This window comes from Artemia sp. Qi Xiang Cuo, chromosome 13 (genome assembly GCF_049724085.1).
Source record: "Artemia sp. Qi Xiang Cuo chromosome 13, ASM4972408v1, whole genome shotgun sequence".
NCBI classification, from domain to species: Eukaryota; Metazoa; Arthropoda; class Branchiopoda; order Anostraca; family Artemiidae; genus Artemia; species Artemia sp. Qi Xiang Cuo.
Window position 1 is genome coordinate 7698421 of NC_142806.1, and position 144179 is coordinate 7842599.

General features: G+C 36.6%; 3 protein-coding genes and 2 non-coding genes across 5 annotated transcripts; 1 reads left to right on the forward strand and 4 right to left on the reverse strand.

Annotated features, from left to right (window-relative positions):
* Nucleotides 1-9535: 9535 nt before the first annotated feature.
* Nucleotides 9536-27083, reverse strand: LOC148944893 (uncharacterized). Its single transcript, XM_089098885.1, has 2 exons — nt 24818-27083; nt 9536-9720 (listed from the first exon to the last, which is right to left on the reverse strand). Exons 1-2 carry the CDS (start codon nt 27081-27083, stop codon nt 9536-9538), a joined length of 2451 nt encoding a protein of 816 aa, XP_088955011.1.
* Nucleotides 18317-18526, forward strand: LOC148944894 (small nucleolar RNA U3). Its single transcript, XR_016142787.1, has one exon. It is a non-coding gene; the product is annotated as a small nucleolar RNA U3 (small nucleolar RNA).
* LOC148944895 (small nucleolar RNA U3) lies at nt 20696-20905 on the reverse strand. Its single transcript, XR_016142788.1, has one exon. It is a non-coding gene; the product is annotated as a small nucleolar RNA U3 (small nucleolar RNA).
* Nucleotides 27084-45117: 18034 nt separating the features above from the next.
* LOC148944896 (uncharacterized) lies at nt 45118-94666 on the reverse strand. The gene is made up of 6 exons (XM_089098886.1): nt 94649-94666; nt 84128-84235; nt 80459-80522; nt 72313-72462; nt 67423-67593; nt 45118-45572 (listed from the first exon to the last, which is right to left on the reverse strand). The coding sequence occupies exons 3-6, from the start codon at nt 80484-80486 to the stop codon at nt 45118-45120; spliced, it is 804 nt and encodes a 267-aa protein (XP_088955012.1). The 5' UTR covers nt 80487-80522; nt 84128-84235; nt 94649-94666.
* Nucleotides 94667-99113: 4447 nt separating this feature from the next.
* Nucleotides 99114-100281, reverse strand: LOC148944897 (uncharacterized). The gene is made up of 2 exons (XM_089098887.1): nt 100088-100281; nt 99114-99780 (listed from the first exon to the last, which is right to left on the reverse strand). Exons 1-2 carry the CDS (start codon nt 100279-100281, stop codon nt 99114-99116), a joined length of 861 nt encoding a protein of 286 aa, XP_088955013.1.
* Between the last annotated feature and the right edge of the window lie 43898 nt (nt 100282-144179).

Below are 144179 nucleotides of genomic sequence, written 5' to 3' on the forward strand. Positions count from 1 at the left end.
CCCATATCAGGAGCCCCCCGGATTAACCACGTGGTTCTATGCCCATATATGGACTCCCGGTGGGAGTAGAACCCCCATCTCTACTGAAATTGAAATGGCTAGTGCCCTTTTTTATAGTTGAAAGTGATTGGAGGGCAACTAACCTCCTTCCACGCCCACCATTTCCCCAAACACTTCGAATTAAAATTTTGAGATAGCCATTTTGTTCATCGCCTTGAAAATTCTGGAAGTTATACCTTTGAGCAGGACACTCCCGCCAGAGTCGTCAGGGCAATGGTCATAATTTTTGTCCTGGGGGCATATAAGGTTTTTATTGAAAGCTTTGTCGCTGAAACTTGAAAAAGGGCTCATTCGATTGGAAATTGAAAGGTTTAGTGCCCTTTTTGATATCTGTAAGTGATTGGAGGGCAACTAAACCCCCTCTCATGCCCACCATTTCCCCAAACACATACACTGTGCCGAGTTTATTAGAAATATCATTCCAAATTGTAAGTGAATTCTCAAAAGAGTATTTGAAAGTGCCAAAAGGTGCAATAACAATGGAAGACTTGAAAAACCAAAGGCAAATAACAAATATATTCTACGATGGAAAAAAATCTGTACCCGTTCTTTATTAGAAAAAAAGAGTTATGAAATTTTGAATCTTTCGAACATTCTGAACTCCTTTACTGGAGACCAAAAATTAGAAATTATTACTAGTTAAAGTTAGTGTGTGGCTACATTACAAGGAGTCTCTTATATAATTTCTATAATTTGTATCCTCTATTTGACGGATATTCTCCTATGGGTAGTGTCTTTTAATCTCAACAATATTCTAAATCACATGGAAAACAAGGGAAAATATTCTCTCTAAGAGTGGGGTAATTAACACTAACTTTGTCTCTTCTAAAACAGAGTTCATAATTCTTTACTACCTCCTCAATCTGGCAGTACATATTTTCAAAGACACCAAATTGTCTTAATTTATTTAGGGTCTTGACAGCTCTCATTTGGGCTCCCAGAAAAAGACCTGAATGTGTGAAGCAAATGACTCCATTAACTAGTTTTCCTTCGTAAAATGATCTTAAATTGACCTGTCTTTTTTTTTGTCAGAGTCCCTCATTGCACACAACAAGCCATCCACGGGAACCAAATGCAGATACCCTTACCTTTTACAAAATAGGATTCTTCCCTTTCCCAAAATCGAGATTTCTGGTTCTGAGCTCTACCCAAAAACCGCAAATATTGTATTTTTTTTCGATATCCTGCGGATCGCCCCTCTTTGCGTTTAGGTCTGTGGTTGTGTCAGACCCATCCCAATTATGTGTGCTAGCAACTCCTTCTGAAGTGTTTGCCTTCGCAAGTTCCATCGCCCGAACTTGTCTTTCTCTCTGTGGCTTACCCCTCTTGGTCTAGATCCGTGGGTGTTTCAGACCCAGTCCAATTATCTGTGCCAGCAACTTCTTTCTGAGCACTGGTCTTCGCAAGCTCCACCGCCAGAACTTGTCTTCCACAAGATTCAATTTCACTCCCCTCCAAAACTGCCCCGCCTTCGGTTCCACACGTGCTTGGACCGACTCTTCCTACACTGAGCTCGCCCATTCTGCCCTGAAAAGATACGGAGGTCAAGCATCTATCCCTGCCAGGCCTGTTCCCTCTCATACAAGGAAGATCCCTTTCAGTAGGCTTATTTGTGAGTCCACTATTATCTGATGTTTTGTTAGCCCCGGAACTGCTTGAGCTAAGTATAATTAACTCATATCCCTCACAGTACCTAGTCAACCCAGTGTGGCCCGACTGTTCCTTCATACCCTCCTTATGCTTCTCATTTTTTTCATAAGCATTTTGAGGAGATTTTAAGCTTAATCTTGTATTTTCTAATTTCATTATTTCTCTGATTGCCACCTTAATTTCATGGTTCTCTAGTTGAAATCTTCATTTCTTCTTCACTTATTCCAAAAAAATCAATTGGGACCTCGTCCCCTAATAGTGTTAATTCCTAATAGTGCTAATTACTCCACTTTCGAGCGGTCAAGATTAATATACCGATTTTGCTCAGCAATAAGGTTAAAGCCTGCTCCCAAAATACCTAGCGTACTAAAAAAAAAACCTTAAGCTACAGACGAAGACTCGTAATAAAAAAGATAAAAATTCAATACTAGTAAACACTGTCAATATTACTGCTCAAATTAAGACTATTTCAAACTTACTACTCAAATGAACGCTGCTTAAACCTTTCCGTCACTGCTAGGCCAGAAAACAGCCGTCGGACAAATTGAACACACACATTCTTGGGAGGAACAGAGGACTCAATTTGACCAAAATTTACAAATTTCATTAACCCCCCTTAACTCAAAGGTATACTGTACTGGAGTACCACTGGCATTAGTTGTAAGATTGCCCTACTTTTAGGACTAGAGGTTCAGTCTGATTGCTGCTCTAAGCAGGCTCTGGGTAACCTTTTCCTCTAAACGTTCCTTCTGAATATTTAAAATTCGAATTATAAATCTTTTGTTCTCAGAGTTCTTAAAGTAACAATCAGTCAATTGGTAGCCTGATAAACTGAGGTGATTTAGTTCGAAATCGGTGCAAAAATCCAGTGACAACTACCATTTATTATTTAAGTAAATAAAAAGGAGAAAATGTTGTAATTTTTATTGTAATCCTTCAAATGGCTCTCTTCAGATTTGAATGGTCATTGATTATGTGGGTGCTTGTTCTTGTGGTCCACAGGTGATTCACCGAAAAAAGGGATTATCTTAGTTTTAGAGCTACGGAAATTCTAAGTGAACAAATTGCAAATCACATGGCTAATTTAGTTAAGGCTTGAGTGCTAGAGTCTTTTTAGGTCAAAATTATCAAATTAGGTAAACTCTCTTACTTTGGTTCAAAATGGAAGCACTCAAGTTACAAGTTTTATTGATTTGTTAAGGTACTTTAACAAGATAATCAAAGGGGTTTGAAAAGTGGGGAAAGCTCAGAATAATCAAATAAATTGGTTACAACTTTATCAGTAGCTCCAAAACAAGGTATCCTATAATTATTTCTTATGGAAAGAAATATTGTTCCTTGGATATCTGGCAAATATTAAACTTCCTTAGGAAAGGTATTTGATTTGGAGCTCCCTTGATTGAAAAGATCTTAAACTTTCTGTTTGTCCTAACTGACCCCCCCTCTCCTCTGTCTATCTGTATCACATCAAGGCCACCTTTGTATCTACAGTCGGAAAGGATTGGATAGGTAATGGACATATAAAATATGAGGTTCTCCACTCTTAGTTCGATCTGCCGTATAACGTTGGAAAGATCCAAGTAGGGATTACACAAAACTGGGGCCCAGGGAGCTCCAATTCCTGGGTGTAATAAGTTTTATATATACTACGCTTAAGTTCCAAGAGACACTAGGCTGGAAAAGGGGGCACAAAGCTCTTCTAACTTTCACTCCTTTTTTTAGGGTTTTCCCACCTAAACTTTAGGCTATTTGAAGCCTATTCCACAAACTTTATGTTTCTTGGAAGAACCTCATTGAGTTCTTATCTTTAATTAATCTTAATATATTTTATTCTTTAATGGACCCAGCTTTAACTGAAGGGACATATACAGACGGAACTATATAATCAACCAAAAAATAGAATAAAAATCTAACAAGATCTCAAGTTATTTACGTGGATATTATCCGCCCTTTGTTATAATATAATCACTTTCAATTAGATCACGTTTCTCTTCATTCATCAGAAAGGATCCAATTATCTTAAATTATCCGAGAGAACTCAAGGCTTTAATAAACCAAATGGGTAAGTTCGCAAAAGGGAAGACACAGCTACGACTAAAGTTACGGCTAAAGAAAGAGGAATTTTAAGGATCCAATTGATAACTTAATTTAACACAAGTATCGGGTTTTCTTGGTTTAGACAGCAGTGACGAAAAGGTTTAATATTATTATTTTAACTTTACATTTAAAGAAATGAAGACAAGACAGGTACTTGCTGTAATTAGTTAAAAAGGTTACTTACCCAAAGTTCCTTTCTAGTCTGCTCTCCTCACAAGATAACCCTGATTTCTCTCTGATCCGTACCTTTTTTTTCAATTTATTACTTAATTTTGATTCGCTTAGCGACCTTTCCGTTTCGTCCCTTTAGCCAATCCCCGACATTCTGTTAAAAAGTAGTTTTTTCATTTTGTTTGCCTTGATTCTCAAGGCTTGAAATGTCGTAACATTACGACATTCCACTCTGTTTTATACAAAACTGGTCTCCATTGGGTGTTACAACTATTTATTATGGGTTCAAAAGTCGTTCGATACTTAAACAAAGAAATGTTCCAAGAAGATTTATGACTAGGTATACAAAGCGAAGTTATTTAAAAATTTAAGCTAATTTGAAATAGTCGCTTTTTTTCTGACCTATTGGAGCAAAGGGGATTCCTAATTTTACTGAGATTGAGTTAAAAAACTGCTATAGTTTCATTTCTTTTTAGGTTTTACTGATTTTCCTTACTTTTGTTGAACAACTTGTCTTTTCTTAATTATTTATTTTTAGAAAAAAATGATTTGACTTAAAAACTAAACTACAGGAAAAAGACGTAAAAGCCTATATTTGAATTTTACAGTCTATTGGATAAAACAAAAATCTAAAAGAAAAGTTTCTCAGCATTTGAATGTGATGTTTAACTGTAAGAAAACAACGTATAGGATAAATGGTAAATACCACACCGAAGGTTTTAAATAGGGCTTAACAGTTCCAAGTATTCGTGGCTGTAATTACACCAAGCAAAGTGAAAGTCTGTCTGAAAATTAGCAGTACACACTATGCTTGGAGGTTATTGAAGAAAAATACCCGAGTTTGATAGATTCGAATCGACTGTCTGATCCCTATATCCTTGTCAGGCTAATCTTTGCCTCAGATACAAGACAATAGATGAGAAAAACTATAGTTATCCTTAAAATCTGAGTTTAGGAAGACACTTATTTTAACCTAAAGCCAGTGGACAAAACCCAGCAATTTCTCATTGAGCTCTGAGACTGACAATCAAGCATTTTCAGACAATTTTATGGGTACGCTAAGCTGAAGTCCCTGACAAATGCCATCATGAGGAAAGGCTATGTAGGCTATAAAAGATTGGAGCTGATTCAATGCTATGATATGGTTTGGGGCTACCACTCCAACAAAATGTCCTTTCTACGTATCTATTCCCAACAAGGAAATCCTGCTTTCGTGACCTTATAGTGGCATCAGGGTAGACCCTTTACAAATTTTTCCAACGAGAGCCGTGACTACTAAGAGCACTAAAGAATGACCTTGAAGAGTAGCGCCCTTCGAAGACATTACAGCCTAGTAGACAACACAGTATTTGCACTGAATTCTGATTAAAGGATAATTCTTCTGGCTTTGGTCTGTTTTGGTAGGCTATTTTGGGCTGAAAACACCTCCCCAACTAATACATCTACTGTGGGTACCCTTCCCGTAGTAGAACAGTATTTGAAGTCATGAAAATATAATTGGTCAGAGGTATCAAAGATCTTAAGCCGAACTGGCCAGCCGTGACAAAAAAACAACACTTCTCTGGATATTTTATTAATTAAAAGGGATCTCCATTTACTTTTCTCGATTTATAGAAAACCTACGCACAATAATAGGTATTTGAATTTTCATTTTTGCCACCCTATGTTGGTGAAACGGAGGGTTGTAATTTCACTAGTGGATAGAGCCTTTAGAATTTGTTCCCAGGAATTTCTGGATTCCGAATTGTTATACTTGAAGGATATTTTGTTTTGTAACAATTACCGAATTAAGTTCATAGACAAAATAATTGAGAATAGACATATTAAACATGATAGTAGGGTTATTGGGATATCTCAGTTTTTAGATTTAAATGTATCAAAAAGTTTAATTTCATTGCCATATGTACCTGGTTTGGGTGAGAAACTTTCACAGATTTTGCGTAAATTTAACATTGATACACGTTTCCAATGGTTGAGGCCAATAGGTAGTTTCTTTAGTTCTGGAAAGGATTTAACCCGGGGAAATTTAATAAGTGGGGTGTATAAAATACCGTGATCTTGTGGGAAATTCTATATTGGTAGGACTCACCAACAATTTGTTGAAAGATTTATTGAGCATCGAAATTCAATATAAAAAACCCTTACAATTAAGCAAGCCTCCGGAAACTTTTGTTTCAGCTTTAGCAGAACATATTTGGTTTCAACCAGATCACTTTGTAAAATTTGATGAGGCCTTATCTATTTCAAATGAAAAGGGGCACACACAATGGACGGGAGGAGCCATAGAAATGAAAAAAAAACTGAAGACGCCTTGTTTAATACAAGCGAAATATCAGCGTTTTTTTACATTTTTTGTCTTTTCTCTCCACTGGACGTAGTCTCCTTTGTTTTTTTTTTGTTTTGTTTTTTTTATTGAGATTTTTATCTCTGTTGGGTTTTTTTTCACGGCTGGCCAGTTCGGCTGAATATCCATCATTCGTCAATCATACGGGCAACAATTAGCTGCTTCTGTCAAGTATTATTTTCCTTTGGTTAAAAAACATGCAAGTTAGTTGAATCAGCATATTTTAATAAGAAATTGCAACAAGGAAACAGTGATTCCGAAATCGTTTAAAATATGTACTCATTTTGGAAATGAAAATGAGTCATAATAAAAAACCAAATTAAGCCTAATGGCTTTAAATCACGTAATTTCCGAGAAAAACAAAAGACATTCTAAATTGTCCAAGGTCTTAAATATTGTTGAAAACCTTTTAAGGAATAACCTACCATCTGACATTTTTTGCGAATTAAGGAAATGGCCATTAGATCTTTTCCCATGATTTTCATTTGTCAAAGGTTCGTCTGGTTGACAAGTCTAATTTAATTTTATTTAAAAAATTTCAAAATTCAGATGTTTTTATCGTCGTTTTTGTGTGGTTGCGGGAATTATGAATTTATCTTCTGAAACACTTAAAATTCAACAGGAGGCAGTTTTGTCGAAGGGTTATAATTTTTGTTTTACAACATCAACCTCCTATTCAAATATAATTTCAAAGGTGGAGTCAGGAATTATGGTTCCTATAGATAAAGTTGAAACTCCTCAAGAAATTAGAACTCCTAAAGAACTTAGAGCTGAGATCGTAAGGAAACTAAACACCTTTTTTATGAGCAAAATTGGAGAAGATATCTCACAAAAAAATGACATTAAAATACTTAGAGATTTGAAAAAGGATAAATTCTTTACTATCACCAGAGCCGATAAAGGTAATACTGTTGTAATTATGAACACTGATGATTATGATAACCAAATGAAAACCATTATTTCTGACACTACAACTTACAAAAAACTGGATTTTGATCCTTCAGATAAATATGTAAAATCGACAAGAAGGGAATTGGAGGTATTAAAAATCAATTTCCACATTAATCCACAGTTTTATACAAAATTTTATCCTAGGGGTGTTCTGCATCCAAGATCTATGGTCTACTTAAGATTCATAAGACTGGAGCCCGCCTCAATCCCATTGTGTCAACTTTTCCGTCAATTGTTTTGAAATTAGAAAAATTGCATCATCTTTTGAGAAAGCAAAGATCATATTTAAAAAATTCGATTGATCTTACCAATAAATTAAGAAATTTCCCATTGGAGGAGAGTTCAATTCTTTGTAGTTTTGACGTTGGGTCTATGTATTCAAATTGTGATTTAAAAAAGTGTGAGGACATTTTAAAGAGTAAATTAAAAAACCACTTTGATTTAATAGAAAATATAACCTTACCCAGTTTGGATATTGAGGTCATTATGAAAATTGTTATCCTAGTAAATTTATTTTATTTTTTTTTTGTTTTAGAGGGGAGTCTTATGGGCAGCTTTTTGGGTTACCTATGGGGCTTCTCTCGCTCCTTTATTGGCATAGGTTCTATTTAAACCTCCGCTATACACGGTTTTAGAATCTCCCCTTGCTTCTGGGGTAGGTTCATGGATGATGTAGTCTGCGTTTGGAAACATGGGTTGGGCTCCTTAGATCTATTTTGTAAACATTTTGATAGTTTTGATAAAAATATTAAATTTACAGTTGAGCTTGAGGAAAAAAACAAATTGCCTTTTCTGGTAATTTTGTTATTTAAAAGGGATCTTCACTTAGTTTTCTCAATTTATAGAAAACCTACGCACAATGATAGGTATTTTAGTTTTCATTCGTTCCACCCTATGTCAGTGAAACGAGGGGTTGTGATTTCACTAGTAGATAAAGCCTTCAGAATTTGTTCCCAGGAATTTCTGGATTTGAAATTCTCATATTTGAGGGATATTTTGTTTTGTAATAATTACCCAATAAAGTTCATTGACAAAATAATTGAAAATAGACGTGTTAAACATGGCAGTAGGGTTATTGGGGTTTCTCAGTCTTCAGATTTAAACGTATCTAAAAGTTTCATTTCATTGCCATATGTACCTGGTTTAAGTGAGAAGCTATCACGGATTTTGCGTAAATATAACATCGATACATGTTTCCAATCGTTGAGACCAATGAGTAGTTTTTTTTTTGGTTCTGGAAATGATTTAACCTCGGGAAATTTAGTAAGTGGGGTTTATAAGGTCCTATGTTATTGTGGGAAGTTCTATATTGGTAGGACTCACCAACAATTTGTGGAAAGATTTATTGAGCATCAAAATTCAATAAAAAAAACCTACAATTAACCAAGCCACCGGAAACATTTGTTTCTGCCTTCACAGAGCAAATTTGGTTTCAACCTGATCATTTTGTAAAATTTGATGACGCCTTAGCTATTTAAAATGGTGTCAGTAATGCCCAATGGGCGAGAAAAGCCATAGAAATTAAAAAGCATTATATATATATATATATATATATATATATATATATATATATATATATATATATATATATATATATATATATATATATATATATATATATATATATATATATATATATATATATATATATATATATATATATATATATATATATATATATATATATATATATATATATATATATATATATATATATATATATATATATATATATATATATATATATATATATGTATATATATAGTGAATCAACAGTCAATAAGGGAGTTAAGATTTTAAATAATCACCAGTGGACTATTTTACCTGCTAGAACAAAACGACTTGCTTCAATAATAGCCAATAAAAGGATTATTTCACAACAGATTAATTAAAGGAATTTCCAGTTTTTTTTTTCCTCAGTTACTCTGGTGTTCTCACTGAAGTAACTCTATAATAGCATTTTTTCCCTACGTGGATCAGTTTGCGCCAATTGTATATATTTTTTTTTGGTGGTGGTGGTTTTATTGTGTTTTTAGTTTTAGCTTGGTTTTTTATCTTGTTCCTCTTGTGTTTTTCCGTGCTGAAGACGCCTTGTTTGGATACAGGTGAAATATCAGCGTTGTTTTACATTTTTCGTTTATTTTCTCTCCACTGGCCGCAGTCTCGTTTGTTGTTTTTTTTTTCACTGAAATTTTTCTCTTTGTTGGTTTTTCGGTTAGAGGTAATAGACTTGAGATTGACACTGCGGGATTTTGACCCTTGTTAATAGAAAATCATCGCTAAGAGTCGAAAACCGTGTTTTGACCAAGACAGGCCTGGGATTCCACAAAGCCTCCATCCAATTGGAGTTCTCATGAACTTCTTGATGTCTGGTTCTATGCACTTCCTGTATACTTGAGAAGATGTGATACTCCCTTCTTGCATTGGTTCTGGGCCTATTTCTTTTCCTAAGGCCATAATGATTTAAAGAATATGAAAACTGGAATGTTACAACGTTAAAAGCTTAAAACTGGAATTATTAGGAGTTTCAGAACACATATCCCAAGGGTAGGAGGAACAAAATTAGGTGATACAATTTATTTACTCAGGACAGAAGGATGGGATGCACAGACAGGCAGTAAGGCTTATGATGAATAAGGAAGATGCCAAGTCTTGTTTATGTTGAAAAGGTATTAATAATAGAATGTTAGTTATTCAGAATAGCTTTAGCGAAGGTCCTATCCTTGCAATGTATTGCAGATAAATACACTAAAGTAATTATCGCTGTGTATGGAAATAGCATTGCTTAAAGTAGGAAATGAGGTTAGTAGCTGGTTTCGTACTATCTCAGGAGTAAAGCAGGTTTGCGCTCTACCCCATTAATAATATGGATCATTTTTATTGACTTTGTTCTAGGGGGTACAATTCAATTCAATTCAAACTTTTTATTTCCTCCGAATACGAAGAGTAAAAAAAAATAATTAACCGCTAATCAACAGGCATAAAATTCTTTTAAACTGTATAACAACAAGTACGCAAAGGCCTTCAATCAAACTCACCACACAAATTAACACTTCATTCAATAAATAATAAATTAACACTTCACAAATTAACACTTAATTCAATAATTCATAAATAAAAAAAAATAATAATTAAAAAAAAATTAATTAAGCTTCATACGCAGCTTTATATAGATTATGAGAAAAAAGAGGTAATTTCGATAAAACTTTCTTTTGCTTTTTCTCCAAAACATCAACAGGGTTTTTTATTTTATATGTATTCATTAAAAAAGTATTTGATTCAGATCTAGAAAAGCGGCAAAGGAGCATTGCAAAATTAAAAAATGTGGTTTTTACATGCGCGATATTACTAATTCTAAAAAACGGGAGAAGCGATGAAAAAATTAAAATTTGAGGCAAAGAGACAGTATTATGTTCCCGAGCCAGAGATATCCGAGAAAGAAGATCGCGAAGACAAATTACTGCCCCGAAACTAGACGCTATTCTACTTTTAACTGCTTTAGAAATAGAAGCATAGCATAGAGCTAAAGTTGGTCCATAAGGCACACCAAGATATAAAAAAGATTCCAAAGTTTTTAAAATGCTATCATAAATACAAACAGAAATTTCTGAATTAACGAGATGATTAGCCTTAGGGCCAAGAATTAAAAACTGACACTTTTCAGGGCGAAAACGAAGTCCATGCTCACTAAAAACCTTTGCTAAAAAATCTACATTTTGTTGAAGTGACTGAAGTGATCGACTCAAAAGGAGTAAATCATCTTCGTAAGCAATCCACGACAGAACATAACCTTTACCATAACTAAAAGTCAACTGAATTTGATGAAATAGCCCCGAAACAGTAATATTGAAAATCCAAGGAGAAATAATGCTTCCTTGCCTCAGCCCCCTAAGTAACTTAACATTATAATCACTAAACTGATTCTTCCCCTTAATACAAATACGAGAGGAGCCATACCACTTTTTTTAAACCAAAACTACTGGTAGTGGGACATTATTCTTCAGAAGCGTAGTCATAGCCCAAGAATGGATAATTAAATTATACGCCGCCGCAAAATCTAACGCAAGTGTATAAAGTCTATCCCATTGCTTACAAAAGAATATTATTCTTGAAAGGAGGGTATGAGCCCCTTAGGGCTATGATCCATGCTTAGCCCCTTACGGAACCCAATTTGATTCAGGCCTTGGTTACAAGACTCCAGATACTTTAATAAAACTAACTCAAAAACTTTGCTAATCAGAAGTAATAGTGTATACAGTTTCACAAATTCATGAATACACAGTGTATTTTCATGACCACAAGCCTGAGGCATGAATATACAGTGCAATATCACGGGTGGTTGCGTAATTTGTCTTATCTCTAGCATGTACATGAATATACAGCGTAGCTTCACGTGCACGGTGCAAAAAAGTGTGCAAACCTATAAAGTGGTCAAACATGTTTTGAGAGTATACTTGAGATTGTATAACACAATCAGACTGATTTTTTTGCTATTGATGTCAATTGCACAAGAATATACACATTGGTTTCACGTGCACATTTTAAAAAAGCTGCCAAACTTATAAAGTGGTCTAACATGTTTTGAGAGTATAGTCGAGATTATATAACACAACCAGAGTGGTTTTTGAGGCAACATCCGTTTTTTAGGGCCAATCAGAGACAGCGGAGGTTGCTAAGTATACGATAACTTGATTGATGATTTGATTCAAATAAAAAAGAGTGATTTCCATTCGTCCTTGAGATATTTGTATTTTGCATTACGATTAAATTTCCGTAATGTTTTAACATACCATGGATAATACACTATATATTATTGACTTTGAAGCTATGCCAACTTCGATTTATAATGTGAGTAAAGTTTAGTAAATTTTCTTAATTTATTTCCAAATAGAATAATTTTACCACCCCTCCAGTAAATTCAAATTTCAGGAGGCATAGCCCCCCCTCCCAACAACACAAACTCTACAATATGATGATTATAGTCACTAGAAAACGTAAAATACGCTCTTTTTTCCAGTCTGTAAATCCCATCCCCCCTCTGCCCCGCGGTTTACGAGTTTAATTCATTAGAAATACTTCTTTTCGTTCAAAATCCCCTTTTTCCCATTATAAAAAATAAAGTGTGCTGTCTTTTTTCAAGTCTAAAAGCATCTATGTTTAATCCTGTTAGCAAGAGGGACAATTTCAAAACAACCTTTTGCATGCGCATTATCTGAAATTATTAATACCACATCGTCGCCTGAAAGCGGTTTTGCCGAAAATAACAATTTTTGGCGAAACTGAGTTACAAACGCCATCTTGTGTAAAAAAAAATCTCCTTTCAAATGGTCTAATTCACAATGCTGTAAGACGTCTCTAACTGCCTGTATTTTACAGTTCTCCTTTGCCGAATCGCATATTTTTCGATTTTTTTAAAGCGGTTTTGCCGAATCGCATACGGGATTATAGCATGGTCCGTTTTGCCGAAAGTTGCTGATTTGCTGAACGCGACCGAAAAAAAGGTGGCTGAACAAAATGGTACTGAATTATCTGAGGAGGCCAAAACCTCTCAAGCAAAACATATGAAAGGAAAACTAGAAAGCAAAGAAGAAAGAGATAAAGACAGGGCTTCGGATTACCCCGTATTGTTTTTTGTCTGGAAAAGTTTTTTCTTTGCCAAAGAGGGATTTTCCGTACATTTTTTTTTTTTTACAAAAGGAAGATCACTTGCTTTAACTTAACTGCAATTCTTACCTTTCGCAGACAGACAGGAGAGCTAATCAAGAAACTTTATTGTTGTTTGTGGTCAGAATGTCTTGCTGGTTGAAGTGGAAATAATATTGCCAGTGGTCTTCGTGCTATCCTTGATAAGGTTTTTACTACCTATCCTGACATCAGAAAGTTGGTTACATGGTCAGATTCATGTGTGCCTCAAAGTCGTAATCAAATAATGAGCTACATGAAGCGAGACATCCTGAAGAAGCATTCACAGGTCCAGAGTATAACGATGAAGTATTCTGAGCCTGGCCACTCCACGATTCAGGAGGTTGATGCTGTTCACAGCGTCATTGAAAGGTCTTTGAAGCACAAGGAAGTCTTTTCGCTACTAGACTTGACAAAAAAGCTTTTGATTGTTTGGCTCCGTGACCCGTTTGTCATTATTCAAATGACAAGCAGAAGTTTTTGATTACGCCAAAACGTTCAAATACTATCAATATAGCTTAGTACCATTTTCAAAGGTGAAATTGCTATAGTTTAAGCAAGGACTATGCAAAAGGGTGTTCTACGAAACTTCGCTTGTGGATACTACTCCTTCTGTAGCGCTGATTACACCAGAGACTAGGCCAAGGAGACCATTGCCCAATGTGTCAGCAGTGAATGTTGTGGAAAGGTTGCTGCCTCCTGTACCTAGTTGAGTTGTACAGTACCTAGTTGAGTTCTAGTACAGTAGTTGAGTTGCCAACAGCAAAAATAAAAGACGTAGAATCGCTTTACCGTTTCATGCCAGCATTAGATGTGACATATGTGAAAAGTCTTATTAGAAGTTGTAACAGAGCTGAGGTACCTAGTACTTCAGCTGAAATCACAGCGTGTCCCGAAGCAGCCTCTTCCGTTAATACTCCGAAAATTAAAACCAGAAATTCCAAGAAGCTTGTTGCTATGTGAGACCTCCCACTGATCTTTTGTTACATTTTATTGTAAAACTCCCAGTTAATTGTCGACATTAAAGTTTCTCTATGAGATGAAATATGTTTTGCCGAAAGTTGCATTTCTAATTCATGCTGAGCCGATTCCGTTTTGCCATATCTTACCTATGTTCCGAAATTTTCAGGCGGTTTTGCCGAAACTGATATTCATTCCGTTTTATCTCAGGAAAAGCTCACCTTCGACCAATAAAAATAAGCACAACGATATAAGCGATTTTTCTTCTTAATTTTGAAACAAAATTCAACGCTCTAGCTATTGCCGATTCTAAGATACAAATGTCAAAATTTTCAAACTCGTTTTTCTCCCGTTTTTGGAAAAACAGATTCGGCAAAACTGCTTTCAGGCGACGACATGTTTATGGATAGCGGCAAGGGTTTCCTTGACAAAGAGATTCTTTTTTTGGTCAAATTAAACGGGGGTAAAGCCTTTGAAATGCAAAGCACAAGTGATGTTTGAACATGAAACTGTGCATAAAAACACATAGAGCGCTAAAAACATCAGAATCGAGTTTAGAGGATAATTTATATTATGGGAAGATGTTTTTGAAATCCCCCCCCCTTCCCCCCCAAACTCAAAATTTTACAAAATTTGACTTTAGAAGCTTTTTTAAATATATCTAAAGTGCTAATAGATAGAGCACTACAAATATCAGAATCGACTTTAGCGGATAATTTATATTATGGCAAGATGTTTTTGAACCTTCCCCCCAAACTCAAAATTTTCCAAAATTTTACTTTAGAAGCTTTTTTTCTAAAGTGCTAATAGATAAAGCGCTACAAATATCAGAATCGACTTTAGAGGAAAATTTATATTATGGGAATATGTTTTTCCCTGCTTCCATCAACCCTGCTTAACTCCTGATTTAATACAAAACCAGCTGCTAACGGCATTTCCTACCTTAACCGCAGCAGTGTTATTCCCTTACATAGCACTAATCACTTTAATGCATTTGTCTGGTATACCATGCAAGGATAACACCTTTGCTAATGCTCTTCTATCAATAGAATCGAACAGCTTCCTAATAATCTATAAGACTGAGGATCAAAGGTGTTTGACAACTCAGGCACTTCTCAATTATTAACCTAAGAGTGAAAATTTCGTCGAAACATCCTCTACCTTTTCTAAGACCACACTGTTCTTCTCTTAAAACTTTGTCTACAGCATCCAGTGGTGGATCCAGGGGGGAAGGGGGCACCTCTAAAGTAGTGTAATTTACTTAATTAGCCCAAGTTTGCGTTAATTATACTTACTTGCTCCTACCGCAAATTTATCGACTCAACCGCTTTTGCCCCCCCTCCCCCCCCCCAAAAAAAAACATCCTGGATCCACCCTTGACAGCATCTCTCAGTGTACCATATTACTAAGTAATTTGCTACCTTGTGAGATCAGACTAATTCCTCGATAGTTATCACACTCACTGTTATCACCTTTCTTACACAGTGGTTCGATTAGAGTTTTCTTAAAATCTTTAGGTACTTCCCCTTTTTCTGAAATCATGTTCATAATCTTCAGTAACTTATTTCAAACCTCGGAGCCCCCATATTTAAGAAACTCATTTACCACACTATCAACACCTGAAGCCTTATTATTTTTTAACCCTTTTAGTAGTGTCGCTAATTCTTCCTCACAAAACAAATCTTCCTTCACATCCAAGGTTTGTGATCCATACAGTGTGATCCATACAGTGTTATACAGCGGGTAGCTAAACCCAGTATTCCTCAAGAGCCCCCCCCCCCCAGGCTCCCAAAGAGCCCCAGACCTCAAAGACTCCCCGGGCTCCCAAAGGCTCTCGAAGCCTCAAAGACCCCCCCCCGTGCCCCCAAAGGCCCCCCCCCGAGCCCTTCCATTTCTCCCACCAAAGAGGATGCGCTAAGGTTTATTCTCTTTTCATATCGGTTGACGAATAGACTATCTGGCATTACAAAGAAGGGGGTAGACAGAGCTCTGTCTTATAAGGTGCAATCGTTTATTATAACTGATAAATATTACTAATATGGATCCTTTCATATTGGAGATAACACGAACAAGACGAACAGTCTTACAACCCAAGCCTTGTAAGCCCGTGGCTACCAGCCGATACAGTTTGCATTTTCGACACTATTTTGTGTCTCATTTTAGTAAATAAGTGACAATGAAGAGTAATTATTTAAATTATATTGTCTCTTAATTTAACTGTTAATTTAATTCCTGTTATTTGACATAATAAATTCGTATCGTATCGCACCATATCGAATATCACTAATAACGCTGAAGCAGAAATTCTTGTATTTTTCTTATTCATCTTCGCATTGAGACGATACTCGATTACAGGTTCTTAGCAGCTATCGAACAGGAAGAAGATAAAGCCGAGGTATTTTCTAATCTTTTTAAATCTACTAGTAGGAAGGTTAATAAGGAAATATACACAGAGACATTAATTGGGGGGGGGGTTTTGAAAATACTTAGTGACTGCATTCTGCCTGAAAAATAACTATTTGGTATTTTCATCGAAAAATTCATATTGTCCACTGCCCCCCATAAGTTTTAGGAAATATATCTGACCCTCCACTCTAACTTTTTCATGAATTGATACCATTTCTCATACGTAAATCAGAAAAAGACGAAATCTAATCAGGAAGCTTGAAGCTATGGAATCCATAAGACAACTATTAAACCAAGTAAGACATGGCTTTAAAGATTTTAAACAGTAAGTCTTTAAAAAGTCGAATGTTCATTGAGAACAGCACTATTAATAAAAAAAAAATGCATAAATTTATTGTAAGATAAGCACTGATAATTTCAAACACCCAGTGTAGGAAAGGAGTTTAAAGAAATATAGGAACAGCATAGGAGTCAGTAAATAGTGAACCCTCTATCATATTAGGGCGAAGAACGAGCGTGTGCAGTTGCATTGCCCTTTGCAGCTTGGTGTTGCCCTTTGGAGCTCTAAGTAGTTGTATTTATAAAGGTCTACAAAAGAAGTAGCCCTATGTCCAATCTCCCCTTTGAAAAATATAGAACTGTTTTGACACCCCTGGTCATTGGTGAACAGTTCTGCATAATCACCTTATATACTGAAAGTACCGTTTTCTCACAACTATTTTTTTAAACAATGAAAAACTTTAGCGTAAAGAGCGAGGTATTGAGGAGGGTACAGCCCCTTTCATATACGGAATAATTTCTGTTCGTTTTAAGTTTTAATGTCGCTCCTTACTTTCAGTTAAAAATTACTTGTTTTTTTATTTAAAGACGGGTTTTTCATTGTGTCTTTCCCGTTTGACTGTAGCATCTCTTGTTGGACTTCTTTAGAGGAGCCCTGATAATGCGAAAGTACCGTTTTATCTTTATAATCCTTTTGGTGCCTGCTAAGTAAAAGGTCGCTAGCCGAACGTCCAAAAATAATCGTTGTCTACCGCTAGTTTCAATTACTAGCTCTAACTAAAAAGTAAGAATTATAAAAACAGAAAACTTTTGGAAAATTTATTTTTAAAAAATAATAGAATTCTACAAAAATATATTTTTTATATTTATTTATAACTTAAGGAAATGTCCCTGTCCCGCTTCCGTTTTCGTGAATGGACGCCCCGCCTGACAAACCGAACTGGGTTCGATCCTTGATCAGATTTTACAATTTCGTCATTTTCTTGTTGGTTGATGTTGCCTGCGGGTTTTAGAAAAGTATAAAAACTATCTTTTTTTAGCTCTACACTAAAAGACATTGATGATTTTACTGTCCGGTAGACGTATCGCCATCACGGCCGTCTCCGCAGGGGGGGGGGTACCCGGTCTTACACCCACATAAGAATTTTTGTAGTTTTCGTTAAACGGCATAAAAAGAAAAAATTTTTTTCTTTTTTTGTGAACCCCCCCCCCCTCCCAAACGAAAATCCTTGTTGCTACTTCATAGCCATATAAGATCAATTGAAATGTGGCGGATTTTTTCTTATTCTTTTTTTTTTAATTTAGTGTCATCCCCACTTTGCGTTCGTAATTAATAGTTACATCCAGCAATTAAGACTATTTTTACTAAGTTTTCCTGACACTAGACCTATTCATATTGTATTCATTAAGACTAGTTATATGTCAATAGGTAGAATAATTGAGTATTTAGCTTGCAATTCTATTCTGGTAAGTCTCTAGCCCCTCGCAAAGGAATCAATTTTTAGATAGAAAATCTTATTTAGTAATATTTTTGTTAAGTCTCAATGCAAAACCTGTTTTAAGCTTAAAATTAAAATTTTAGAACAATGGAGGTATACTATAAGAATTTTTTTCTGACTCAAATTGCTTTTGATACAGCTATTGTATATTCATAAAATAGTAACAATGGGTTTTGGCTATTTTTGTATAAGTAAAAGCTGAAAAGGAAAATAAGTTAAGATCATACTTCACAGAATCATTCCTGTAGTATGATTGCCTAGGTTTAGCTGGGTAAACGATTGCCCTATAAACCACGATGATAAGCGGAAACGTTTATCTTTGAGTGGAAAACTGACTAGATCTAGTTTGTGCTGGACTCTGGTCATTGAGGATCGTTGTTGGCTGTTATTATTACGGCTGGAATGAGGTAGATGTAGTCCGAGTGGTTGGAAATTTCATTTACGATGGAGCCATTTTAGTTGTACAAATTAATACTAAACATTCGCTTGGGGGTGGGGGTGGGGGGGAGGATTGCCACCGTAAGTAGGATCTTACTATTACTAGTGAAAAAGAATTCGAGTTAATTAGAGGACTAGTAAATGTTCCGAAATTTGGTAAAAATACATGATAGAGAGTAAACAAAACTTTTTTTATTCTCACGAATTCAGGGGAATAAATAATTGTAAACATATGCAACTTACAATTTTTGCTTGTCTGTCTCAGACCAATAATCTGTCCCAATAATGTGTCTCAGACAGACAAGCAGTCGCCTATTTTCCTAAACAGACACTTCCAGCGTCTAAAGGTCGACAAAATCAGCTTTCTGTGTATCAAATCTTACCAACTAAAAATGAAGCTATAATGACACTTGGATTTGTGATGATTGGGAATCTATTGGAATCAAAACAAAAACCACCCACCCAAGGTGATTAGGTGAATCTCCTCAGTTTGAAAATTTGTATTAAGGAAAAAGGAGCTTGCTGAGAGAATATATATATATATATATATATATATATATATATATATATATATATATATATATATATATATATATATATATATATATATATATATATATATATATATATATATATATATATATTCTCTCAGCAAGCTCCTTTTTCCTTAATACAAATTTTCAAACTGAGGAGATTTCCCACTTGGGTGGTTGATTTTGTTTTTATTCCACTAGATTCCAAACCATCACGAATCCAAGTGTCATTATACCTTCATTTTCAATCGGTAAACTTGATATTGATACACAGAAAGATGTTTTTGTCGACCTTTGGTTACCGGAAAAGAAGCGTCTGTTTACGAAAAAAGGATATAGGTGACTGCTTGTCTGTCCCTTATCTTGTCTATGCCGAACAGATCAGGGTGAAATAAAATATTAGTAGATCAAAGAGTAGCCTACAGACACAGGTAAAAAAACACGGAATTGTACCACAATTTTATAAAAGGTACCATATTTTCTAGGATTGTACTAAATTGAACCAGTAGAGATAATAAATACGAAATTGGTATAATTGTACCACATTTGGCAACATTCAACATCCCCCACCAGGGTTGCCACCCTGACCTGAAAGAATTTACTAAATTGGAGAGAAAAAAATTACTAGATTGCATCTGTTTTTACTAAATGCTCAAAAAAAATTTTTGCGCGTGCGGCTATGCCGCGCGCGCACCATCAAGCATCGATTTTTACTATAGGAGGATAATAAATACGATTTTCACAGTCTTTTTTTTTTTCTCTTATTTTTTTCTCTTTTCCTTTTATTATTTTTTTCTCTTTTCCTTTTCTCTTTTTTTTCTCTTTTCGAATCTCCAGCAATTTTTTTGGGGGGGAGGGGGCACAGAGGGGTCCATATCTGGATAGTCAAAGCGCATGGGATGTATAATTTTTCTTCTCCACATTATTGAGGGGGGGGCAACCGCCCCCCTTGCCACCCCTGTATATATATGTATATATATATATATATATATATATATATATATATATATATATATATATATATATATATATATATATATATATATATATATATAATGTTACATTTCTACTTAGTTATAATTTCTCTCAGCAGGCTCCTTTTTCCTCAATAAAAATTTTCAAACTGAGGAGAATTCACCTAATCACCTTGGGTGGTTGGTTTTTGTTTTGATTCCAATAGATTCCCAATCATCACAAATCCAAGTGTCATTATAGCTTCATTTTTAGTTGGTAAGATTTGATACACAGAAAGCTGATTTTGTCGACCTTTAGACGCTGGAAGTGTCTGTTTATGAAAATAGGCGACTGCTTGTCTGTCTGAGACACATTATTGGGACAGATTATTGGTCTGAGACAGACAAGCAAAAATTGTAAGTTGCATATGTTTACAATAATTTTTTCCCCTGAATTCGTGGAGAATAAAAAAAGTTTTGTTTACTATCTATCATGTCTTTTTACCAAATTTCGGAACATTTACTACATCCTCTAATTAACTAGAATTCTTTTTCACTAGAACTAGTAGGGTCCTACTTACGGTGGTAATCCTAACCCCCACCCCCCCTCCAAGCGAATGTATAGTATTAATTTGTACAATTAAAATGGCTCCATCGTAAATGAAATTTCCAACCACTCGGACTACATATACCTCATCCCAGCCGTAATAGTAACGGCCAAGAACGATCCTCAATGACCAGATTCCAGCACAAACCAGATCCGGTCTGTATCACACTCAGAGGTAGACGTTTCCGCTTAACATCGTCGTTTATGTGGCCATCGGTTACCCAGCAACACCTAAGCAATCATACTAAGGGAATGATTCTGTGACGTATAATTTTAGTGAAATTTCATTTTCAGCTTATACTTATCCAAAAATAGCCAAAACCAATTGTTACTATTTTATGAATATAGAATATCTGTTTCAAAGGCAATTCGAACCGAAGAAATTCTTATCATATACCTCCATTCTTCTAAAATATTAATTTTAAGCATAAAATAGGTTTTGCATTGAGTGTGAAGATTAATAATACTAAATAAGATTTTCTATCTAAAAATTGATTCCTTTGCGAGGGGCTAGAGACTTACCAGAATAGAATTGCAAGCTAAATAATCAATTATTCTACCTATTGACATATAAATATTCTTAATGAATACAATATGAATAGGGCTAGTGTCAGGATACCTGAGTAAAAATAGTCTTGATTGCTGGATGTGTCTATTAATTTCGAACGCAAAGTGGGGATGACACTAAATTAAAGAAAACAGAAAAAGAAAAAATCCGACATATTTCAATTGATCTTACATGGCTACGAAGGCGCAACAAGGATTTTCGTTTGGGAGGGGGGGTTACAATAAAAAGCATCAAAATTTTTTTTGTATGCAGTTTTAAGACACAGACAAAAATTTTAAATGGGGTTGCAGACCTGGTACCCCCCCTTGCGGATACGGACTTGAAGGCGATAAGTAGCAAGGAAAGCAAAATCATCCACGTCTTTTAGTGTAGAGATAAAAACAGATAATTGTTATACTTTGCTAAAACCCGCAGGTAACATCATCCAACAAGAAAATGACGAAATTGTAAAATCTGATCAAGGATCGAACACAGTTAGGTCTTTCAGTAGGGGCGCCTATTCACGAAAACGTAAGCGGGACAGGGACGTTTTCTTCAATTTTAAATAAAGATACAAAATATATTTTTTTCGAATTCTATTATTTTGTAAAAATTAATTTTCCAAAATTCATCTTTTTTTATAAATATTACTTTTTAGTTAGAGCTAGTAATTGAAACTAGCGATAGACAACGATTATTTTTGGACGTTCGGCTAGCGACCTTTTACTTAGCAGGCACCAAAAGGATTATAAAGATAAAACTGTACTTTCGCATTATCAGGGCCACTCTAAAGAAGTCCAACAAGAGAAGCTACAGTCAAACGGGAAAGACACAATGAAAAACCCGTATTTAAATAAAAAAAAACAAGTAATTTTTAACTGAAAGTAAGGAGCGACATTAAAACTTAAAACGAACAGAAATTATTCCGTATATGAAAGGGGCTGTACCCTCCTCAATGCCTCGCTCTTTACGCTAAAGTTTTTCATTGTTTAAAAAAATAGTTGTGAGAAAACGGTACTTTCAGTATATAAGGTGATTATGCAGAACTGTTCACCAATGACCAGGGGTGTCAAAACAGTTATATATTTTTCAAAGGGGAGATTGGACATTGGGCTACTTCTTTTGTAGACCTTTATAAATACAACTACTTAGAGCTCCAAAGGGCAACACCAAGCTGCAAAGGGCAATGCAACTGCAAACGCTCGTTCTTCGCCCTAATATGATAGAGGTTTCACTATTTACTGACTCCTATGCTGTTCCTATATTTCTTTAAACTCCTTTCCTACACTGGGTGTTTGAAATTATCAGTGCTTATCTTACACTACATTTCTGCATCTTTTTTTTATTAATAGTGCTGTTCTCAATGAACATTCGACTTTTTAAAGACTTACTGTTTAAAATCTTTAAAGCCCTGTCTTACTTGGTTTAATAGTTGTCTTATGGATTCCATAGCTTCAAGCTTCCTGATTAGATTTCGTCTTGTTCTGATTTACGTATGAGAAATGGTATCAATTCATGAAAAAGTTGGAGTGGAGGGTCAGATATATTTCCTAAAACTTATGGGGGGCAGTGGACAATATGAATTTTTCAATGAAAATACAAAATAGTTATTTTTCAAGCAGAATGCAGTCAATAAGTATTTTCAAAATCCCCCCCCCCCATTAATGTCTCTGTGTATATATCCTTATTAACCTTCCTACTAGTAGATTTAATAAGATTATAAAATACCTCGGCTTTATCTTCTTCCTGTTCGATAGCTGCTAAGAACCTGTAATCGAGTATCGTCTCAATGCGAAGATGAATAAGAAAAATACAAGAATTTCTGCTTCAGCGTTATTAGTGATATTCGATATGGTGTGATACGATACGAATTTATTATGTCAAATAACAGGAATTAAATTAACAGTTAAATTAAGAGACAATATAATTTAAATAATTACTCTTCATTGTCACTTATTTACTAAAATCAGACACAAAATAGTGTCGAAAGTGCAAACTGTATCGGCTGGTAGCCACGGGCTTACAAGGCTTGGGTTGTAAGACTGTTTGTCTTGTTCGTGTTATCTCCAGTATGAAAGGATCCTTATTAGTAATATTCATCAGTTATAGTAAACGATTGCACCTTATAAGAGAGAGCTCGTTCTACCCCCTTCTTTTTAGTGCCAGATAGTCTATTTGACAACCGATATGAAAAGAGAATAAACCTTAGCGCATCCTCTTTGGTGGGAGAAATGGAAGGGCTCGGGGGGGGGGGCCTTTGGGGGCACGGGGGGGGTCTTTGAGGCTTCGAGAGCCTTTGGGAGCCCGGGGAGTCTTTGAGGTCTGGGGCTCTTTGGGAGCCTGGGGGGGGGGCTCTTGAGGAATACTGGGTTTAGCTACCCGCTGTATAGCCTCAAGTAATTGCATAGGCAATGCGAGCACTTACCAATTATATCAAATAATTTTTTTATCGCTCAGAAGCTGAACTCCTATTCATTTGAAAGGAGACTAAGAGTCCATATATATATATATATATATATATATATATATATATATATATATATATATTGTCAGGTATTATATATATATATATCATGAAATATTTAATATACCCCAATGGCTGCCGCCCAATGTTAAAGTGGATATAAAACTAACGCTTGCACCCTCTAATTCCATATTGAAAAAAGAACTTGCTGGTAATCCTGATGTATGTCTCTCCCTCACCTCTGCAATACTACATGAACGTAAACAACAGGTCATGAGTTCTGTTGCTTTGGGCGTGGAAAAACTGAGAGCCAATGGCAACAACATTAAACTACTTGTTCCTCATACAATCAACAATCAGTGTCATATTACAATGGGCTCACGCACCTTCACCGATTCATCCTTTATCAATGGCGAAATCCCCTCGAAATTGGCTTTGGCATTTGTAAAAAGTGCCAGTGCAGTAGGATCATGGACTGAATGCCCACATAAAGTCGAGATTTTTGGACTTTCATCTCTTGTGTGCAAAGTAAACGGCATCCCACTCTACAATCTATCTTTTGATAAATCCTATAGAACATTGTACGAGTTGACAATGAAAACCCTAGATCATGACTCTCAACTATTTGAAAATGGTATAATAATAATTTATTACAAACCCGCTTATAAAAAAGAAACATGAAGAAGCGGAGCAAAACAAAAGAAAAGAGAAAATAAAGACGAAAACAAATCAACCGAACATAATAATCTACTAAATACAAACAAATCACACTTCAACTATCAAGCAAGAAAGTCGCTGGGAAATCAAATAATAGTGCCCTGTGTTTCACGAGAGCTTGTTTTTCAAAATTCGGCATGAACTCAACAGGATCAGGTATATGATACTTTTCTAGCAGACCAGTGTTACGGAGGTAAAGTGGCAGACCAAGCAGAAACTTTAAATATTTGCAAAAGCCTGAACGGATTCGCAACATATCCGAATTCGATAGCCAATGCCAAACGGGTGAGATGTAGTGAGCAAAGGGAAGAGCGACGGCACGATACAGCCTAGCAAGGATATGCTTAGTAAATTTAAACTTCAGAGCTGCAAGTTTAGCATACCCAGACCGAAAACCCGACAGAACCTGGTCAACAAAAAGAGCACGCGAGCTTCTGAGGTCGCTTCCATATGTGATACCTAGGTACTTCAACTTGCGGCTTGGAAGTACTACTTGCCCTGCAACGGTAACACGGGTAGCCTCGCGACGGGCAACTTCAGACGGCGCACGCGGGGGTTCAAATACAAGAAATTCTGTTTTAGCAGGGTTAATAACCAGACCAATATTAGTATAACCTCGACTTAGGAGATCGATATTAGCTTGAAGGTTACAAAGCGATGTGCTCACCAGTAAAATGTCGTCGGCGTAGCACAGTAGGCTCACATCCATACATTCAGTGTTAAAACCACCGTTAATCTTTTTTGTTACCGACGAGGTTAGTGAATTGAAGAGTACAGGGCTTAAAACCGACCCTTGACGCAGTCCCCGGTGAAGCTTAATCGGTTTCGACAGGAGTTCACTACTCAACTTAACACGGATAAGGCTACTCGAATACCAGTGCCATAGGACGGCCGCTACATGTGGGTTCACACCTTGGTGCAGCAGGTTCAAAATTAACTTTGAATGAATTACCGAATCGAACGCCGCGGACACATCTACTGCACAAATTAAAAGAGTCCGTGATTGATTCTGAGCTTTCGATACTATACGCGTAAGAAGGCGATGTGCAAATGCACAACCGAGGTGGCGACGGAACCCGAATTGTCGATTGTCAATTTTACACTTTCGTAACAGCTCAGGTAACAGAAGTCTCTCTAACACTTTGCTTAATGTGCTAGAAACTGTTATAGGCCTATAGCTAGAGCAGAGGTTACGATTTTTTCCCTTCTTCAATACGTTAGACACAATACCTAGGGCAAACGACTTAGGGACTGCACCAGAATCAAGGCACATTTGATATAGCAGCGTCAAGTGCTCAATGAGCAGAGGTGAGCCACAGCGGAGGTGTTCAGTCACAATTCCGTCGTGCCCGGGAGCCTTGCCCTTTCTCAGCTGCTTAATAACCTGGAGCACTTCGCCTATTGAGACGGTAAAATAGTTCCGTTGGCACAAGAGGGACGCAAAAGCTCGTGAGAGCTCACTATCACTTTCGGTTGTTAGTTGGGCATGTTTGATCCCAAAAACTTCACTATAGTGTTTTACCCACTGCTCCTCAGGTATGTTACTAGCAGGGTTTGTCACTGGTTTAGACTGTCTAAAAGACTTCCACATATATACAGGATTATTTGCTGCTTCTTGGGAAGCAAGTTCGGCTTCGGCAGCTTTTAGATCACTTACAGCCTTATTATAAGTTTTTTTCGTGTTGCGGAACTGCTCAAACACTACACCTGACCTCGGCCTCTCGCAAGCGCGCCATAATCTCAGCCAAAAATTAGCCCGAGCTTTGGCTTGCCTTACTTTAGGAGAGCGACTCCAGCCAGGCTTGCTGATTCCAGGTTTAAAACGGCGAGTGGGTACAGAAGCCTGCTCAGCCGTTTTCATTGCATGTATAATCTCAGTAAAATAAATGTCTAGTGCTACCAAATCACTCGAGCCATGCATCAAGAGCTGAAAGGGAACTTTTATCTTTCCGAGAATCTCATCACATGTCTGTTTATACTGGTCGGCGTTTATTTTATTCCACTCAGTCTTGGTAGCATAAATTTGGGGCTTATTCGGCCTACACAGGAAGAAGTTAGCCTTAAAGCACAAGCCAAGGTGATCACTTACTGTGTGCTCAGAGTCCACGGTGACTGGAGCACCTAGAGAGAAGTTACATAGCACATGGTCAATGTTTGTCGTTGAACCGGAATTATGGATGTACGTATATGTGTCAGTCTTTTCACAGAGATCATACCCAGCTGGGATTACTGAGAAGAAGATTTCGGAGAGCTTATTTGATGGGTTCGTTAAGTCGCACTGAAAGTCACCGCAGACTAGCACTCTTCGATTGCCCAGCCTAATAAGTAAGCGCGAGAGGCGGCCACAAGCTTCCGAGAACCGTTTTTCGGAAGAGAGGGTGTTTAGGTTTGTTGGTAGATAAACCGTGATCAGAACAAAACCCCCGGGGCCAGGAAAATCTACAGCAAGGAAGAACTCACACGATTCCAGCTTTTGACATTCAAGCGAACTGTCCGTTATGATAGCAGTGCCCCCACTAGGTCGACCGCGGACTGAGGACCTTTTTGCTTCATGCATGAACACAGTTTTTTGATTCAACTGTTCGAAAAGACCAAAATTTTCGGAGGTGAGTAAATGTTCTTGTAAGCACACAACATTAAATTGACGGCATAGTTCTTTAACGTAGTCTAGTTTGACTGAATTGTGCCCATAGATATTTCGGCAAATGATGGAGAGAGAAGTCATTTCGGTGTAGTAGGCTTTTTCATAGCATTTCTAACTAGTGGGCATCTCATGCTGTATGAGGGGTGGGTGTTGTGGCCTTCTGGGCATAGAGCACATTTAACTGTGGTGGACGTGCATGGGGACGTCCGTGATGCGACGTGGGCACCGGCGCACTTAGAGCACTTCGGAGCGTTGCTGCAGGCACTAGAGAGGTGCTCGAAAGATTGACAGTTAAAACATCTCTTGGGGAGCTCTTTATAGGCCTCAACCCGGAAGTGGGTGTAGTCTACAAATATTCCGCGTTTAATTGTCTGATCTCGCGCGAACGAGTCTTTAAATACAAGTTTCACTGTGCCAGAGGTGCCGAACCGGTGGACTTCCGTAACTTCGGAGTTCGCAGCAATAATTTCTTCCTCTGTGGTTGCCGGAGGAACGAATCTTGCCACCGCTAAAAACTTTGGTTTCCGGTAAGAAACCTTGACATCACGGACATTTTCTTTCAACATGTCTGCAAGGATTTGAGCTGAATCCGCCGTATCGAGAAAGGCAACTAACCCACCTTTTCGTTGAGTGATCTGGCGAATATGTCCTTTTCCACCGTTCTTTTCGATAAACTCCTTCTGTTTGGCACATGATTCAAGGCTTTCCGCCGGCACATTCGCTATCACTACAGGATTCTCAAGTCTTTCTGGTTTCGGTAGCGGGGGCCAGACAGTAGGGCCTGACGGAAGGAAGATCTTACACTGATCGATTAGTCCCTCTATTTTCTCTGTGCACTCGTTAACTCTAATTGAAAGAGAAGTCAGCACATCTTGCGGTATTCTAGGCACTTCGCCAATTTTCCAGATAGTAAATCTATAGGTGAAATTGGCTGAGTTTTCTGCATTCTTGATAGCATCGTATAAATCACCCATGAAAACATCACTCTGCAAACCAGCTCGGCGGTCCTTCATTACATATTCATCTCCAAGTTGCCGCAAAATATCGTTCAGTTTGCAACGCGCAGCGTACAGAATGTCTTTTCCGAAAAATTTACTTCCCGTAGCAACCACCGCGTCACGGGAAATATCGGCATATCGCAAACTTGTCTGAGTGAAATTCAGGACAGGCGCGTATATATATTCGTAAATAGTCTCTTGTGTCATACCAACGAACTTCACTGCTCGAGAGCTGAAAGTAGTCCAGAATCTTGAACGTTTTATTTTCTTTCGCACACAATACACCTTCACGCGTCGAGCACTGAATGATCGCCTACTGAAATCACCCAGGAACAAGGGAAGTGTAAGTACCCCCTCACCTTGTCCCCGCAATTTTCGAGTAACTGAATATACCAGCGGGTACAGTACGGCGCTTGCGGGGAGTTCCTTCCCCTCTTCTGCTTGTTCCCAGTAGAAATCAGCACCTTAATGATATGGGAGAAATTGTCTTTATAGATGGCGCCCCAATCAACTTAAGAAAAAAGATGGCGCTGGTGAGGAGGTCCGAAAAGAAAGACCTATTCTAGGGATTGGAGAATCACTCAATTTAACTTAACTGTAAAATTGTCTATTAAAGGGTACAAATCAATATGAAAACAACCTCAAAGTAGTGCAATAACTTTATCCCATTAACAGCAAACAAGCAAACTCAGGCACATACACTCTGGAAATAATACGAAAATATAACCGAAGATATGTTTGCTAAAACACATGGTATCATTGTACTGGATTTTTCGGGTACACAGGATATGAGTATAGTACGTACGGGGAGTGTGCGTTTAGAGTGTACATTTGCCGACCCATTGGCTCAGAGTATTGCCCTAATCTCACTCAATAAATATGAAACCTCTTGGGAAATCACTCCCGAAGGCAGTGTTCTACTAGACTTGGCGCCATGAACACCAGTCAAATAATCAATGTATTTAATATGGATCCCTACCTGTCCCAGTACGCATCCTATTGTCTGCCCTCGAACTTTATTGGAAAAATTCACCGTTTTAACAAGCCCGTGATTATCGTTAATAGTAGTCCATCGACTGTGTTAACGGATCATTGGCTATGCATCTATCAAACAAAGAAAACGCTCGAATTTTTTGATCCTCTAGGTCTACCCTTCACATTCTACAAGCCTCACATCAGCAACTATATAGAGAGCAGTGGGAAAACTATTATTCAAAATCGAAAGAGGGTACAGGATCTAACGACTAAAAGCTGTGGCTTCCATGCACTACTATATTTTGTGTTCCGATGTCGTGGATATACTTTCAAGCAGTTTCTCCACATTTATAGTGACAATCCCCGTCTGAATGACTTTCTAGTGGAAAATATCCTCTCAGACCTATATAGTATTGATTTCAGTGCCCTAAGAGTAAAGTGCTTAAAAAATGTATGTGAGTTTGTTTATTGATAAAATGTATATATATACAACAATGTCTTTAAATCTTCACTTTAGATTTCTTCATCTTCGATGTATAGGCAACTATCGTGAACCACTAATGCTGGTAAATCATTTGGATTCACTGTATATTGATCTTGATTGACTGCAAAGTCAGGGTCACATTTTCTACAGTACAATGTAACTTCATTCTTGTCATATCTCTTTGTATAGTCAATGATACTATTTGCATTCATATTATGAAATTCAAGAGTTTCAATCTGTCTATTTGAAGCAATATCACATATAGTATTTTCAAGTGGTGAATCAAATTCCATCACAGCCAAATAAATATCACTGGGTCTATAGTCATAGTAGGTGGTGTCATCACAACGATGACGTAGAAACCAAATTGTCTTGTTAGCACAACAGTGGAATTGTAGACCTGATTCTTCCTTCCAGAATAATTTAAATCCGCGACTATGCCAATCTCGTAGAAATAAACTAAAATCTCGGTTAGGGTTCTTTCCAATCACAAAGGGGTAAGTATTTTCCCACTGATGACATTTATCATAATGGCAATTGGAACATAAGTGGCCTCTAGGATGAGAGTCACACACCTCCTCAAGACATGAATTACATCCTTTAATTTGTACTGCATAGCCTCTATGTAATTTACAAGGATTACATAATTTACACTTTTCACTATAGTCATCAATAATTGTACAATTCTCACATTGATTGCAACTGCCAAGAGTGTACATGCACAATGGACATATATAGAACATTTTTCGGTTTCCAATGTCAACTCACTCACAGCTAAAACGAAACTGATCCTCTTCGTTCGATAAATTCAAGGAGAGGGACATGGCGGGAAAGAGGAGTAGCTCTGTGACGTTACCTCTTTCGAATGATGGGGGAGCCATCTACATTGAATCCATTGGCAATGTTTTCAAAAGTATATCCACAATATGATTCTGCCTTGTTCCAATTAATATATCAATAAATTGGCTATAAGCATTTGAATCACATTTTAAAAGTTTCATACAATAGTCCAATGGGGGAGAATCACTCCTCATTATATTGTCAAGTGTTCCCTGACAAGAGAATATCCTGCGTTTAAGAGATAACTCGAGAAAATCATCATCCAAAATCAAATGTTTTTCCATAAACACTAGATTTGATCTAATTCTCTCTTTCTCAAATTTATTCATTTTTCAATCCTTTCACTCCGACTGCTGACTCTATACTGACACTGATTCGTTAGCTCTAACCACTTCCCCTCGATTAAGCAATCAAGTTCTCGGAAATCCACTTTCCCTTCGATTATGCAATCAAGTTCTCGGAAATTCATTTCTCCTTCGATTACGCAAATCAATTTCTCGGAAATTCACTTCCCCCTCGAGTCCTAGATCAAAAACATTGTTCCCGTTAGAATTCAATGCGCATGTGCAACCTTCGCCCCGGAGCTATTACACATAGAAACATCAAATAAATCGACCTTGGAAAAAAGAGGTCATTGACCCCATTAACCACGTGTTCTCCCTAGGGAGGCTATGCCCTTATTTGGTGTGGGCGTGGGAGTTTTAAAAAAAGTGTCCGGATCGGGATTCGAAGGGGTATTGTGGGCGTGGGACTCAATAAGGCATCTCTACTAACTACTCTCCTTCTCTTTTTTTTATATATATATTTATAAAAAAAATGGTAGTTGTTCGTAATGATCGTTTGGATTGGCTTGAGAATAATCCATTGAGTGTTTTGGATTTAGGATTAGGGGTACTTCACAGGGATTTTGATATGGGGGTAGATGATGTTTTTCCAAAGGTTAATTATAAGTGCCCAGTTGATTTACATGCTAGACTGGCACCGGATAAACTTGGCATTTTTCATCTGAATTGTCAGGGGTTAAATAGTACATTGGATTATTTGTCGGAGCTGTGTATGCTATCTGATTTTCATATTCTTGCACTTACTGAAACATGGTTAATGAATAATAATTCTGGACTATTGGATATTTTAAATTATAATATGTATGTTAAGAACCGTACTCACCATCAGCATGGAGGACTTGCCTTGTATATTAGAACTGATTTGAATGTGAAGGTTAGGGATGATTTGTCCGTTAATAGAGAGATGTTTTTGAGTGTTTTGTTGCGGAGGTTGATAAGAATGGTGACCCATTTTTTATTGCTGTTTGTTACCACCCCCCTTCAGCTAGTGTAGATTGTTTTTTAGAATTATTAGAGCAACAAATGGACCTTTTAACTCGTAAGAACATGCCGTGTTTTGTGTGTGGAGATTTTAACATTGATTTGAAATTGTTAGTATCTAACTTAAAAGCCCGGAATTTCTCGAATTTAATGTTAGGTTATGGGATGCATCCTGCTGTAAATATTTGTACTAGAGTGACGGAGTCATCTTCATCTCTAATTGATAATGTATTTTTGAATGTTCCCCATGATTCGTCGAGTGTTGTGTTAAACAATGTTTTGGATCACTTTGGTTTGGCAATATTAGTTCCGGGTATATTGAAGAATTTTAATATTAAGAGTGATGCTCGCCCTAAGCCTAAGAAATTATTAGTTGATTCAAATACTATTTCAAGATTTAAGCTTAGGATAGAACAGTTAGATTTTAAATTTTTACAAGAAAAATTATATTTAAATTTGAAGTTTGAGCTTTGGTATGGTAAGATTAAGGATACGTTGTTGGAATGTTGTGAAGTGTCAGGAATACAGAAGAGAAGGGTGTCTCCGAAAAAACCTTGGATTACAAAGAGTTTGTTACAGTCAGTTAATAGAACAGATTTTTTATATAAGTTGTCAACAAGAAGCGATGATCCTCATGATAAAGAAATATATATAGTTTATAATAGTAGGTTAAATGCTGTACTCCGACAGGCTAAGGTAGAATATTATAAGGTTAGGTTTAAAAATGTTGAGGGTAACCCGAGTAAGACTTGGAATTTGATCAAGTCGGCGACTAGCCCTGGTAGCGTCTTGATCAATCCAGATAATATAGGAATGAATAATAATGTTGTAGATGGGATGTGTAATCACTTCGCTACTATTGGGCAGCGTGTGTCATCATCGGTGCCAGTAATTGATCAAGATGGAGATTTTTGGCAGTTCCTACCTGAAGATTGTGATGTGTCTGCGTACCTTAAATCTGTAACTATTGATGAATTATTTGATGTTATAAAAAATATGAAAAATGGTGCATCAAGAGGCGATTTTATTTCATTAAAGGTTTTGAAGTCGATTTTAGCTTTTATATCTAGTCATTTTTTATGACTGATAAATAATTGTTTAAAATCTTGAATATTTACCGATTGTCTAAAGTGCACGAAAGTTAAACCGATATTTAAAGGAGGGGATAAGAATTGTTTTAGTGATTATAGACCGATATCCTTGCTGCCATTTATTTCTAGAGTGTTTGAAAAGCTGATTCATGCTAGGATGGTAAGTTTTTTCGAGAAAAGACAATTTTTTATTCTAGTCAGTTTGGGTTTAGGAGTCATCATTCTACAGAGCATGCAGTTTTGTTTTTAACAACTTTTATTAATGATGCTTTAGACAAGGGTCTGAAGATAGCTTCAATATTTTTGGATATTATTAAAACATTTGAATGTGTTGATCATGATATACTAGTTCAAAAGTTATATAGTAGTGGTATACGTGGTGATTTTTTGAAAGTGATAGTTAGTTTTCTTAGTGGAAGGACTCAGTGCGTCGTGATGGATGGAGTTGCATCTAAAATTGAACATATTTCGATTGGAGTACCCCAGGGTTCCGTTTTGGGTCCTTTGTTGTTTTTGGTTTATATTAATGACCTTTGTAGAGCTTCAAGTAATGTGTCTTTTTCTTTAGACCTTGATACTTACGGCACTTAAGGATTTCTACCATGTTTTGCCGATGATGCCATTTTACTGTAGCTGCTAGAACTGAAAATGAGTTGATGACTATATTGAAACAAGGTATTTCTTCGATTGAAAAGTAGATGCGAGTAAATAAATTGAAACTGAATCATAATAAGTCGAATTTTTTGATTTATGGTAGAATTACTGGACATTATCCGTGGATAAATAGGATAGAAGTAGGGCACCATACTATTGTAAGATCTACTAGTACTAGATACCTAGGTGTTATTATTGATGAAAGCCATAGTTTTTAAGACCATATTGCATCTGTTAGCAGCAAATTGTGGCGTAATATTGGTATTATGCGTAAACTTAGGTACCTTTTTCCGTGAGAAATTCTGAGAATGTTGTATTTTTCTATGGTTCACCCATATCTCATTTACTGTTGTATGGTTTGGTCGAAAACATTCGTAACTCACCTCCATCCGCTCTGTGTAACGCAGAATATGGCACTTAGAGCTTTGTATCGTAATCAAATTGACCATTCGGTGAGGCATCTTTACTGCGAGTATAAAATTCTACCGTTGGAAGGAATATGCGTATTTTATAATGCTCTGTTTATGTTTAAATATTTAGCTTCGGAGTTACCATCATGTTTTTCAGGAATGTTTAGTCTTGCGTCTACTATTCACGATCATTTGACACGATCTTCTCAGTTGGTGCGAAGACCAGCTATGGTCATGTCTAGGTCTAGGTTTTCAATTTGCCATGTTGTTCCGTTAGTTTGGGAGAGTTTGCCAGAGGATTTGAGGAATGTTGGGGGTTTGCAGGAATTTCGTAAGTTGCTAAAGAACCATTGTTTTGATGTGTGTATTTTGGATGGATTATTCTGTGCCAGTTAAGTTATGTTTTTGAGGAGGGTTTAGTTGCAGCTGAATATTATTATAAATATTGTAATTTTGTGTGGGTGTTGTTTGGGGGTAGGTCGGTTTTCGGGTCCGGTAAGTTGAGCTCTAATTATTTTTTTACTTTGTTAGATATTTTTTTTTTTTTTTTTTTTTTGGTTTATTGATTTATTAGGAGGGTATTCTCCCGCACAAGCATGCTTCAGGGAACCAATGATGTACACTTAATTTTTTTAAATAAACCCAGTGTTACTTACTTACTTAAACAAAGATATCCATTTGATCGATCTTTTATTACCCAACATCATTTCTTCGCCTTCACTTATTCCCAGTCTTAGTGACCTAGTCTTCTTAACATTAACCTTCAAACCTATTGGCGCAGCCTGATTTTGCAGAACCACTAAAAAATCCATCATTTTGCTAACTTTTTCATCCAGGACACTTAAATTATCAGTATAATCTAAGTTGGATTTTACTTTCCAATTTGATTCCATGCTCTCCCATTCCCTTTTCCATTTTCTTACTCAAATAAAATAGAGCACCTGCTTAACTCCTCGTTCATCACCATACCTGCTATTCACCTTACTTCCTACCTTAATTTCCGCAATATTGCTCTCGTATATAGCATTAATCACTCTAATGGGCTTACCTAGTTCAACATAAGGCCAGCTATTACCGTACTTCCTAACTTAGCCACAGCAGCGCAATTTTTCTAATACAGAGCATTAATCACTTTTGTGTATTTATCTGGTATACCATACAAAGATAAGACTCTCGCTAAGGCTCTTCTATCGGCTGAATAAAACACTATATCCTAATCATTAAAACTAAAAGTGTCGGGTGAATCTAGCACTTCTCAATTATTAATCTAAGAGTGAAATTTTGTAGACGTACCCCCTCCCCTTCCTAAAACCACACATTCCTTCTTTTGAAACTATCTACAACGTCTATAAGTCTAAAAAGTATCATCATACTACGTAATTTGCTTTCTACATAGACACCGCTAACGCTTCCATAATTACAAAGCTCACTCTTATCACCTCTTATATAGAAGAGCTTGATATACTTCCCCTTTTCAAAAATTACTTTCACAATCTTTGGTAATTTATCGCTAACTTTCACAGCCGTCATTAAAAAAAAACAAAATTCTTTTGCCCCAGAATCTATACCCGGTGCCTTATTATTTTTTAAAGTGTCATAAACTTTTTCATTCTTCTCTATATCATTTCCTATAGCTTTGTCAAAGTTCAGCACATTCTTACAATGCTCTATCTATTTATATCTTTTACAATAACCATTGATTGTGGTCTCGTTGCTCTCCACAAATCCATCTTCTACATTGTCACATTTCAGACTCTCCATTTTAATATTCAACTGTTCCTGAAAGGATTCCCTTAAATTCTCATCCTGGAATCTACTAGCGTCATAGATTCCGAGAAAATAGTTATCCTTCATAAATTTAGCTTTAGACAGTACCGACAATGCTAGGCGGTCATCTTTAGTTTTAACATCAATAATAGCACTCCTATATACCGCAGTACCTTTCGTCGATCCAGCAAGTCTTCAGTTTCCTATAACACATTACAAAACGATGGCTGTCCTACCATCATGCGATCGCAATGGTAACCTAAGAACTATTTTTCAGATTGTTATACCTAAGAAAGTGGGAGAGCTGCCGGCTTCGGTTTGCTGAAGAGCTGGCCAACTAATCTGTTTCTTTTTTATTTTAACGAAGGTTAGCTTTTGGGTAGCCACTTTGCATTTGCGCCATCGTTTATAGATATTGGCTATCTTTGATTGCTAGTCATAGTAACTAGATCGTTAACTTAAGGGTCTTTAGCTCAAGAAAGAGAAGCAAACCCTAAAGCTTAAGCTGAGAACAAAACTTTTTTTTACTTAAGCTAGAAGTTTTTTTTGGTATGGACGAAAAAAAAACCCATCCCAAATGCAATGACAGCTTTCTTCTGAGCCTTAGAGCCCGTGTGGCCCAGGAACTGACTGTTATGAGTTCCTAGTCGCTCAGATAGAAAGCTCTTGGGTTTTTTTTTGTAGGCCCCTTTACAGAGGAACTATTATTTTTGTGGCCTTATATCCAAAGCACCAATAGAGCTCATAAAAATCCTAATTTATTGTCTTTTTTGGGGGGAGGGGATTGTGTCCTTACTGTTTTTAAGTGTGCACCACAATTGTCTTGTAGTAAAACCTTGTTGATGTATACCAAGCCGCACAACAAAAGTTCTAGCTCTTTTTTTTTCTGTTTTTTTATGGCCAGCTTTCATAAAAAACAGTAGATTTTTTTTTTAGGCCACTGGGGTTCTGTCAATCCGTGCCAATCGTAGGTATCTCTGGCTCTTTTTTTTTAACCCCGATTGAGGGCTGCACGGTTGCGAATCTTTGGACCAACAGAATTCTTTTTTTTTATTAGGTTGAAAACCATTCAGAGCTAAAATCTTGTTGGTGAATTTCCAGGCCCCTCAGCAGCCTCCTAGCTCTGAAATAAAATTTGAGTTTCCCTTAATCCATAAAAAAAAAGGAAATTTTCAAGCTGATCGGAATCTTTTTTAGCTCATTTATGAGGAGTAAAAATGAAATTATGTGTCACTGTTTTGCAAAGCAATGAAGATATTTTTTCACGCATCATTTAGTTTTGGAGCTATTCAAAAATAATGCTTTTGGTCTTTTTTAAACCTTATTTATAGACAAACCAATATTTTGTACCATATTCCGGTCATTGGTACCATATTCCAGTCATTTAAACCTTATTTATAGGCAAACCAATATTTTGTACCATATTCCAGTCATTAAAACTTATTTATAGGCAAACCAATATTTTGTACCATATTCCAGTCATTGGTACCATATTCCAGTCATTTAAACCTTATTTATAGGCAAACCAATATTTTGTACCATATTCCAGTCATTGGTGACTTTCAGTCTTGGGGATTGAAAGATCGTTTTACTATTCGAGTCTGGGAAGACCGAAAATAAGATCAGAATTGGAAAATTCCCTCGCTTAGTACCCTATTTCCCCCCAAACAAGGGTAGAGGGGGAGGAAAATTTAGAATCATAATTCGTACAATATGTGGTGGATTGAAAGTTCGTTTCCTAATAATTATAGTCTGAGGAAAGTACCCCATTTCCACCCTGGACGAGCTCAGAAGGGAAAAAATACCCTTTGTTGTATTATAATAATATAACACATAATTCAATAAAATACATAATTGGAATGTCGTGTCCTATTAATTTAGGTCTGAGGAGAACAAAAATTACATCAGATTTGGAAACTTCTATCACTTAGAACCCCAAATCCATTCTAGCAAGGTCAGAGGGGGTGAAAAATTAGAATCTAAATTTTTGAAGTATTTGGAGGATTGAAAGGTCGTTTCCAACTAATTAGACTAGCAAGACCAAAAGTGTCGAAAGAATTGAAAAATATCCTCACTAAGTACCCAATTTTCATCCTAGGTGAGGCCAGAAGGGGTAGAAATATCAATTGTGGCAATGTAATATAATACATAATTTAAAAAAAAAACAAAAAAAACTGATTTTTTCAATTATGATGTAAAATTCAGTCTCCCGGGACTTGAATTAACAGTAAACAACATTTCAATCCAGAAAATATTACAGAACTTAAAATTCGTTATCCCCCCCCCCTTTTTCCTTGAAAAACATATATTTCTGCATGGCCAATTTTGGAAATGTTATTAAGCAAGTTTTCCTGAACATTTTGGGGCCCAAGACATTTCTGTTCTTCAAAATGTCAAAGTTTGGCCTTTTTTTCTTAGTTTTACTGGACTAGCTTTTGTTGCCCCCGAGTACATATAATGACAGATCCCATTACCGGATTGCTAAAATCACGTTGCTATGGATGCTTTTTCTCTAAACACTTACAAGTAAAAAGCTGCATCAAGCTCAATTCGAAATAACTAAAGCAAGGTAGCCATATTTTGTCTTTGAAGCCTCTTTTGATGTCACACAACTAAACTAAAAAATATTTTTTATTAATTTATTTATTTATTAATTTTTATATATAACTTATTTATTAATATTAATTTAAAGAATTTACCAAGAAATTAACGACAAAAAAGAAAAACAAACACTGTAAAAGAATAAATTGAAATGTACATAGTTTTTTTCTTTGTCAACGCTGAAGTTTTCGATTAGTTCCAAAAAACAAGCAAAAGTAGTTCCAAAGATGAACGAATCAAATAGTGAATTTAAAATAAATAAACTATTTAGGAAATTACAATGGCAGCGAATTTGCAGGCAACCCTCAGGGTTAGTTTGTTGTTTTCCTTTACCATAGCGAAGATAATACCAAGCTGATTTTTTTTATGAAGAAGCTAGAAGACTCATATCTAGTACATACAGCGATCTTGTAGCAAGAAGATTTTGATCAGATAAATATAATAATAATTAAATAAAACAATTATACATAAAAATACTCAATGGCCTGTAACTAAATTGAATAAAAAATATAGTAGTTAAAATACAAAATCGTAGACATATTTTAATATTTATTCTTGTAATGAATAATCTAAAAAAAAAAGTTCCCTTGTAAGCACACAAAGCAATCTATTACACTTCAAACGCAATAATGACTAAAAAGGCCGGTGGCACAATGAGAAGAGGGGTACAAACAAAAAAGATAAGAAGAAGGGGTGGTTGAGGTTTTTATATTGGTTGAGGTGTGAGGTATTATATTGGTTATGGGTGGTTGCGGTTTTTTAAACTTTTATACAATAAAAGTTTTTTATTGTTTAAAAAAATAGAGTTGTGAGAAAGTGAAACTTTAGCGTAAAGAGCGAGGCGTTGAGGAGGGGACAGCCCCTTTCATATACGGAATAATTTCTGTCCGTTTTAAGTTTTAACGTTGTTCCTTACTTTCAGTTAAAAAAACTTATTTGTTTTTATTTAAATATTGAACATTTTTGAATTAATGCAGGTTTTGATTTTGGCTCACCGTACATGAATAATTAAAACAAAATTTGCGCATTAATTTTACTTTTATTTGGTTAAATGGCTTTCTCGAAACTTGTTTAGTTTTATTTACGAAAGTTTTTATTAGTAATAAATATACTAACTTACGAATTAACTAACGTAACGAACTTCTATATTCATAGATTTTTAATACGTATATTAGGGGGTTCACCCCCCTAGTCAATACCTTGCTCTTTAAGCTAAGGTTCGAATTTTGTTCCGTTTCTTTAAAAATTACCCCTTAATTACAAAGAGCGTTAATTAGAATAAATAGCTCTTATGAAAGTACTAAAAAATCTCTGGCTTAAAGACCGAGGTATTGACTAGGGGGTGAACCCAATCATATACGTAATATTTTCTGTTCGTTTTAAGTTTTGATGTTGCTCCTTACTTTCATTTAAAAAACTTGTTGTTTTTTTTATTTAATTTCTGATCTTTTTCTTTAATAATAATGGGAAATCCGGCGCCCCTTCATTGCAATGTCCCTTCCCCCATGTCAACTTCCTTCGTGGAAAGGTCCTCCCATATAACCCCCGACCCCCCCCCCATCTACCAGAAAACATCCCCCCTGAAAACGTCTGTATACTTCCCAATAACCAATACTATGTGTTAACACTGGGTAAAGTTCATAACTTTCAGCCCTCCCCCCGGGGACTTCGGGGAATTAAGTCATCCTGAAAGACATAGCTATCATATTTTCGACCATGCAGAACAAAATGGCTATCTCAAAATTTTGATCGGGTGACTTTGGGAAAAAATGAGCGTGGGAGGAGGCCTAATTGCCTTCCATTTTTTGGTCACTTAAAAAGGGCTCTAGAACTTTTAATTTCCGTTCCAATGAGCCCTCGAACGTATTCTAGGACCACTGGGTCGATAGAATCACCCCTGGGAAAAAAAACAAAAAAAAATACAAAAAAAAACAAATAAAGAAATAAACGATCTTTCTCTTCTGGCAAAAAATGCAAAATTCCACATTTTTGTAGATAGATGCTTGAAAACTCTACAGTAGGGTTCTCTGATTCGCTGAATATGATGGTTTGATTTTCATTAAGATTCTATAACTTTTAGGGGGTCTTCCCCTTTTTTTCGAAAATCAGCCAAATTTTCTCAGGCTCGTAACTTTTGATGGGTATACACTAAACTTGATGAAAATTATATATTTGAAATCAGAATAAAAATCCGATTATTTTACTGTATCTATTAGTATTAAAATTCAGTTTTTTTAGAGTTTCGGTTATCGTTGAGCCGGGTCGCTCCTTACTTACAGTTCTTTACAACGAACTGTTTGATGAATGTTGCTATTCAGAAAAATTAATCAAGATTTACTTAATATTTACCATTGTAAGTTGGAATTGCTACTTTTGAATGATGACACCGAAATCCTTAACGAAAGTAGACACAAGGATCTATTGCAAAGATCTCGAACTTCTTGAATTTTAAACACAGATCTGTTTTTCTTTATTGTTATTCATTACTATCTCTAGGGCCTTTTTATTCATCTCACCCTTTTTCTTTAGCATTTTTATTCTCTTACTGTTTTTTGTGATGTTAAAGTTGTGGACATCGATCCGAGCGTTACCTTGTTTTCCCGGGTGAATTTTTAAATGCTTTGAAATACTGATAATAATTCTTTCGACACTGGCGAGTCTTCAGTTTCTGTTCAATTTTTCTATTCAAGAAAGTATTTTATTGCAAACTAAACATTTGCATATTTCTATAGTCATGCAATATTTCTCTTTCTAATCCATTTTTCTTGGACAACAATTGCTACGGAGATGAGCCCAAGTTCACCCTCATAAATTATGACCCCAGAATAGTTATATTTTTACAAATAAATAAAATGCCTTTTCAAAAGAGCTAATGACAATACGAAATAATTAGAAAACTAGGAGAAGAGAATAGAGTGAGAGAAAGACAGAAAAAAAGAATAAGGTAGAAAGAAAAAAGAATCTGAAAAAAATGTCATTTTCTTTAATATAAAGGTCATACCTCTCCTTAGTACGAAAACGTTAAAAAATTACTATGCTTTAACTTTAGTATATGTACAATTACTATACTTTACGTTCCTGCTTTTATAAATCAGAAACGTTCTTGGATCATTCAAAAATAGTCCATCACGCTAAGACTCAGTCAAAGTTGCACTCACTCTTAGTCAAGCCTCATAGATGAACAACATATAGAAATAACTTTTAGTAGTTTATAATGCATCAAAATTTCCCTGAATGTTCCCTTAAATCATTCCTTGAATTAATTACATTGTCTTTTAATAACTTCCTGTCGTTTCTCATTCTTACTAATGAACTTATGCGTCTAGTAAATTACTGCTGGCCACTGCATACTCAATGCAATGAAACAGAACTGCAATACTGATCTTTAATTTTTATTTCGGTTTATTAATCACTTGTATATGTTTATCGAATGCGTATTTACACATAGGCATTGTCGGATGGCATCAGACAAAATTAGCTCTTTCTAATATAATGTTTAGAAGCCTTAAAATATATCTCCAGAGGCGACATGAACTCCAGGCGGACGGAGGTCGTCCGGAATGAGGCAGACTATATCTGCTGACCACGTGCCTCTGGATATGGGGTTTCCCCTAACTGAACGCTCCATGTTAACGGGCAGACTCAACCTGATGAGGTGGGCGGAGGCTACCCCAGGGAATCTCAGTACCTAGGCAAGTCCTAGCTCTAATTAGATCCCAGGCCTAGGGTCGGTTGGGCCTGCAACCCTCCACCCAAAAATTTTACCGGAACGAAAAACGATGATACTGCCTCGGATGACCTACCCCTTTTTTTACCTTCCACGACCCCAGCATGTCCCTGGACCGATTTCTGACCATTGAATGAACCTTCTTGACCAGGGTGGAATACACCTAGTCACCTGGAACGTACTCACATTCAACTTTCCTGGAGCTAAATCAATGCTTGTCTTCGAGCTAAAACGCTTCAATGTAGCTGTGGCTGGGCTTACGGAAACCCACCTTGTCGGAAGAGAGCCCAAGGGTATTGGTGAAGGACATCACCTGATCTTGTCTGGTGACTCAAAAAGCAAGACAAATGGTGTAGGCCTCGTGCTGAACGCCAGAGCCAAGAGATGCATTCTCTCCTATAAACAAGTTTCAGATAGAATACTGATGGCCCAGCTCCAGCAAAAGTATGGAAAGTGGACAATTATTGTTTGCTATGCTGCCACCAATTTGAGTCCTGCGGAAGTGAAGGATCAGTTCTACGCAGAGCTCTCAGCGACCCTGTCTAGAGTACCTCCCCACGACATTGTCACTCTACTGGGAGACCTTAACGTGACGGTAAATGACAGGGAGGGCACGTGGAGAAGTGTTCTCGGCCCAGTGACTCCGGATCCACTGAAAGACAATGGAAAAAGACTCCTCCAGCTCTGCAATATGCATAATCTGGTCATATCAAACACGCTCTTTGAGAGACGAGATATACAAAAATACATTTGGTATAGTAACGACGGCAAGACAAAGAAGATGATCGATTATGTTATGATCTCGGGTCGCTGGCGCTCGTCAAATACAAATTGCTGGACTTATAGGTCGGCCGAGCTTGGAAATACAGACCATAGGATGGTAGTCGCCACGCTGAGGCTACACCTGAGACGGCAACGACAAGAAAGACGGTCTCCCAAGTTCGATCTGAGTAGTCTGGCTACATCTGAGATGCAACATAAGTATGCTCTCGATATCTCTAACCGGTTTAACTGCCTCCAAGTTCTGGGCGACCCTGAAGTAGCATGGAAGTCTTTCAAAGATAACCTACTCGATTCTGCTGGCAATATCTTTGGCCGCAGCAGAGACAAGAATAAACCCTGGAAATCTCAGGAGACTCTTTCTGTGATCGAGCTGCGCTGGAAGACCCGCTTAGCAAAGAATATGCCAGAGTATAGACGTCTCAATGGCCTACGCAATAGCCTACTGCATAGAGATAGGAAGGCCTTTGTTGACACGAAAGCCAGTGATCTTGAAAATGCTGCAAGGAAAGGAGACACCTGCTCCCTGTAAAAACACCTCCGCGAGGTGACGGAAGGGAAGACTTCCACCGTGAGCCGTGTTTTGTCTGCTGACGGCAGCCTGCTGGATGACGATGCAGCCCAACTCTCCGTCTGGAGCATTCACTTCTCAACGCTTCTGAACACCGAGGCAGTTGCTCATCCCGACCTAAATCTGATTTAAGTAGCCATGGCCACACCCGAGGTTACTTCTGACCTCGTATCGCAACCGTTTACCACTTCTGAGATTAGAAATGCTGTAAAACGGTTAAATAACAATCGAACCCCTGGTGTCTGTGGTATTTCTGCAGAACTCCTCAAGTACGGGGGTTGCAGCGTTGATTCTGTGGGTCAAGCTAATTTTCTCAGCTGTATGGACGACGGAAAGCATACCGAACGACTGGCATGCTGGCATAATACTGCCGCTCTGGAAACGCAAGGGCAGCCGTCAAATCTGCTCCAACTGTCGTGGGATCACGCTTTTCTCCGTCCCTGGTAAACTCTTTACCATTTCAATCCTGGACAGGTGCTCCACCTTTTCGGTAGAAAGAGAAGAGTCCAGCAAGCCGGGTTCGTGCCCGGCAGGTCGACGATGGAGCAAATTTTCGCTATGTGCCAGTTGACCGAGAAGACGTGAGAGTTCCACCAAAACGCGTACATTGTATTCATAGACTTTAAGGCTGCCTTAATGTCTGTTTATTACCGTTCACTTTAGCTGATACTGAAATCTACATGACGATCCCAGACATAGTGATCGATTTTTAAAAAGCTGTAAGACGATACGCAGATCTGCGATTAAGTCAATAGAAGACGCAGTTTCACATTCTCCGTGAAAGACTGGCGTTCGGCAAGGTTGCGCCGTCGCTCTCGAGCTCTTTAACTGCGTCATAGACCATGTTATGACCGGCACGACAAATCGCCTTCAGTTCGGACACCGACTACTCTCTGATGCTGACTTCGCCAACGACACAGCGCTAGTTGAGGAAACCGTCGAAAAGGTCACCAAAGCTCTCTAGGTGCTCTCAGAAGAAGCCTCGAAAGTGGGACTGAAGATCAACTGGCAGAGAACCAAAGCTATGCTCCTTGATCCCCCCACGTCCCGTAAAGGAACCAAGGACTTCCTTTTTTTTACCGTAAAGGAAGTCAACATCGGAAGCAACTGAGTAGATGTGGTTAAAGACTTCACTTACCTGGGTTCTATTCTGTCGAGGGATGGCTTAATCACAAAAGAGCTTACATCTCGAATAGCCAAAGCGTCGGCCCTTGTTGGGAGGCTGAGCAGTATGTGGCGAAAGCCAAACATAAGCAGCTTTACCAAAATGCGCATTTACAATGTGTCAATTAGCACCGTGCTGCTGTATGGAGCGGAGACGGGACCAGCTGCAAAATCAATCGTCAGCACCGTCGATGTCGCACAGAGAAACATCTCCGAAGAATCGAGGGAATTCACTGGACTGATTTCGTTAGTAACCAGACCCTCCTGTCACGTACGGCACAAACTCCTTTCTCGACGCAGCTCGCCCAGCGTATTGTTCGGTGGCACGGCCAACTCCTTCGCATGTCAGGCAACGCCCCAGCACGGGTCACATTTGACTTCAACCCACCCTACACGGATGGAAAAGACCCAGAGGACTCACCCCCCCCCCACTAGGTGGAAAGACAAAGCCGATGAATTCCTTGCCCAAGCCCACATCCCGGTGGAAGAAGCTGCGATTCTTGCAAGCGATAGGTCAAACCGGAGGCACCTGGTCTCATCATTCTCTAGGCCGAACCCTCGGCAGGAGCCTTAAGTCAAGTCAAGACATGATTTCGTCAACTCTTAAATTCGGCTGCCAATTATTTCTATATATAGTTTCAAAAATTTCCGTATGTACTACAGACCGTAAGAGTATCCGTAAAAAATTATATTAAAATTACGCAAAATGAAGAGATTTTTATTGAAAACTATAAACTAGCATGCTTTTTCCCTGAATGGGTCGTTATATGACGTTTCAGAGACAATTTCAACGAAAATTCTTTTTTACATAGATCACATCTGAAAGATTTCTTGCCTGTATGCACTCTTTGGTGAACTTTTAAATTGCTTGATTGAGTAAAACACTTTTTGCAAAATTGACATTTAAACGGTTTCTCGCCTGTATGCACTCTTTGGTGCCGAATCAAACCACTTGATTCAGTAAAACACTTTTTGCACACATTACACTTAAACGGTTTCTCGCCTGTGTGAAGTCTTTGATGTTTATTCAAATTGTATGATTGAGAAAAGCTCTTTCTGCATACATCACACTTAAACGGTGTGCACACATAGCCTTTTCTGAACTTTTTAATTTGCAATCTCATAACAGAATTTGAAGCTTCCATAAGTGCATTGGTATTACTTGATGATGTATCTGCAACTCCTAGAATAAAATAAATAAAGGATATGAAAAAAGCCTAAACGCTATAAAACGATATTCTGAATCATACACCCTAGAGTAATGATGATAAACAGTTTCAGATATCAACGAATAAAACAGTTACAGACGTCAAGACTGTAGAAAGCAGTATATATATATATATATATATATATATATATATATATATATATATATATATATATATATATATATATATATATATATATATATATATATATATATATATATATATATATATATATATATATATATATATATATATATATATAATATATATATATATATATATATATATATATATATATATATATATATATATATATATATATATATATATATATATATATATATATATATGACGGTCAAATGTGCAGTGACTGTCATTAGTAGTAAAACTAAACTAAAAAAATTAAAAACAATAATTTCTATACGAAATAAAATAAAGCTACATATTTTTTAAAAATCTAATTCTTTCCAAAGCAGTCTCTTTGACCTTCCTGGATCCGGTTCATTAAATTTGGATCTAACTTGGGGCAACAAAGTGGGGTCTATCAGATCCCTTGTACTTGCAGAAGCTCATTTGTCGGACGTACTAACCAGAATTAGGAAATGAGGTTATTGCAGCATAAAGACTCTATTTCATTGGATTTAAAGCAAACTTTTGAGTCTGAAAATTTCACTTCAGCGTTTTCGGAACGTATTTTTAATTTCCCAGACCATTTTATTTTGTTCGATTATGTCTCTTTGTTTTCTAGGGACCGGGATTTAAAGCAAATTTTTCTGGAAACACTTGAAATGAACAAAATTTTATTCAGGAATAGAGCTTAAAATCGTGACACGGGTGAATTTGGTTTGAACTCTATCTACGATAATTTTTTTTTAATCTGAAAGAGTAAAGTTCAATTCACCCAATATAGTTAGCCTCAGTCCAAGTGTTAGTTCATTCAATGTTAATGAACCGGATCCAGGAAGGTCAAAGAGACTAGCTGCCGTGCAAAAAGTCGGGTAGCATAGTAGCAATGCTACTTGGCAGTTTTCATGGCCTAGTAGGATTTGTTGGCAGATTTCGTATGAAAATACCAGTGCTTCCACTATTCCCAAATTTTTGGGGATTTCCCTAACAATCTGTCTTCTCGATTCCCCAAAAAAAATCGATTCCCCAAAAATCCTCTTTCGTTCAGGGTTGCCACCCCTAGTGATTCATCACTAGTGACAATCCACCTCTAGTAACAATCACTTTCACTTGACATAATTTTTTACTACTTTCCAAAGCTTTTGTCTCAATTATTTACTACACATCAAAAACCAGACATAAATCATTGAATTACTGATCTTTCTTCCTATGCTAGTATTAAATAAAAAGCCTTTTCAACTGAAAGTAAGGAGCAACATTAAAACTTAAAACGAACAGAAAATATTATGTATATGAGGGGGTTCACCATCTAGTCAGTACCTCTCTCTTTATAATAAAGTTCAAATTTTGTTCCAATTCTTGAAGAATGACCCCTGAATCACAAAGGCCGTTTCATTAGAATAGATAGCTCTTTTGAAAGTACTAAAAAAAACTGTAGTGTAAAGAGCGAGGTCTTGACTAGGGGGCGAACTCCCTCATATATGTAATAATTTCTGCTCGTTTTAAGTTTTATTTAATTTTCGATCATTATTTAAATGATGCTGGGAAATCCGGCGCTCCCTTCATAGAAATTTCCCTCCCCCAATGAAAATATTCTCCATGGAACGATCCTCTTACACGTAACCCCCTCCTCAAACCCCTCCCCCCACCATAAAAGATACGTCCTGAAAACTTCTGTATACTTCCCAATAGCCAATACTATATTTAAACAATGTGCAAAGTTCATAGCTTGCAGCCCTTCCCCCCGGGACTGTGGGAGATTAAGTCATCCTCAAAGACATTTATTAAATTTTTGACTATGATGAACAAAATGGTTATCTCAAAGTTTTGATTGGGTGACTTTGGGGAAAGAATGAGCGTGGGAGGGGGCCTAGTTGCCTTCCAAATTTTTGGTCACTTAAAAAGGGCACTGTAACCTTTAAATTCCGTTCGAATAAGCCCTCTCGTGATATTCTAGGACCACTGGATTGATATGACCACCCATGGAAACAAAACAAATAAACACACATCCGTGATTTTTCTTCTAGTGAAAAATACAAGATTCCACATTTTTGCAGATAGGAGCTTGAAACCTCTAGAGTAGGGTTTTCTGATACGCTGAGTCTGATGGTTTTATTTTCATTAGGATTCTATCACTTTTAGGGGGTTGTTTACCTCTTTATTCGAAAATAAGGCATTTTTTTCAGGCTTGTAACTTCTGACGGGTAAGAATACACTTGATGAAACTTATATATTTGAAATGAGCATACAAATCCTATTCTTTTGATATATCTACTGGTATCAAAATTTCGATTATTAGAGTTTTGGTTACTATTGAGCAGGGTCGCTCCTTACTTACAGTTCGTTACCAAGAACTGTTTGAAAAGCATAATGTTTATAAGACTATACCATTTCATCAAAGATTCTCTTGTTTTTCGGGGTAAAGAATTTCGTTTGAGCACGTTTACGTTGAGTGTAATTCTGAGCATTGAGCATTGAGGGTTATTTTAGCCAGCTGGATCGTGAGCTTTTTTTTTTTTTTTTTTGTGTTTTGCTATGCTGTTTAATTTTTAAAGGTCTGAAAATATAAGAGAGATAGTTAAAAACTATACCAAAATGAAAAAGGGAAATCATGGTACCTATGCAGAGAGGGGGGAGGGGATTTCGTAATAAATTTGGAGATATTTTTATTATCGAGCTATAAATTAGATGAACATACAACTCGAGACCTTTTTTTATGCTCTTTCAAAGTAAAACCGTCATTTTACTCAGAAATTAAATGGAACCTTTAAGATGATACCTTTTTCTCTTATTTTCTGCAATTTAGTTTTAGTTTTACTTTTTTAACTCTAGGTTTTGGGCGTAATCCATTAATCTTAAATACATAATAATTGAGTGCGTGATAGATTAAAGGGTCCTTATGTATTATACCGCCAACACTCAAGTTAACGCTGTGTAAAACCCGAGAACAAACCGGTTTTATCTTCCTATATTAAGAAACAATTGGCTCACGCTCAGTGGAAAACAAGTGGAGGGTGACAGAATACACTGCAATTGTATAATTTGGGCTATATATTTTCACGCTAGGGGGAGGGAGGGTGGGGGGGGGTTAGTTGAGGTCAGATACCATCCCCCCGTAGTGTGCAAATATATAGCCCAAATTTATTTCTAAAGTATTATACTTTCATCATGTTTTGGTATTTTTCATTAGGATTAACCTAACTTCACTTCTTGACTGTTGGCAGCATAATGAAAGTACCAATTAAAGGAATTGATCTTTTTGCCAAGAATCTTCTACTACTACAACTACTACTAACAACTCACCACAGCACCAAGCCGTCTAACGCCAACACAGCTACGCACGCTCCTCCACCCCAATCTATTCAAAGCCTCCCTTTTTACACCCGCCCACGAAGTTCCCATTTCCTTTAAATCTTTATTTATGACGTCCTCCCGCCCAAGACGGAGATTACCTGCTTTCCGTTTAGCCCTAGACGGTTGGCCGAAAAGAACAATCTTAGGCAATCTGTCATTTTTCATCCGCACAACGTGCCCTAGCCACCTCAACCATTCTTTCATTATAGCCCTAGAGAGCGGTATTGAATCACATTTTTCGTATAGCCTATTATTTGAAATACGGTCAGTCAGCCGGGTACCCAGAACAATCCTTAAGCAATTTCTGTGGAAAACATCTAGCAAATCTTCATCCGCTTTTCGGAGCGTCCATGCTTCAGAGCCATATTTGACCATTGTCATCACTGTGGCTTCTAATATTCTAATCTTGGTTTGCAGACTTATATTCCTATCCTTCCAAACTTTTTTTAACTGTGAAAAAACACCCTGAGCCATGGATATTCTACTTTTAAGACCTTCACAGATCCCAACGTCTTTACTAATAATACAACCAAGGTAAGTGAAGCTGCCCTCCTGATGAATCTTTTCATTACCCAATGTCACCTTTTCATCTTCACTTATTCCTAGCCTTAGTGACTTAGTCTTCCTAACATTAATTTTCAAACAAATTCTAGCACCCCAAACTCGCACAACATCTAAAACTTCATTCATTTTGCTCACACTTTCATCTAGGATGCATAAATCATCAGCATAATCCAAGTCCAGGAGACTTTTTCCTCCCTATTTGATTCCGTGGTCTCCCATTGCCTTTCCTGTGTTCCTTAAAAAAAGTCCATCAAAATAATCCATATAAATGGGGATAGAACACAACCCTGCTTAACTCCTGATTTAATACAAAACCAGCTGCTAACCTCATTTCCTACCTTAGCCGCAGCAGTGTTATTCTAGTAAATTGCACTAATCACTTTAATGTATTTGTCTGGTATACAATACAAGGATAAAACCTTTACTAAAGCTCTTCTATCAACAGAATCGAACGCTTGCTCATAATATATAAAACTGAGGACCAAATGTCTTTGAAAACTCCGGCATTTCTCAATTATTAGCCTAAGAGTGAAAAATTGGTCGAAACATCCTCTACCTTTTCTAAAACCGCACTGTTCTTCTCTTAAAACTTTGTCCACGGTATCTCTCAGTCTAAGAAGTATCATATTACTTAGTAATTTACTACCTACGGAGACCAGACTAATGCCTCGATAATTACCGCACTCACTTTTATCACCTTCCTTATAAAGTGGCTTAATTAAAGTTTTCCTAAAATCGTTAGGTACTTTCCCTTTTTCAAAAATCATATTCATAATCATCAGTAACTTATTTCTAACCTCAGAGCCACCATATTTAAGAAACTCATTTACCACCCTATCAGCACCTGGAGCCTCATTATTTTTTAATCCTTTTAGTACTGTTGCTAATCCTTCACATCCAAGGTATCACAAACTTTTTCATTTTCCTCTATATCTTTTCCTGCAACTCTATCTCGGTTAAGCAAATTCTCAAAATGTTCAGCCCATCTCTCTTTAGTTTTTTCCTTATCGCTAATTGCGGCCCCATTCCTGTCTTTAACTGGGCCAAGTCCGCATTGACTACTCCCTCTCATTTTGTTAACATGCCAGTACAATATTTTACCATTATGCCGTCTAGCTGCATCTTCCAGATCCTCAGCAATTTTATCCATGGCCTCAACTTCACATCTCCTTAGTTCCTACTTTAATGCTTTCTCTACTTTTTTTTCATTCCTTTTATTTTCATAAGTTACACCTCTCAGATAGTTCTTGTAGACGTTCTTTTTCCTTCGTACTAACTATAAAGCTTTTTCACAATTATTCCAAGCTGCAGTTCTAGCTTTCTTCCCTAATACATCTTCAGCAACTTTACAAATTATTTGTCTAAAATTATTCCAACCCTCTTCGACATTATCTAATTTTAAACTTTCAAGTTTAATATTCAACTCTTAGTGAATAGTTTCTCTCAAATTCTCATCATGGAGTTTACCAACATCATAACTTCCCGGAAGGTAGTTACCCTTCCGATATTTCAGCTTTAAATTAATCCTTGACACTACTAGATGGTGATCTTTACTTTTAACATCAATAACGGCACTCCTATATACCCTAGTATCTTTTATTGATCCTGCCAGTCTTCGGTTTACTACAACATAATCAATAAAGTTTGCTGTCTCACCATCACGTGAATACCATGTTAACTTATGAGCCATTTTATGACCAAACACCGTATTGGTTATAACTAGATTGCTATACCTACAAAATTGCAAAAGTCTGTATCCATTTCTGTTTTCTTTTCCTATACCGAATTTACCTAGGCTAGGATACCATTTATCCCTATTTCTACAAACCTGGGCGTTAAAATCTCCCAACAATAACATCATATTTCTACCTGGGACCCTGTCTATTTTCTCCATTAACTGTGAGTAAAATTCACCTGAGTCACTGCTATCTCCGTCAGTCTGTTCTACAGGGGCATATACTACTATAACTGATACCCTGAACTTTTTAATCAAAAAATGAGCGATTAATATTCTATTATTAATACCTTCCCAGTCTAAACAAGACTTATAAGATTCTTTATTCATCATGAACCCTACACCCTGTCCATGCGCCCCATCGCTCCTGCCTCAGAAAAAAAATCTATATCAACCAATTTCATGCTTCCCACCCCTGAGATATGAGTTTCTGAAATTCCTAATAAGTACAGTTCGAATCGTCTGAATTCGTCAGTCAAAATGTCGATACGATAGTCATATGGATAAGAAGTTCCAATTTTCATGTTCTTTAAATCATTGAAATTATTTTCGCCTCAGGAAAAGCAATGATCCCGGATATAAGTGCAGGACGGGGATCACATTTCTCTCAAGTCTACACCGAAGTGCTTAAGCCGGCTTAGAACCGGACACCAAGAAGTCCCTGGGACCTCCATGAAGGGAGGCTTATATATATATATATATATATATATATATATATATATATATATATATATATATATATATATATATATATATATATATATATATATATATATATATATATATATATATATATATATATACTCCTCATATATATATAATCCTCAAGTTGAATTTAGCTTCATTTGGACTCTGCTAAAAATTAAGTAATTTTCGTTTTTCCTTGAGGATTTTATTTTGCATGTAACCTTTTATCTTCAAATGTGTTCCCCTCCTCCTCCTCTCCTCAACATTTCTACTCTGTTGCCCTCTCCCCTGCAATATTTTTGGCGGGTGTCCATGCTTGATTAAGTGGTTCAACAACAGTCTAGGATCTTTTCACGGTCTAGGAAAGTTGTTAAGTAAGTGTATGAAATTTTACGGAATAGATATTATGCTGAAATTGGTGCATTGGAAATTTTTTTGAATACCTATGCCTACCTCCAAAACTTCAAAGGCTTGAGCAATTATTAACCCTGTATGAAGGCTAATCCTGAGACAAAAACAATAGAATAAAAAAGATTGTGGTAGAATTGGATTTGCCATTCAAAGCGTTTCCTAAATACAATTTTCTTACCGTAAAAATTGCAGCCCCTCTCCTCTGCGCCTCTTAATGAGACTATATTAAGAGTAGTATCGTCATAATACATTTAACGGCAGCCCACCCCCATTGAATCACGATCCGGATACTTTTTTTTAAAGTTCTAGGTATTAGGCTATTCCCTGGGAGCCCTGTTACGTCACGGCAGCCATGGGAAAATTAACATTGGATGTTATTGTTGGTTGTGTTTGATGGTTATGCTGTTTGATGGTTATGAGTGTTTGTGATGGGGTTTGATGTTTGATGGTTATGTTTGTTGGTTGATGGTCATGTTTGTTGGTTATTTTGTTTGATGGTTACGATGTTTGTTGGTTATATGGTTATAAGTGTTGGTTATGTTTGTTCGATGTTGGTTATGTTTGTTCGATGTTGGTTATGTTTGATGGTTATGATTAATGTTTGTTGGTTATGTTTCTTGAATGTGTTTGTTCAACATGTATATTGTTTATTGGTCATGTTTGTTGGTTATGTCTATTGGTTTTGGATGTGGTTTTACACATGTTTGTTGGTTATTGTTTGTTCGTTATGTTTGTTGGTTATGTTTTGTTCGTTATGTTTGTTGGTTATGGTGGTTATGTTTGTTGGCTTGGATATATTTGAAAATAAATGAAGTTAAGCCAATGTATATATATACTAGCCAACATATATATATATATATATATATATATATATATATATATATATATATATATATATATATATATATATATATATATATATATATATATATATATATATATATATATATATATATATATATATATATATATATATATATATATATATATATATATATATATATATATATATATATAGTAAATATTAAAGTTGCCTCTTCCTGAACATCTAAAATCCTGAAAATTTAGTTCTTTTTGAAGAGGACATTTTAATATCTACTGTAAATGGCCTACCGCAATCTTTTAAAGAGGCAATTGAGATACAAAAATATACGAGCAGGAATTCGGCTTTAAATGCAGACACAGAAGATATTTCCTTAAGCCCAATTTACAAGAACTTAATATTAAAAGATTCGATCAATATTTTCGCCCAGTCTAATTTAAGAGAACCTGTCCTTATATCTAATGGAAACCAAAATTTCAGACAGACGAAAACTATTACAAGGCAAATAATACTTGTTCATACAAATTGGTGAATTCTCTTTCATTGATTTCTGGCTGTTTTTTTATTCAGTATCTTTTCTCCTCTTGTCATGTACACTTCGAAAGCATAATTTTTTTTTTTGAGCACTGAGGACGACTTGGAGGTCTTTGTCGAAATATTCGCTTGTTCTTCGTCTTCATATTTTGCCACTGGCTGACAAAATTCCTCGTTTTCTAAGCTATCTGATTTGATTTTTCCATTTATTATATCATTCTGAGTTATGGCTCTTTGTTTGAACAACGCCAGTGATATTCCTCTTCAAAGACCACTTTCACATAATCTCCCTCTGGAATAGTATCAAATACTCCGTCCTCTGCAGGCTGCTTATTTTCTTCCCGTCCTAGGTGAAAAGATGAGTCATCATTCATTGAAAACTTTCATCGCTCTCCAGATCATATTGCAAAATTTTTTTTTTACCAATTCTTGCTGGACTGCTTTTGGCCCTGCAACTTTGCTTCTTTTCCCCATTTTTGCTTTCACCTCCGCTTCGATTGATTTTTTAACCAAAATATCAGTTAATACTTTTGTTGAGCTACACTTTTTCCCCTAGTATATTGTTTTCTAGGAACAACTTTTGCATCGTTGTGACTTGCTCTGGAGTGACAATGGAAGAGGAAGGTTGTTCACTGCCAGTGAAGTCTGTAATACCCACTTTCGGGTATGCATGCTTGGGCAGCCCTTGAGGTTCGTCTTTGTCATTTTAATTAGCCATATGATCCGACAACATGCTTGGTCTGTCACTTACATAAAGGACAAAAATCTTCCTTGGTAAAGACTGTGTAGAAATGCCAAATACCAGATTTGGCAAATCCACTCTGGATATTGGAAGGAGTCTGGGGGTCTGGGTAGAAATGTCAAATACCAGATTTGGCAAATCCACTCTGGATATTGGAAGGGGTAAATACACGTGGGAAGGCTATCCCAACCAATCCTGCTATATTGTAGATGGTAACCGTTTTCCGTATTGTTTAGCATTCAATTTTCCATCTCTCTGTTGTACTGAGCTTTGAGTGGGACAAGAACACTGACGTCTAGTAGTTGTAGCTTATGACTACTATGAGGAGGAACGGTAAGATGGACAATACATTTTCCTTTGTTATGTTCAGAGCGTTTACCGAAATATGTGATTCATGATTATCGGGAATCAGTAGCTTTTTTGGCTCAAGTGAGGCCCACGAATGCTTCACTAAATGGTGAAAGTACTCGCAGAACAGCTTTTGTGATATCCGCCTAGACGAGTTTGCTCTAGAAGCTGACCTATTTGGTCTCCCATTTAGCCTTGTGGGCTGGAAGTTCTTTCTTGGAAAGACAAAATAAGACGGTAAGAAATTTCCACTTTCTGCAACTGTTCCAATCATTGTAACTAGAGGGCCTCGTTCAACTGAAGTAACTTTGCCGACTGTTTTCTGACCTTTATCATAGGTCGTTAGGATATCCAGGTCATCAAGTTATCATATCTACCCAGTTTTGAGAACGGCTGGTGATAGGGACTGGCTTATATATATATATATATATATATATATATATATATATATATATATATATATATATATATATATATATATATATATATATATATATCACTGAATGAGCAGATGAGACCATTCGTGTAGATTTCGGCATATTTTTCTATTATGCTTCGCTATTCGTCTAGCGACGGTGACTTCAGGGTCTCCGACTTTAAATTTATCAAGTACATGCGAATTCCTATACCACGGAGGCAGACAAAGCAAATACTTCGCAAAACGAAAATACATCGCTCTGATTTTATTCTGGTCAGTTTTAGTGAGAAGTTTCCAGAAGAGCGTGGCATATAAAATGTGAGAAAGAGCGATGGCGTTATACAAGCTTGCTAGAAGCAGCCGGTTGAATCGGAATTTGCACGATACAATTGAAGCGTAAGACGCTGAAATTCGTCATTTAGGCTGTTCGAGGAGAAGTTTTCGGGTGTGGCGGATAGACTAACCTATGGGTAAACCTAGATAAATGAGGTGATCCACTGGCTGGACAGAGCTAGAACCAAGGGCTATGGTAGGAACACAAAAATCAGTTTTCCAATTGAATAGGACGATTTCCGATTTTGAAGGGTTCGGCTAAGATTCAGGATATCGTCCGCGTAACATACCAAAGACAAGTTAGCAGATGACAGAATCAGCGAAGATGGACATTGATCTTATGCATAAGGACACAGTTATTGAAAAGGTCGGGAGAGGTGACTGCTCCTTCACGCGCTCCTTTCTTGACTGGAACTAGTCGGGTGCACAGAATGGGGGTCAAACCCTTGTCAGGAGGTAGCTTCAGTCGGATCCGTAATCAAGAATACAGATTCCTGAGAGAGAGAATGACAGCTAGATTCAACCCACGTTTATCGGCCTTCAGAAGCATCGCAGTATGGATTAGAGAGTCGAATGCGCGTCTAATGTCGTGTCCTGCCAAAGAAAGGCTCTCTCCAGAAGATTCGGCATCTATCAAAACATCAGCAACGACTGTTAAGGCATCAGTACATCCAGTTCCTCGCTTGAAGCCGAACTGATGCGGAGGAGTGTAGCATACTTTTTTGATTTCCTGTATAAACAGCAACTCGAAGAGCTTGCAAAGTGACGTAGCTACAGTCGGGCGGAATGATATACATTGAATTTCAGATTTTCCCTTTTTAGAAATGGGACTCAGATCTCCGATGCAGAAAGAGGCAGAAACAATCTCTTGAGTGAAAATCATCTGCATAAGCAGAGAGAGATGTGCCGCGAGAAGTTTACCTCCGTGTTTCAAGTGGATCGCACTAACTTCGTCAACGCCCGATGAGCCTTCCCATTTTAGTCTATGGATGGCATCTTCAACAGAGCGAGTACTGACGATAGAATCTTCATCAGGATGAGAAGATAGAAACTGATCTAAGGCAGCCTCGTAAGATTTTTCGATGGAGGGTTCGGGGGTCGGGAACTCCGATTTGTAATAGGCATACCATACATCTTCAGGGATGTCGGCTGGGGATGGTGACGAAGAAGAAAAGTAAAGGACTCCATTAAACAAAAAATGAGCAAAACTAAAATCAAATAATCTACCAAGAGTGAAACTACCACAAATCAGCATTGATAAATAAATGAAACCCAAAACGAAACAGAAATTACAATAATTAACCGAGTCAAATTTTCAGCAATTTTTAACAGCATAGACCCTTTTAAAAATCTGGACACAAATAGTAGTGTTTAATTTAGTTTCATAACTCCTCTAGTTGACCCGTAATGGAAAACTTGATACCATTCGCAAAATAATCTGTTTACTTTCTTTGATAGCTTGGATACACTTACGCTATTTGGATTTGGTTAAATTTAAAGAGCAGAAGTAGCCCCGAACGTTTGAACATAATACCCTCAGTCGTTCTTGGGATACTGCTGAGATGCCTTATTGGGAATTAGCATTATCACAGTGCACTTTGATTTAATCTTAAGTCAACATTTAGTATTTAAACATATAAAAATTGGAATTGAGTAAGACTAAAATCTATTCTATAAATCATATATAAAAACATTCTATATAAACTTTTTATGCCCCTAGTGCATAAATTACAACCCTTGCACTGAGGGCTCTGAGGGGGTTATCATCCTAAGATACCCAATTTCCAAAACTTTCGACTACGTGGAACAAAATGGATATCTCAAAATTTTGATTGGGTGTGTTTAGGAAAATGGTGGGCGTGAGAGGGGCGTTAGTCGCTCTCCAATAACTTTCAACTATTAATAAAGGCACTAGCCCTTTCAATTTCCAATTGAATGAGCCGTTTTGACGTTTCTACGACAACACTTTCAAAAAAAAACTTTATATGCCCCCAGGGCATAACTTACAACCCCTACCCTGAGGGCTGTGGGGGGAGGGGTTCTCATCCTTCAAGACCTAATTTCCAAAACTTTTAACAACGTTGAATAAAATGGCTATCTAAAAATTTTGATTGGATGTTTTGGGAAAAGGTGGGCGAGAGAGGGGGGTTAGTTGCCCTCAAATCACTTTGGACGATTAACAATCGTACTAGTCCTTTGAATTTCAAATCGAATGAGCCCTTTTTCAAGTTTCTACGACAAAGATTTCAATAAAAACCTTATATGCCCCCCAGGGCATAACTTATAATCAATCTCGACCAATCACTTTCGACTATTAAAAAGGGTACTAGCCCTTTGAACTTCCAATCGAATGAGCCTGTTTTGAAGTTTCTACGACAACACCTTCTATAAAAACCTTATATGCCCCCAGGGTATAACTTAAAACCCTTGCCCTGAGGGTTGTGAGGGAGTGTCCTCATCAAAAACATAGTTTCTATCTGGAAATCAAGTACGCTGAACAAAATGGCTATCTCAAAATTTTGATTGGATGTTTGGGGGAATCATGGGCGTGGGGGAGGGCTAGTTGCCCTCCAATCACTTTCGACTATTAAAAAGAGCACTAGCCCTTTGAATTTCCAATCGAATGATCCTTTTTTGAAGTTTCTACGACAACGCCTTCTATAAAAACCTTATATACCCCAGTGCAAAACTTAAAACCCTTGTCCCGAGGGTTGTAGGGAAGTGTCCTCCTCAAAAAGATATTTTCTATCTGGAAATCAACTACACTGAACAAAATGGCTACATCAAAATTTTGATTGGACGTATTTAGGGGAATGATGGTCGTAGGGGGGGGGGGGCTAGTTGCCCTCCAATCTCTTTCGACTATTACAAAGGGCACTAGCCACTCCAATTTCCAATCGAATGAACCCTTTTCGAAGTTTCTAAGACGACTCCTTCGATACGAAGTGCCCGGGCATGGAGAAAAAAAAATAACACATTGTGCCCACATCGTTCTTTACTTAGGCAGCGCTAGCGCGCTGCCTATGATAGCGCAAACAAGCAATCAGACTGGTCATTATTGTAGTCTGTGGGAAGATACACACAGATATACACAGAATAATATATACAGAACAATCCACTCTCACAGCTAGATAATAATCATTTGCTTCGAAAATACTAGAACGGAGAGCTGATTTCACAAACGTAACAAGTCCACGCAAGGGTCGGCCTCTATTGTTCAGATGTCTAGCGGGTAAACAATAAGTTGTCATATCCTCAAGCCCAAGTATGTTCAGACCATGTTCAGAAACAAAATGTTCCTGGAGACAAATCACACTAAACTCAGAACGGAGGCTTTCCAGATCCGGAAGTTTATTATTAAAAGAGCCTTTTATATTCCACGATAGAAGAGTCAATGACGAGGTCATTAGTTCGAGGGTTTACGGTTTTTCGGTCACTTCACATTATAGCATTTACATGGGAAGATACACACTAATATACACAGAACAATCCACTCTCACAGCTAGATAATAATCATTTGCTTCGAAAATACTAGAACGGAGAGCTGATTTCACAAACGTAACAAGTCCACGCAAGGGTCGGCCTCTATTGTTCAGATGTCTAGCGGGTAAACAATAAGTTGTCATATCCTCAAGCTCAAGTATGTTCAGACCATGTTCAGAAACAAAATGTTCCTGGAGACAAATCACACTAAACTCAGAACGGAGACTTTACAGAACCGGAAGTTTATTATTAAAAGAGCCTTTTATATTCCACGATAGAAGAGTTAATGACGAGGTCATTAGTTCGAGGGTTTACGGTTTTTCGATCACTTTACATTATAGCAAGTATGACCCTGCTTCGTGCAACCAACGCAAAAGGCTGCCTTCTGACACGGGGTATCGGACGTAGATTTGTGATCGGCGGAGCCTTATTTGGAGCACAAAGAACCGTTCTTACAATCTGCAGGTAGGTGACCGATTGCGTGGGAATTAAAGCAGCGCCGAGGTAAGAACACGAACTCATCAACTGGGAGGCGTTCATATCCAATTTTCACTGAAATTTTGAGAAAGGTATTGAGGTCGTTTCGTGTCGGAAAGTAGACTTTAAATGTTCGAGACTTGCCACACTGTAGGATTTTAGTGCAATTGGGGATTAGCTGTTTTAGAGACTGTTCGTCTAGATCCTCCGGCACTCGCTTGATCACAGCTAAAAAAGCAGGTTCCTTGAGGGACATGTTGAGCGACGGTTTCGCACGTTTAGCTGCATCCACTATTTGGCTCGCGGTTTGCTTGCAACGAACCACGAGTTTCAACTACGAACTCATCAGCTGGGAGGCATTCATATCCGATTTTCACTGAAACTTTGAGAAAGGTATCGAGGTCGTTTCGTGTCGGAAAGTAGACTTTAAATGCTTGAGACTTACTACACTGTGGATTTTAGTGCACTATGGGATTAGCTGTTTTAGAGACTGTTCGTCTAGATCCTCCGGCATTCGCTTGATCGCAGCTAAAAAAGCAGGTTCCTTGAGGGAGATGTCGAGCGACGGTTTCACACGTTTAGCTGCATCCACTATCTGGCTCGCGGTTTGCTTGGAACAAACCACGAGTTTCCACTCGGTATTAGAGCGGCGTAACTCGGTTATATCGCCGTCTGGACATGGGCACAGTTTGTCGATAAATACTTTGCGCTGGCTTGGGTATTTTAAGTCTGTTGGAGGGTCTTTGAGTATCACAGAGTAAAGCGGCCTCGGGGGTACGGTTTGGGACGGTTGTGGTTTGTGTGGCAGGGTGACTGTAGAGCGGCTAGTATTTAGCATAAATCCATTAAATTTTCTGGATAGTTCGTTTACTTTGGACACCACTGTAGCGTGAACTACCTCGCCGATGGCAGGTACTTCACACGGACCAAATATCAAAAATTTCGGGATCGGGACATTTTGCTTTGCCGCAGAGACTAGCGGCTTGCACATATCAGTAATGTTGTCCTTATCTTTGGAATTCGAAACCAATACGGCTTTGAATATCCAACTCGCTGTGAAGGGTCTTTTTAGCTTGTATGATTGTATCATGTTCGAAATAGTTTATTGCGCTTTTCACAATCTGATCGAATTTCACCCCTTCAGTGAGTGATCTGCTCAAAAAGTTCAGAACTGTGCTGAATACCAGCTTTCCAGTCATCACTTTCACTCAAAAACAGCCAAAGTCCACTGAATCACACAATACTAGGAATAATGAAAGTGTAGGGACCGCTCACCTATTCCCCGCAATTCAAAGGTAACTAAATACCGGCAGGTACTTACGGCGCTTACGGCAGGAACCCTCCCCTCTTCTGCTTGTTGCCTAATATATGTTATCAGTAATCTGTTCCGCAAACTACTTTGAATTTTGGCTTATTTTTGGTCAGTAAAGTAGGTGGCAACACGACACTGTAAAATTTGGGCGCACTTTCCACAGCGCAACGATCAAGCTCTGGCAACGCTACTAGATGTAGAATTCTTTACGGCCATATTGGCAAAAATGAAAAATTCAGTAATAATACGAAACAAAGTTTTACCGTCCGGATTTTTATATCAGTCAAATCATTAATTTTTTGGGAGTCGATTTTATATGTATATATATATACATTACGCTAAAGTTTGACTCTGTCTCACAACTTTATTTTTTAAGACAATAAAAAACATTAGCGTAAAGAGCGAGGCACTGAGGAGGGGATAGCTCCTTTCATATACGGAATATATTCTGTTCGTTTTAAGTTTTAATGTCGCTCCTTACTTTCAGTTTAGAAAACTTGTTTTTTTTATTTAATTTCTGATCGTTTTTAAACAAAAAAAAAAATTTAGCGCAAAGAGCGAGACGTTAAGGAGGGGATAGCTCCTTTCATATACGGAATAATTTCTGTTCGTTTTAAGTTTTAATGTCGCTCCTTACTTTCAGTTTAAAAAACTTGTTTTTTTTATTTAATTTAGTATCTTTTTTAAACAAAAAAAAAACTTTAGCGCAAAGAGCGTTGCTCTGCAGAAGGGAAAGCCCCGTTCATATACGGAATAATTTCTGTTCGTTTTAAGTTTTAATGTCGCTCCTTACTTTCAGTTTAAAAAACTTGTTTTTTTTATTTAATTTCTGATCGTTTTTAAACAAAAAAAACTTTAGCGCAAAGAGCGAGGCGCTGAGGAGGGGACAGCCTCTTTCATATACGGAATAATTTATGTTCGTTTTATGTTTTATTGTCGCTCCTTAATTTCAGTTTAAAAAACTTGTTTTTTTTTATTTAATTTCTGATCGTTTTTAAACAAAAAAAACTTAAGCGCAAAGAGCGTGGCGCTGAGGAGGGGAAAGCCCCTTTCATACACGGAATAATTTCTGTTCGTTTTAAGTTTTAATGTCGCTCCTTACTTTCAGTTTAAAAAACTTGTTTTTTTTATTTAATATAACAAGGTACCAGAGGGTTAAGGTCAGATTGCAGTGGTGGAATATCTGGCATCTGTTAGCTGTTATTATGAAAAATTAAGCTGCATTGTTATGATGAAAATCATAATTTTAAAATTTTGAAAATCAAAGAAGTCAAAAAAGTATGGCTTTTTTCGAAAAAATTACTAAACACAGAAAAAAAGAGATGAGGGACGATGATTTTCGGAATAATTTCGTAACTCACTTAATATGATTGTTTACTTGCAGCGGTTTCCCAATGTCTTCACTTAATTCAGATAATTTTCTATAACAAGGGTTTTTTTTTACATAATAAGAACACGATTGATCCTTCTAGCGAAGCACATTGTAAACTCCTGAACAAGGTCAGAAAAGTTGAAGTCGAAATCCATACAAAAACAGTTTAGTATATAAAAAAAATGGCATTAATGACGTAGACGTGACCGAAATATCTGGTATTTTTTGTGAAATTTATTATACACTGTCTATTAAAAAGGATTTTATCCCTATTTTGAACTTTTGTTTTATCTAGCATTAATGAATTTCGTAATGATGAAAATATAAAAAAAAAATACTGTAATACATTTTCAGGCAAATATTTGTCACCTGTTTCATTTCATTAATGAGGATATTCATCAATTTTCCATTAGGCTTGACTAAAGTTTCTGTTTTTCATTTGAGCTCTCCAGAATATTATGCATGACTTTCTTCGTGAAGATCTAAGTTCAATAGACCTTATTCCGCAAAAATTAGACGAAGGTAAATTGAAAAACAAAACACTTAGACTCTTAACTGAACAGAGTTAGTTATGTATTTTTGTTTGAGTTTGATTGGGCTTTTAGTAAAATTAATGCTCTATAATATAAAACATATGATATAAGAAAATTTATGTTAAAAGTGTATAATAAGATATAATAAAAACTTCTGGTAGGCAGTAGATACCAGTTTTTTTTCAAATCATAATTTATCATCATGAAATAAGATAATAATAAACGAATTCAAGTCTTGATTTATACAAAATTGTATATGCTACAGTTTTCAGCTTTATTTTCTAGCATCTTCTTCTTTCGCAAAACAGCACCTGGAATCTATACTAGGCTCCTTTCGGCTTCTAGGAGGTTTCATCAATTAATACACAATTAATACACAATTAATACAACGAAAATCAACACAATAACAAATAGACAAAAAATTTTTTTTTTTTTAAATCAACACAATCAAAATATTTTTTTTTTTTTTCAGTTCTTAAGGAATATAAAAACAATTCATATAACAGAAAAAAAGGGAAAAAAGAAACAATGGAATTGAATGGTTTGTGGGAATTAGAAAACAATCCTGCTAGAACAAATAACCAGTTTAGCAATCAGAACAATGAATCTTGTTGTTAGCCCTTTCAGCCCTGAATATTTTTTCTGTACAGGAAAATTCTGATTTTCTAGAATAGGGCTCATTTTAACCCTAGAAAACTTATGGCTGTGTTAGAAAACCGTCGGGGCACATATTCTTAGAAATCTCAATCCCTGTCAAATGACAGTAATGGGACTAGAAGGGTATACCAGCAAGACAACTTCGTTTATACGAAAAATCAAACAGTTCGTGGTAACGAACTGTAAGTAAGGAGCAACCCGGCTCAATGGTAACCGAAACTGTAGAAAACGGAATTTTGATACCAATAGATACATCAAAAGAATCAGATTTTAATGAGATTTCAAATATATAAGTTTCATCAAGTTTAGTCCTACCTTCAAAAGTTACGCGCCAGAGAAAATTTGGCTGATTTTCGAAAAAAAGGGGAAAAGAACCCCTAAAAGTTATAGAACCTTAATGAAAGTCATGCCATCAGATTCAGCGTATTAGAGAAATCCACTGCAGAGGTTTCAAGCTCTTATGTAAAAAATGCTGAGTTTTGCATTTTTTTCCAGAAGAAATAACAAGGATCCGTGTTTATTTGTTTGTTTTTGTTGTTTTTTTCCCAGGGGTTATCGTATCGACCCAGTGGTCCCAGAATATCACGAGAGGGCTCATTCGAACGGAGATCAAAAGTTCTAGTGGCTTTTTTAAGTGACAAAAAAATGGAGGGCAACTAGGCCCCTTCTCACGCTCCTTTTTCCCCAAAGTCACCCTATCAAAATTTTGAGATAGCCATTTTGTTCAGCATGGTCGAAAATATAATAAATATGTCTTTTAGGATGACTTAATCCCCCAAAGTCCCCGAGGGAGGGCTGAAAGTTATGAACTTTACCCAATGTTAACATATAGTATTTGTTATTGGGAAGTATACAGACGTTTTCAGGGGGGATTTTTTCTGGTTGTGGGGGGGGGAGTGGGTAGGGGGTTATGTGGGAGGATCTTACCATGAAGGAAGTTTTAATGGGAGGAGGAAAATTACTATGAAGGGGGCGCCCGATTTCTCGGCATTATTTAAAAAAAGATCAGAAATTATATATAAAAAAAAACAAGTTTTATAACTGAAAGCGAGGAGCAACATCAAAACTTAAAATGACAGAAAACATTACGTATATGATTAGGTTAACCCCCTAGTCAATACCTCGCTCTTTAAGCCAAAGATTATTTAGTACTTTCATAAGAGCTATTTATTCTAATTAACGGCATTTGTGATTAAGGGGTCATTTTTAAAGAATTGAAACAAAATTCGAACTTTAGCTTAAAGAGCAAGGTATTGACTAGGGGGCGAACCCTCTAATATACGTATTAAAAATATAAGAATAAAGAGGTTCGTTACGTTAGTTAATTCGTAAGTTACGTATATTTATTACTAATAAAAACGTTCGTGAATAAAATTAAACAGGTTTCAAGAAAGCCATTTAACCAAATAAAAGTAAAATTAATATTCAATTTTTTTTTTAATTATTCATGTACGGTGAGCCAAAATCAAAACCTGCATTAATTCAAAAACGTTCAAAAATTAAATAAAAAAAAGTTTTTTTAACTGAAAGTAAGGAGCGACGTTAAAACTTAAAACGAACAGAAATTATTCCGTATATGAAAGGGGTCCCCGCCTCAACGCCTCGCTCTTTACGCTAAAGTTTGACTTTCTCACAACACTATTTTTTTTTTAAATGAAAAACTTTAGCGTAAAGAGCGAGGCGTTGAGGAGGGGACAGCCCCTTTCATAAACAGAATAATTTTTGTTCGTTTTAAGTATTAACGTCGTTCCTTACTTTCAGTTAAAAAAAAACTTTTTTTTTATTTAATATAAAAAAGGCACAAAACATATGCAAAGAGTCTAGTTTCAAACTCAGTGAACGTGGTACATCATGAAGCAATTCCTGTCTTTGTTCAGACACAGCGCAAGCTGATATTTCTCACAAAGAATCCGTGAAACCCCCTTTTTTCCTTTTGGGCACTTTTCATAGCGGCACTGGGCTTTTCTAACTTTTAAATGCACAGGGAAGTGATTTACTCGGTCATACCGGACGCTTTCGATCGTTTAAGTTGATCGTGCTGCAGGTCGGGACGGCGAATGAGCCGGAGAATTCTTGGCATCTTGTTGATGGTGAGGACGACCAGCTCTTCGTTTATACATCTGCTCCTCATATTCACACTTCAGCAGTACTTCAGCAATTTTGTTCCGTAACTCGAAAAGTGACACTAGTCCACTTTTTTGTCTTTGTTTCAATTCGATACAAGGCGACGAGATGATGCAGCTTGTCCACTCCTCCCATGTTGAGGTTATAGTGACCAATAACATCAGGTCTTTTCACACCAACCTTCTCCTTCTTCTCGTTGCTCCATCTTTTCACTACTCCATCTGCACCTGCACCGCAATAATTCGACGCCATGTTTACTGCGCTGTTGTCAAACCAACGCACAAGGACGAGTCCCTTTTCAATATCGCTAAGTTCGTCCCACGACCATCGTCCTTTCTTCCTAAGATCCTTCTCATCTGCAAGCTTTGCTTTGGCTATCCTGCCCTTTCTGATAGTTCCTGCTGCAAAGAAGCCATCTGCTGTCAACTTTTCAAGTAGTGGTAACGTAGTAAAGTAGTTGTACAAATATACTTTTTGATATAGATGCTTGTCAATTTTCTCCAGCAGACTAAGAGGAATGGCTCCTCCTAAGCCTCCCGCTGTTTGTCTCTACTCCTTCTTAATAGGGGTACTCTTTTCCTGATCAATTTCAAAGTCATACATGATACCGGAAGAACCACAGAGAACTAAGTTTTCCAGCCCCTACAGTCTTGGCTTTGACTTTATGTATTGCTTCATCCTCGTCTGGCCTTTGAAGGGGATCAACCGCTCGTCTACACATAGGTTTTCCTCCCTTTCAAGGTCCAAACACCGCGCTCTAAAAAGGGATAACACAGGCCTGACTGTCCATAACGCATCATTTTCGTTCCTGTCCTCTTCGGACGCAAAGTGGAGTGATTTCGTAATTTAGGGTATCGATCTGTTGGAAGTGTTCTTGCGACTATGGGAAGAAAGTACTTTTTGTTCCAGTAAAGTCGTATCTGCGACAGATTCAGAGATCCCATAAGGATTGAGATACCAACCATTTGGCGTATCTCTTGGGCCAGACTTTTGCCTCTGACTGCTATAGTTTTACCGTGTTCCTTCATATGGTACAAGTCCGTCTTTTCAGCCATAGTCTCAAAAAACTCAAGCGGAATATACTTGTAGAGGTATTTGATAAGAGTAAGCCCCTCAATCTGAGAGTCCCAGTCTTGTCATTTGACGTACACTGACTTGTGAAAATTCTGAAAGCCCAGTAGATGGCGTTAGTCACTAAATAGAACTCTCATTGATTAGTTTCGGCTATCTAGTTTTAAATGATATTACAAAAGTAGACAAATGAATGATATACCTACTTGAATTTCAAAACTAGAAATTACCCACCTCTAACAGACTTTTTCAGACTTTTTTTCTAATTAAATTTTCGTCCACTGCAATGTTCCGAACAATACGTGTGATATATCAATAGATTGGTAGATGTCTCAAGAATACAATGAGCATGGTTTTAGTTACTACTTTTCACACTAGATAGCATCTGGTGAGCAAAAATTAGCCACCCGTCATTTGACGGGCTCCGGGGCGAAAGGGTTAGAATAAGATAATAATTCCGTCTCCACATTGGTCTATTATATTTTTTAAATGTCCCATAATCGAAATTATTTGATTCAGTATATATATATATATATATATATATATATATATATATATATATATATATATATATATATATATATATATATATATATATATATATATATATATATATATATATATATATATATATATATATATATATATATATATATATATATATATATATATATATATATATATATATAAAGTATATATAGGTATATATATAAATATATACCTTGACTGTCAAAAGATGCAACGCCTGATTCCTGGGTGTCAGGTTGCAGTTTATTAGGTCCAGAAAAGCCAGAAAAATTACCCAAAGGAGCATCTTCAAGTTTAGGAAACAAAAGAAGGTTTGGAACTCCAAAGACTTCCTCATTTGGACTTGGTAGAGCATCTTCAACTACTAAAGCAAAATATAAATAAAATTGGCTTAAAAAAACTTATCAGTAAAGCTTACAAAACAAATTCAACAAAATTTCTTTTTATTATACGTTAATCATGAGTCATGAGAATTGATAATAATAAGCAGCACAACAGCATTGTGAGTTTTCAAGCACTGTACATTTTTAGTGTTTTCTTTTTTTCCCAGATCACTTCGTATGGAAGAAATTATAGTTGATATTTTGGAGATGGGTCATTCAAACAGACAATAAAATTTCGAATGTCCTTTTTAAGAGACAAAAGAAATAGATCAACCAGCCATCCCTCTCACACCCCCTTTAACTGCTTTTCCCAAAAAGACATCCAAACAAAATGTTCGATGTAACCATTTTGCCCAAAGTAAAAGAACGTTCCTATGACTATGCCTCAGCGTATGATAGACCTTCGAAGACCTTCAGCCTTCGAGCCCAAGGCTAAAAGTTATACGAGTTGTCCAATGCTTACATTTTAGTTTTGTTAATTTGAAAGGGAGGTTTGTTTTATCTTCGGTCTTGAAAAAGGATATGGGTATGTGGGTCAAAGTTTTAAAAAATAAAGAGAAATAAAGAAACAGTATGTGCATAAAGATTGACAAAGGGGCGTAGCAACAATATATTTTGTTAAACTGAAACTTTCAGGGGTATAACTACTAATACTGCTACTACGACTGAACTGAATCAAAAGACTTTGGGTTCATCCAGATCATAAAAAGGGCGTTAGCGACAGGAATGCAGCAATGTCCTCTCATGAATAGTTGACGGTGTTAAGGTGAAACTTTCAGGGCTGTAACAACTACTAGTGTTTCTACAACTAAGCTAAATATAAAAAAAAGTTGATTTAGGTTTTCAGAATGGCATAGATGCAATATATCAGAAACAGAATAGATGATGACGTTGAAACTTTCAGGTAAACCAGAGGGATATGTGAAACTAAATCAAAAGATAATATGTGAAATAAGATTGCCAAAAAGGTGTAAATCCAAAACTCCAGGAGAAGCTGAGGGCATTACGTTGGAACTTTCCTAGCACGTTTTCAATAATGTTGAAGTAAACCAAAAGACAGTACGTCCTTCCAAGTTCGTCAAATGTGTGTATGCCATTCCACTATAAATGACATAATCTTTATTCGGAAATAATTTTTAATTTTCTTCTTAAAATTTCCAATAATTCTAAAGGATTTTGGGATTGCTATCTTGGAAACTAAAAGAACTATGAGAATAAAACTTTCAGCAATAGACATAAAACATGTAATACATCCAGTGACAACGTTTTGAACACCTACCAACGCAAACCAAATTCCACGGTTTGTTCAAGTTAGATAGTATTTGATATATTACACTAAGCTTTTGACATAGGCTAATGACAGGGTTGCCACATGTTTAATTGGTAAAAATAGGGACTAAGGGACCTCTTATTAGTCAAAAAAGGGACCTCTCTAGGAACCATTCTGGACGCAAAATGAACCCCGAAACTCAGTTTTGACAAAGCTTTTGAAAGAAAAAGGAGTGACACAACAGCAAATGGCACTTGACTAAGAAAAAAAAGGGGGAATGATCTTTTGCAGACATCTCTCCGTGGTCAGATGCCAAGTAATAATTAATAAACCGACCACCTGAGAATCAACATGTCATGGGTGGATTTTTTTCCTTCTTTTTTCCTGAACGCTTTACTTTCGAATAAAAAAAAAAAAAAAAAAAACAGATACAAAAATATGATGAAAGCGATAAGGGTCCGGTAACTAGAACACACAACCTATTTGTTTCCATTTTTTGCACTTTTTTTCTACTGGAACAGAGATATGATCAGTAACTATTTTTTTTACTCTAACTGTTGTTGGTTCTTTTAGTCCCATTGATCATAGCCTGCGCTAGCTATATCTCGATTATATCCTTCTTTTCAATGCCCTTTTTCAGCCAGTTATGAGCTTCCTTCAGTAACTCGTCTGCAGCCAGTTCCTTTTAAACAAATGCTTTTTTTTCTTTGAGAGATTTTTCTAGAGTCTCTATTGTCTGTCTTTTCAAAGAGATTCTACCGAGCTGTTGCTCTCTCGGCCGTTCTCTTGCCTCCAAATCCAGCCACTCTTTCTCAGTTTTTTTTTCTTTCTAGGCTTTTTCTTTCTGTAGGTACAAATCATAGGGACTAATGGATTTCACCAGTTTTATCAAACCTTCAGTGACAGTGAGATTTTGCTCACGTCTTCCAAATCTGCTTCACCTATTTATCACAAACAGTTTTGCATTAAAAGTTCGCTCATTCATAGAAGCTTTTTCTTTACTGAGAAGTCGCACTGAAAGGAAAAAGCCCCGCTCAATACTGGCATACCCGTATGAAATCGTCAAAGCATTTTTTGCGACTTCAGACAAGTTTGGATATTTTCCTCCCTGGCTCCGGTGGAAGTCCGGATAATTGAACTAGCTTAAATTCGTCAACTAACATGTCTTTTTGCACCGCGATGGGTAGCTTCCAGACAACATAGAATAAACAGTAAGCAGAAACTGGCTTTGAAGCTTCATAGGGATGCAGAAAATCAACGACTGCTTTTTGCCGACTTCATTAAGGGTTATCTTCCGGAAATAGGATCCAAGAGCTTCGGTTAAAAAGCAAGTGAACTTAGTTCGCCTGAAAGAAAAGTTTTTGACCACTGTATCTCGGAACATTTTTCCATATGAATCCGCTATTCCGTCTGCATATTTCCCAGAATATTCAGACTCAATCAACTTCAGAGCCCATTTAATTTCTGCAACTGTTGTTTCATCCCGCACTACATAAGTACCTAGGTGCATGGGCAGTTCTGCCGGTTCACCGCTCTCCATGGAAGATACTGCCGAGAGATGAAGCTGATTCGGCCTTAACTTTACTGTAACACTCACTTTATGTTCAGCAGTTCTGGGGTTCTGTAATAAAGTATAGGAGCCCTTATGGCAGACAAGCGATGTAATGCAGATAGATCAGATCTCCTAGAACAGTTCTACACAACTCTTTCCTTTGATGTCCCGTCGCATTTTCCTCTTCCAACCAAGTCTCACAGAACTTGCACTTTCCCATTCTAATTCAAACTGAAACTTCAAACCCTAAACGTTAAAAAAAGAAAGAAATTAGTAGAAAAATATACAGGCTATTACAAGAAATGTATTCAAATTAAAAAAGGGAACTAGGAAGTAGTCCAGTAGTTCAAGAAATGTATGAAAGCTCAAAATCGCGCAAGAGACCTGGTTTTAACACCGCCTTTTTCGTATTTCGCACTTCGAGCCATTCTCTTACTTTTTTTTTCCTCTGTGTGCAGCAAAGTGACACACAGAAATTACACCCGCCTCCTAGGCTATTGACTCCAGAGGCAAAGGGGGTCACTCCTTTTCGTGACTACCCTGTTTGCTCTATCCAGAGAGTAACGCTGTAGCCTATGTAACAAGTTTTGTCTTTCTTAGAGAAGCCAAAACAGGTTCCAAGAATCTCAATCGAAAAAAAAAATCTGAAAACCGTAACCGTATTGGTAGCCTTCAGGATACGGAGCTTTAAAACAAGGCAAAAAAAGGGACTTTAGGGACCCTTGTCAATTTAAGGGACCAATAGGCCTAGGGACCTTCATTCGATTTTAGGGACTTTGTGGCAGCCCTGTAATGACAATTTTGTGTCTCAAATAGTAGCCTAAGGTATCTCCTAGGGACATATTTTTGCTTTTCTACCTCATCCCTGTTTTAATCTCAGTTTAGGGGTATTTTACTATCTTAGAAATTAATTGGGTTAGAACAATGAGCCTCCCAGGAAGGGTTACCAAGCTTCAATGATCACCTCGCAAAATGATGAAGATGTAATGTAATGTAATGAAGATACCTGGCATTTGCTAATGGTTGGGACATGGCTTGTTAGATTACTAATACATTAAGCTTCGTATGATAACTAGTACATTAAGATTGTTAGGATCTTTTGTATTTGAATATTTTTGTTGGATTCACATATAAGTTCAACTCTTTTAAGAAATAAATATATCACTGAACAGCTAAAAATCTAAGCTATGCATTAAATGTTAACTGTCAAAATTTTTCGAGATTATAATCTACTAATTATTTGTCAATTGACTTACCTATAGGGGAACATTTTTACAAAGACCTAATAGGCTATCCTGTTTTGTTTTATTTACCCATTTAGTTAACTATTGAAAATTTATATTAATTTTTTTTTCTTTTGATTTGAAAAACATCACTTTTCTTACTTGATATCGACACGTTCTCACTACTCTATATCTGTTCAATAGAAAGGAGTTGTGCTCAATCGTGACAATGTGACTCAATTGATGCACGTAAGATTGGCGATACAAGTGTTTTATTCTGCTTTCAGCGTAAAAAGGACAATTTTTGCATTTTTCACTCCAAGATTCAGTTTGGCAATTACGGAGATAATTTACAATATAAAAACTATCTTAATAGTCAAATAACAACTAAATAATAATCGAACAAAATAACCGTTTTCAGGAGTGAATAAACTTAAGATGGAGTGAGGGAAGAAAACAAATGCTTAATTTTGATGCCCTTGGTGCCTTAATCATACACTTCTCTGCCACGAAAATACCCAACATGATACCCTTGCGATGAACATTTAGAGTGGACAAAAAAAATGTTTACCCTTTTTCATTACGTATTTTAGGCAAGTCAGATGACTTTTTGACTTAATAGTAAGGAAAAAAATTGAGATGTCAGAGAACTCACTTCCATTCTCAGGAATATTTGATTGAAACTCAGAAGGCTTAAAATTACGATTAAGCTGTTCTGATACACCAGGAGAAACCACCGAAGAAACATCTTCATGTTTGGGTGATAAAATATCTTCACTAAAATCTGGGAATGTTTCTTCAACTCCTAAAGATAATTGAAAGTAAATCAACATTAAAACCCTCACAAAACTAACCCTTCTGGTATAACAATTTATGAAAAACAAAAATAAATCATTATATGGTACTTCAAAAATGAGAAAAGAAAACTCAATAGTGACAAAAAATCGAAAAAAAACAACAAAATTTTCAAAAAAATTTTACTTTTCTTTTGCTAAATGGCTGTCTCTAAATTTGGTTCTGATGTAATTTACAAATTAACTTACGTAACGAACTTCTATATTCGTATATTTTTCTCCTGGCAAAAAATACAAAGTTGCAGATTTTTGCAGATATGAGCTTGAAACCTATGTAATAGGGTTTTCTGATACGCTGAATCTGACGGTGTGATTTTCATTAAAATTATTTCACTTGTAGGGGATGTTTCCCCCCTCTTTAAAAAATCTGGTAAATTTTCTCAGGCTTGTAGCATTTGATGAGTAATACTAAACTTAATAAAATTTATATATTTAGAATCAGCACTATAAGCCCATTCTTTTGATACATTTATTGACATCAAAATTCCGTTTTTAAAAGTTTCGATTACTATTGAGCCGTATCACTTGTTTTTTTATAGTTTTTTTTTTATTGCGTATATAAGGGGGTTCTCCCCTTAGTCAATACCACGCTCTTTACGTTAAAATTTAAAAAAAAATTTAATTCACAAACCCCTGAATCACAAAGGCCGTTTAATTAGAATAGATAGCTCTTTTGAAAGCACAAAAAAAACTGTAGCGTAAACAGCGAGTTATTGACTTGGGTGAGAACCCCCTCATATACGTAATAATTTCTGTTCGTTTTAAGTTCTAATGTTGCTTCTTACTTTCAGTTGAAAAAACTTGTTTTTTTTTTAATTTAATTTCTGATCGTTTTTAAATAATGCTGGGAAATCCGGCACCTCCTTCTTAGACATGTCCCTTATCCCAAAGAAAAATCCTCAACAGAAAGATTCTCCCAAGTAACCTCATCGTTCAGCCCCTCCCCCACCCGAAAAAAATCCTTCCGGAAAATGTCTGTATACTTCCCAATAACCAATACAATATGTAAGCAATGGGCAAAGTTCATAACTTGCAGCCCTTACCCTGGGAACTGTGGGGGATTAAGTCATCCTAAAAGACATATTTATGAGATTTTCGACTATGCTGAACAAAATGGCTACCTCAAAATTTTAATTGGGTGACTTTGAGAAAGAAATGAGCGTGGGAGAGGGCCTAGTTATCCTCCATTTTTTGGTCACTTAAAAGGGGCACTAGAACTTTTAATTTCCGTTCCAATGAGCCCTCCTACGATATTTTAGGACCATTGGGTCAATACGATTACCCCTGGGGAAAAAAAATTAACACGCATCCGTGATCTTTCTTCTGGCAAAAAAGGGAAAATTGCACATTTTTGTAGATAGGAGCTTGAAACCTCTACAGTTGGGTTCTCTAATATGCTGAATAGGATGGTGTGATTTTCACTAAGGTTCTATAACTTTTAGGGGGTCTTTCGCCCTTTTTTTCAAAAATCAGCCCAATTTTCTCAGGCGCGTAACTTTTGATGGGTAAGATTAAACTTGATGAAACTTATATATTTGAAATCGGAATTAAAATCTGATTCTTTTGATGTATCTATTGGTATCAAAATTCCGTATTTTAGAGTTTCGGTTACCATCGAGCCGGGTCGTTCCTTACTTACAGTTCGTTACCACGAACTGTTTGATTCCTAATCTATAAAATTTAATTTTACGGGCTAAGTTTGACGTTACCAATAAAAAACTATGAGTCTGAGAAAATTTGCTTGATTTTCCATCAGATTCAGCATATCAGGGAACGCTACTGCAAAGTATTCAAACTCATATTTTAAAAAATGAGATTTTTTTGCCGGAAGAAAGATCATGGAAGCATGTTTTTTTTTCAGGGGTGATCGTATTGACCCAGTGGTGCTGGAATATCATGAGAGGGCTCATTCGAACGGAAATTAAAAGTTCTAGTGACCTTTTCGAGTGACCAAAAAGACTAGAGGGAAACTAGGCTCCCTCCCCCACCCTTTCCTCCAAAAAATATATTAACAAAATATTGAAATCCAATAGTTGAAAGAAACAATAAATAACGCTAAAATTATTATTCGTATCTAAAAAGGGTATTTTTTTTTATTTTTTGCCAGAGAAAAGATCATGGATACGTTATAATTATTATTATTATAACGATTATTACTAATTTTTTTCCCAAGGGTGATTGTGTCTAACCACTGATTCTAGAAGATCGAGAGAGAGAGCTCTTTAGGACGGAAGTTACAGGTTTTAGTATCTGTTTTAAGTAACCAAAAATATTGGAGGGCAATTAAACACCTCCCACACCACCTTTTTCCTAAAAGACATCTGATGAAAATTTGGGGATGCCCATTTGGTTCAGTATAGTTGAAAAGTCCAATAACTCTGGGGATGCCTCTGGGGATTATATGACGCCCCACAGCCCCAGCAGAAAGGGTTGTAAGTTATGCAACTTGCCCCTTGCTTCAATATAGCATTTGACTTTTTGATTTCTGAAACACAACTAAAAAAGTACAACTAAAAACTTTATGACTCTACCATAAAGAGCGAGGGTTTATGAAGGGGTAGCCCCCCTCATATAATAAATAATTTATGTTCGTTTTGATTTTCAATGCTGCTCCTTATTTTCAGTAAGAAAGCCTGTTTTTTGCATGTATGCAATTTTTAATAGTAGAGTTTGCAAAATTAAAAAACAAAACAAAACATTTATAAAAAGTTAGTAAAAAGTGTTTATAGCAAACGACACCAAACAGCCGAGGAAGGTGTAGCTTTCTTTCGAAGATGTACTTGTCTTTGGAAAGCAACATATTGTTAATGTTTCAGTTTTAAGGACTAAACGAGAGTCAAATTTAATTAATTTTTCTTTTATTTCTTATTTCAGGTTTAACTTTCAGGTTTCAGGTTCTTATTTCTTTTTTCTTATTTATTTGTTTGTTATTAGTTTTTTCTTACAATTGTCACAATTATTATGTCACAATTCAACGGAGCAACACTGACAAAAATGTAGTGCTGCCTTAAAATCTTAGTAATTTTGAAACAGCCAAAAAAAAAGAAAATCCGGGTAATCGGGGGTTTGTGGTATAATAATATGTGTCCTGCGCGGAAGGGGCAAAAAATTTGTGCTTTGTATTTTGATGCCCTTGGTTTTTAAAGGCTATACAGTGGAGCCGTCCTGTCTAAGTGGTTGGCATACTGGGTTGAGAATTCTTTGTCCAAGAGGCACGGGTTCGACCCCTGGTGTGGCCAGTTATTTGATTTGGGACGGGGGTCAGTGGTGAGACTCTCTAAGCTCAGCCAGAGTCGACCCAGCTCTAAATGGGTACCAGAAGAAATCTGGGGAAGGTAAGCAGGAAGGGTGTACAAAAGCACAGGAAGGCTGGCCCCCGACCCCCATTGCACTTCCTGGCTGAAGGGCCACAAAACGGAGATCACCACCGCCGGTTTGGACCTTAAGGGTCTAGTACCGTCATACTTACTTACTATACAGCGGTGGTAACTTTCACTACTACACATCTTCTCTGTGGCGCGTATTACATGCATCGACAAATCCTGTCATTATTGCGACCTAGCTATATAGCACATTTAGTCCAAGCACATTACCACATTATAGCACATTAGCACTATATAGCACATTAGATTCCAAGAGCGATTCCTAAAGCCGGAAAATAACGATCATGTGAAAATTATTTTGTTGACAAATATTTACAACTGATGAAAATTTAAGGCATAATGTTTGTAATTGGAAAATATGAAAGCATGGAAAATCAGTTTTTCCATCTGTAACAGAAATCTGCCAAAAAGGTAAAAAACAATAGAAGCAAATAGCTGGGTACGTATTAGTGTTTATACAAGCTTTTGAAACTAATATCTTGCGGTTTTAATTTCCGCGTCTGTAATAAGTTGAAAATTGAAAAGCCATTAACATTCATTCGTCTTGAATTTTTAATTGACGAATGTGACTATGGTGAGGCTCGAGCGCCACTTACTGACATATGCTGCCTGGTAATTCAGCTAAAGGCTAAAAAAAAAACAGGATACCATCGTCTGGAGGGGGAGTTCACAATAAATTTGTACAGTGAGCGAGAGCTTAAACGTAGGGAGTTACAATTGCGTCAAGTAGCAGGGGTCAGGGAAGCCTGTGTTCCTTAGATGTTTTGCTCCCTCCAGATTCTAAAAAATAACTTTTTTCGGGTAATTTCATTGAAAAATGACTTTTTTGGTGTTTGTATAGCAGAAACGGAAAAAAACGACCAATTTGCCGCTCCCCCAGATTTTCGCAAATTGACGCCACTAGGGAGTAAAAAAGGACGTTCTGAACAAACGGGGTTGAATGAGGAGCAGGGATACTGCGTTATCTCAGGTAGATTAGACGATTGGTACTGAGTTGAGTTGTCAGTTTCAGCAGCAGTAGTTGATCATAATTTCTGCATTATTTTCTGTTCGTTTTAAGTTTTGATGTTGCTGCTGTTGCAGTTGAAAAACTTGTTTTTTATATTTATTTTCTGATCTTTTTTAAATAATGCTGGGATGTCCGGCATCCCCTTCATAGCGATTTCCTTTATCCCCTGACAAATTCCATCATGTACATACCCGCCCCAATACCCCCCCCCCACTACTAGAAAAATTCTCCCCTGAAAACGTCTGTATACTTCCCAATAACCAATAGTATATGTTAACATTGGGTAAAGTTCATAGCTTTCAGCCCTCCCTCCGGGAGCTTTGGGGTATTAAGTCATCCTAAAAGACATACTTATAATATTTTCGAACATTCTGAACAAAATGGCTATCTCAAAATTTTGATCGGGTGACTTTGGAAAAAAATGAGCGTGGGGGGGCCTAGTTGCCCTCCATTTTTTTGGTCACTTAAAAAGGGCACTAGAACTTTTAATTTCCATTCCAATGAGCCCTCCCACGATATTCTAGGACCACTGGGTCAATACGATCACCCCTGGAAAAAAAATGAAAAAAAACAAATAAACACGCACCCGTGATCTTTCTTCTGGCAAAACATGCAAAATTCCACATTTTTGTAGATAAGAGCTTGAAAACTCTACAGTAGGATTTTCTGATGCGTGGAATATGATGGTGTGATTTTCATTAAGGTTCTATAATTTTTAGGGGGCCTTACCCCCTTTTTTCGAAAATCAGCCAAATTTTCTCAGGCACGTAACTTTTGATGGGTAGGACTAAACTTGATGAAACTCATATATTTGAAATCAACATTAAAATCTAATTCTTGTGATGTATCTATTTGTATCAAAATACCGTTTTCTAGAGTTTCGGTTACCATTAAGCCGGGTCGCTCCTTACTTACAGTTAATTACCACGAACTATTTGACTGTGGTACCTTTATTAAATAAAAAAAAAAACTGTCGTATCGAAATTTTGACAGACGAATTCAGACGCTTCAAACTAGACTTATAGGAATTTCAAAACTCATATTTCAGGGTTGTGAGACATAAAATTAGGGGATGCAAAATTTATGTACTCATGCAGGAAGGATGGGGTGAATAGGACTGGAGTAGGGCTTATTTTGAATAAGGAAGCTGCTAAGTCATGTTTACGTAGGGAATCTCGTAATAACAGAATTCTAGTTGCCCATTTTATTACCAAAAAGTTTAAGGTATCAGTCGTAGTAGTATACGCCCTTGTAAATAAAAACTAATTGAGATAGTCACTCAAAGGAATTTTACCCACAGCTGCAAGAACAAACAGACAGGGTTCCAGGTATAAGTATGGTTATTTATTAGGAGATTTTACCACCCAGGTTGGTAGAAATATTAATCGGGATATATGGCATCCTAGCATGGATAAATTTGTTGCAGGAAAAGAAAACAGTACTGGTTACAGACTGCTACAATTCTGTGGGCATTACTATCTAGTTACAACCAATACAGTGTTTGGTCATAAAATGGCCCATAATCTAACATGAAATTGGCATGATGGTAAGACAGCTAACCTTTTTGATTATATTATTGTAAACCAAAGACTTACAAGATTGATACAAGATACTACGGTGTATAGGAATGCTGATATTGATGTTAAAAGTAAACATAACGATCTAGTAGTGTCTAGGATAAACATAAAGATAAAACTTAAGAAGGCTGACTACTTTCCAAAAAGCTACGATGTAGGAAGACTCCGATAGAAGAATTTGAAAGAAACTTTCCAGGAACAGTTGCATACTAAACTCGAGAGTGTAAAATTTTACAATGCAGAAGACAAATCGAATAATTTTACGAAAATAGTTTGTAAAGTCGCTGATGGTGCTTTGGGAGAAAAGATAGAAACACAGCTAGTAATATTCATGAAAATGTTCTATGTTTAACAGAAACGATGGAATTGTATAAGAATTATTCATGTGATATATGAAAACAAAAGGAATTTACGGAAAGTGGAAAGCATTAAAATACAAGTAAGGACGTTTGAAGTAGAGGTCATGGATGTGACTGACGAAAAAGTTTGTGAGACTTTAAATGTTAATGAACATTTATTCTGTGTGGATGAATTAGTGACAATACTAAAAGGATTAAAAAAAAACACCTGATTGTGAAGAAACTAGGGCAGAGCAAGTTTTGGTCTTTCCGGGCTCTATTTATTCATTGATAATAGCTTATGTTTGTTTCAAGTTTGTATCATTATCAGACACTATGTCCACTCTTCAAAACTTTAATATGGCTCTTAATGTGTCATTGAAAAACTTTTTCAATACCTTGTTTGGATTAACCTAAAAAATCTGAACAAGCATTCTTCCTATCTAACAATCTCACTGCACAGCAGAGATGAAATTTGGGAAACAATCCAGCACACAATTTATTTCACTAAAAAATATTCCTTTAGACCTATATTTGGCAAAATGGCAGAGGCCTATGATCCTGAAACAGACGTATAAAAGAAAATGAATTACCATCGAGGTATTAACACTTTTGCTGCTGCAACAAAATAGTTTTGTATTCAAGTAGCTCTGTTTATCATGAACTCTAAGACAAATTACTGTCATTAGTGATTCAGTAAGCAATACTTTAAGCAAGCAAATCATAATAAAATTATTTCATAGCGCTCCCGTCAAGAATATTTTGAATATTCGACAATGACTAATTTAAGAATTATGCAAATAACAAAAGTACGAAGAACAATAGGGAAATTTTTTGCAAGACAGTGGAGATAATTTGAATGAATATTTCGGCCCTATGTCCAAGGGTCTCAGCAAGACAAAAAAAAAAAAAAAAAAAAAAAAAAATAAAAAAAAAAAAATATATGAAAGAAAGAGATGAAAGATACACAATTATGTATTTAGGAGAGGATGCAATAATACTTACCATTAGTTGGATGATATCTAGAACATGGTATTTAAAGAATGCAAGAGTACCTGTAAAGGGGTACTAGCATTGAATATTGGAACTAGTAAGGCATTGAAACTGGTTTGTGTCTTCACAGTTAAAATTACGGCAGTATTTTGTCATCGTAAGCATTAGACGTGTCAATATTTGATAAAGTAGACTATCAATTATCTAGTGACACTGAGTTACTACATAATCCTGATTTTTTTTTTCAATAAAAATATCCCTCTAAGGCCACATAGGGCATATTATTATTATAATTATTAACAAATATGATCTATATATCATAATACTTAACGTAACTGCCTTAGGTCGAATAGGGCATTGCGTTATTATTGAAAATTTGATTTTTTTTATTTGTTATTTTGATTGCTTTGTAAACCTTCAGTATTCCTACAGGTAGTGAAAGAGAGAAGATTTAAGTAAAAGATCGTTTTAATTAAAAAAAATTCAATTAAAAGATCAGGTTTAATAAAAGAAATTATTAGGTTTAAGCAAAAGGCATTACTCTTATTCCTTATACTCTAAAGAAAATAAATAAACAGAAAAGAAGGGATTAAAAAACAATATTTATTGCTTTCCTTTATTCTCTAAATAAACAATGAAAGACTAACCTGAAAAATTTAAGCTTACGTTTGACATTCACTCTGTCCTTTCCAAAATCCGATTCTCAATGAACTAAAAAAGAAAAGAAAAATTACAGAGAAAAATATTGACAAATTTTTAGAGTTGAGATAGACTTGAATGTCAAACACGTAATCACACATCTTTTAGTAATGTCAGTCCAGTTATTATTGATGTCAATTTAATTGCTAAGATGAAAAAAAAATCAAAAATCACATTCCCAAAACTACCAAGTTATAACATAGATACAGAAGGGGCAAATACACCCATAAAAAACAGAATAACAGTTTTCCTTTCCCCTCAAAAGCCGTTTTATCAAATGGATTATCAAATTCAACCATAAGCACTTATTCATTCATACACAGAAAAAGGTGAATGGATATCCTATCAGCTGTACATAAATACACATTCTTTTGAGGGTCTATCCCCTTCCTTTCGGTGAAAAACACTTCAAGGGGTTTAGTATACGCACAACTCTGTTTTACGTTAAATAGATTAAAAGAAGATACATGGAATTTCAATTTAAACAACTTGAAAAGCCAAGCGCGCTTGCATAAAGGTTTGAATAAGCCTGTTAGCTTTAAAAATAAGAGATGAAAAATAAGAATGAAAGAGTAGGAAGAGATGTATCGGTACCAGACGGCCTTTAGGCCGTAAACTACGGGGAAAAGGCAGCTCGAGTACATGTACTCTCCACAAGTCAACCAGATCTTATATTATGTATTGAATTGTATGTGAATGTTATATTATGTATTTTTTTTCAATTCTAATTGTATAAATTTTGTGAAAATGTGTAGTCAGAGGCCAAACGAAGCCCGTTTAGGATTCAAGGTGCGTTTTTTGAGAAGAAGAAGAATAAAAAAAGAGACTAAAAAAATTTAAACAAGAATATTAACAAATACTAACATTATAAATATTAATAAAAATATTCAAATATAGACATCATGTTTTAAGTAGAGAGAAAAATGAAGATACAGTTTTCACTTGTAATAAAACATGTAACAGCCACACCTTTCATTGCAAACAAAAATAAATACAAAATTTACAAAATTTTGGGAGTGGCTATCCACTTAAAACTATTTGCCTACAGTTCATTAGCACAAACTATTTGATGAATAGCATACAGTTCGGTGTTTCATTTATTGTAAAATCGACAAAAAAAAAGAGAAAAATATTATCATCCAGAAAATCAACCCCTTTTGACAATCTGGATGTGTAATAATTTCGTTTAATTTAACTGTATATCCATCCCGCTGAACTTTCCCTGAAAGTTTCAACTTAAAGCTCTATTACATTCCTGAGTAATTGCATCTACAACATTTCGACAACCTGAATTCACTTAAAGTCCTCTGACTTAGTTCAATATATTTGGGCATAGTAATAGTAGGAGTAATGGCAATAGCCTCAGTTACACATTGCATTACTCGCAGTCGCAAGTAGTCACAGTCGTAGGTACTCGCAGTCTCGGACAGAATAAGTTACAATCACAGTCATCAGTTGTTGATGTCTCAATCGAATTAGTAAAAATGCTAGTTGCAGGTAATGGTAGTCACAGTCAAAATTTGTCCAAGTCGTACATAGTAGCAGAGACATAAATAGTGGAAGTCATTAGTAGTTTCTGCCGCGAGTAGTTAAAGTTAACATTTAGCCATTGTTGCAATGGAAAGTAGTAGCAGGTGCAGTCACAAACAGTCATAATTACAAGAAGTCGCATTTGCAAGAAGTCAAATTCGCAAGCTGTAGCAGCTTCAACAGTTGCTAGTCACTTCTAACTTCAATTTCCAATCAAATGAGGCCCTTCCAAAGTTTCTAAGACTTACAAGTGAAGTATATTGGAAAATACTGCATGGTGTCCACTTTGTACTTTACTAAGGCAGCGGTGCAATACCTATGACAAGTATTTCAATCCCATTCAGGATTCTAACATACATGTTCAAGCATAGGAATTAAACTTTTTTTTAGACAAGACCACAACACTTATTTTGACCCATAGCCGTTTTTAGCGGCTTCAGGCTGTTTTTCGAAATACCCTTAAATTTGTTCTCAAAATAAAATTTTACTATTCAGACTGATTTAGATAATAATTACTATGCATAAATCAGCTAGAAATGATAATTTTTCCTCACTTGCCAGTTTCTTTTTTTAATTTTTCTAATTTTTATATTTTTTTATTAGAAAACGTTTTCTAATTTTTCTTTACAATGGGCCACGAGCAATTACTGTGGGCCATAATCCATTACTATGTTGCAACTATGAATATATATCACACAGGAAAAAAGTCTTCGGCTTTTTTTTGCTGGATATAGTACACAACTAACCCCAGCTGCAACAGACATCATCATATAGTTTCACTATAACGTCAATTATGGTTGTAATAAGCAATTATGATGTCATTCATCATCTTATATAAGAAAGTGCAATTTTTGTTCAAAAAACTGATTTTATTTTAAATATTTTTGTTTTGTTACTTACAAAAGCCCTAGATATAGCAATTTCCTTTCAAATGAGCAATTTAACAGCTCTCTATGATGTTCCAGTGCCCCGCCAGTAGTGCAGAAGCAACAAAAAAACGATACAAAAGATCACACATTAGTACTACCCATGCAGAAAAGGATTTTCTTTGTTGTTCAATCCAGGGGACTTTGGGTTTTGAACCATTGCAATTCTTAAGGTGTACTTTCCGTTTTAATCCGACGTCATGTTTAGGGCCTTTCAGGCTGTTGTTTGAATTTCCTTTAAACTGTTTTCAAAGTCACATTTTACTATTAAGACTAATTTAGATAGCCTAATAATTACCAATCCTGAATCAGCATAAACGGCAATTTTTTCTAACTTGCCAGTTTTCTTTAAAAATCGTTTATTAATTTTAGGTTGTTATAGGCTGTTATTTGTTCCCTACTAGGTTGCAAATAGTGCAGATAGTGAATTGGTCAAAGGTAGTGGTTGACAGTGAAAACTTGGTCAAAGTGATCAAAGATTTGAGAGCCTGATTAGAGGAAAGCCAAAACAGATAGTCCCTGTGAGAGGCAAAACTGACATAAATTTTTCAGAGTTGTATAATAATGATTAGTTTCAATTCTTCACAATAGTCTATCATCCTAGGTTAGAACTGAGACGGATAAAAATGAAGTACGGGTAATTCAAATAGTCTCTCAGTTCTGTGACCTATTTTAAGGATATTGGAGAACAAAACATGATTCAAAATTCACTCTGTCCACAGGACTTGCAGACAAGTGGGCAACTGATACTGTTCATATTATATGGGCTTTGCCTACAGGGAAAACCTACTGGAATCATATACTGCAGCAATATTGATTATTTAAAGCTACAAATAAATACCTGTTCACTAAAAAACTGTTTTGAAAAAAAAAGAATTTCTTCTTTATTAGTAAGTAGAATAAAATTCTTTTTACAAAGAACAACAAAAACAACTAAATTTGAGAAAAAAAAATATTTGAGAAACTAGCCCTTGTTTTAGTCCCACCACTGAATTGCCGATCTAAAGAAAGGATCCTTAACTATTCTTATTGCAGATCTAAAGATACTAAGAGAACTACCAGTAAGCCAAATGGAGAAAGACCTGTTTCAAAATAAAAAGCTGTGATCAGTCACGTGCTTTACAAAAAGCTAAAAAGCCATAAAAGTTAACAAAAGCTTACTTTTTCACTGTCATAACAAAAATATTCTCCATCATCTTCAAATTGACTACAACTATTGTTTCTCACTTTGTCAATGTCAATAGCTACAGCAAATTCATCTTTGACTTGCTGAAAAAAAATCCAAATCAAAATTAATGTTATCAAAGTATAAACATAAAGAGAAGGGAAAAACTTAATCTTATTTCCAAATTATGTATTTTATGGACTGATAGATGATCTGTCAAACATCATGAGACAGTTGAGGTTACTTTCGATAGACTTTACTTCATCCTGTTCAGCAGAATACAGAAACATTTTGATACATCAGCAGTTTATATTATATAAATATATTTTTTTAATTAGTTACTTTGGATGAAGATAGCCTAGCTATTCCAGAGAAATACTTCACGTGACTGTCTATGCTAGAGCAAATTTGCCAGGACATATCTGCCACTTAAAAATAAATAAGATAATTTAGCCCAATCCTTCTTTTAGCATGTTCAAGGGTGTGAAAATAAAAAGCTTTTAAAAATACAACAAAGGAAAAAAAATTTGAACATTGCAAGGAGTCTTTGTAAACAATAAAATTTAAGGCCCTGTTCCAATCTTAAATAATTAAGAGGAAACGGTGACATGAAAATGCTGTTTCCTTAGAATTTTAACCTATGTGGCACAGAGATCTTAGGGTAGATTTCTAACAGGACCGGAAAAAGACCCCACCTATGAACAATAGCATACAAAAAAAAACCTGAACTGAAAACAGTCTCTAAAGAAGCTAACATTGCAAACTTATGAAGATTTCCCCAATTGCAAAAATGAGGGAGCCTAAGAAGGGGGCATTTTTTTCATCTTCGATTCGTTTTTAACAAGTGTTCTGGATTTGTTTGTTTTCATAAAAAATTTAAAAAGATAATGTATAAAGATATTTGAGAATGTCTATTTCCAGCACACATCAGTTTATCTTGAGATGAAAAAATACTGAAAGAATTTTATTCACTTACACCTAATGTATGAGGATCCTAACCTCCTATTTTATATCTCAGATCATTTCTCAAAATATGAATGTTCATTCTTTTCAAATAAGTGGTCTAAGGACTCGGATTTAAATATTATTTAACTCCTGTATCATTTTCTTGTAGGAGAAAAAAAAAATTAAATTTAAACAGTTTGGCAAAGATCAGGGAGCACTATGATAGCCTAGTGGCACTTTGAACTAAACAAAACCAGATAAATAACATTTTTATCGGATGCATTTGGGAAAAAGGGCGTGGGAGGGGCTATTTGCCCTCCAATTCGTTTTGACTCCTAAAAAGGGCACTAGAACTTCCGATTTCCAATTTAAATGAGCCCCCTCCGAAGTTTATGTGACGACCTCTTCTATATGAAGGCCCTCTGGAAAAAAAATGAATAATAAAACATTGAAGCCGTACAGTCTGTACTAAAGGCAACGCTATAGCGTTGCCTCTGACAAGGGGAAACATAGACCTGAAATATAGTTTCCTAGGAATTTGAACCTATGTTATAGAGGGATCTTCTGGTAGATTTCTACCAGAACTGGAACTGGAAAACTAGGACTGAAAAATACCAACACCTATGAACTATAGCATACAATAAATTTCTGAACTGAAAACAATCTCTAAAGGAGGTAACATTGCAAACTTATCAAGCTTGCCTAAATTGAAAAATCAGTAGCTTAAGAAGGGGGCTTCTTTTGTTTTATCTTGGATTTGTTTTGAACAAATCTCTGGTTTGTTTTCCTCAAAAAGTTTAGACAGATCCTGTAGTACTTCTCTAGCATAAAGGTTTATTGACCCAGGCTACCTACAAAATAAAGCAACGTCTAAGCACAGCACAAGCATTAAGTAAGCGCAAACATGGTATAGGCACAAGCAGGGAATTAAGCACAAGCATTGTGGTAAAGCCTTTCTAATTAAGTCAATTTGGAATTTATTAAAAATATATTAAAACGCAAATACAAAGTTTCGAAATACCACTTTTTTTTATTAAGATAAGGAACATATCTTGCCAAGTTTCTGCTTAACGGGAAATTGAGAAATCACCACTTCCTAGCTATTGCTTGGGTTGGGTCCAGGAAGATGTGGTTGATAAAAATGTATAAAAGATACATTTTATGGGAAGGGGCAGACCGATACTAACTTTATGCCGGACATAAAGAAAGAAAAACGAGCAAAAATGGGGTTTTTATAGGCCAAATGAAGATACTGAATTTTTTTTTTTTTTTAATATTTCGAAAGGACAAACGCCTCTCTTCTTCAGCGCGAAACGAAACGATGTATCAATAAAAGCCAAAAATTAAAAGAATTAAAACCAACTACCTAACAACCATAAAAGCGAGTTATTCGCCAATATCCGCGATTTTGCTCGTTTTTCTTTCTTTATGTGATGTCAGCCCAATATGGTTTAAGAAATTATCTTTATGCCGGACTGACCTCTGGTCCGTTGTTTTATAAATACCTTGGAATTTTGTCGGATCATTGTAAGTGTCTAAGTATCCTATTATATATCATTGTAGTTTTCCGAGACTTTTGGTCTACTTGGGACAGCCAGTCCCAGTAGAAAATATATATCTGGTATTATTATATGTATATTGAATAAAATTATTGTGTTATAGCCAACCTCTCTACAATCTACCTTTAGCCCCTCGAACATATCCAGCTGGTACGCCTCATTAGTTCGGTCATAGCCGAAGGCACGCTACCAAAGTTTAGTTACCTTAGGGCCATAGTTTACCTCCCCTATAAAGGGAGAATAAAGTCATCTAAGACTACACCACTTAAATACCATAAATACACCTTACCACAACTGGTGGCATTGCGGATAAACTGGGTCGAGAGGGCTAGATAAAAATATTAGATTGAAATAAAATGGCTTTACCAGAGAAAAAAAATGACTTCCCTATCAACAGTACTTGAAATTGCAAAAATTATACCGGAATACGCGGGAATTTCAGATGTAGATGAGTCTATCCAAAAATTAAAGATTTTCGACGAACTAACTGAATCGTTTGAGGATACGGTCAAAGAGCAATGCGTTGCATCCAGATTAAAGGGAAGCGCCCTTAAACATTTTGAGGTAATTAAGGAAAAATAGCCCAAGAACATCAGTACTCTAATTGAGACAAGCATCTCCAAGAGGCTAAGAACTAAGGTAGTGTACAATACCTCAACTAGTATCAGGGAATATGCCAACAAAATTTGTAGATCTGTATGCTTACAGTTAGAGAAAAGCGTAAATGACGAAACAGTGAAGAAAGTACAACTACATACTTTTACCTAAGGGTTACCAAAAAAGGTATTAAGACTAATATTATCAGGGAAACCTGAAAATTTAGAGCAGGCTATAATACTAGTGGAAACAGAGGTAAAAATTGACGAGGCTATGAAAAAGTTTGATCAGATGTCAATAAATAACACAGGATCCCAAGAAAGTATAAAATATGAAAGGGGACAGAAGAGGGGGTACTTTGAGGAGCCAAATCGTGAACCAAAAGGGCACGAGGAAGGCCAAACTCTCCCACCATGGACTGACCCCTCCCCATTTGACGACAAATTACATGGTATTATATCCTTAAGGACTTGGAATACCAAGTATTATGGACAACCACCACCCCCTCCCGAGGAAAACTATAGAGCAAATAGTGACAAGTCAAGAATATATAGAAATAGGTACAGACTTCAAGAGTAAGGGAAAATTACCAAGCAATATAGGAAAGAATCAATTGCTATTATTGTCGCAAACCACATCAGTATGCAGCAGGTTGCTGGTATAGAATACCCAAAGAAGGCCAGACGTACAAGACAAGATACCAGTTCAGAACGCAGGGGGCAGAAATTTCGGAAGGCAGGGAAAAAATAATACTTGGCAAACACATAGTAATATTCCTAAAGTTAGACCCAGGAGGCAAATGGTTAACAATACCCATGGTCAAAGTAGCAACGCTGAAGAAAACTTGGATAAACCCAGAAACTGTTGGCAAACAGTGGGTATTTAAAAAGGGAAACCAGCCTGTAAGGGTCGAAATAGCTGTTTCCTTACAAAGACCCCTATATACTTTAGAGTTTTGCGATACAAATAAAAATAGTATTAATTTACCGTTTCTTCGCTGTTTTAAACGAAAGTGTATCAAAAACTTGTCATGCGTGTAAGTTATGGATGCGTAAGAATCATTATTTCGAGAAAGAGTTTTTAAAAAAAGCTTTCATAACTTCAAAAGTTGAGTAAGTATATGCACGAATTCCCTGACATCAGTAAAAGAACACAGAATGGCAATTTTGGGGGAATGTTAATTAAAATTTAGCACAGGGGATAAAGAAATAACACGTAACAGTGATAATATGCAAGCAGCTACCATTCCCTTGTATTCTAGAAGTAGATGCTATCAGAAAGTATGGGATCGTATGGGAATCCATAACCGATACAATAACCATAAACCCGGCAAATAAAACTAATAGGCAAATTTGCGTAACAACAGATAAAGAGAGTGACGATTCGAATTATAACCTGAAAATAAGCGGTAAAATCACAATAGAAGGGGGAGGAACAGCTCAAGTTCTAGCACCATTAAATACAAAAGAAGGAAAGGTTAGAACAATGGACGCCATGATAGGAGGATACAACCTCGAAGAATATCCCACGATTTTCGTGGAAAATCATGTTATTAAAATTGAAAATGGTATCACATACTTAAAACTATCAAATCTAAGTAATAATAAAGTAAAACTGAACTAAATAGAACTTGGGTCAGTGGAAAAGATTTCAAATTCAGGAATAAAATCTCTAAACAGTCCAGAATTAAGCGTAAATTTCACTAACCACGAACAATTATCCTCATTAAAACCGCAACCACAAGAAAAGTATGGAATGTCGAAAACGGATTTTTTTGCAAAAATTTGATTTAAAACATTTACTGGAAAACGTAAAAACCCGGGTGGAAAATATTCTTTGGGATTTTAAATGGACTTTTGCAAGACACAAAGCGGATTACGGATTAACTCACTTAATAACGCACAAAATATCAACAGAGGGCCCTCCAATCAAAAAGTCACCGTATAAAACACCTTATAATCTAAAACCATGGCTATAAAGCCAAATAAAGGAAATAGAAGATCAGAGAATAATTAAAGAAAGTGTTAGCGATTGGTGTTTTCCACTAGTAATAGTGGAAAAAAAGATAACACCTGGAGATTATGTATAGATTTTAGAGCGCTAAATGTCGTCAAGGTAAAAGACGTAATGAAGTTACCAAGAATTGATACGATTTTAGATTCGATAGGAGGTACAAAAAACTACACTAGTTTTGACTTAATAGCAGGATATTGGCAAATCGCTTTAGATGCAGAAAGAAAGCATAAAGCTACAGTAATCTTAAACGATGGTGGAATGTTCACATTTGAACGTATACCTTTTAGCTTATCATTTAGTCCAAATTGTTTTATTTGACTAATGAATTTAGTATTAAAAGATAACAAACCAGGAAGGAAAAAAGATACCTGGGCTTATTTAGATGATGTAATTTTATTTAATGAAAACCTGGAAGACCACTTGGTCGGACTTATACTGGAGAAAATACTGCAGAATTTTGAAAAAGCCGGCTTAAAGTTAAAACCAGAAAAGTTAAAAATAGTAGTGCCAAAACTAGTTTTTCTTGGACATCTGATAAACCAAGGTACTATTTCACCAAATCCAGAAAAATTTACAGTCATAGAAAATTTACAGCCTCCTAAAGACCAAAGAAGCTGCAGATCAGTTTGTGGTTTGTTAAGCTATTTCAGACGATATATTAAAAATTATGTAACTATAGCGCAACCTTTGACAAACCTTTTGAAAAAATCAGATAAATTCGAATGTCCAGAGGACGCAAAACAAGCACTGGATGAAATTAAAAGGCAATTATTACAGGCACGAATACGTAAACTACCAGATTTGTCACAAGACTTCTGTTTACAAACAGATGCTTCGGGGTACGGTATTGGAGCCATATTATTAAACATAAATTCGGAAGCAGTAGAATCAATAGCCCAATACGCCAGCAAGTCACTATCGGAGGCAGAATGAAAATATTCGACAGTTGAAAGGGAATGCTTAGCAATTGTCGTTTTTACAGAATATTTTCTACAATTTTTACTTGGAAAAAAATTCATTTTACGCGTAGACCAAAGATTATTAATTTGGCTATATACGATGCAAAAGACTTCAGCACGACTGACACTGTGGATACTACGTCTGCAAGCATATTCATATACCCCAATATATATAAAGGGCCGTACAAACATTTTACCAGACTATTTATCACGAAATCCTGATACGGAAGGAAATTTGATTACAACCGTCCAGAACAAACTGGAAGGGGTAGAAATACTATCTAATGAAAATACTTCGAATCATCAGGATAAAGATGACTTGTTTTTAGCGATGAAATCCTTTTTATCAAAAGGAACGGAACTGCAAGAGCACTTTAAACATTTTTTAAAGGACTTAGATGATTTTGATCTTCATGAAAGTCAAAATCTTTCGGTAAGATAATATAGACCATCGCAAGAATATAGAAAAAATGACTTAAAAATTATTCCAGTAATTCAAAATTAACTGGAAGGAGAAATTTTACAGATGGCACATGCAACGATTGGCTGTCAAATGGGAGAAGCGACAACTATAAGGAGGCTAAAAGGAAATTTTTATTTTCCAAAAATGTACTCAAAAGTAAAAGCTTTTATACAAAGCTGCCAAGAGTGTGCCAAACAAAAGTCACCCCCAAAGACCCCTAGGGCCGAATTAGATCTCTACCCCACCCCCTCAGGGGTAGGAGAATTAATGTCAATAGACATTTGGGGAACAGGAGGAAGTTTACCAGTTTCCAGGAAAGGAAACAGGTGTTTACTAACCGTAGTTGACCATTTTAACTCATACTTATACGCTTTTCCAATTAAAGATGAAAAGACAAAAACCATTGCGAAAATTTTAGTCAACCGCCTCTTTTTGGAACACGGAATTTTTCCTAGAATTTTACTTAGTGACAATGGGCCATGTTTTAGAGCTAAATGATTAGACGAAAGTACGGAATATCTGGATGTGAAACGATGGTTTACATCGTCTTATATGGCAGCAGCTAATGGAAAGGTTGACCGCAAACATAGGGAATTAGCTTACATGCTGGGGATACATGCAAGGGCGGAAAATAAAAATTGGGATGAATATTTACCATTTGTAGTATTTGCAGTAAATACGGCTTTTTCACGTTCCTTAAAAGAAACGCCATTTTTTGTACAACATCTAAGAGATCCCAGAATTTGCTTAGATGAAATACAAAATGATAAAAAAAAGCTATGGAACAAGTTAAAGACAATCTGGAAGATGCGAAAACAGAACAAAAAGAAAAATATGACAGAACAAGCAAAATAAGACAAATTATTGTTTAGGAGACTTGGTTTACGCAAACAAAACCAACCTGGAAGGGACAAAAAAGTTAAAACCGAAATGGGATGGGCCCTACAGGATGGTAAAAATTCTACCAAATAACTTAACATATGTTCTAAAGCATCAATATGATTAGGATGAAGAATTAGTAAACCATAATAGAATGAAAAGGGGATTTTTTTATAACCATGGTAATCAGAGCCTATTCCTTTAGACAAAGAAATAGAGGAAACAATTTCACAGGTATCTTCCAGAAGACCATGGGAATTTTTTGACCTTTTTAACAAACATAGAGGTTGGGAGGAGTGGAAGGAGTATTTAGCCCAGTCTTGGCTACAAACTCCCCACAACAAAGAAGAGAAAAAGGAAAATATTCGGTGCTCATCGGATACTAGCGATGAAGAGCCTCAAACACAGCCTAATGGTTTAGAACGTGATAAAGCAAAGGTGAAATCCAAAGAGGAAGAAAAATTGGAAGAGACCAATGAATTATCTGATTTTCATACATTAGACTCACTAACAGTCTTAACACAAAAATAGCTTTTTGAAACAACGCCATCTACCAGACGCGAGCTAACAGAATGTGACACCGATAATTCTTCTACAGAAACAGATATAACTAAACCTGGGCCATCGTTAAGAAAACCCTCCTTAAGAGAGAAATTATGGAGAAAAGTAAAGAAACCAGAAGGACACCAATAAGTCCCTTCGTCAGCAGCACAAGTAGCTAAATCACTTATGAAAAAGGCCAAACATCATGAGAAACAAAGATTAAAGATATTTGAGAGGCAACAAAACCGCGCTCGAATTCAGAGGCGTGTAAACCACACTTTAGAGACCAAGGAAAAACTTGCAAATATTATAAAAAAGAGAAACAAAAATTTGGAGTCAAAAATTCAGACCAGGAAACGGAGAAAGGGAGGACAAGCGTGGCCCCCAGCCGATTAATATTTGAATAAAATAATGATAACGGAAAAAAATAAATAAAAATAAAACGAGTAACGAGCCTCTAAAGAAATATCTATATTTTTCTTCCTTCAATCGGTATGCAAATAACGTCAAAGTTTCCTTCATAATATATCTCGCCAGTAAAAATTATTATCGTCACGTAGAAAAGAAACTCAAAAAAAAAATTAGCCTAAAGACTCGTAAGTTCCCAGAAAATAAATAAGCTCAGATCTAAAGTGAATGCATAGCTTCCTGCAAAAATTTTGTCTCCGAGACGAAATAAAACTTCGCAAATGGTGTACTGCCAAGACATGTTAAAAAGAATTACATTACATAAAAGAAATTAAGTAAGGCCACGTAACTTTTAAATAGGTGTAGTGAAACTAATTGAATTATACATATTCAGAATCAGCATTAAAAGGCGATTCTTTTGATATGTATATTGAAAAAAAAATAATTTGGGGGATAATTTAAAAAAAGGGTAGTCTGCTGAAATAGGGTCATTGGAAGCTAGCAAAGTTGGAGTGTGCTCAATCACTGCTGGTCTCTCGTTGTTAAGTAAATGCAAAGCATCTACTGAGCTTTGACTCTCTGAGGTGGCACTTTAAGTCTAATTTGAAAAAAAAATTGTTTTTGAAGAATTTTAAAATAAATATAATGGGAAAGACAGCAAGAGTTTACATTAAGTGCGCACTACATGTAAAAGCTAGCTGCAATCTTATCATAATTAGTTATAATGAGATATAATAAAAAAAATATTAGTTACACAAGGTGAAAAGGAAAAAAAATTTGAAAGACAATAATTAAGCGCTATAAAGATTTAAGCGAAACTTAGAATAAGCTTACAAAGCAAAAAAAGTGCCAGGTAAAAGAAACGAAAAGCAATATAAAAATAAATTATAACCTAAAAACTTACCAGGAGGTAAAAGCCAACGACAAATCAATTAAAAATAACCAATAAATCTCATCGTCACAATCAAACCACAGTAGTTCAAGGTAATAATTTTAACTCTAGCGATGTATTGTATCTGAGAAAACGAATTGGCACAGGAGATCCCTAGTTTAAACAATTGGTTTTCACCTGTGTCAACCCAAACACCCAAATCTCAATCCGTTGAACCCTAACACAAACTAAACGTATCCACTTTTTCTTTGAAAATAAAATATAACATTACACAACGGAACAAAATTTGCAGTAATGAACAGAAATTCATTCATACAACGTTCCCAGATTTAAGCTTATCAATAAACCACAGATAGTGGAAATCGTATTCAAAGCTATGTAGCCTTGCAAAGAGAATTGTTGTCTCTCCTTGGCAAATAAAATAAGATCTTAATTAAAACTAAAATAAAATCTGTAACCAGTATGTCGTAAAAATTGCATGTGATGAAGAAATGAGAACTAACAAATGCGGGGCAAAACATAATTAAAAATGTTCTAAAAATCAGCCGAAAAAAATACAGTACTTTTCTAACACGAACACTTTCAGACGAAGAAATTTAAATAATGTCAAAAAAATACAGGTTGCGAAATTAGACCCCCCCCCCCCACCTCTTAAAAATAAGGAGATAATGAATTTGACCATAGAAGGGCAATCAGAATAAAAACTTGTCAAGGCTATTGAAAAAAACATGAAAAAAATAAATATAGGCTTAAAAACAAAAACTATTTTACCGAAAAAGCGGAAAAAGACTTGAAAAAAATCCTTAGGCTTCATTGAAGTAAATAATCAAAAAAAGAGAAGGGTTCAAGTTGAAAATATAGCAACACGAAATTAAAGGAAAAGAAATTCAACGGAATCAGTTAAACTCTGTTATACGCGCATATTGAACTGACTGAACGAGACTAGTACAAAAATTGCACTAAATAAGGACAAAATAAGTAGCATTAATAATACGGAGCCACCGTTACAGTGGTTAACTCGGGCCGAGATTAATAGAAATATTGGAGAAATGCTCCAAGTAGACAGGAGAAAATCATGCTTTCTTATGCGGGAGTCGTTTTCGGAAAAAATGACTAACATGGCATAAAAAATTAAAAGAATACACATAATATCTGTAAGGACTTAAGTTGAATTTTAAACTTAAGACAAGACCACTAAAAGTTGGGAAGTTAAAGTGAAAATAGTCATTATCACTTGTAAGTAAAAAATAAATTACCGTGTGCATGAAGGCAAGGCAACGGAATCAGTTAAACTCTGTTATACGCGCGTATTGAACTGACTGAACGAGAATAGTACAAAAATTGCACTAAATAAGGACAAAATAAGTAGCATTAATACTACGGAGCCACCGTTACAGTGGTTAACTCGGGCCGAGATTAATAGAAATATTGGAGAAATGCTCCAAGTAGACAGGAGAAAATCATGCTTTCTTATGCGGGAGGCGTTTTCGGAAAAAATGACTAACATGGCATGAAAAATTAAAAAAAATACACATAATATCCGTAAGGACTTAAATTGAAGTTGAAACTTAAGACAAGACCACTAAAAGTTGGGAAGTTAAAGTGAAAATAGTCATTATCACTTGTATGTAAAAAAAAAATTACTGTGTGCAAGAAGGCAAGGTATATTTCGTGCAGAAGGGCCACTTTGTTTGAGAAAAGAATTGCCGAAGAGAAAACTGTGGCCACAAATCAAAAAGTGTGGCAATACTACACGATATAATTAATTATTGTGTGTGCAGGTTCATAATAGTCCTTTTAGCTGTAGCTGATGACAAGAGAACTTAGAAACGTTATAGGAGCTACCAGAAGGCAGTCCTGGTAAGCAAACCTTCAGGGTGCAGGCACGAGTCAATGGATAGTGCCAAAACAGGTAAAAAGACGAAGAGCTAAATTTTTAGCTTAAGCTGTTAAATGAAGCCTTACACCAAAAGGACATTAAGGCTGAAAAAAGAGAGATTACAGACAAAAACGTTATAAAACTGTCTCAAGTACCAGAAAAAATCAAAAAGAATTAAAAAGCTCAAAAGTCTGAATGAACAAACAGGCGTATAGTAAGCTAATGACAGTTAAGGACACAAGTTGGTTCGAAGTAGAACCAAAGCGGTAAAACAGAGATAAGAAAATGTATATAGTCGTATATGGAAAAGTTATATAGTGGTAACAAATCTAATTGCGAAAATATATACAGTTATAAATGTATTTTGAAAACCTTTAATAAATAGGGAATTGTTAACGTAAAAAAAAAAAAAAATTGTAAATATAGATATGTAAATAGCAAGGTTATGTTATATGAACTATTGCCAATCCCTTATATAGAGGCTAATCACAGTTATCAGTTAGAGTGCATCAAAAGTTATTCTATTTGTTGGAGTTGATTTTGTTTTGTAAATATTTTAATTGCAGTTAGGACTTATCAGATAAAAATCTTGATATATATATATATATATATATATATATATATATATATATATATATATATATATATATATATATATATATATATATATATATATATATATATATATATATATATATATATATATATAATCCTAAACTATCCATGTAAATATAGTGAATTAATATGTTGAGTATTTGTGTTTTTTATTTTCATATCATTCAAGAGGTATTTATATTTTTATTGTGAAAAAATCTGTTAAGTGATTAATAATTCTATATTAAAAGTAAAAAGAGGAGAAAGTAATTAAAAGTAATCAACTTTCGTTAAAAAAAAAGAATGCAGTGATATATACAAATTTTGAGTGTTTCTTTTTACTATATATATATAGGTAACAAATTATGCTTTATGTGTATTCTATTCTAATGTGAATATTTATTTTAAATACAACCTTAGCTTTTTTTGGAAATCAAGTTTTTCGTAACATCCTTTCGGATCCATTTTTTCAATCATTTTTTTGACACATTTTTGGAAAGTAGCAAATTTTGAAGCCACTTCAAATGTATCCTGATGCTAACACCTCATACCATCAGAAACCAAACCATACCTGATCAACTGATATTTTGGAAACTATAGCAGTATTACAGACTTTTCTACAAGTTCATCAGAAAGTGAGATAGAATCAGAACTTAATTTAGGCCTAGAGAATGTGCTACATAGCCTAAATAGCTTATATTATTGAAATATGTGAAAATGCTTCGTGCTGGAAAAATGTGAAAATTTAAAAACCCAAAAATGTTATGTGTAATTTATCCAAGGCATTTCTACAACCAAAAATAAACGGTAAATCAACCACATCACACAAACAAATTAAATTGTAATGGGAATTAAATTAAACTCAAATAATTCATAAACATTTTGAATATAACTTGAAATCTAATTTAAGCAGAACCACTAATATAATGCTTAAGCCTCTTGGGGTCAAGCTAAAACATAAGATGCATATAAAAAGGGTAAAAAAAGTATTTTTCAGTCCTAGAGACAGAGAAAAAGAGAAACAAGGATGAATTTCAAATTTAAATCCTTCGACAAAAAAAAACGTGGCCTATATTGGACCAGAAACATAACCCTAAGGAAACCCATTGCGGGTATATGCACATAATGACCCAAAGATGGCAGCATAATAGCTGTAAACAAAATTAAGTTGTTTTAAAAGTAAAACATTGAGAATTGGGACAATTCTTCTTTAAATGGAGAGTATTGTGGTAAAGCCTTTCTAATTAAGTCAATTTGAAATTTATTAAAAATATATTAAGATACAAATACAAAGTTTAAAAATACCACTTTTTTATTAAGATAAGGAACATATCCTGCCAAGTTTCTGCTTAACGGGAAATTGAGAAATCACTACATCCTGGCTATTGTTTCGGATGGGTACAGGAAGATGTGGTTTATAAAAATGTATAAAAGATACATCTTATGGGAAGGGGTAGACTGATACTAACTTTATGCCGGACTGACCGCTGGTCCGTTGTTTTAGAAATACCTTGGAATTTTTTCGGATCATTGTAAGTGTCTAAGTATCCTATTATATATCATTGTAGTTTTCTGAGACTTTTGGTCCACTTGGGACAGCCAGTCCCAGTACAAAATATATATCTGGTATTTTTATATGTTAATTGAATAAAAATATAGTGTTATAGCCAACCTCTCTACAATCTACCTTTAGCCCCTCGGACATACCCAGCTGATACACCTCATTAGTTCGGTCATAGCCTAAGGTACGCTACCAAAGTTTAATAACCTTAGGGCCATAGTTTATCTCCCCTATAAAGGGAGAATAAAAGGCATCTACGACTACACCACTTAAATACCATAAATACACCTTACCACAACATAGCGGAATGCTACATCTTCCTTTTTTGTCATTTAAGCTGCCTGTATTTCCTCTTACACCAACACTCAACACTCGCTCCCACTAATCCACTGTGAGCAGGCTTACACACTGTAATAAGTGTCTTCACGAAGGTATGTGTAAGAAGGCGCTAGTCTCACTAACTAGTTCCCTTCTTCTTCCTCTCGTACTGTCTCTATTTACAGGTCTACTTTTAAAATCCCTCTTACAGGTTCAGTTTCAGGGGTTTTCTTACAAGTCAGCCGTATATCGTGCATGCTGTCATTGGTGTCACGCTTGATTCTAGGGGTGGCACCGCGGAAGCGCTCTGGCCGAGGGTAGGGATTTGATTCCGATCCTGTATCGGCAACGGGGTCATGAACTGGTCTACCTGCAACGGCGAGGGTGGTGGCTTGGCAGTTGCATATGGTACTATGGCATAGTCAAGTCCTTCACGAAGCAAACTCGTTCCTTTCAGACCTTGAAGTAGGCGGCCTGATATGTGTTTCCAATTCCTCTGCAGAATCGTACCTTCGTTTGTGTGCACCTAGTACGATCGTGGCTATTTTGCATGAGAAACCATAACGGCCTGTTTCCGCGATCCGTCGGGCATTTTCTGAATGTGGATTGCGTCGCCGGGGTTTAGCTGATTTAAAGCCTTGGCTGATTTGTCATGGTAAATTCTCTGGCGTTTCTGCATTTCAGTTCTTTGCTGGGTCAACTGTTCGGTCAGGAAGACGTTCTTCTTTAGGTGATGTGTGGTGCATGGTAGGATGGATCTTAGTTGGCAAGACATAAGGAGTTGAGCAGGAGATGCAAACCCATCGACTGGTGTATTCCGGTATTCTAGTAGACCCAGAAAGGGGTCTTCTCCGTTTTCCGTTGCCTAGGTCATGATGTTTTTTATAATCTGCACAGCTTTCTCGGCGAGTCCATTGGATTTGGGATACCCGGGGCTAGATTTGCTCAGTGAAATACCACAGGCTTTGGCAAAATTGATGAATTCCCTAGAAGTGAATTGAGGGCCATTGTCAGACATTAGCTGCGATGGTATGCCATACCGAGCAAAGGGGGAGTTAAGTCGCGTTCTGACCGCGTTAGACGATGTCGTCATAAGTCTGTTGACTTCGAAGAAATGGCTGTGATAGTCGACAGTTGCTAAGAAGCTGGAGCCATTCCATTCGAACAGATCTGTAGCTATCATTTACCAAGGAAGCGTTTCTATACTGTGGTTCATCATTGGCTCCTACAAGTTGTTTAGCATGGGCTTGGAACATGTTTGACATTTTGCTATGTGATGTTCGATGTATGCGCTGAGGCCTTGCCAGTACACTAACATCCTTGTTCGCTGTTTGGTTTTGTTGGTTCCAAGGTGGGCTGCATGTAGCTGCTAGAGTGTGGCTAACTGCAGGTTCTTGGGAATGATCAATCTTTCTCCCTTGAGAAGAATGCCTTTTGTGAAAGACAGCTCGTGTTGGACGTTCCAGTAGGTTAGGATGTTGGTTGGGCACTCTTTTCTAGTACTCGGCCAGCCCCCTTGAATCGTTTGGACTAGGGTGCTCAAGGTTTCATCCTGCATTGTTTTCGTCCGTATCTGCTCAAGCTTCTGGTTGCTGGCTGAAAGGTTCCGTACTATGTGGTGTACATAGATATCCAGATCTTCTTCCAGTTTTGGATCTGTATCGCTAAGATGGAGGCGTGACAGAGCGTCAGCGACTGGGATTTCGGATCCTGGTCGGAGCCTCAGACTCAGGTCGTAAGGCTGGAGCTGAAGCATTAATTGTTGCACTCGTGGTGGGGCTTCGTGAATAGGATTTGCTACAAAGGTTTTGAAGGGGCGGTGGTCAGTCGTGACGTCAACGCGGCGACCGTACAGATAATGTTGGAAGTGTTTACAGCCATACACAATGGCGTATAACTCTTTTTCCAGTTGCAGAAACTTTCTGCTCTGTCTTGCTGAGCGATCTCGATGCACACGCTGTGACCTGCCCTTCCGAAAAAAGGTTGGCGCCGAGCCCGTGGCTAAAGGCGTCGACAATGAGTTCGATGTTCTTGCTCTAATGGTTGAACAACAGGGTGTTCAACACTATAGAGCATTTCAGGTCCTCAAATGTTTGGGTGTGTTCCTCTGACCAGATGAATGGGTCTGCTTTGGTCAGGTCACGGAGTGGTTTGTTTTTTGTGAATAGGCTCTGTATGTATTTGACGAGATAGTTGATTATCCCAAAGAGGGTTAGCAGTTCTTCTCGGCATGATGAGTTTGGCATGTGATTAATGGCGCGAATCTTTTCGAGATATGGCCGCATCCCCGTGAAGCTGATTATGTGTCCAAAGTAGCTAACACTGGAGGCCGAAAACTCGCACTTCTCTTCGTTGAAACGGATACCCTTAGCTACGGCAAGTTCGAGTACCGCTGCTAAGCGTTCATCGTGCTCTTCTTGTGTCGCGCCGTACACGATCATGTCATCAATGATGATGAAGAAACCCTCTAGGCCTTCAAAGGCATCTTCCAGCCTCCTCTGAAACTCATCTTCCACTGAGATGATTCCGAGGGGCATTCGCTTGAAACGATATCTTCCATATATCGTGCTGAATGTCATGAGGTAAGACAAATCTTCGGAGAGCGGAATTGACCAGTAACAGGAACGGGCATAAAGTTTTGTAAATAAGTTCACTCCGTATAGCTTGGAGGTGACGTCGTCTAGAGTGGGAATGGGATAGTGGGGCCGTTTGATGGACTTGTTTAGGTCCACCGGGTCTATGCACAGTCTTATGGACCCGTCCTTCTTCTCAACCATAACCATCAAATTGACCCACTCTGTTGGGATAACGACCTTTTCGATAATCCCTAGGTCTTCTAGGCGGCTGAGTTCTTGCTTAAGTTTATCCTGCACGGCCGTGGGTACTCGCCAGGCTGGATAGACAGTTGAGGTGGTATCGTCTTTCAGGTATATGTTGCATTCTCCTTTGAGTTCCCGATTCCTTTAAACACTTCTTTGTGCTTTTCCTTTAGGAATGGTACTCTTGAAGATGTTGAGTTTACATTCAGTACCAGCTTAATCAGGTCCAAATCAAGGCTTAAACAGTAGCCTATGATGGGGGCAGCTGAAGTTTCTACTACAAAGAAATGTTGCCTGCTGCTGAGGTTATCTTTTTAGCTGCATGATAATTCGCAGACTCCCGTTACAGGGATCCTTGCTCCACAGTAGCTGGTGAGGCGCTGGCTTGTGGGTTTCTCGGTGGGCTTTGGGGTCATGAGGTCAAAGTACTTCTTTGGAATGCTATTGATCTGGGCCTCTGTTTCGATTTTGAACTGGACAGGGATCTGATTGTTGTTGATCAACTGTATCACTGCTTCGTCTTTGTTTTTTGCTTTGTTCGATGGAGTACAGGAATACGGTTTCATTACTGGAGTCCACTCGGACAGTATCTTCTTCCATTACGTTTACTGTCTTACTTCGACAAACTCGTGCAAAATGGTTGAGCTTTTTAGCAGACGCAGCATGACTTGCCCTTTGCTGGGCAGACATGGGAGGGGAAGTATGCTCCGCTGCAGAAGTAGCATGGTTTGCTCTTTGAGCCGCTTGCTTCCTGTTTGTTTCTGCTGCTGTTCCGGTTTGGGTAGCGTGATATGGCATCAATCTCTTGCTTTATGGGAATAGACTTTGTTCCATGGAATTTTTTAAGCTGTGCCTGGGTCACTTCGTGGGTTCTGAATCTTATGGTTGCTTTTTCAAGCGTAAGTTCATCACCTTCAGCCAGGAGCTTCTCACGTACGTTTTGGTTTAGTATTCCACAAACTATGCGATCGCGGACCATTTCATTTGTGTCCGAGTAAGAACATGGTTTCATTAATGTCTTGAGCTCAGTAATATATTTCTCTGCGCTTTCTGCCTCGGTTTGGTCTCGTTTTTGGAACAGATACCGTGCAACAACTGTGCTCTTCTGTGGTGATACATACGCCTTATATTTCTCAAGGTATCGTTCGATTTTGTTCCGTTCCTTGTCTGCAACGGTGAAGGTGTTGAATATTTCTCGCCCTTTCGCTCCAGCCCAGATAAGTAGGTAGACACAGAGAGTTTTCTCTGTTTTGCCTGCCATTGGGCCTGCAAACATCAGTGGGCATGCTCTTGGAAACGGTCCCATTCGTCTGCTAGGGAGCTGGCTTCCCAGTAGATTGATGGCTGTAGTACATCCATGAGATCCCACTTCTGACACCATGTAATACTTATCTAGTATAAAGGTTTATTGACCTAGGCTACCTACAAAATAAAGCAACATCTAAGCACAGCACAAGCATTAAGTAAGTGCAAGCATGGTATAGCCACAAGCAGGGAATTAAGCAAAAGCATAGCGGAATGCTACAGATCATGTATAAATATATTTAGTAATGCCTATTTCCAGCAAACATTAGTTTATTTTGTGATGAAAAAACATTGAAAGAATTTTCTTCAGCTAATGTGTGAGGACACTAACCTCACATTTTGCATCTCACATCATTTCTCAAAAACTAAATATTCATTCTATTCAAATAAGTTGCTTAGGGACTTTGATTTAAATATTATTAAACTCCTCTATCATTGTCTTGCAGGATCAAAAAGGAAAAAAAATAAAATAACTTAAGTAGTTTTGGCAAAGATCACAGAGCACTAGCCTATGATAGCCTATTGGCACTCTGAACTAAACAAAACCAGAATGTGAGAAAAAAGAAAAGTCCGATCAAAGAAGAATATCTTAATTGCAAAATCAAACCTTGCGCTTTGCACTTTTTAATTGTTAAGTTAATGAATTTCTAGCCAAAGGTATCTTTCGGGTGGGGATAAAGATTATGGTGGGGATGGAGTATTGCACAAATATCATGTTAATTTTTGAATTCAACCTAGCCTGGTTCTTTCCTGAAATCGAAATAAAATTAAATACATAACCATCCTTTGGTCACTTGACTTTGAATAAAGTAAACTTCAATAAAAAAAAAAACTTACCAGCGAGTTGCATACAGCAATATCTGTTTTATAAACAGAGGAACTAGTTTCAGCAGGATAGTTTACCAACTTATCAGTTGTGGTATCTGCTACAGGAGGGTGTAGATTACTGGAAGAATCTTCAGCCAAGAAGCTGTTTTCAGAGGTTGTATCAACTCTGTTTCTCTTTGGAGCAGGTTGAGCCATTTGAGTATTTTGAGATAGGTAGCCGGGTTTCTGTGTCTGCTTAACTGTCTTATCAGGATTAGCAAGACCTTTAACTTTAAGCATTTCAGCTACTTTTATTAATGAACTAGTTTGAGCTTGTAGAACAGTCACTTCACCTGTATACATAAATTTCACCAAAGATAGCAGATCATCAAATTTTACGTCCTTTAGAATAATAATAGGATGGGGATGTGAGATCCCTAGAAGCAGGGTTTCAAAATAGAAACTACAAGATGAGAGAACAAGTCTGTGACATTTGATGCTTTGACTGTCACATGATAGGGTGACATCTGTGAAATGTTCACCGTTTAATAGAGATAAAAACGCTCCATGAAATACATCCAGGTAGTTGTTCCACTTTAAACAAAATTCTTTTTGCTCCATTTCAGAATTAGTGACTAAATCCTTGAATGACACAAATCTGCTGAAATAAATTGAAACATATAAACAAGTATTCGAAATCATAGGCATTATAGGCACTAAAGTAGAAAATTAAGGAAGTACTCTACAATTGGAAATTAAAGAGCAACTCAATACATGTATATGTCTTTCAATGCTTTAAAATTCCATTTCAATTTACAAATATACGGAGCTTGAAAATAATCCTGTCTCTATGAATGTTGAACAGTATGCTTTCATAATTTGCAAGAATTGTTAATTTAAAACTATCAACTTTAGTTTTCTTTATGCACCACTGAAAATTCTTATATTTAACCTACTAGCTATAGACTCATGCCCAGCCAGTGTAATATGATGACCAACAATATTTCCAAAACCAATTACATTTTGGGCCTTTTAATTAATCAGAGAATAGGGTTGTCTAATTAGATTGCTGACACACAGGATTGCTAAAGGACTATACTTTCTCAAACTTTTAATGCAGACACATTCTGTGAAATTTAGAAGCAAAAATTTGTCAGTCTTAATAAACCCTGGGCTGTAGCCATTTGTTGGGTAGATTTTTACAAGCTCAACAAAACAAGACATGATTCTATTTATAATCATTTATATGCATAAAGATAAACATATTTTGAGCATCTATGGATAAAGAAAAGGCCTTAGAAAACATCAGATAATTATTGTTCAACAGGTAATGATGTGCTTAAAACTGGTACAAACTTTGTCTTACATTGGAGAGTAATGCAAACAGAAATATCTGTTAAAACGGCGATTTTTTTAGTAAAAACAGGCAAACTCTGTAAAGAAACCGAGTTCTATTTTTTTCCCTCCATTTCTGTTTCTGTTTTCTTAATTGCCATTTTTTTCTGTTTCTGTTTTAGCCAAACACAGAAACAGTGCCAACCCCTGGTACAAAGCATTATATATTTTCAAATAGAACATTATTTGACTTGCGATTTGAAATGTACTAAATATAGGCATAACAGATCTTTTTCTGTTTTGTCATGAAATAATTTAAATTATTTTGAAGCATAAAAAGAAGCAAAAGGAGTGAGTAAGGCAGCTAACTACAGATTTGCTGATCATAATTACTTATCATTTGCTTGACATTTCTGTGACCGAGTGTAAGCCGAGTGTGACCGAGTGTTGGATGTTCAGCCTCTTTTTTGGTGCAAATGCTAGTTCAGAGGCTCTTTCAGCAATGGTTTCAGAGTGCAGTTTCAGAAAGACCCCCTAAAAGTTATAGAACCTTAATGAAAATCACACCATCATATTCAGCGTATCAGAGAACCCTACTGTAGAGGTTTCAAGCTCCTATCTACAAAAAAGTGGAATTTTACATTTTTTTGCCAGAAGAAAGATCATGGTTGCGTGTTTATTTGTTTTTTTCCCCAGGGGTGGTCGCATTGAACCAATGGTCCTAGAATATTGGGAGAGAGCTCAATCGGACGGAAATTAAAATTTCTAGTGCCCTTTTTGAGTGACCAAAAAAATTGGAGGGCAACTAGGCCCCCTCCCACGCTAATTTTTTCCCCAAAGTCACCCGATCAAAATTTTGAGATAGCCATTTTCTTCAGCATGGTCGAAAATATGATAAAAATGTCTTTTAGGATGACATAATCCCACAAAGTCCCCGGGGAGAGGGCTGAAAGCTATGAACTTTACTCAATGTTAACATATAATATTGGTTATTGGGAAGTATACAGACGTTTTCAGGGGGGATTTTTTCTGGTAGGTGGGGGAGGGGTGCGTCGGGGGCTATATGGGAGGATCTTTCCACGAAGGAAGTTTTCATGGAGGAAGGGACATTGCTATGAAGGGGGCGCCGGATTGCCCAGCGTTATTAAAGAAAAGATCACAAATTAAATAAAAAAAAACAAATTTTTCAACTGATCAACTGATTGTGATTAAGGGGTCATTTTTAAAGAATTGGAAAAAAATTCGAACTTTAGCTTAAAGAGCAGGGTATTGACTAGGGGGCAAACCCCCTAATATACGTGTTAAAAATTTATGAATATAGAAGTTCGTTACGTAAGCTATTTCGTAAGTTACGTATATTTATTACTAATAAAAACGTTCGTAAATAAAATTAAACAAGTCTCGAGAAAGCCATTTAACCAAATAAAAGTACAATTAATATGAATTTTTTTTTTAATTATTCATGTACGGGGAGCCAAAATCAAAAACTGTATTAATTCAAAAACGTTCAGAAATTAAATAAAAAAAACAACTTTTTTTTAACTAAAAGTAAGGACCGACATTAAAAATTAAAACGAACAGAAATTATTCCGTATATGATGGGGGCTGTCCTCTCCTCAACGCCTCGCTCTTTACGCTAAAGTTTGACTTTCTCACAACTCTATTTTTTTTTAACAATAAAAAACTTTAGCGTAAAGAGCGAGGCGTTGAGGAGGGGACAGTCCCCTTCATATACGGAATAATTTCTGTTTGTTTTAAGTTTTAACGTCGGTCCTTACTTTCAGTTAAAAAAAACTTGTTTTTTTTATTTAATTCACTTGTAGAAACGATCTTCGATCTTCAAAATCAAACTGTAGTGAATGTTGCGTTCTATAATTCTATTCAACTTGAAAATAAAATTCTTGACTACGAATGATGTAAGGAATTGCAAGTGGGAAACTGGATTCGAAATGATATAAACTCATTTCATAAAGACGATATTTTTTTTTCTCAACATATGAAGAACTGTGTATATTGCAGTATTTGCAATGCATTTGCATATTGCATCTGTCTGTTTTTTTTGCAAAGTAACAAGAGACGAAAATTAGGGAACCAGAGAGTAGTGAAGAATTATGGTATGCAAAGTAATATTTGGCAGGGAAAGTCACTGGTGATAAATCGTTAGGAGTGGCACCGTGATTGCGTGAGTTTCGGGGATTCGGGGAACCAAATTTTTTTTCGGGGTGACGCATAGATTTTCGGGGATATACCCGAAAATTCGGGGATAGTGCAAGCGCTGCTTGATTTCTAATCCGGAAAATCGAAATACTAAACCACACGAGAACGAAGAGCTCCGACTTTGCGGTTGACGCAATAAAGAATTGCCGCAAAATTAATTTAAAGTCGACCGAACGCTACCGACTTTGCCGGTGGCGGCGTTGCAACACTTCGGCGGCGTTCGATCGGGTCTCTTGTCGGCGGCGTTCGGTCGATCCGCCGACGCGGTGCCGGGGTCTAATTTTGACGATAGAGGTAGCTTTTAACTTTACCCTCACCCCCCTAATGTGCAAATGTATACCCTATGCTGGTATATATGATATATATATGGTATATAAATAACATATATGGTATATATATATAGGTGGGGACTATTACAAACACTAGGAATTCTAGTGTTTGATATTATATTATGATTGCTTGCTGGTGCTTTAGCATTGTTATTGCTTGTGCTGTAGGTATTGCTTGTGCAGTATTGTTATATTGCTTTTTGTTGTAGGAGCCTGGGTTTAATAAACTCATCACCCAAGATTGTTGCATGGTGTCAGAAGTGGGATTTTGCATTGTAATCTAATACTATTATGGTAGTTCAACAGCCATCCATCAACTGGGATGCCACCTCCTTAGCAGACAAATGGAATCGGTTTGAACAGCATGCTTGGTTGATGCTTATAGGACCACTGGCAGAAAAAACATGAAAAATCACAGTGTGCCTACCTTTTCATTTGGATGGGAGAAAAGGGCAAAGAGATTTTCAAAACTTTTGAGTTAGAAAAGGATGAAGTCAATAAAGTTGAACCTCTTATCAAATACTTTAAGGATACAAGCCAAAGAAGAGCACTGTGTTTCCAAGATACATCTTTCAAAAGAGGGACCAGCTAGAAAACAAAACTACTGAAAGATACATTGCAGAACTAAAACATTGGCAAAACCATGTCTGTACACAGAACAAGATGAAATGATCCGGGACCGAATTGTCTGCAGAATTCAAAATTAAGCCATTCAAGAAAAGTTATTGGCAGAAGGGGATTCATTAGCCCTAGATAGTGCAGTGTCAAGGTGTAGAACCCATGAAACATCCAGGCTCAGCTGAAATCATTTAATGGAAGCAAACCAATACCCATTAAGCGGGTCGTCGATACAATAACATGTGGTACAAGCCGGAATAGTACCCAAAATCAGAAAGCTCCTACCAATACCCCCCCCCCCAAAGGGTAAAGAATGACATTTTTGTGGTGGACCATACTCCACAAATCACGTATGTCCAGCAAAAGGGAAAATCTGCACCCTATGCAGAAAGCCAAACCAGCTTGCAAGGGTTTGTCATAGTAATTAAATTGTGAGCGCCATTGATGAAGAAACAGAGTCCCTTGGAGCTGCAGTTGATGATGAATATACAGTTTTCCTGTATGCTATTGGAAAAAGTAGTGGCAAAGATGAAGGCCTTGATCCATTGACCTTAAACAAACAGCTCTCTATCAGCTTTAAAATTGACACAGGAGCTCAAGCCATGTTACTCCCAAGAATATTTTTGACAAGCTGGACCCAAGATCAAATCTACAACTAACAAAACAACAGCTAACCAGCTACTGTGGAGCTAGAATCCCTGTCATTGACACTTGTGATCTTACCTGCAGCCACAAACAGTATCCTAGGGCAGCTCACAAATTCTATTGGGTAGATTCAGATTCAACTCTGATCATGGGGTATTGATCAAGCATAGATTTGAACCTCGTCAAACTGGTACTCAATATCAACTCTGAAGAAATTAGTTTAGTTGATGAGTTCAAAAGCGTCTTTGAAGGTATTGGCTGACTAGAGGGCGAATGCAATATCCATCTAAAAGATGGGTCCATACCTACCGTTTACCCAGCTTGAAGAGTACCAGAGGCATTAAAAGACAACCTCCAGAAAGAACTTATCAGAATGGAAAGAGATGGAGACATTGAAAAAGTCACTGAGTCCAGAGAGTGGGTCAACTCAATGGTTATGATCAAAAACAAGAATGGAACTGTGAGACTGTGCATAGATCCAATAGATCTCAATAAATGCATAAAGCGCCCTTACTATCCCATACCTACCTTAGAAGATGTTACAGCCAAGGTGTATGGTGCGACTGTTCAGCAAAATGGATGCTTGGTCAGGGTATTGGTCATTAGTGCTCTCCAAAACTGCATCAGATATGACAACCTTCAGCACTATATATGGTTGCTACTGGTTCCTCAGAATGCCCTTCGGCCTGCTTTTAGCATTGTATGGAAGAAACTTTTGAAGGGCTTGAAGGGGTAGCAATTATTATTGATGATATTCTTGTATATGGAGCAAGTCAAGAAGAACATACCGTACTGAAAGACTTAGAGCTGTTATGGAAAGAACACTAGAAAAAGGTGTGAAGTTCAACAAAGATAAATGCAGTTTTAGTGCAAGCAGTGTATGCTATTTTGGGCACATAATTGGAGCAGATGGAATGAAACCAGACCCAGAAAAACTGAGAGCCATCAAAGAGATGCCCAGACCTCAATGCTGCAAAAATTTACTCTCCTTGGAATGTTGAACTATCTTAAAAAATACATACCAGATCTATCTACTATAAACAAAAGCCTGCAAGACATATTCAAATTGAAGCCGTTCTTGGAGGCCAGAATATGACCAAATACTATTGGAACTCAAGCAGTCTATTGTTTCAAGCATTTCCTTCTTCAACATCAGCAGCTTGAATGTGGAATTAAAAGTCAACGCGTCCAGCAATGCTCTGATGGAGAGGTAGTAGCCTATGCATCCCAAGCACTTAGCAAAACTGAGCAAAAATACTCTCAACTTGAAAAGGAGTTATACACTATAGTATATGGATGCAAGCATTTCCACCACTACCTCTATGGAGGACATGCCAATGTAATAACCAATCACTGCCCTCTTGAGACAATAGTCAGAAACACTATCCATAAGGCCCCCCCCCCAAGGGTGCAGAGGTTAATGCTATAGCTCCAGCCGTACAATCTTCATCTGCAGTTCTGACCAGGCTCGGAAATACCAGTCGTTAATGCCCTTTCTCGTCTACACCTTCCTGATATCGATAAGAAGCTAGAGAAGGAAATAGACGTGAATGTACATCTGGTCTTCAACCAGAGTTCAACTTGTTAACACCTATTTGGTTTAGGCCTTTCCGGAATTAACTCAGTTAATTCAGTGACAAAGTTGACTTCCGGACTTTGTCACCAGCCATCCGGTGAATTGAACTTGTTAACCCTTTATATTAATCAACCAAATGACTAAAGGACAACCAAAGGACTTTAAGAGAGTGTGTCCTGAGTGTAGATTAAGGGGAACAACCAATTGCCTGGTATGTAATACTTGCAACTCTTCCATTCATGAACAATGTGTGGGGATAGAACGTTCCCAGGGGAATAAGATCTGGTTATGTTTAGATTGTTCCTCGAAACAAAACATCACCAAAGATCAAGAATATACCACCCCTAATTCTTCGAAAACTAATGGAACCCCACGACGCCGATTGTCAGGAATAGATTCTTCAAAAGCTAGTGATAACCCACTACGTCGATTGTCAGAAATAAATTCTTCCTTAAAAGAAATTTTAGATGATATCAGGTTTTCCCCCTTTGCCCCACCTTGCCAAAGGGATGGTAAAACTTTCATTGCAACCCAAAGTGAGTGTCAGACTACTCCCCTACCAGTTTTAACCAGTATTGCCAGTTGCCAGACTGTTTTCTGCTAGGAACTAAAGATACCAGTACCCAGACGGATTTCGAATATAATTGTGAGCCTTCTAATGATGCCTCCTGCCAGACTGAAAATTTTCCTTGTGGCAATTGTGATTCCAGCCCCCTATGTGGCCCTTCTCTCACCTCCCTCTTAGTGCTGAAAAAAAAATCGAGTTAATTACCAACGAAATTTCTACTCTCATTGATCTTATGAAAAATATAATTAAGAACACACTTAAGTCTGTGAATACAAATCAACAAATCGCTAATTCGACACCAACTGCAATTCAATTCAGAAGCAAAAACTCCAAACACGTGAATATTAATGAAGCAAGTGTCAACTCAAATATGAATTTAATCGGTGACCTAGTTCCAGAGGTCAGTGACAACTTACATGAAAACTCAATCAATATTCCAGATCCAGAGGTCAGTGAAAATTTAAGTGTGAACTCAGCCAAAATTCCAGATCCAGGGGTCAGTGACAACTTGAGTATTATTAGTAAATCGGTTCCTGAAGTCAAATCAGGGAAGATTTTTATGGCCTACCTATTTCACTTGCCAACTTTGTTCACCCATGTCTTTTTTAACTACTGGTCACTGTAACGACAATTATTGGTCCCTTCCCCATTCCAAACCCTGCCATAAATTTCAAAGTGGCCTATGTTTTGAAACTAAGTGCATGTTATTACATTTAAAAAAGGGATTATTGTGCTATAGCCAGGTGGAGTAGAACTTTTAATATGAAAATAATTACAAGTTCTCAATCAACCCACAAGCAGAGCCCCTTTCATTCAATTAGTAAAATTAGCTCATCAGTGCACACATTTTCCTTTTTTATCCCAAATCTACCCTGCTCACTCAAAAAACTTCAACCTATACCACCCAGAAAAAAAACTCCCTATTCCCAGCAAAATCCCTTCCCTCTTAACACTCCAGTTAACCCCTCCCAAGTTGATAGACCCTCCCAAGTTGATCCCCTTGAAAATACCACCGTTTTATTTCCCTCCCAAATATTATCAGACAAGAGTGACCCAGGTTTAAAAGATGTGGCCCCTTTCTCCCAAACCCTCCTTGCTCCAACCCACCCAGAAGTACCTGCTTCTCCATATCAAAATTTCATATCACCGGTCTCAAGAGTCGTTGTCCCTACCCCCAAACTTATAAATAGTGCTAAAAACCCACCCCTTAACCCCCAGCCCCAAACTGAAAAAATATCGCGGTATGCTAATCGGTTCAAGTTTTTTAAGTTCCTACTTACCAATGCCGAAAGCCTAAACATCGAAAAAATAACTGAACTCGACGGTATAACTGAAATTTAGAATATTAACGTCATAGCTGTAACAGAGGTTCAAGCACAAAACCCTGAATTCCTAAAAATAAAAAATTACTCCCAGTTCATTAAGATTCGTCCTTCTGACCACCCTTTCGGTAAAAAAGGGGGAGGTATTTTGTTCTTTGCTCAAAATAACCTTCAGTCAAAACTAATTTCAATCCTAACCTCTCCGAGTATGATGAAATCCTCTGGCTTAGTCTAAGACCAAAGGTTCTCCCCCGTCCTTTTAATATAATAGTAACAGCAGTTTTTTATTTTTCCCCAAGCCAAAAAATATTGACCAAAAACGTAAATTTATACAGCAATTAAAGACTAGTGCTGACTTTGTTTTATCCAAGTATGAAAATGCTGGTATTTTTTTTACTAGGTGATGCAAATGACCTCAAGATGGACTCTATTTGTACTTGTCTTAATATTAAACAATTAGTTAAAATTCCAACAACAAGAGGAAATATGTCCCTTGATGTCATTTGTTCTAATATGAATAAATTTTACATTCCTCCCCAAGCCCTGCCTCCACTAGGTGGTAGTTACCATTACTGTCTCCTTTTATCCCCTTCCTCGTCTTTCCTACACTCTTTCACAACCATAAGCGGATTTTACCGTCCCCTCAGTCATTTGGGTCTTTTTTTCATTTGGCTCTTGGTTGTCTAAGGAATGTTAGTCCAACATTTATGATCTGAATAATCTTGATGACAAAATCCTTACTTTCCACAAAAACTGAATGATAATTATATGGCTCATTTTCCCCCAAAAAAGTTAAGGAAATGCTCTAATGATAAAGCCTATATAAATGATCATATTAAAATGTTAATCCGGAAAAAATTAAACTTATTCAAAAGAGGTAAACTAGAGGAAGCAAATAATTTAAGAAAATACTTAAAAAAAACAAATTAGAAAATCTGCCAGAACTTTTTATAAAAATAAAGTTAAAGACCTATGCCAGGATACACCCAAAAAATGGTATTTGCAGATCAAAATACTTGCCGGCAAGAGACCAGAAACACTAAACTTTAATTTAGATGAACCTTCAAAGACAACAGCAACTAATTTGAACGAGTTCCTTGTTTCAATTGTCCAAAGCCTCCCTCCCCTATTTTATGTAACTCCTAGTGTTGCAACCCCCTTTAGTTTCCCGAACATTTCCCCATTTGACATGGTAAAAAAAATTGAAAAAAAAAAAAAAACAGCACTTGCCCACTGGATATTCCTGCCCCACTTGTTAAAGCCTTTAGTGATTACCTCACAAAACTCCTTTCTATTCTTTTCAATCAATGCACTCAATCTGGACTGTTCCCCTCCCTTTGAGACAAGGTTTCATAACTCCAATAAAAAAGAAAGACGGTAAGCCTGGCTTTGATGGCATTCGTCCCATCTCTCTGACTTCTATTTTTTTCAAAATTATATGAAAGCTTTCGAAAATCGTAATCGTAAATTTTCGAAATCGTAAATCTACATCAACCTCACATTACTTTATCCACCATGTTGACTCCATGGAGAGACTACTTGAGAGACCAAACACCTGGCTAAACCTAATTTCTGTTGACCTACAATAGGCTTTAGACCTGGTTAACCATAATATCTTGGTAGAAAAACTTATCGAAGAATTCCAGGTCGAGACATTTTTAGTAAAGCTAATTGCCTCATTTCTTTCTAACAGATCACAGGTAGTCAAATATCAAGATTGCTATTCCAGCCACCTTCGTATTCACAATGGTATTCCCCGAGGTACTATTCTTGGCCCCCTCCTGTTTTCCATCATCGTCAAAAGTCTTTCAATGAATTACCGTGAAAGATGGAAATTTGTCGATAACGTAATAGTTGTAGTGACATATTACTAAAACATTTTTAGTAACCCAATGTGCATCTTCTATGCCATTGCAGGCGATGCTTCTTCTCTTGAATTAACGGTTAATCCTTATAAATCCACGATAGTAACTGTCATTTTCCTCAAGTCCCATCCTCTTTTCCTTCTTCCTACTCCCCCTGAGATTTCAGCTACTTCCTTCAAGTTCTTAGGTGTTACCATATCTTCTGGTTTGAAGTGGGACACACATGTAAATAACATCCTTCGTCAAGCAAACTTGTCACTTTTTCTTCTGAGACTTCTGACTAAATTTAGTGACCCCCCATCTCAGTTACTAAAGGTATATATTTCTTTTGTACGTCCTTTGGTCGAGTACGCTTGTCCTGTCTGGCATCCGGGCCTCTCAATTGAAGCAACTAAAAAAACGAAAATATTCAAAAAAGAGCCCTGAGGATTGTTTATAAAGAAGGCAATGTCCCATATTCCTACCTCCTTAAAAATTCAAAACTTGATATCCTCGAGTCCATAAGAAAAAATTTATTCCTCCGTTTTGGGAAGTAAGCAAAAATAAACCCCTGTACTGAAAACCTCTTTCCTAGCCGCCACTAAATCCATAAGCAATCGCCACCCCCGTATAGTGTCCCAACCCATCCCCATTTTTCTCCCATATCCTTTTCTCACTTACGTTATAAAAAACTTTTATTTCCTCTTTTAAAAATAAAATCAAACAAAATTACTAGCCGTGAGTTGTCCAAAAATTTAAATTCTTTTGTAGGTTTTATATTATTTTTTTATTTTTGAACATTTGGTTATTTTATTTGTTACCCTTTTTGTCTTTTTATATTATGACCTATAAATTTTTTTTATAATTATGACCTACATTTATGACTTTTGTATTTTGTATTTTCTGACGGTTACCTGTTGTGTTTTTGTTACAGTGGTAACTATGTATTGTTATTGTATTATTTTGTTATTGTAATTTTTTACTAAGAAACGCGAATTTGGCCCACTAGGGTTTGTGATAGTTCTTTTGCCAATAAATATCTATCTATCTATCTACCTACCTACCTATAAGCAATGATAAAATTCTACGAATCCAGGAAGAAACTGTCAAAGCCAGTCAACTGAGGATTTTGTCAAAAACAATCCACAAAGGCTGGCCAACGTGCAGGAAAATATGCCAGACAGAGGCACATCTGTTCTGGAATATCCAGCACAAACTTTCAACAATCATTATTTACAACATAATCAATAAGTTGCCGAGAGAGATTCGAAGGAAGAAGAATTGGTTAAGCGGCTGAAGGAGACAATGGCAAGTAAAGTGTCTGGTTCGGATAAAAGAAAGTTGCAGATTCTAACGGCAGGTGATAGAACAATGCGCTCTGAGTCAGAAGTGAAGTTCTAAGGCAACGAAAGTACGGAAGAACAATTAATCATATTGACAAACCAAAAAAACCAATTGAAAGATAAAGCAAAACAGTGAACTGACCAACTCGAACAAGAGTTGGACTTAAAATTCAACCAAGAAGCTAACACCGCTGTCATCAAACCGAGTGTTGCAAATCAGAGAACAGAACTGGGTGAGTCTACCATATAAAACATCGAAACGGAAATTTACAATAGTCTGTCGCTCGATCTTGAGAAAGTGGTGAAAGATAAGCTCTGTGAACCTGACCGGCGTTTAAAATCCCTTGAGAAGTCCGTTTCCGATATCGATCTAGCTACTAAGGCTGTGAAAGCGTTGGTCAGTGAAATTGAAGAGATAATAGACAATCACAATGAGACCCTTGCACAAGCGTCGGTAGGTAACCAACTGATATTTTTCGGCCTCGAAGAAGATGTCACAACGAACACTGTTATCAAGGAACACTGTTATCACAACGAACACTGTTATCAGAACGTAGAAAACAAACTTATGGAACTATGTGCACAGAAATTTCCGGGCATTTCTTTAGATGCCTCTGATATTGTCTTTGCCCAAAGAACAGGACGCAAAGTGTCAAATCTGCCAAGACCAACTGTAGTGACACTTTCAAACCTTAGAGTTTGGTTGCAGATTTTAAAAAATAGGAAGCAACTCAAGGGGTCTAGAATGTCTGTCACTGAATGCCTAACAAAAACTAAACGTGAGTTATTCGCATACCGTACGCAAAAACTGAATTTAGACTGAAAAATGTCTGGACCACTGATGGAAATGTTATGGTTAAAACCGGACCCATAAGTGCCCGTGAAGTGTCAAATAAGGATGGGATTATCATTTTGAAAAGATATCTTGATACTTCGATCGGGGGCATTTAAAACCAAGAAAGGGTATTGATAATAATATTCATGCATGTAATTAATTTGTAACATTGTTGCTTCTCTACCTTAGTGCTACCATTTCTTTTTCTCATTCTACTTCTCTTTCTCATTTCTTTTTCTCTTTCTACTTCTTATCCTGCTTATGCTTTTCCTGCTTATGCCTCTCTTCTTTTTGTGATAGATGGTCGGATTTCTCAGACTCAAAAAAAAAAAAAAAAGGGGTGGGGAGAAGGAACAGAGATTTTTTCATGTGAGGGTTGCCCGTTTTTGGTCAAGTCATCATCAGCAGATATCACGAAATACTACAAACACCGGAACACTCCTGTTATTACTACTTTCCTCCACTATCATTATTTAGTCTAATTGATGAAAATAAAAAACATCATTGATCTTGATGATGAATGATTTTTCATTCTTAACTGAACAGTCCCTGCTAAAAACCACATTTCTCAATCTGCCAGGATGCGATGACGAGTCAGCTACTGATCCCGTGAGAGACAGGGTGAATGCCTTGTCCTGCTCATATGCAACACCCCAAGAATATCTTAATGAAATACTTCCTGCAATTTCTACTAATGATAAATTTAATCTTTTCTGTCACAATGTTCAAGGAATTAAACACAAATGGGATGATATTCTTACATTCACTGCTGAAAAGAAAAATCCTTTTAGTTTAGTTGGTTTAACTGAAACTTGGCTGTCTTCTCAAGATGACGTGTCGCCATACTGTTAGCCCGGTTTCGAAGCCATACATCTTCCAAGGCACGTAACAAAGTGCTCCGGTGGCATTACATTATTCGCAAATGATTCTATCTCTTACAAGCGCCGCGGTAACTTGGAATCAATTTTTAGTGGTGTGGTTGGACGTTGTCGATCTGTCTACTCAATAGTCATTGAAATTCTTGGAAAGTCATCTCCAGTAGATTTTATGTGCCTTTTTTATAAGCCACCACAATTTTCAAGTGGCATTTTTGCAAGTTTGCAAGTTCAGCAGCTTTTTTTGGAAATTAATGAATGGGGTAAAGGTAAAAATACATGTCTTATGGGTGACATTAACAACAACTTGCTAACGATTGACAATGACGCCAACACGCGTTCGTTCCTTGATACATCTGTATCATCTGGTCTTCTCCCCACTGTATTCTTTCCCACACAGTATTGTTCAGCTAGAAATACTGCAACACTGATTGACAATATATTCCTTTCCTTTAACCCTCACACACCTTTTACCTTGCATATTATAACATCTGATGTTTCCGATCACTACCCAGTCATCACAATGGTCCTAACAAGGGCAGGCCGGTCCACTAAGCCAGCGTCTAGTCGTGTTTTCACGTATGGAAGTTTTTCCCAAAAAAACATTGATTACTTCACTGAAACCCTGAAATCGAATGATTGGTCTGCTGTAACTCATGCGTCTTCAGCAGATATGGCAGCAAATGCACTCACGAGCCAGCTTAAACAGTTAACAGAACGGTGTTTTCCTCTACGAACAAGTCAGATCAAAAGTGTTCCCAAAACTCCTTGGATGACGAAAGGTCTTGTTCAGTCTACCAAACACAGAATTAGACTGTACCTGAAAGCTTGTAAATCTACAACTCCTGAAGCGAGAGAGACATACAAAAAGTACAGAAATACATTAAGCGGGTTTGTACGTAATGCAAAAAGGCGGTATTATGCGAAGAGAATAAATTACTATAAGATTAACTTGAGAAAAGTAGGAGAGGTTGTTGATGAAATAATATGTCAAAAAAGGAACAAGGTGGCTATACCTAAAGAAATAATAAATATGCGGCGTGAGACAGTAGCAAGCAAATCTCGTGCTGATGCTTTTAATCAATTTTTTGTTAATCAGACATCTCTACATACTTCTGGCCCATTTCCTGAACAAACCCACAGTAGAACAATATCAGGTCTTTTTATAGCACCATGTAGGAAAGAGGAATTACTAGTGATTATCAGTAGGCTGCCTAATGGCAAAACCCAAGACACCTTTGGGCTGTGCAACTATATCTTGAAGAAGGCCTCTGCAGGAATTGTAGCTCCACTTACACACTTGGTCAATCTTTCACTAGCAACCGGAGTTTATCTTAATGTGTTCAAAACTGCCCAAGTCCTTCCCCTCTACAAAAAGGAGACATGAGTCTTATCTCTAATTATCGACCCATATCAATCCTACCGGTTACATCAAAAGTCCTCGAGCGAGTGGTTTACAACAGAGTATATAGATTCCTTGATGTCAAGCAGCTACTCTCTTCCGGTTAATACGGGTTTCGGCGTTATCATTCAACTTTGCATGTCTTAGTTGATTCGGTTGAAAACATATTAGATAGCCAGGATGCTGGAGAAAAGGTACTAGGCATTTTTCTGGATTTCACTAAAGCTTTTGAAACAGTATGCCATTCAATCCTCCTCACAAAATTACATTCATTTGGAATATATGGTGTTGCTCACAAGTGGTTTTCATTGTACCTGACTGATCGTAAGCAGTGTGTAATTGTGGAGGGTAGTGTGTTGCCAAAATTACCGGTAAAATCTTGCATACCTCAGGGGTCAGTACTTGGACTGCTCTTGTTTATTTTGTATATCAATGACCTGACAACATGTCTTACTACAAATACACACCCAGTACTATTCACTGATGACTCAAATTTCTTCATTGCAGCTGAATCATCCAAGTCTGCTGCAAAAAAGGCCTAAAAACACTTGACGAAATATCTGACTGGTGTTTTCGTAACAAAATGCAGGTAAATGCTACAAAAAGCTGCATCATAGTCTTCACTTCTGCTCCTACAAACTCCTCATTGTCTCATTATGTCGCAATGTCAATCAATGGAAATCCCATTCCTCAGACCACAGTCACAAAGTTCCTTGGTATATTTGTAGATTCCTCTCTTTTGTTCAAACATCACATATCCCAGCTGTCTTCAACAGTCTCATGGCAAACATCAATGTTACATAGAGCTAGCCTGCTTCTAAGTGCTGACATGATGAAAATGCTTTATAATGCTTTTGTCTTCTCCTACTTGAATTACTGCTGTTCTGTCTGGGGCAATACGTTCAAATCTCATCTAAAATCATTAGAGGTAACAAAACTGTGCAGTTATGGCCACATATTGCCTCCCCATGCTATACCCCTCAACAGACCTATACAGAGACACTGGAACAATAGATATAACAAAGATAATCAATGTTAGTAATCTGCGTTTAGCACAATCGGCAATATCAAATAGAATTCCTCAAGGTCTTTCCAGGTACTTCGGACTTTGTAGCACAATTCATCGAGGAAGAGCTCTCTGCTGCAACAAGAACAATTTTATGCTACCGAGAAGAAGCCTTACAAGGTCTCAACACTCTCCAGTTTATAGAAGTATTTCTGTATGGAACTCAATTAATGAATCTATTAAATCCATAAAATTCATTGGCACACTCCAAAAACGATACCTCTCTTACACAGTATTGGATACTGCATGAGTTAATGTCTCAATTTTTATTTGTATCTTATCCTCTCACTCTCCTTCTTTGATTCCACCTCGTCTCAATTCTTTCCTTTCTAATTCTTTATCCCTCTCTTATGTTATCAGCTCCTCTCTTTTCATTTCATAGTGTGATATAAATTTGTTTACCAATATCGGGTGTGACTCATACAAGCATTGCTTTGAGTCAAAATGTGCATGTTAATTGTTTTGTTTGTTCATTTATTTAAAAATTAAAGGTTGATTGATTGATTGATTGAGAGGCATTGTTTTCAAAGGTGGGAGATTGGTCATACCCAAAGCATTAGCCTACAGCCAGACATCTTGAAACAACTCCATGCTGCACATCTTGGTATAGAAAAGACCAAGCAAAGGGCTCAAATGCTGGTTTACTGGCCAGGCCTGAATACAGACATAGAGCATTATGTCCAGAGTTGCCCAAATTTTGCCAGAAATATGCCATCAAACAAGAAAGAGCCTATGATCAATCATGAGATACCAATTTTGCCATGGCAAAAAGTCGCATCTGACCTATTCATGTTGAACAATACTGATTATCTCTTGACAGCAGACTATCATAGGCGTTTTTTGAAGTGGACAAACTCAGCTCCACTACATCAAAGACCATCATCTCTAAACTCAAATTCCACTTTGCCAGATATGGCATTCCATCTATACTAATGTCTGACAATGGCCCTCAGTACTCCTCAATTGAATTTCAAGAGTTTGCCAAAACTTGGGGATTCACTCACAGAACATCAAGTGCAAGATACCCCCAGTCTTATGGCCTTGTGGAAAAAACTGTCCAGACAGCAAAGAATCTCCTGACAAAGACCTCAGAAAATAATGAAGACCCATACTGAGGACCACTTGAATACAGGAACACACACCTGTGGATGGACTAGTCTTGCTGTCCCAACTTCTAATGACTTGTCAACTGAGATCTCTTCTCCCATGGCCACTTAAAAAAGAAAGGGGTCAGCAGTTGTAAGTTCATGGAGAAATGTACAGTTCTTCAGAGACAACAGAAGCATCATTACAACACAGCATCTAGGCCATTACAATCAGTCAAGGTGGGGAAATCAGTTTATGTGCAGAAGGCTCCAGGCGGGAAATGGAGCACAGCAAGAGTAATTGCCCAATCTAAGTCTTTGTGATCTTACATAGTCAAGACAGAGGATGGATCTGTCATCAGACAGAATAGAATATATCTCTCAAACTGCCTTGGAAACAACTCTGAGACAAGAGACATGGGTGATCAAATTGGGAGGGCTTTGCCCTCATTTGCTACCCCAAACAAGGCTGTTCCACTTCAGAAATCATCTCCACTGCCAGTAAATCAGCTCTACAGATCACTGCTCTGCTTTTTGCCACAAGAACAGTTGAGGACAGAGATCACCCCATTGGAATCCCCAGTTCAGCTATGTGAAGCAGCACCTGGTTCCCAAGCTGGTGCCTGAACACAGTCTGGGAGAGTGATCACGATAACTATGATATATAACTGAAAATATTATAACTTTCAAATCAACTATTATAGAGATAAAAAAAACTTATAGGGAATGAACCAAACCAGTAGTCTTAAAAAATCTACCTAAAAGGTTTTTGCTTAGTCATCTAGCCCAAGGAGGAGATGGGTGATGTCCCAGAATAGAATGCATTGTGAATGTTTTAAATGCCTTCTTACAGCAATTCCTTAGTGTTTCCCTCTCTTTTTCATATTTTCTGCAGTTGAAGATGATGTGACATATGTCTTCACACTCCACATGTGTTGCAGCTGGGCCTGGTATAGCAAAAAAAAATCAATGGTGTACCCATGAATCATGTTGTTCATGGTTAAAGGAAGGGAGATGTAGTGTTTGATGGTTCTAGGCAAATATCCCCCCAGAAAATACCCCCCACGGAAAAAAAATCCCCAGAAAATACCCCCAGCAGAAAATACATTCCAAACAATGCCCCCTCCCCCATGGAAAATACCGCCCCCCCCCCCTGGAAAATACTCAGCAGAAGTTTAGTCTTACTCATCAAAATCTACAAGCCTGAGAAATTTGTCAGATTTTCAGAAAAAAAGGGGAAAGACCCCCTTGAAGTCATATAATTTTAATGAAAATAACGTCATCAGATTGAGCGTATCAAAGAACCCTACCGTAGATGTTTCAAGCTCATATCTGCAAAAATGTGGAATTTTGTAATTTTTACCAGAAGATAAATCATGAATGCATGTTTATTTGTTGTTTTTTTCCCAAGGGGTGATCTTATTGACCCAGTAGGCCTAGAACATTATGATAGGGCTCATTTACATGGAAATGAAAAGTGCTTGTGCCCTCTTTAAGCAGCCAAAAAAACTGTTTTAGTTATGGTTACTATTGAGTTTCGGTTACTATCTAGCTGGGTTCCTCTTTACTTACAGTTCATTAGCAGGAACTGCTTGATGTGTAAAACTCGAGAACAAACTGGTTTCTTTGTTACCTTAGAAACAAATTTGGGCTATATATTTGCAACTTAGGGGGGGGGGGGTAAAGTAGTTATAATTATTTTGCATATTATGAAGGAAGAATTGTTTTCTGACATCAAACTATCCAACTACTTTACCCCCCACCCTTATATGCAGATATATAGCCCAAATTACATATTTCCTATATATTCTGTCACTTTTCTTTGTCTTGTCGTGCTTAGCATAAACTTGAGTGAGTTGCCCATAACACACAAGCACCAAAACTCCTACCCTCTATGGAAATTAAAAAAAAAACTCAAATAAAATCCTCAAATTTGGAAAGCTTTCTTTTCCATTGTGGGGGGGGGGTATTTTCCCCAGTGGGTAAAGTATTTGGACAGTTTGAAGTCAGAAAATAATTATTTCTAGGTATATTTACTTACCATTCATTACTATGAAGAATTTGTTTTTTTTTTTTTTGCTCCAACCAAATCATATAGAAAAAAAATTTTGGAAAACTTGTTAGGGGTCACTCAGTCACAAATTAGAACTTATATTTTTTCCTTATTACTACTACTACTACTACTAACAACTCACCACAGCACTAAGCCGATCCTTCCTTATTACGTCCTCCCACCCCAGACGGGGACGACCTGCTTTCTGTTTAGCCCTAGATGGTTGGCCAAAAAGAACAATCCTTGGCAATCTGTCATCCTTCATCTGCACAACGTGCCCTAACCACCTCAACCTTTCTCTCATTATAGCCCTAGAGAGCGGTATTGAAACACATTTTACGTATACCCTATTATTTGAAATACGGTTAGTCAACTGGGTACCCAGAGCAACCCTTAAGAAGTTTCTCTGGAAAACATCTAGCAAATCTTCATCCTCTTTTCAAAGCGCCCGTGATTCAGGCCATGTTTAACCACTGTCATCAATATAGCTTCTACTATCCTAATTCTGGTTTGCATACTTATCTTCCTGTTCTTTCAGACTTTTTAAATGTGAAAAAACATCCTGAGCCTTGACTATTTTATATTTCACATCTTCACTGCTCCCACCATCTTTACTAATAATACTACCAAGGTAAGTGAAGCTGCCCGCCTGATCAATCTTTTCATTACCCAACGTCACCTTATCTTCACTTATTATTGGTCAAAATCTATTGGCAGGCAGCCAATAATGGGACAACAAACATATTTTCCAGGGTTTTTCTCTATTCTGCTTTTTTCCTTTGGTTTCCTTAAAATTACTAGCCTATATAGTCCCAAATTTCCAGGTGGGGGCCATGCAACCCCCCCCCCTGCCAGTGCCCATGGCCTTGTTAAGCCAAAAATGAGTACCATAAATAAATGAATTGAACCCAAAACAAACAGAAATAACACTAAATAACCTATTCAAACTCAAAATAGCAACAATTAGCATGATTAGGGTTGACAACTGCAACACCTCCTCAAGACCAGAAAGTTATTTGCACTTTACTGAAAACAAAATACATTTAAATGTTTTCAATTTTTTGTACTTCAACAAATAAAGAAGTATTAAGATTATAAGGAATAGATATCAGAATATGTATATCAAACTGACAATACATGATTTTCTTTTTATTTTTTCTAAGTAAAGTGCAAATTATTTTCTGATCTGAAGAATACATGGGTGTTGTTAGCCATACTCCTTTTACTTTTTGCTCGTTTTGAGTTTGACTAGGCTATCTGTTATAATTTCTGTTAGTTTTGAGTTTCATTCATTTGCTAATGGTGATTTGTGGTAGTTTTACTCTTGGAAGATAAGAAAACAAACAAGTAGAATTTGACAGTACTTTTGTCCATAAAAACTTAAACAATTTAGAATTTGTTGGTTCCCAAAGCCAACTATCCTTTCAAAGGATAGCTAAACCTTCTTAAACTTTTTGGTGCCATATGTTTTAGCTTAATTTTCATTACTGCTTGCCTAAATTTTTTTTCTTCTTCAATTTTTTTTTTTTTTTAATTTGGCACCCACTACTGCCAAAAATTGCAGAAGTTCAAATGGAAGTATTTTCAATACCAATGAATTTGTGGTTTTTTTTTCTGAATATTTAAGACACTTCTGGTGTGTAAATTCTTCTTTTTCCCATTCTTTAGCACTTTTCAACAAAACTATCTATATTTTTCAAAAAAAAATTCTGGGGAGTATTCACCAAGGGTATTTTCTGTGGGAGGGGGTATTTTCCAGGGGGGTAAATGCCAGCTACCGTGTTTGATATTATATTATGATTGCTTGCTTGTGCTGTGCTTTGGCTTATATTACTTTTTTTTTGTGGGAGCCTGGGTTTAATAAACTCATCACCCAAGATTGTTGCAGGGGATAAGTTCATTTTGAACATAAATGCATGTTAAATTTGGATTCATGAAGCAATTCTGGGTACTTGTGCATTATACCTACTCTTTTATATATGTCAAATGAGACGCAGCAGTTACTGGGACAGATGCAGGAGAGATATCTGATCATAAAACAGTTGTTAGTTGAGTTGTGTGAAATCGGTGATCTAAAATGAATGTTAAAATTATAATTTGGAATTTGCAAAAGACAGAAAAAGAGGCAGTTAAATTTTTTCAGGATAAGGGGTATCTGTCTTTTTTTTCTTTACCCCCCCCCCCTCCCTAATGTGCCAATATATAGCCCAAATTTGTTTCTAAACTATTCTCTATTCATCCTATTTTATTTCATTACCATTAACCAAACTAGCAGTATATAAAACAGTAGGTATAATGCACAAGTACCCAATTCTGACTAAAGAGGAAAGGGTAAATTTTGCACAGTTCATATTATTGACTTATGAATAAAGTAAGCATACTACTCAATGCCTTTTTTTATGCTCTTTCCAAATATAACAATCATTTTTGTTGGAAATGAATTTTACCTCCACCCCTATATATATGCCAATTCAGGGTATATATTTGCATGTTAGGGGGGGGGGGGGGGAAATTTATTTCTGATGCAAATGAGAGGTAAGTTTAAACTCCCCCCACCCCCACCCCTAATGTGCAAATATATACCCTGAATTAGTATATATAGGGGATGGGGTAATAATAATTTCCAACAAAAATGATTATTATATTTGTAAAGAGCATAAAAAAGGCATTGAGTAGTATCTTTGGAAAATTTTTTGTTATTCATATTATTGAGTTATGAATAAAGTAAATATACCATTCAATGCCTTTTTTATGCTCTTTCCAAATGTAAAAATCATTTTTGTCAAAAATGTATTTAACCCCCACCCCTAGCCTATATACTGATTCAGGGTATATAGGCTATTTGCACATTAGGGGGGTGGGGGTAAATTTTATTTCTGATGTAAATGAGAGGTTAGTTTATACTTTCCCTGAGGTAAGTTTATACTAATGTGCAAATATATACCCTGAATTGGTAAATATAGGGGTGGGGGTAAAATTCATTTCTGACAAAAAAGATTATTATATTTGGAAAGAGCATAAAAAAAATACATGTATGTTTACTTTAGGCTATTCATAAGTCAATAATTTGAACTGGCAAAAATTTACATTTCTTAACTACCGTACCTGAATAGGCTAGTCACTTAATATGGTATTTGGTGCCTTGTGACACCTCATAAGGAGACATGTTAACAAAACAATTCTTACTTTAAAATATGTATAATGATCCTAGTTCTTATATTATCCAACGGGAGAACCTTTATCATCAAGTCTTTTCTCTAAAAATCCTCAAAAGAGAAAAAGTTTCCAAATATCACCACTTTGAAAATTCAATGCTTAAGTCTTTTGAAATTGCCGCCTAACAAGTTCTTTTATAGATAGCGTTAATGCTGGTCTTTTTAATTTTTTTTTTTTTAAGCAGTGGCAAAGGGCGAATACCAGTGGCGTAAATACAAAATATTAATACCAGTGGCAAAAATCAAATGTTGTATTTTCGGCAAAAAAACAAAAATACAAAATATGCACGGCATTTAAAAGAAATGAAATAATATAAACAAATTATATAAAAAATCCGTTGATTTTGAATTGAAGTTATCAGGTTAGGTTAGGTTTCAGAATTCACAATTTCTATAATTTCAAGTTACCACTACTTTTTCTTTAAACACGTTTTTTGACACACGTGCTAAACGCTATCTATAAAACAACTTATTTGGCAGCAGTTTATAGCGGCAATTTCAAAAACTTAAGCAACGTGGTACTCTTAGCATGGGTTTTGGAAACATTTTCTTTTAAGCTTGAAAAAGAAGGATTTTTAGAGGAAAGACTTGATGATAAAGGTTCTCCCGTTGGATAATATAAGAACTAGGATCATTATACATATTTTAAAGTAAATATTGACGAAGACCACACTGCCTTTCCATATCAAACAAACAAACTTCACTATCTATAGAAAACCAACACAAAACAATAGATATCTTCATTTTAATTCAAATCACCCCCCACAAGTTAAAAAAGCAGTTGTAAGTTCTCTCATTAATCGTGCCCTGAAAATTTGCTCGATTCACACAAAAGTAGAAATAAATTTTATCAGAGATATTCTCTTTGGTAACAGATACTCCATTCTTTTTATCAATAATACAATTAACGGTAGACTAAAAAGACATTTCCGGAAAATCAACAATATTTCACAATGTGAGGCTCTGGAAAAACCCTCTAATATAATCTATCTTCCGTACATCCCAAGAATCACCACAAAAATAAAAAAATATTTGCACAAAAAATAATCTGTATTTAGTTTTCACCAATAATTTTAAAATCACAAATTTCTTAAACTCCGGTAAAGATAAAACCCCAGTTACTCGCCAGAGAGGGGTTTATCAAATACCATGCGATTGTGGCAATTACTACGTTGGCAGAACTCATCAGAATCTAGAAAAACAGATACAAAAGTATAAATAAAACATAGACAAATCATTGATTACTAATATGTCTAATAGCTATTTTGATCCTGCTTTAACTAGACATATTTTTAATAATCCCAGCCACAAAATGCTTTTCGAAAAATCTTCCCTCATTAGTCCTGATCTGGGGATAAAACAGGTGGTCCGGGAATCCATCAAAATTAGGCTCAAAATAAATAAAAATATTTCCTCAAATAGGGACTTAGGAGAATATTCACTGAATTCTTTATACTCAAATTTAATTAAAAATGATATAGCAAAATATTTTATTAAACCAATTGACAATAGTATTGAACCCATTACAAAAAGGCCTTTGAGACTGGCTGCTAAAAAAGCAAGATTAGCTTCGAAAACTTGCAGTTAATAATTTCATTTTATTTCGTTTGAATGAATTCATCCTCTCTCATCATTTTATTTGTCAGTCCTGGTTGAACTTCGTTGAAGTGAGGATACTGGGGCTGTTTTAAAGGTTTTTTAAAAGTGTTTTTTTTTAAAAAGCATTTTTAGTTTTGAACTTCATATTTTAATGTAAGTTTGTTTTTATATATATTTTTTCTTTGGTGTTGTGCTGAAGACGGCCCTTGGACATAGGGCCAAAATATTCACCGATTTAAATTGCACTGTCTTGAAAAAAAATTTTTTCCTATTGTTTTTAAGTTGTGTTTGTTTGATATTTTAAAGTAAGAATTATTTTCTTAACATTTCTCCTTATGAGGTGTCCCAAGGCTAAACAAATACCCTTAATATAAACAAAAGGCTATCCACTTCTTCTCTGGATGCAATTTCAAGCATGCACTAGGCCAGTGTTGGCAGAAGATGAAAGAAAAACATGGCAAAGCCTTTGAAAACAAAAGAAAAATAAAGCAACACCAGCCCTGCATTCATTTTAGCTTAGGCTATTGCAGTTATTGCAATAACTTTGAAGTAACATTATGATCAAACAAATGTCTTTTATGTAGTAAAATTAATTTGTGATAGTATTTACAAAATTAAAAAAATTGTATGTTCAGGAATAGGGATGTTCTATTACAATTGTTGATCAACAAACCTAGGCTATGTGTTATTGTGAAATTTAAATTACAGAACACTACCTGAAATTGCAAGTCAAAGACAATTTTTTCAAAGTTAATTTGTTATTTTCCTTCTTAGTTGACCTTAAAGTATTACATTATAGTCGATTGCCTTGTTTTTTTTTCTGTGAATGTAGTTAGGAGGACTCAACGTTTTTAGATTTCGAATTTATCTTTGCGTTGTCGCCATTGCCAGTGGCATTTTCTTATTGGCGAATTAAAAATATTAGCTAAAACGTCGTCGAATTTCCATCCTAGTGTCGACTCACTGACCAAGCAAGCAGAAGAGAGTTGGGCACCTAATGCAAGCAGTAGTGCACCTGCAAGGAGTAAGATCTCTTCGACTGTGGTGACCAGATTAGCATGAATCAACAGACAGAGGTTTGATATGTCGGCCAGAAAAGCGTTTCTCAAAAAAACCTGGGAGCCTGCTCGATGAGAACTCTTCATTCCTGCATCACATTCAAGCAGTAGAGCTGAAGATATCCCGGAATATTTGAATAATAAAGAAACTAAAGAACACTTTACCACAAAAAACACTGGTCCTAAAATATAACGTTCTTATCAAACTCCATTTACAATACTGTGCAATGATAAGGCAATCGACTTTTAATTCTCACCTGCAGAAGCTCAATTCGATTCATAAACGATCTTTGATTTTAATTAGAAAAAATGAAGAGTATTTTCCAATAGAGTCACTACATCATCAGTCATGCTCGACCTTTGTGTTCAAGTTTCTAGCTGGTGAACTCATATCTGCATTAAAAAATTATTTTGACCAATTTTGGAACAGTATAATGTAAATACTCGATTATCATCAAACCTGTAAATACCCTTCACCCCGACTGTACGATCAAATTTATCTAAAAAAATAAAAAATGTATTAAATGTAACTGGATAAAAATAAAGTAAAAATGTTGTTTTATTTAGTGTATTGATGAGGTGGTTTCCCCTGTGGCAAAGGACAGGAGGATAATTGGTAGTTATGTTGGAATAAATGAGAGGTAAAATTGTTTTTGAGATCAGGAGCAGTGACCACGCTGCTTTTTATGTTAAAAGGGTAGCGATTGAGGATCTTGGCGTCTAGAAATGGACCGAGTATTGCTATTAGGTGTAATTACTTTTTCAATTAATAATAAACCCCATTGAACTTGAAATTCAACCCTAGGAACTTCTAGTATTGAACAAACTGAGTCACCAGCTAAAAAAGGAAAATTTTCAAAGCTTTCTTCATTTCTTACCGATCCAAATTATCATATTTTATCAACTAGAAAGAAAAACGAAACACCTTTCCTATCATATGATAGTGTTCTAATTAGAAAAGCTACTTTCAAAGTACCCAGAGATAACTTTGAGCTTAGAGTCCGAAAATCAGGCACAGTGGAACTTTATTTCCAAGATGCGGTAGGAGCGGATAAAGTAAATCAATACGCTAGTTTAATTCAACTTACGAACTCAGATATTGGATCTACAAAACTCATCAGAGAAAAAAATTATATATTTTTTTTCATGCAATTGATTTTTCTTTGAAAACACAAAAAAATATATTTGAGTTATTAGACTAATCAGAAAAAAACTTTTTACATTGCAAATGTGACCATGCTTAACAAAACAAGTGGAAAGGAATTGATACCAAGCAAATTAATTTTGGTTGCAATGAAAAATGAGCTCAAATATACAATTTTTTGTATCTTTTTTAAGGCCATTAAGGTAAACCCATTATGCTGCATTAAATTTCATGTCTATTGCCAAACTAAAAACAATAGCCTGTAAATGAACCCATCTCGCTCTAAATGTGGAAGAGAAAATTATGCCACAGCATCTTGTCCTGCTGCTGAGCTATATTGCAAAAAGTGTAAGAACATAGGACAGAGTGCTTTTCAAAAGAATATCTGTCCCACCCGCCATCAGTGTTTGAGTATTTTGAGAAAATCAGTTAAGCCAAGCAGTCCTTTCTCCATTGTCGCAGCTAAGAAACCTAAGATTCCGAAGCCAAGCGCTGTTGCCTTCCATAATAAGCAACAAAGGAAAAACCCCCACTATCCAAACTAATCCCTCTGCAAGTCCAAATTGTTAAGGAATAAATTTGGTGTCATGACGGACTTCGTTATATGGAACATGATTGCATTTGTCTTAGACTTGGAGATATGTAGTGAAAATGTATCAGAGAAGGCGAATGAGTTTAGATCCCTCTGGGAGCCCAAAATGTGATGCTGATATACTGTATAGCTTATTTGGCACCCAAACCTTATAACTTCTATCTGACGGATAATTGAAGAGAAACTTAGTGACATCATCAGCAAAGTCCATTTCTTTTAGAATTTGACAAATAAAATTCTTGAAAACAGGGTCAAAACTAATAAATGTACTAATAATAATTACTGAAACAAGTCACATTACACACAATTCCGGTGCTACTTTTTGGGCATTTGTCTTTAAATCAGCATGATGTACGAAAAGTCTTCTGAGAATAGAATAAAGTAATTTTAAACAAAATGTGTATATTTTTCTCTCAATTAAGAAACTTTGTGTGCATCTATATGCGATACCAACCAATTCTCTTTTTCTATTGTTATCAGTTTTTTTCAAAAATATTTTGATCGTCTGCAGCTGCTCTTTGCTGAGAAATTTAGTAAAAGCCAAGCACCAGCACTTATATTTATGATTGTTAAATGTATGTCTATTGTTTTTAATATATAGCAAAATGTTTTTAAATTCACCAAGTCGGGTATTTGTTAAATAGTTACTTTTCTTTGTTACCACTTGAATACCACCTAATTCAATAGCAGCCCATTTTGCCCCCTCCCCCAATAAAATTATGTTACTACACCTTTGCAAGAATGTAATCTGCTGTATAAGTGAAAGATTTTATTAGGCTACAAATGAATGTGCATTGTCAGTTTAATATACATATACTGATATTTAGTAATCAAAAGGTTAAATTTATTTGATTTATTAAAGTTATAAAAGTAAAAATATTTATATTTTTGTGAGTACAGTGCAAGTTTTGTTCTAGCCTTGGGAAGGCATAGGGGCTTTGCGCCCAACTTATGTTGGGCGCAAAGCCCAACAAATTACGTTACAAATGGACAAAGGAAGGTTTGTGAAATATTTCGTGACAGCATATCAGACTAGCTGATTGGAATGTTTGAAATTCCGTAAGTATTTTCTCGGTAAGGAAAGAATTTTTTTTGAAATGCCTTAGTTATTTTCTTGGTAAAGAGAGAAAAAATAGCTTTGACATTTTGTTATCTGGCTATGCACCACTAATGTGTCTTATGGTAATTTCTGCTTGTTTTGAGTTTGACTCGGTTATTTATTTTAATTTCTGTTCGTTTTGGGTTTCATTTATTTACCGATGCTGATTTGTGGTAGTTTCGAACTTGGTAGATTATTTGATTTTATTTTTGCTCATTTTTGTTTGATGGAGTTCTTTACTTTTCTTTTAAAAACTTATTTTGGGGAAAAAGTTTTATTAATTAATAGTATAAAAAGACTCTTTATTGAAACTGTTGATTCAGATAGGCCTGTGTTCAAGGGTGCTTATTGGAAGGACTTTTCTTTGCAAAACTTATTTTGTGGAAAAAGTTATTTTAATTAATTTCTGTTTGTTTATATTGACATAGTCTTTTCAGGGAAAAAGAAAATAACACTTTAAATCTTTTCATTTTTTAAGACTTTATAGTTTGGCCTGCTATTTTTATGCTGGAGAAAAATTTTCAGCAATTTTTAACAATATACACCATTTAAAAATCTGGACAAAAATAGTAGCCTACTGTTTAACTTAGTTTCATGCCTCCTCTAGTTGACCTGAAATGGAAAACTTGATACCATCCCAAAAAAATCTGTTTACTTTCTTTGATAGCTTTGATACACTTACACTATTTTGATTTGGTTAAATTTTAAGAGCAGAAGCAGCCTCGAAAGTTTGAACATAATACCCTCAGTCGTTCTTGGGATACTGCTGAGATGCCCTATTGGGAATTCACATTAACACAGTAAATTTTGATTTAATCTTAAGGCAACATTTAGTTTTTAAACATAATGGGCAAATGGGAGGGTGGGAGTGGAAGGGGGATTAGTTGCCCTCCAACCACTTTCGACTATTAAAAAGAGTATCAGCTCTTTCTATTAATAATCGAATGAGCCCCCTTCGAAGTTCCCAAAACAACTCCTTCCATACGAAGTGCCCTGGTCTAAACAACAACAACAAAAAATATTACTAACCACTTTCGACTATTAAAAAGGGCTCTAGCCCTTTGAATTTCCAATCGAATGAGTTTTTTTTGAGGATTTTACGACAACGCCTTCTATAAAAACATTTTATGCTCCCAGGGCATAACTTAAAACCCTTGCCCTGAGGGCTGTGGGGGAGTATCCTCCTCAAAAACACATTTTCTATCTTGAAACCAACCATGCTGAACAAAATGGCTATCTCGAAATTTTTATTCGATGTGTTTGGAGGAATGATGGGTGTTAAAGGGGGGGGGGGGCTAGTAGCCGTCCAATCATTTTCGACGATCAAAAAAGGCACCAGCCCTTTGGATTTCAAATCGAATTAGTCTTTTTTGAAGTTTCTACGACAACGCCTTCTAGAAAAACCTTATATGCCCCCAGGGCATAACTTAAAACCCTTTCACTGAGGTTTGTGGGGGAGTGTCCTGCTCAAAAACATATTTTCTATCTGGAAATCAACTAGCCTACGCTAAACAAAATGGCTTTCTCAAAATTTTGATTGGATGTGTTTTGGCGAATGATGGACGTGGGGGGGGGGCTAGTTGCCCTCCAATCACTTTCGACTATTAAAAAGGGCACTAGCCCTTTGAATCTCCAATCAACTGAGCCCCTTTTGAAGTTTCTATGACAACGCCTTCTATAAAAACCTTATATACCCAAGGACATAACTTAAAAACCCTTGTCCTGAGGGTTGGGGAGTGGCCTCCTCAAAAATTTATTTTTTGTGTGTAAAACAACTACGCTGAACAAAATGGCTATCTCAAAATTTTAATTGGATGTGTTTGGGAGAATGATGAGCGTGGGGGAGGGGCTAGTTGTCCTCCAATCCCTTTCCACTATTAAGAAGGGCGCTAGCCCTCTGAATTTCCAATCGCATGAGCCTGTTTTTAAGTTTTTACGACAACGCCTTCTATAAAAACCTTATATGCCCCCAGGGCATAACTTATAACCTTTGCCCCGAGGGTTTTGAGGGAGCGTCCTCCTCAAAAACATATTTTCTATCTGAAAATCAACTACGCTGAACTAAATGGCTACATCAAAATTTTGATTGGATGTGTTTGGGGGAATGATGGGCGTGGGGGGGCATAGTTGCCCTCCAGTCACTTTCGATTTTTAAAAAGGGCACTAGCCCTTTGAATTTCCAATCGAATGGGCTTGTTTTAAAGTTTCTACGACAACGCCTACTATAAAAACCTTATATGTCCCCAGGGCATAACTTAAAACCTTTGCCATGAGGGTTACGGGAGAGTGTCCTCCTCAAAAACATATTTTCTATCTGAAAATCAACTAGCCTACGCTGAACAAAATGGCTATCTCAAAATTTGGATTGGATGTGTTTTGGGGAATGATGGGCTTGGGGGGAGCTAGCTGCTCTCCAATGACTTTAAACTATTAAAAAGGGCTCCCGCCCTTTGAATTTCCAATCAAATGAACCTGTTTTGAAGTTTCTACGACAACGCCTTCTATAGAAACCTTATATACCCCCAGGGCATAACTTAAAACCCTTGCCCCGAGGGTTGTGGTGGAGTGTCCTCCTCAAAAACCTATTTTCTATCTGGAAATCAACTACGTTGAACAAAATAGCTATCTCACAATTTTGATTGACTGTGTTTGGGGAAAACATGAGCTTGGGGAGGCTAGTTGCCCTCCAATCCTTTTCGACTATTAAAAAGGGCACTAGCCCTTTGAATTTCCAATCAAATGAGCTTTTTTGAAGTTTCTATGACAACGCCTTCTATAAAAAACCTTATATGCCCCCTGGGCATAACTTAAAACCCTTGTCCTGAGGATTGTGGGGGAGTGTCCTCCTCAAAAACACATTTTCTGTCTTGAAATCAACTACGCTAAACAAAATGGCTATCTATAAATTTTGATTAGATGTGCTTAGGGGAATGATGGGCGTGGTGGGGGGGGGGGCTAGTTGCCCTCCAATCACTTTCGACTACTAAAAAGGTCACTAGCCCTTTGAATTTCCAATTGAATGAACCTGTTTTGCAGTTTCTACGACAAAGCCTTCAATAAAAACCTTATATGCCCCCAGGGCATAACTTAAAACCCTTGCCCTGAGGGTTGCGGAGGAGTGTCCTCCTCAAAAACATATTTTTATCTGGAAATCAACTACGCTGAACAAAATAGCTATCTCACAATTTTGATTGGATGTGTTTGGGGAAATGATTGGCGGAGGGGGGGGGGGTAGTTGCTCTCCAATCACTGTTGACTATTAAAAAGGGCACGAGCCCTTTCAATTTCCAATCGAATGGGCGTGTTTTGAAGTTTCTACGACAACGCCTTCAATAAAAACCTTATATGCCCCGGGGCATAACTTAAAACCATTACCTTGAGGGTTGTGGGGGAGTGTCCTCCTCAAAAACACATTTTCTATCTGGAAATCAACTACGCTGAACAAAATGGCTTTCTCAAAATTTCGATTGGATGTGTTTGGGTTAATGATTGGCGTGAGGGGGGGGGGGACAGTTGTCCTCCAATCACTTTCGACTATTAAAAAGGACACTAGAACTCGCAATTTCCAATCGAATGAGCCCCTTTTTAGGTCTCTACGACCACCCCTTCTATATGAAGTGCCCTGCTTTAAAGAAAAAAAAATATTAAACTGTACATTGTGTCAATCGATCTTATATGCTCTCAGGGCATAACTTAAAACACTTGCCCTGAGGGTTGTGGGGGAGTGTTCTCCTCAAAAAGATATTTTTGATCTAGAAAACAACTACGCTTAACAAACGGGTGCTATAACAACTTTTTTTAGTCGTGTTGGGAAGACTGATGGGCGTGGGGGTGGGCTATTTGCCTCCCATTCAGTATCAACTATCCAAAAGGGTACAAGCCACTGCAATTTCCAATCGAATGAGCCCTTTTCGAAGTTTCTACGACAACTCTTTCGATAAAAAGTGCTCGGGTATGGAGAAAAAACCAAAACAAAAAAAACAACACATTGTGCCCACATCGTTCTTTACTTAGGCAGCGCTATCGTGTTGCCTAGACTGCTGTGAAATTATTGGAGTGTTTGTAGCACATAATGAGGGATGAAGTTTTTGGGGTATTCTGTAATACATTTTACAGGAAGAGGCAATGACCGATAATGATTTGGGCCAACTATAAATTGGGCACTTGTGTCCCAGAGGGAAATCAGAAAATATATCTCGGTAAAAAGATGTGTTTTGAGTTGGTCTAAAATTAGCCAAAGATCAGCCTTAATTGAGTCTTGATTGAAAAAGTTAAAATTCGATATTATATGGCTGTGTTAGTTTCAAGTTTATGAACTAGTTGACAGTCTATTATGTGTTGTCGAGTAGCACTCTGTTGCGAAGACCCAAGTGATTTTTATTATGCCTGTGCCCTCTTAAATTATGGTGTTCATGCCTGAATATTGAAGTGTTCTTATCTTATATGTACCTGTGTACACTGCTGTCTACACACATGTGAGTAACAATAAACCTATTACATTCTTATTTACATCTTTTCATGTAGTATATCTCAGAAATTAGTCCCCGTGTCTCCATTTCGCTCCCTAAGGAATCTGATCTCCACGACCTAATGTGTAGGCATTGAAAAGTAACTTAGTAAAGTGACTACTCTAGATGTTATGACTATGCCGTTGAGATAACGGTTCTTAAACAGTAGAATCGAGAGTAAGTCAAAGAGTAAAGTCAAATCGATATTCAGTCAAATAGGATAAAGGTTACATTAATTAAACATTTAATAAATAACCATCCCCCGTTACAACTGGTGCAGCAATTTTTAAACTAGGAGGAAAACACAAGGACTAAGCACACTACAATTTAAGTAAAGTACAATTTACTGAGAGATATGAGCATAGAAGAAGAGGTGTTATATTTCTAGCCTAGAACCCCTTAAGATAAACACAAATAAGGTCATCCCCCAAGAACATCTCACATAAGAGATAAGAAGTAGTCCCTCCCCTAGTAGGCTACGCAAAACATGACCAAAGAGTAACATTTTTATTGTTGTTTTATTTTTATTAATATACATAACCAATAAAACTTTTTCAAAAAGATTACCAAAATGTCAGTGGATCAAACCAAACAATTATTAGCGCAAAAGTTAATTGCCAAATCAGTTGAAATACTAAGTCCCTTCTCCAGTACGACGGACTATCTGATGTAATTTAGATGAATTCAATATTCAATTAGCTCAATTTATAGAAATACCTAAAACGGAACTAAAAGGGTTGGTAGGCATGCTGCTAAGATTAAGAGGGCAAGCTCTGACTTTCCTAAAGCAAATCGAAAGCACAGTAGACGCAGACAAAAATCTCCCTTAAATTCAATGGAAAAATTGCTAAAGATGTTCCAGGATAGATTCGTAAAAACTAGTTCAACAAATAAACTAAAACAGGGAACCGTATGTTTTGACCAAGCGCAAAATGTAAGGGAATATTTACATAATATAAGGGTTCCGACGGAGGAGAAGTTCGTAAAAGGGTCTGGTGATTTATATGAAAAAATCCTACTACATGCCTTCAAACTAGGGCTAAACTCCAAACTGTGTCGCTTGCTAATCATAGGCAGCACATTAGCACTGCCTAAGTAAAGAACGATGTTGGCACAATGTATTTTTTTTTTTGCTTCTTGGTCTTAGACCAGGGCACTTCGTATCAAAGGATTTGTCGTAGAAACTTCGAAAAAGGCTTATTCGATTGGAAATTGGAGTGGCTTGTGCCCTTTTAATAGTCGAAAGTAATTGGAAGGCAACTAACATTCCTTCCACACCCACCATTTCTCACAAAACTCCAATTAAATTTTGAAATAGCCATTTTGTTGATCGTAGTTGAATTCCAGATAGAAATTATGTTTTTGAGGAGTAAACTCCCCCACAGCCTTCAGGGCAGGGGTTGTGAGTTATGCCCTGGGGACATGAAAGGTTTTTATAGAAAGTTTTGTCGTAGAAATTTCAAAAAACGCTCTTTCGATTGGAAATTCAAAGGGCTAGTGCCCTTTTTAATACTCGAAAGAGATTGGAGGAAAACTAACCGCCCTTTTAACCCCACCTTTTACCCAAACATATCCAATCTAAATTTTGAGATAGCCATTTTGTTCAAAGTTTTTGAAAGTTCTGGAAATTAGGTCTTTGAGGATGACAACCCCCCCCCCCACAGCCCTCAGGGCAAGGGTTGTAAGTAATGCCCTGGGGGTATATATGGTTTTTTATAGAAAGTGTTGTCGTAGAAACTTCAAAAAAGGGCTCATTTGATTGGAAATTGAAATGGCTAGTGCCCTTTTTAATAGTCGAAACCGATTGGAAGGTAACTAACATCCCTTCCACGCCTACCATTTATCCAAACACATCCAATCAAAGTTGTGAGATAGCCATTTTATTCAAAGTAGTTTAAAGGTCCAGAAATTATATCTTTGAGGATGACACTCCCCCCACAGCCCTCTGGGTAAGAGTTGTAAGTTATGCCCGGGAGGCATATAAGATTTTTATGGAAAGCTTTGTCCTAGAAACTTGAAAAAGGGCTAATTTGATTGGAAATTAGAAGGGCTTGTGCCCTTTTTAATAGTCGAAAGTGATTGGAGGATAACTAAAATCCCTCTCACATCCACCATTTTCCCAAGCACATCCAATCAAAATTTTGAGATAGCCATTTTGTTCGACGTAGTTAAAAAGTCTGGAAATTTTATTTTTGAGGATGACACTCCCCCCCCCCCCCAAGAGCCCTCAGGAAGAGGGTTTTAAGTTATGCCCTTTGGGCATATAAGTTTTTTTTTATTATAGAAAGCGTTGTCGTAGAAACCTTAAAAAGAAATCATTCTATTGGAAATTGAAACGACTAGTGCTTTTTTTAAAGTCGAAAGTGATTGAATGGCAGGTAACCAACGTCTCACGCCCACCATTTCCCCAAACACATTCAAAAAAAAACTGCAGTTAGCCATTTTTTTCAACGTAGTTAAAATGCCCAAAAATTATGTCTTTGACGTTGACAAGCCCCTCACATCCGTAAGGGCAAGGGTTGTAAGTTATGCCCTGGGGCAAATAAGGTTTTTATAGAAAGAATTGTCATAGAAACTTCACAAAGGGCTCACTCGATTGGAAATTGAAAAGACTAGTGCCCTTTTTAATAGTCGGAAGTAATTGGAGGGCAACTAACCATCCTCTCAAGCCCACCATTTCCCCAAAAATATCCAATCAAAATTTTTATATGGCAAATTTCCTCAACGTCATTGAAAGTTCTGGAAATTAGGTATTTGAGGATGACCCCCCCCCCCCCCATCCCTCAGGGAAAGTATTGTAATTTATGCCCTGGGGGCATATAAGGTTTTTACTGAAAGTGTTGTCATAGAAACTTCAAAAGGGCTCAATCGATTGGAAATTAAAAGGGCTAGTGCCTTTTTTAATTGTTGAAAGTGATTTGAGAGCACCTAACGCCCCTCTCACGGCCACCATTTCCCCAAATACATCAAATCAAAATCTTGAAATAGCTATTTTGTTTAACGTAATTGAAAATTCTGGAAATTAGGTCTTTGAGGATGACAACCCTCTCACAGCCCTCAGGGCAAAGGTTGTAATTTATACCCTTGGAGCATATAAAGTGTTTACAGAAAGGGTTGTCGTAGAAGCTCAAAAAGGGCTTGTTCACTTGGAAATTTAAAGAGCTAGTGCCCTTAGCAATAGTCGAAAGTGATTTAAGGGCAACTACCCCCCCCCCCCCCTCCTCTCACGCCCACCTTTTTCCTAAACACATCCAATCAAAATTTTTATATGGCCATTTTGATCAACGTATTTAAAAGTTTTAGAAATTAGGTCTTTGAGGATGATAACCCCCCTCAAAGCTGTCGGGACAAGGGTTGTAAGTTATGCCCTGGGGGTATATAAAGTTTTGATAGATATTGATGCTGTAGAAATTTAAAAAAGGGTTCATTCGATTGAAAATTAGAAGGGCTTGTGTCCTTTTTCATAGTTGAAAGTGATTGGAGGATAACTAACACATCCACGTGATTTAACGGCAACTAACCCCCCTCTCACGCAAACCTTTTCCTTAAACACATCCAATCAAAATTTTTATATAGTCATTTTGTTCAACGTATATCAAAGTTTTAGAAATTAGGTCTTTGAGGATGATAAGCCCCTCAGAGCCCTCAAGGCAAGATTTGTAACTTATGGCCTGGGGGCATATAAGGTTTTTATTGAAAGCGTTGTCGTAGAAAATTCAAAAGGGCTCATGCGATTGGAAATTAAAAGGAATAGTGCTTTTTCAATAGTTGAAAGTGATTGGAGAGCAACTAACGCCCCTCTCACGCCCACCATTTCCCCAAACACATCGAATCAAAATTTTGAGATAGCCATTTTGTTTAACGTGTATTGAAAGTTCTGGAAATTAGGTCTTTTAGGATGACAACCCCCACACAGCCCTCAGGGCAAGGGTTATAATTTATTCCCTTGGGGCATATAAGGTGTTTATAGAAAGGGTTGTCGTAGAAAGTCAAAAAGGGCTTGTTCAATTGGAAATTCAAAGAGCTAGTGCCCTTATTAATCATCGAAAGTGATTTAAGGGCAACTAACCCCTCTTTCACCTCTACATTTTCCCTAAACACATCCAATCAACATTTTAGATAGCCATTTTTTTCAATGTATTTAAAAGTTTTAGAAATAAGGTCTTTGAGGATGATAACCCCCCTTGGATCCCTCGAGACAAGGGTTGTAAGTTATGCCCTGGGGGCACATAAGGTTTTATAGATATTGATGCTGTAGAAACTTAAAAAAAGGACTAATTCGATTGGAAATTAGAAGGGCTTGTGCCGTTTTAGTAGTCGAAAGTGATTGGATGATTACTCCAATCACTCTCACTCCCACCATTTCCCCAATTACGTCCGATCAAAATTTTGATATAGCCATTTTTTTCGACGTACTTAAAGCCTGGAAATTATGTTTTTGAGGATGACACTCCCCCCACAGCGCTCAGGGCAAGGGTTATAAGTTATGCCCTTGGGGCTTATAAGTTTTTTTTATTATAGAAACCGTTGTCGTAAAAACTTCAAAAAGGAATCATTCGATTTGAAATTGACCTCTCACGCCCACCATTTCCCCAAACAGATTCAATCACAATTTTGAGACAGCAATTTTCTTCAATGTAGTTAAAAGTTCTAGAAATTATGTCTTTGAGGATGACAACCCCCCCCCAGCCCTCAGGGCAAGGGTTGTAAGTTATGCCCTGTTGGTTTATAAGGCTTTTATTGAAACCGTTGTCGTAGAAACTTCAAAAGGGCTCATTCGACTGGAAATAAAAAGGGCTAGTGCCTTACATATTTGAAAGTTCTGGAAATTAGGTCTTTATGAATATTAGGAAATTAGCATGACAATCCCCTCACAGCTCTCAGGGCAAGGATTGTAATTTATGCACTTGGGACATATAGGTTGTTTATAGAAAGCGTTGTCGTAGAAGCTCAAACAGGGATCATTTGATTGGAAATTGAAAAGCCAAGTGCTCTTTTTAATAGTCGAAAGTTATTGGAAGGCTTGGGATTTTTATGGTAAACATCGATGTGGGTACAATTAATTATTATTTTTTCTTTTTTTTTAGAATAGGGCACTTCGTATCGAAAGAGTTGTCTTAGGACCTTCAAAATGGGCTCATTCGATTGAAAATAGAAAGGGCTAATAGTAGATATTGATTGGAGGGCAACTAGTCCCCCTCCCACGCCCAAGTTTCCTATTATGTTTAAAAACTGAATGTTGTCTTAAGATTCAATCAAAATGCACTCTGTTGATGCTAATTCCCAATAAGGTATCTCAGCCGTATCCCAAGAACGACTAAGGGTATTATGTTCAAACTTTCGGAGCTTCTTCTGCTCTTAAAATTTAACCAAATCAAAGCTATCAAAGAAAGAAAACAGATTTTTTTTTCCGAATGGGTATCAGGTTTTCTATTTCAGGTAAACTAGAGGAGGTATGAAACTAAATTAAACACTAGTATTTGTGTCCAAATTTGTAAAAGGGTTTAGGTTGTTAAAAATTACTGAACATTTTTCTCCAGCATACACATAGCAAGCCAAACTATAAAGTCTTCAAAAACAAAAATATTTAAAGAATTTTTTTCTTCTTCCCTGAAAAGACTTTATCAATATAAAACGAACAGAAATTAGTTAAAAAAAGCTTTTCCACAAAATAAGTTTTTCAAAGAAAATTAAAGAACTCCATTAAACCAAAAATGAGCAAAAATAAAATTATAAAATCTACCAAGCATTCAACTACCACAAATCAGTATCAATAAATAAATGAAACCCAAAAAGAACAAAAATTACAATAAATAAGCGAGTCGAACTCAAAACGAGCAGAAATTACCATGAGTAGGGCTCAAAGCCCCAGTAAAGTTCTTTTAATTAATAGCTAAAAACATAAGAAACACTAGACCAAGCCGTTCAAGAAGTACAACTCGCGGTAGAGATTGACGCAATAGTATTAAAACACAAGAAATTATAAATAAATAACGTAGAAGAATCAACCCTAAACGATCGTGGGAAGTTTCCCCCATATTTTTTTTCAAGGTATTGCTCCGCAGACCCTAGCAATCCTACTATATACCAAAACCTCCTCCCCACAGACAAGGTAACTATCTTTTCCCCAACCAAAACGCTCGGAAAGGCACATTCAGTGTAGCGCAAGGACAGTATACCCCATAAGATTTAATAGGAATACAACGAATAATAACGGAAATTTCCTCCTTCGGCACGAAATGAACAAACAACGCGTACCGTCGGGACAAAAAATCCCAACCCGCGCAATAATAATTGGTGACTGAAAGTTCAATATCCATCAGTTAGCTAGGGAAGTGTCCACTGAACCTCTATTGCAAACACCGACATATCAAATTAACAAACAGGGAAACGAACAAGCCCCCAAGACGAATAAACGGGACCCTTGGAGCCAGAATTTTTTATAGGTCTCACCCAATAATGGTACCTTCTCTAAGAAATTATGATAATAAGTTACCTATATACAATGATTTTGGTGTCGCGAATATTTATTTTTAAGCACTGGTGGATTCTGGTGTGACGGTTAATATACTAAGCTCCAATGTGTTCAATAAACTACCGGCATTTATTAGGCGACGGAAGAGTTTTGATATTCCAGATTTAATGAGTGTCACAGGGCATAAATTGGAATGAAAAGGCTCAATTCACCTACAAAAGATAATAGGATTTTCCCGACTAACTTCATAATAGGGAAGAACTTCCCATATGAGGAAATATTCGGTGCTAATTTTTGAAAAACCACTTAGGTGCTATTGGACGTATCCAACGATAGATTCATCTATCCAGCCGCTTCTTCTCCCCGATAGGTGGAAAAAGAGGGCGCAACAGTGAATAGAATACGAAATTTTGTACCTCATTTCTCGTTTCGTAGGAGAGTAAATTCAAAAGATAAGTTGATTGATTCTATAAAAGCAAAAATAGGAGAATACAACAACACCGACAAAATGAAATTGAGAAAATATCTGAATTATGGAAGAGAGTGATAAACCTCAACGCGCTTCACTCACGACCAATATTACTTGTGGAAGACTTGACACAACAAAGCGACAGTCTTAATTTAATAGAAAACGATTTTGAGGAGCAATACTATGGGTTTACCGTACGCAAAACAAAATTTCCCCCAAGATAATGCAAAGAATTAAGATTTCGCAAATGGCTGAACCAGTAAACGATAAATCTGAAATTTGGGTTGCGTCCCCGTCAGAAGGAATCCCTGAGGACTTGTTATAAGAAGAACAGATTAGAGGTAATGAAAAAGGGGAAGGTTTTATCTGGGTAACAAATACCCATGAAAATGATATGATTACGATAAAAAAGGGAACATGTGTCGTTGAAATACAAGACATATAGGAATGCGATTTAAATAAGTGGAAAAATTTCAAAAGGAATTTAGTTAGTAATATTAATGCCCCAAGTGACAGATACCCCTAGCCAAATCCCAATTTTTAGACAGATTTAAACTAGACCACATCAATGATGCAGAATTAAAGCAAAAATTGTGTGCATTATTGTGGGATTTTAAAGACGTATTCTCCGCTTCTGAAGAAGATATTGTATTGATACCATTTTATGAACAAACTATCCAAACTACAGGGCTACTTGTCGCGAAACAGCCTTACCATATTCCATACTGGTACAAAATTTGTTAGTAAATAAAATTCATGAATTGGAAAGGTATAATATTATACGCACCAATGTAAGCCCATATTTTGCCCCTGTGATCTTGGTCCCAAAGAAAAATAATAACATTTGGCTCGTAGTAGACTATACAGCTCTGAATAGACAAGTGGTTAGTGATAAATTTTCCCTGCCTAGAATAGAAGAAATCCTTGATTCCATCTCAACTAAAAATTAAATTTTTACCTCCCTTTACCTTACTCAAGGATATCACCAAGTAAAGATAGCAGATAATGACGTTTATAAAACTGCATATTCAACGACTGAGTGCGGCTCTTATGAATATTTAAAAGTACCTTTCGGAATTAAAACAAGTTCAAGTGTATCATGTAGGACCCATTTGCACCTATTACGAGGATTAAACAATATCATTCACTTCGTAGACGATGTGATATGCGTAGGAGAAAAGGCAGAAGAACATGTAGTAATATTAGCGAAAGTTTTTGGGAAATTCAAAGACGGCAATTTGAAATACCGTCCCGAAAAAGTCAATTTGTTGCAACCAAAAATTAAGTTTTGAGTGTAGTAGTGACACAAGGTCAAATATTCCAAGACCCCGAAAACATAAAATAAGTTGAAAATATTAGTCCCCCAAGAACTATAAAACAATTACGAGGAATCCTCAGATTGACTGATTGACTGATTGACTTCAGAAAATTCATACGTAGTTACGCCCAAATTGCAAAACTGCTAACGGAATTAACCAAAGGGAACCCTCAAAAGATTGTCTGGCCTCAGGAAGCCCAAACCTCATTAGAATGTCTCAAGACGGCCCAGACCTCCGAACCAATACTGTCGTTGCCCGATCTCAAGAACGGACGCTTTGTAGTCACGACGGATGCCTCAGCAAAAGGAATTGGGGCGATCCTGTCCAAAAAATAGATTTAGAGAGGGAGTTATATGCTATTCAAGCCGAACCTTATCGCAGGGTAAGAGCATTTATTTCGCAACCCAGTTAGAATTACTAGCCGTAATTCACCACTTGGACAATTTCAGGCATTATTTAGTTTGTCGAAAATTTAAGCTACGTTCAGACCATAAAAGCTTGCAATGCTTGCACAAATTAAAAAATCCACGGGAAGCCTAGCTAAATGGATAATGAAAATTCAAGACCTAGGTTATGAGTTTGAATAATTAAAAGGTAACAAAAAACACTCCCTGTGATCACTTGAGCAGATTCCCTGAAAGCATCCCCTTTGATACCGGAGTAGAAGAAATCAATGGAATCAAACCTAAAGGCAAACATGAATACAAGAAAAGGAAACCCAAGATTTGAATAGAAGAAAACGAGAATAACCATTGTCCCTTATCCTTAATAAACATAAAAAGAAACCAAATCAAAGACGAAATGTGTCTAGCAGTTATCGGATATTTTTTGAATGACGACGAATTACCTGAGAAATTCAAAACACTCAGGAGGGAGATAGATAATTTTTATTATGACCTATATGAAAAAATTC

Excerpts from the sequence above, each read along its gene's own strand:
- LOC148944893 (XM_089098885.1), bottom strand. The coding sequence starts at position 27,083 with ATGACTTCTCTCTCCATCATTTGCCGAAATATCTATGGGCACAATTCA. Across the intron at positions 9,721-24,817 it reads CCGCAAGTTGAAGTACCTAG|GAAAAGAAATAGGCCCAGAA; the intron begins GTATCACATATG and ends TTATGGCCTTAG.
- LOC148944896 (XM_089098886.1), bottom strand. The coding sequence starts at position 80,486 with ATGTCAAACGTAAGCTTAAATTTTTCAG. Across the intron at positions 72,463-80,458 it reads CGTAAGCTTAAATTTTTCAG|GAGTTGAAGAAACATTCCCA; the intron begins GTTAGTCTTTCA and ends AATTATCTTTAG. Across the intron at positions 67,594-72,312 it reads AAATATTCCTGAGAATGGAA|TAGTTGAAGATGCTCTACCA; the intron begins GTGAGTTCTCTG and ends ATTTTGCTTTAG.
- LOC148944897 (XM_089098887.1), bottom strand. The coding sequence starts at position 100,281 with ATGCCCCTCGGAATCATCTCAGTGGAAGATGAGTTTCAGAGGAGGCTG. Across the intron at positions 99,781-100,087 it reads ATCCGTTTCAACGAAGAGAA|AGCAAGAACATCGAACTCAT; the intron begins GTGCGAGTTTTC and ends TTCAACCATTAG.